Genomic DNA, 144,179 nt, shown 5'->3' with positions numbered 1-144,179 from the left:
GCTCTTCCAACCCCCCAATCATTCCCTTGAGCGTGCGGTTGAACCGCTCGACTAGTCCGTTTCCTTGGGGGTGATAGGGGGTCGTGAATCGGTAGGTGACCCCGCACTGTTGCCAGAGGGACTTCATATATTTCGAGATAAAGTTCGTGCCTCTGTCGCTGACGACTTCGCGGGGGAAGCCCACCCGGGAGAAGATCCCCATTAAGGCCCGGCCGACCACCGGGGCTGTTACCGTTCGCAGGGGCACAGCCTCGGGGTAGCGGGTGGCGTGGTCCACCAGTACCAGGATGAACCGATGTCCTTGTGCTGTACGGGGGTCCAGGGGCCCCACAATGTCTATTCCCACCCTCTCGAACGGGATGGTGACAACTGGGAAGGGTTGCAGATGTGCTTTGAGTTTGCGGCCGCTCTTCCCGCTGGCCTGGCACGTGGGGCAGGACCGGCAGTGGTTGAGGACGTCGTTTCTCATCTTCGGCCAAAAAAAGTGTGTCACCAGGCGACTGTAGGTTTTGTCCTGGCCCAGGTGTCCCGCCAGAGGGACATCGTGGGCCAAATTTAGCAGGAAGTCTCTGAAACGGAGGGGCACGACCAACACTCGGCTGGCCCCTAACTCCGCGATTCTCTGTTCACTGTATAGTAGGTCGTTGTCCCAATAGATCCAATGGGCTCCGGTGGTGTCCCCTGCGCTTTGGGCGAGGGCTTGCTGGTGGAGTCCCTCGAGGGAGGGACAGGTCTTTTGCTCTTGACGGAACTGTTCCTGGGTGGGCCCCCCTTCTTGACGCCACTGAGCTAGGTCGGGAAGGTCCTGGGGCTGGGCGACCCCTTCGGGGGTTTGCTCTGGGGGGTCGGTATCGTCGGTGTCCTCTACTGGAGTGATCGGGGGAGGAGGTGCTGGCCACTCTGGTTCTTCTGGTCGGGGGATGGTACGGGCGGCCATGGACCGGGTGGTTACGCATGCCCAGTCCGGGAGGCCCAACATCCCCAAGTGCTCTCTCCTTTCGACGGCGGCCCACGGGGAACTCTCAAGATCATTCCCCAGGAGACAGTCCACGGGGGCATCATCTCGGACCGTCACCTTCAACATGCCGGAGACTCCTCCCCATTCGAAGGGGACGCAGGCCATCCGACATAGACTTTCGGAATTGTCGGCCGAACGGACGGGGCAGAGAATGTTCGGCAGGATCTGCTCTGGTTTTACCAGGTGACAGCGGACGGCCGTCACACTGGCCCCTGTGTCACGTAGTGCTTCGGCCCGGCGCCCATTAATGTTCACCCACTGGCTATATTTTCTGGTGTTGGCGGGTAGGGGAGCCCGCGGGACCATGTCTCTTCCCCCTAGGCACGCTAGAACCATGGCGGCCGGTTCCCACTCTTGTTGTGCCTGCTCATATTCTTCTTGTTCCTCGGAGATTTGTTCTCCCCCTAGGGCGGCGGCAGCTACCTGGCGGGGTTTTGGCGTTTGGTTCTGCGGGCAGTTCGGGTCATTGGCGTAGTGGCCGACTCGCTGGCATCGGTGACACGTGACGTTGGCTCGGAACCCCGGGCGCATCGGGGGGTTGCCCCGGCCGGCCGGGGGCGGGGTGCTGGCAGCGGAAGTGGCCGGGGCGGTGTCTCTCCCTCGCCCCTGGCCTCCTCCTCCTCCTCGGGGACGGTGCTGACCTTGGTGGTTCCGGTTCTGCTCGTGTGGCCCTCTCCGGCCCACTCGGGTGCTTTCCCACCGGTCAGCTTCGGCAGCGAGTTGCCGGGGGTCAGTCAATTTACTGTCGAGGAGGTGCTGCCTGAGCTCGACGAAGCAGTTGTTAGAGAGGTGCTCCCATACCATAAGATTAAAAAGTTGCTTGTAGGTCGTTACGTGGCTTCCCTTGATCCAACCCTCGAAGGCTCAGCTGAAATAGTTGACATATTCCACCCAAGTTGTACCCGGGATCCGGGTGCAGTCTCGAAACCTCTGGCGGTACATTTCGGGCGTGAGCCCATATCGGGTGAGGAGGGCAGCCTTCATGTGGTCATAGGATGACATCTGATGGTCTGGGAGCTGTAGCAGGGCATCACGGCCTTCGTTGACGAACCTCCCCCATAGGCCGGCTCCCCAGTCACTTCGATCGATCCGGTGGGAGGTCATGGCGATCTCGTAGGCCTTGAACCACTGTTGTATGTCGTCCTCCCGGACATACTCTCGAACGACATCCTTGGGGATGTGGACTTTCTTTTCTGTTGCTCCCGGGGTGCGCGGTCGCTCGGGCACCTCCGGTTCTTTGTTCTGCTTCCGTAGGTCTATTTCTGCCAGTTTGCGCTCGTGTTCGTACGCTAGTCTTTTTTCTTCGAGCTCTCTCTGCCTCTGTTTTTCTTCCCGTTCTTCTCGGAGCCGCAGATGTTCCAGGCTCAGTTTTTGCTCGGCTAATTTTAGTTCACCGTCCATTTTGAGTCGTGCCATTTCTAACTCATGTAGTCTGTTTTTTTCTCTTTCTTGGATCTCTTCCTGTGTAAGGCCCGTTCCTCGCTCCTCGGGAGCCGTGGCGATCCTCTCTGACGCTGCACTGTTTCGGTCTGGGGATCTGGTGACCCCGGTTTCTGCCCACGACTCAATGGCGTGCTTGAAATCGTCTTTGGTACTCAGGCCGGTGGTAGCAATGCCTAGTTCCATGCAGAATTGTTTTAATTCACGATGGCTGTACTCTTCCAATTTATCCATCTGGAATTTCTCGGTAGATCCGCTCTCTTTGGTTGACATTGTGGTTTTGTCGTGGGGTGAGCTACTCTCTGTACGATTACGCGTTGATTCGGATCGCGCCGCTGGCCACCAATGTTAGACGGACCGGGAGGGTCGGCCGAGGACAAGGGGAGAGGTCTCCGGGGAGAGCCGTCTCCAGCGATCGTACAGACAAGTAACTTCCCCCCCACAGATGTACACCACACAAGGATAGGCTTTAACGCTCTTTATAAGCAGTTTCTTAAGGTACGATGGAATGGTACAAGGAGGTCTGGACTCCGGGGTCCCCTCGATTTTAGTCTCTGGGTTTGGGAAAGGGGGTAGCGGGACAGTCTGGTTACCAATCTGGTAAATGCAATGATGGATAGCTCACAATCCTCGAGCTTGGTGTTCTAGCTGGGACGGTCCGCGGCAGCGCCAGCAGGTCCCGGTGAAGATGGTCGTTACACGGTCCGCGGCAGCGCCAGCAGGTCCCGATGAAGATGGTCGTTACACGGTCCGCGGCAGCGCCAGCAGGTCCCGATGAAGATGGTCGTTACACGGTCCGCGGCAGCGCCAGCAGGTCCCGATGAAGATGGTGGTTACAGCGGACCGCGGCAGCGCCAGCAGGTCCCGACGAGGATGGAGGATGTAGAAGGCCGCGGCAGCGCCAGCAGGCAGGACGATAGTTCACAAGGCAGGGCTACGGCAGCGCCGGTAGTCCGACAAGGATGAGTTCTTCGCGGTGTCTCTCGACTCCAGGATACAACTGCCTCCCTGCTCTGGAGCTGCCCTAGTTATAGGTCTGGCGCCCTTTGATGTCCGGACCCTCGCACTTGGAGGTCGGGAGGTCCGGGATGAGGGAGTCCAGACACCCAGCAGGGGGTGGAGCCAGCGCCTGGGGGAGCTGGAGGGCGATCGGCACCTGGCGGGGGAGAGCCATCGACACTCCTTTCTCCCATCGACCTGCCAAGTGGTCCGTTCACCTCCTGGGTGGATGGTGGTGCCGGGATGGCGGGGCCTGGCCAGGCCCAGGGTTAGGGTCGAGCTGAGGCCATGCGGCCTCGTGGTGCAGTGTCCAAGATGGCGGCTGGTCCGGACGGGGGAGCCGGGAGTGGGTCGGCCCCATGATACACAGATGTCCGGGGGCAGGAGTTCCGTCTGGAGACGGGTTGCGGGCTGGTCCTGTGGGTCACACCTGGAGGGCCGGGGCTTGGGCCGTGTCATGCGGGGAGGGAGCAAGCCCTTCATGTGGCCTGTCCAACAAGTCTGTCTTAAGTCTGTCTTAAGTCTGTCTTAAGTTTGTCGTAAGTTTGTCTTAAGTTTGTCTTAAGTCTGTCTTAAGTTTGTCTTAAGTCAAATTTAGGACAAAATCCTAACTTCTGTGAATACCAAAAGTAGTAGGTTTAGGATTTTGTCTTAAGTTAGTTCTGTGAATCGGGCCCCAAGATTCTCCGCTATTTTGGTCAATGGACCAACTAGTAGGAATCAGTTGATGGCGATTAAGTCCAGCTCAATCACAATTAAAACCTTTAAATTTTATAGATCATAGCTTTAATTTAATAACCACAGACTAAGTATGAGTTAGCATGACATTTATCTAGATTCATTGAATAAATTGAATAAGTAAAGTTTGATTAGACAAATTCTAAACATAAATTTCATAAGCATTAATGTAAAGATTGAAATAGAAACAAAAAATACTCAATACCCTTGACCTTAGGGCGATGATGAGAATAGTTCGCCAGAACATGAACCGCATATCACAGGATAGGTTCCCATACTGACTGACTGTCCCTCTAACCTCCTCGGATGCATTCCCTCCCAGGATAGAATCCCGCAATGGTCTCGTTCCTTTTCTCCAACAAAGTTCGAAGTTCCACGAAAAATCGTCTCAACAGACAGCGTGTCATTTTGAATAGAAAATAAGCAAGTGTCCGCACGTCATCATAAGCACCACTTTTTATACCCTTTCACTAACTTGCTATACCGAAAATTGAATCTTTTTAGGGGCCATATCCATTCTCATTGGTCCATTGGAGGGGTGGTGATGGTCACCTCATTGTCCTCCTTGCCTAAACCGGTTCTGTAAATTACACATTCATGCATATCCTCGTGACTTGTCAAGTCCCAATTTTTGTAACAATTGCTATTATTAATGAATAGGATCATCTTCTTCAGTTCGAGTCTTTCATCCGTTCCCAGGCTTTTGTACAGAAAGTCTTGGCATTCACTCTTGTCCTAGGTCAGTGCTGCCTTGACATCTCTCACTCCAGGCATAGGCCACACACTTGTGACTATAACTTCCATTCTGCTCATGCGCAGGGGCCATCTTTGTTACACATAATCACATCTCTCGGCAGAGGCCATTTTCTCAGCGAGGCCTAGCATGCCCAAACGGAACTAATATGAAAACAACATAACACAAATTAGGCATAGAAAATAAGCCCTTCTGTTTAGCACCTGCCATTCTAATGACCCGTGTTAAGTGTTACCTAGCATAAGCGACATTTAAAACCATTCATTTTACTTACCATCTGAATTCTTTGCCACAATATGTTATACCACAAACGAAATACATTCAATTTTACTTTTATTTTCTACGCGAATCACAAACTTATGTTAATTTAACTTCACAGTTGTAAATAAATTAGATTTTTGCAATTGCCAGTTAGTTTTCCCACGTGTCATGTCTAATTAAATGTGCATTTGTTGGTTAATACATACATTCAAACAATTAGTAATTTTAAGGTTATGAGGTCATTAACTTCGAAAGGGTACAAAAAAAATTGTGTTTCCCCTGCTCCATCAATTCCCCCCATTGGTGATTTTAATATCACCACAAAACCATCTCTACCAAGTTTCTTGTCCTTCTTTATTGGTTAGCTTAAACAATTGTATTTTTTGCATTCTGTCTCTTAGCCTTGTTGTACATTTTCTCTTTAAATTCTTCTAATTCAATTTCTCCCATTTCTCATTCTCTTTGTTTATTTTTCTCATTTTGCCTCTTTACCTTATTTTCTCTTTTTCTTTTACTAATACATACACATGCTAATCTCAACATTAATGTCATTACTATTACTATTGTCACTGGTATTAATATTTTCCCAACTAATGAACTACCTACTTCTGCGAACCATTTCTTTATTGAGGAAAAACTCTTACCAAGCTTCTCCCAAGTACCATAAACCTCCAGTGGGGTAATTTATTTATGCAATTCAGTAATATTCTTTGTATACTTTTGTATATTCTGACTTTTATCAGGAATGTAAGAGCAACAATGGTGTACCTTCAGCATTCCACAGACTCCTCCATTTTTTGCCAAAAGAATATCACGGGCAAGTCGATTTTGCATCACCATAGCTCTCATGGCAACCATTTCAGTATTTACCATCAAGAACCCTCCAGCAATATTCGTTGATAAACGATCTACTATTGTTGAAAATTTTGGAATCTTATATGCATTAAAAGATACACCCACTGCTGGTATCAATGCTCCAAAAATATCACCTATTATCTCAGAGAAACTTTCCCTTCTTCTACGTGTTAGTGGTTTACCTATTTCATGAGTTCCTTTAGTTCCCCTATCTACATGAAATATATTTGGAAAGACCAGGCCTAGATAACATGTTTCGTACCAATGGTCCGGCAACCTATAATAAGCTTTGTTCCCACAAATAAAATAGATCCCTAGAAATACTGGATCTTTACCGCCTTTGAATCCCCATCCCCGTATAATTCTCTATGTATCTTGACATTCACTGGCACCCACAAAATAGTTATTATACATAGTGTTATCTCTACAAATGCACAATTTCCTTTGTTGAGGCAAATCTAAACCTATTGCTACATTAGTTTCACTCTTCTCGTAACTTCCTTCCTTTGAAACTTAACTTTTCCATCCTCTACCATGTCTAAAAATACTTTTTCTTCTTTTCTTAATCTACAGGTGAGGTTGTGTCTAAATGCATATTCTAATGTTAATTCTTTTGTTCCTAAGCAAAATTTTCCCAAAACTTTACCAGGCTTTACTTTGTTTAGTTCTGACACTACAGAAACTTTAGCAAAAACATCATTCATATCAGTATAGTAATATTCTAGTTTGCCTGTCTTATAAAATAAACTAGCCAACACAATGCAAGTTATTCCATAAGTGAAAGGAAGGTGATGATATGTTACACCCTCTGTCACAGACGCCGGTAACTGCATACAGACATAACAATCCCTAACATCCATTGTCTCTACATATTCACATAGAAGCTTTGTAAAATCATTCTTAGAAAAATCATTTATTGACCTGTCTCTATGTAACTCAGTATTATCTATCAGTGTTGTAGCATCCTTTGTGTTATGTGCCTTATCACTATTAATTTTATTGTTCCTCCCAGACGTATTTACTGCTGTTAATCTAAGTGGAATGACTATTGCTAAAATGAACCAAATAAGCATCAGTAAACCTGTACAATGAAAACACATTTTACACCATCCGCGTAGAAAACTACACCTAGATCTTCTATTCTCATTCTCTGCCATGATAAACTATAGTCTAAAATATGTACAGAAAAATGTATTGCTCCACACTCAGAAATATATATAGCCTTTGGTCCTTTAAATTTTCTTTAGGTTAATCAGTTTGTCCTTATTCTGCTTTTTCCAGTCTCTTCAGGATGGGCACAGTTCACTTTCAACCTCCTGTTTACAATTTTCTTTTAAGTTCTCTTGACTGCTATCCACCTCTTCGATGTCAGGCAGTGCTATGTAGGTCCATTCAGGTGATTTATATTTCAAATTAGGTCTTTTCACTCTTTTCGGTCTCTGCAATTGTCCTTTGCCTAAATTGATTTGATTCCTTTGACTTGTTATTTCATTCACTTGTTCTTCCTTGTCTTGGTTCAAATGTATTATTTTATATCTTAGTCTTCTACATTCGTTGGGCCAATTGTCTCCTTTCCTTGACCTTTTAAGTCCAATCTCTGTTTCTTCTCGTTCCACTTTCCAAGCTCTCTTTCTTGGTCCTTTCCTTTGTCTTAATTCTTCTTCACTTTCTTCTGATTCCGTTTCAGATCTAACTTCACTTTCTTTAACGTTGAACTTTATGATCTCTGCTTTTTCGTCTGATTTAAGATTTCCTTCTGTTGTTTCAATTACTTCTGAAGGGATTTCCTCAAAACTTGTACTTGGTTGCTCGACATAACGGATTTATTTATTTCTATCCTGTTTCAATATCTATTGTCTGTTTTTCAAAGTCCTCTATTTGCTTTTCTATGTCCTTAGTTTGGCATTTGATGTCCTCAGTTGTGTTTTCACCAAATTCAGATTGCTCAGCTTCAGATGTCGAACTGGTATCCAATATTTTGAGATGTCGACTTACAGGTCGATTTTCAGAATCTGGAAGTTCGACTGGTTCAGTTTCTGTCTTGGATGCCGAACTGGTGTCTGATATTTCCAGATATCGACTTACAGGTCAGTCTTCAGGATCTGGAACCTTGATCGTATGACTGGCATGAACCCAATTTTTCACACCTGCAAACTTTACTGCTGTGTTAGTCACTAGGATCACTTGTCGTGGTCTGTCCCAATGAGGAACGAGGCAATTTCTTCTTCGGTGGACTTTTATGTGGACCCAGTCTCCCGGACTCAGATCATGAGCTGGGTTTCTTTCAAGAGTGTTCGCATCCAGTCCAAAATGATGAAATACAGAATGCACCACATCAGCCAATCATTTGCAATAGTCCAGAATAAGATCATCAGTTATAGTCAGTAGTTTGTTGACAGGTACTAATGCTTGTCTCATTACTCGTCCCATTATTATTTCATGCAAACTCAAACCAGTTTTTCTGTCTGGCACATTCCTCATGCTCATGAACACAAGAGGTATGGATTCTGGCCATTTGAGTCCTGTGGCTAGACACATTTTACCTAGCCTATTCCTGATTGTGCCATTTACTTGCTCAACCACCCCAGAATCCTCTGGTTTGTAGGCACAATACAGCTTTTGTTGAATGTCTAATGCTTCACACATCAGCTGGATAACTTAATTTTGGAAATGACTTCCTCTATCAGTTTCTATCGTGACTGGAAAACCATATCTTGGAATGAATTCTCTCAGCAGGAGTTTCGCTACAGTAACTCCATCATTCCTTCTTGTCGGATATGCTTCCAGTCAACGAGAAAACAAACAGACAACCACCAGAACATACCTCAGTCTGTTACTCGGGGGCATTTCAATGAAATCTAGTTGCATTCTGGTAAATGGACCTCCTTCTCGTCCTATAGTTCCTAAACTCACTACTGTTTTCCTTCCTGGATTCAACTGTTGACATATAAGACATCCTTGACAAAGGCTTTCAGCTATAACCCTAAATTTTTGGGTTGTACCAAGTCTGTTCGAAAAGTCTGATCATTACATCTCTATCTATATGTGCCTGTCCATGGTACATCCGTGCCATGTTAGAGATCATGCTATCAGGCATAACTGGTCTTTCATCCCTGTAAACCCAAACTCCATCTTCTTCTCTTTGTCTACAGCCTGATTTTATCCATATCTATTTTTCCTCCTCACCTGCTTCTTCCAGCAGTTGTCTCACTTCCTCTCACGTTTCAACTATATTAGTAAATATCAAAGGACCTGAACATGTTCTTTTTCCCTCCTTCGATTCATTGAGGTTGTATTTCTGGCACAATATTGAGCTATTTTATCAGCGAACCTATTGTCTTCCGCACACTTCACGACTGCAATCTTTTTAGGCACCTGTATCGCTTCAAGCAACAATTTCACAAATTCACCATTCCTAATTGGAGATCCTGATTGGAGATCCTGAAGAAGTCATGAATCCACTCTGGGACCAGATCTGTCCAAAATCATGCACCACTCCGAAGCCATGCTGGCTATCCATGATCACAGTGATTCGGAAGTTCCTTCCCAGTTTACAAGCTCGAATCAGAGCAATCAGCTCAGCAACTTGGGCTGAACGTATTCCTCTCAAACAAGATGCTTCCATGATGTCTGCCACCGTACATACAGCAAATGCAGCAATCAAAATTCCCTCTTTCGTTCTCATGCATGATCCATCCACAAACATCACATAATCTGTTTCTTCTAGAAATTCATCTTTGATGTCAGGGCGAGGTTTTGTACAGAATTCAAGTACATCCAGGCAATTGTGATCAACGTCATCTTTGACCTCTGCATTTACTGCATCAGGCAATAAAGTGGAAGGATTCACACTTATGCATCTCACAATTGTTACATTGTCTGCACCCAAAATCACCTTCTCATATCTGGTTAATCTACTATGCGTCATGAATTGGGTCTTTGTTCTGGTTAAAAAGGTTTCAACTGAATATGGGACATATACCTTTAGCGGGTATCCCATCACATTGCCTTCACTCTGTTCCAAACTCACACAAGTGGCTGCTGCTGCTTTTAGAAATCCAGGCAATGCTTTTGCTACGGGGTCCAAAACAGCTGAAAAGTATGCTATGGACCTTCTCATTCTTCCATGCCTTTGTACCAGTACTGAAAGTGCACATCCGTCTCTTTCACTACAGTACAACTCAAATTATTTCTCATAATCTGGCATTCCCAACGCTGGGGCTTCACACATCCTGTTTCTCAGTTGCTCAAAAGCTTCCATCTCTTGCTCAATTAACACAATTAGGTCTTTTACATCACTTTTTGTTAATCGCTGTAATGGCGTGGCAATCAATGAAAATCCATTTATCCACTGTCGACAGTAACCAACCATTCGAAGAAACATTCTCACCTTTCTCTGTGTCATTGGGACTCTCATTCCTTTGATAATCCTGATTCTTTCTGTTGTTATTTTTCTCATCCTTTTTCAATCTTATGACCTAAATATTGTACTTCTTGTTGACAGAACTGTAGTTTGGATGGGGACACCTTATGCCCTCCTTCTGCCAAATGATTCAGTAATGCAATTGTGTCAGTAATACATGCCTCTTTGGTCCTTAATGCCACTAATAGGTTATCAATATACTGGACCATAACAGATTCCTCTGGCATTCTCAAACTTTCTAAAGATTTCTTCAGAATCTGATTAAATATGGAAGGACTTTCAGTACAGCCTTGAGGAATTCAGGACCATGCCAAAATACGCTCGCCAAACTGGAAAGCAAACAATGTCTGGCTGTCAGAGTGTAATGGAATGGAAAAGAATGCATGGCACAAATCAATGACTGTATACCGTTCTGCATCATGTGGAATTTGGTACAGTATTACAGCAGGGTTTGGTACAATTGGACAACAGGGAACAACAATTTTATTCGCCTTTCTCAGATCTTGTACTATCCTATAGGTTCCATTAGACTTTTTCAATCCCGTTATAGGAGAGTTACATGGACTAAACATTATTTCTCTCAGTATCCCTTGTTCAATCACTTTATCAATCACTGGAGTTATTCCTTCAATAATTTCCGGCGTCAATTTGTATTGGGGAGTATTCGGGTAAATTGCTTCTTCCTTTACAGTAATTTTTACAGGGTCAACTCCTTTCATTAGACCTATATCATCACCCGTAAAATCCCATTCACCAGTCTTCACTGTTCCTTTCAATTCAGTAGGGATTTTCTCTGCATAAAACACAGGAAATGTATAACAATTTTCTGGTTCAAGTGCTGTCATAGTCACTTTATACAGAACATCATCATCTGATGTCTGGAATGCAATACCATCTGGGGTACAGTAGATGGTGCAGTTCATTTTACAAAGGATATCGCGTCTTTAAAGGGACCAATTTCCACCTCTACTGGTTTAGTAAGAGGGGCTTTAATTTGTCTGTTGGAGACACCTACAACTTGGATGAATTCACCTGAGAGAGGAAGGTTTGGAATTTCAACTGATCTTACAGTAGAACGGGTAGCGCCAGTGTCCACAAGGAAAGTAACATTTACACCATTCACCTTTCCATCCACGAACGGACCTGACTGATCTACCTCTAAAGTTGCGCCAAGCAGGCACTCCTCTTCCTCTCCTAGGCACCGTCATAAACTTTCATCTGATTCATTTCCATTCCGTAGTAGCCAATACTGTGAAACAGCAGCTGTGCGCGGAACTTTCGTTACCTGCTCTCCACCGTAGAATCCTGTCTCTGCACTGTATCTTTGAAGATGTACACTCTTTGGGAGAGGTGGCTGCGGCACCTGACTTTGTTGAGTAACTACGTGTTGCTGTGGCAGTTGTTTATAACCCACCTCATTTGGCACCAGTGTATTTAATTATTTATTTTCGGCATTAACTTTTGGAGGTAATTTACATCTGTTTTTTCAATGCCCTAATTTTCCGCAATTATGACATGGCCATTTCTTTTTTAGCTTCTTCTATATTCATCTGACCTTTCCCTTTACCAATGTTTGGTTTCATTTTTGTCTGCCTTGCGTCATTAATCTGGTTAAGTATCTGAGCTTCTTGCTGTTCTGCAACCTTCACCTGTGCCCACATTGCTTTTTCTTTGAGCTTTCATTGCCTAGCTTCAATGTCGTCACTGCAATATTTTGCATACCTTAAAACCTCATCCACTGTACTTGACTGCCAACACAACGTATGCTGTTTAATCATTTTACTTATCTCGGGTCTCAGACCATACACAAATCGATATACAAAGTGACTCATATCGTTTTCACTTAAGCTCTCATGTCCACTGTACTGCTTAAAAACTAAAAGCAACCTTTCATAATAAGCATGCATAGACTCCTTTGCCTCCTGTGTTGTTCTATCGATCTTCACCCAATCTGTTTCCCTAGGAGGAATCTTATTTTTCAGAAATGTGATTACTTGCTCATATTCTCTCATTACTTCTGGACCTGGAGCTCCTGTTTTTGCGTCTCTAGGATATTCTTCCTTTGGCCAATCAATTGTGATTTTACATTCTGTCCACAAATCAGCAGGTACAACAATTTCAAACAATCCACCCAGATCTTTCCACAATACCTTTGAAACCTTTACAAACCTTTCCACTTGTCTATACTATTCTACAGGTTTTTCTCTCAGGCTTGGAAAATCATTTGTAAATGACAATATATCCTGTCTGGACCATGGGACATGTACATAACCTCCTCTCTCATTGGACATTCTACCACTATTGGTTCCTTTTCTTTTACTGGGGAATCCAAAGTTGCTTTGTCAGTCGTATCTTTTTTTTCCTTTGTCCATCTAATTCTCCAACTATCTACATCTCCCCATTTTCTCAGTAACACAATTAGTTCTTTTATCTGAGTTAACCGTCCTGATGTTTTTAACCAATCTGTACCAATAGTTCCTAGAATCAGTTCTTCCATGTCTATTTTTAATCTAACTACATCCAAAGGTTGTAGTTCTGTATCTTTTCTCTTCAAATTCCTGACCCAATCACTTATTTCTTCTGACTTTGGACCCACAGGGGTCATATTCAAATCTACTCTATTCACACTTTTTCTCTGGTGTTTCCGTTGCTGACTCAGCTGCCATTGGAAGTGTATTTATTGTGCTCTGATTTATTGTCAAATCCATAGGTGGAGTTAATCTGACCAAATCTTTCGTCTCCCTAACTTCAGGATAAATCTTTTCTCATACCTTTTGCATACTGGAATTTATGGGAATCGTTAAGGAATGTTCATCTATCTTTTGATTTTCAAATACAGGTATCACTGGACCTATGGTTACTGGTACAGTAATAGTTTCTACATTCTTTGTCAATTCTTTTATCTTTTCAGCCAATTCTTTTGTTGTTTTTGCTAATTCAGATGCATTATCATTATCAGGTTCCACAGTCTGTGGTATTTTCTGTCTATAAAATAGACTATTCATCTCAGAAAATCGTTCTGGGTTTTGATTCATCACAGTTTCCTTTGGCAGTGCATTTGGTGTCACCACCGCAGAATCCTGTTGATATGGAGGGGGTCTTTTATTTAATATATCTTCCAGCATCTCATCATCTGTATCACTGACTCCATATCCACACCTTTCTGCTACTGTGTGCCTCTATTTCTCTGTACACTTTTTCCCTCTACAACTGTTCTAGCAGGAAACATATCATCCGTCATATTAGCGTACCGCCATCGTCTTATCCTGTCTTCATGAGTCCAACCCCATACTCTTCCAGGAACATAACCACCATCCCTTGTACCTCTGTTTCTCTCTCTTTCATACATCTCATCTTCCCATTCACCTAGGGCTTCAAATTGTGTCGTCTAGGTCTAGGTTCAAGTTTCTTTCATCATTTTATTTCTCAAATTTTGTAGTATAGCTGTACTAAACGAATCAGTTTCTGGAAACGCCAATACTCCATCATTTTGAATATATTTTGCCCAATTTTCCAACCAAATACAAGTATGACAACCATATTTCGTCATCCTAAGATGCGGGTGTTTTTGGTGGAGGAAGCACTTCTCCCTCTCTAGTTACAATCTTTTTATCTTTCTTAAAAAGGTTCTTAAATTTCTTAAACCATGACGGTTTTTCTATCTCACGCCCATCATAATAAGCCATATTTCACAATTATTTGCCGAAGCAAATTCACGCAGCTTTTCTTTAGTCCGCTTGATTAATCTATCCTATTCCAGCGTGAATCACACTAACGCACCAATCAGAACTCTTTACGTCACTCTCACACTGACCAATCTAAGCGCGACTCCCACCAACACACCAATCAGAAAGCTCCTCGTACTTTCGCGGCTGACCAATCCCAGCGCGACTCACACCAACGTACCAATCAGAACATTTTCCAGACTTCCGCAACTGACCAATCCTAGCACAGTTCTTATTGATGTCAGCTCTACTCCTGCTTCTGCTGACCCCTCCTTTACAAGACACAACTGTTTTATAACTCGTTGATTTAACAAAATTGGTCAGTTACAACATAAACACGGTTTCCATTGTCCGTTTCCCTAAACAAAGGGATAGTTTATCAAAGCAGTCAGGAATACTGTTTCGTTCGATAAGTGTAGCACTTTCCTCTACCTTACCCTTCTCTCAAACAAGAGGTGAACCCGTTTCTCTGGGGATAAAACACATGGCGAGACTATACTGCTCCTGGGAATTAAGGCCAGAGTTTCACAAGAAAACCTGTTGCTACTCCATTCAACATAATTCATACATGAATTTTCCCTAACATAACACAATCCTGTGTTATCACCAGATTGAAATCCGACAATGCACAATTCCATGTGACTTCTCTCGTCACACAAATCCACTTCCTACTTCCCAGAAGCTTAAAAATTCCGACTATATATAACGCGACACAAACTCAACATGGAGTGTTAAACATAAAGATTAATAATCAATAATCCACAATCTCCTTAACTGACCTATAGTAACCATAACTCTGCTACCAAGAAAACTGATGCAGCGCAACTTAAACAAAAACCTTTATAATTGACACCAACCCAGAAACCCTTTACACCACTTGTTCATCGGTGGGGCCCATAACACCGAAACACAACACACATTCACTCAGTTTTCTGGATCAGTGATAAGCTGGCGAGCTGCAAGACATACGGGGGACCTTTATACTATCTTTTCCCTAAATAATAACTATATACATTATATACATTTAATTTTGGAATTGTCGGTTCTAAACATCAAGATACTCTGCTATTTTGGTCAATGGACCAACTAGTAGGAATCAGTTGATGGCGATTGAGTCCATCTCAATCACAATTAAAACCTTTAACTTTTATAGATCATAGCTTTAATTTAATAACCACAGACTCAGTTTGAGTTAGCATGACATTTTATTTAGATTCATTGAATAAATTGAATACTCATTACCCTTGACCTTAGGGCGATGACGAGAATAGTTCACCAGAACATGAACCGCAGATCACAGGATAGGTTCCCAAACTGACTGACTGTCCCTCTAACCTCCTCAGACGTATTCCCTCCCAGGATAGAATCCCGCGATGGTCTTGTTCCTTTTCCCCATCAAAGTTCGAAGTTCAAATTTGTCAAAGTCTTTTCAGCGTCAGGAAAAATCGTCTCAACAGACAGCGTGTTGTGTTGAATAGAAAATAAGCAAGTGTCCGCACGTCATTAAAAGCACCACTTTTAATACCCGTTCACTAACTTGCTATACCGAAAATTGAAACTTTTTAGGGGCTATATCCATTCTCATTGGTCTATTGGAGGGATGGTGATGGTCACCTCATTGTCCTCCTTGCCTAAACTGGTTCTGTAAATTACACATTCATGCATATCCTTGTGACTTGTCAAGTTCCAATTTTTGTAACAATTTTTACTATTAATGAATAGGATCATCTTCTTCAGTTCGCGTCTCTCATCAGTTCCCAGGCTTTTGTTCAGAAAGTCTTGGCATTCACTCTTGTCCTAGATCAGTGCGGTCTTGACATCTCTCACTACAGGCATAGGCCACACACTCATGACTGTAACTTCCATTCTGCTCATGCGCAGGGGCCATCTTTGTTACACGTAATCACATCTCTAGGCAGCGGCCATTTTCTCAGCGAGGCCTAGCAGGCCCAAACGGAACTAATATGAAAACAACATAACAGAAATTAGACATAGAAAATAAGCTCTTCTGTTTACCACCCACCATTCTAATGACCCATGTTAGGTGTTACCTAGCATAAGCGACATTTAAAGCCATTTTACTTACCATCTGCATTCTTTGCCACAATATATTTTACTACAAACAAAATACATTCAATTTTACTTCTATTTTCTGCACGAATCACAAACCTATGTTAATTTAATATCACAGTTGTAAATAAATTAGATATTTGCAACTGACCGTTAGTTTTCCCCAGTGTAGTGTCTAATTAAAGGTGCATTGGTTGGTTAATACATACATCCAAACAATTAGTAATTTTAAGGTTATGAGGTCATTAACATCGAAGGGGTACAAAAAGTTTTGTATTTCCCCTGCTCCATCACCTGCAAAATGAATCTACACACTCCAACCAAGTGTTGGCATCAGACGTTTTACTGGACCTCAACTGATCCCTGTACTTTACAGGAGTAAGCCCATACTTACTGAGAAGGACGTCCTTCATGTCAGCATAGATGAGGTTACACTCCTTACCCAAGCTATTAAAGTATCTCTTGCTTCTTCTGGAAACAGAAGCCACAATCCTGCTCCCCAATTCTTCTCAGGGACCCCATTCATGTCTATCGCTGCCTCGTAACCCAGAAACCACCTTTGTATGTCATCCCCCTTCTTGAATTCCTTGCCTACATTCTTAGGGATGTGCACAATTCTGTCTGCATGTCCTGACGGGTTGCTGCCACTATCTGAGCTGGTTCTACTCCTTTGATACAGCTCCCTTATCCTGATCTCATGGTCTAATATCATCCTTTTCTCCTCCATGGCTAACTTAAGCTTTGCTAGGTCTACTACAATTCTCCTTGCTTCCCGCCTGTCCTCCAGCTCCTCTGGAGACAAACTGCTGCTGCCTGATTTAGAGGGTGCCCCCCCTCCCAAAAGCACATCTACCCTTGGAATAGGCACTTCTGCCTCCAGGCAAAGATCCCCAGACTGCTCACTAGCATGCCTGGTCGCTACCCAGGCCCTGAGCGCCTTTTGTAGCTCCTCTTTTCTGGTGAGGCCCCTGATTTGGACTTTGAGGTTCTTGCAGATAGCCTTCGATTCCCTCACATTGTAGGTTTCTAACCTCTCCTCCTCAAAGGCCACTTCCAAGGATGCAACAGATGATGCAATTGATTCAGGCATGTTTTACTACAAATTTCAAGTTCAAAACCAATGGAAAGGCAAAAATAGACCCAAAAAATAGTATGTGGTACGTGATGGTCTGTGATATGGCAGTAGTTCACACCAATCACTGTAAATCATGTGCAAATGCAAGTCCTATCCTCACTGCTGACAACCAATGTTAGAAATGGGGTCTCTTGTTGGCAGAAGTAGGTACCTTTGTCCAAATAGGGACCCTTCTTCCTAGTCAGGATAAGGGAGTTACACTAAAATAACCCCTGCTCACCCCCTTGGTAGCTTGGCACTAGCTATCAGGCTTATCTAAGAGGCAGAGTGTAAAGCATTTGCACCTAACCAACAGTATTACAGTGTATGCACAACAAAAGGACACCGCACAAGTTTAGAAACATAGCCAATATTTTATATACTTAAGACAAGACCAAAAACAATAACAACCCACAATACAGTACTTAGAACTCTCTACTCATCAAAATAACCTTAAAAAACAGTTCCTTGATGTCGATAGCTCCCTCTGGGGCTATCACAGCCTCGTAAACAACAAATCCAAACAGTTATGGCTCACCACGGCGTCACTGGCCAGCTACGGTGTCGGGAAGACCCGCAAAACTGTACCTTTAGAGATGCAGGGCGTCGGCGACTTCTTGAGCTTCCAAAAGCACGGTGTCCGCAGGCGTCAGTTCTGGAGGTTGGTGCAGGAGTCGTCGGGCCCTTGAAGTCACACGTGCTGCAGGTCGAACTCCTAGCGGTTGAAGTCAGGAGTGCTGGCATCGGCAGGCGTCGGGTGCTGTGGTGCAAAGTGCAGTGGTGCGATGTGCAGGGCCCTCAGGTTGCGGTGCGAGCAGCGGCTTGGTGGTGGCATCAGATGGCGCTGTCGCTGATACCAGGGTGGCGGTGAGAAGTGAATGCAGTGCTCGTCGCGGTGCTGGTAGGTCACGGTGCAAGCAGCATCGTTGTCATTGCTGAAGCACTGTCGTCGGCTGCCAAACTGGAGTCGACGACTCCGGCGTCGTTAGGCCAAGGCTGCGGTGCGGGTTGAGAGTGGTGTGTCGTGTAACATTACGAGCGGTGCCCTCTAACCACAGTGCAAGCAGGGGCTTTGTCTGGGATACCAAGGCATTGTCGTGAAGTGGGGCGGTGCGGAGTGCGGTGCCCACAGTTCGTGGTGCGAGCAGTGGCTCGGTGGTAGCGTCAGCAGGCGTCGTCGGTGAGACCAGAGTCGTGGTGCGGCGTTGCAGCGGTGCCCTCTGCGGTGCCTTCAGGACACAGAGTCGGCAGCAGTGTCGTAGATGTCGTCGGGTTGCTTTTTTTCTGTTGCAGCACAAAACACAGTTCCCAGTGCTGAGGGCAGAAGAGTTTGAAGTCTTTGTTGGTCCTGAGACTTCTTGAACAGGGGCAAGCTCTACCTGAAGCTCTTGGAGAAACTCACAAAAGTAGATTGCAGAAAGTTCAGTCCAGTCCTTTCACTGCCCAAGACAGAAGCAGCTACTGCAGGCCATCACAGCACAGCACAGCACACAGCAAAGTGGTAGTTCCTCCTCACAGCTTCTCCAGCTCTTCTTCTTGGCAGTCTTCTAGGTCCATAAAGAGTTCTAAAGTTCAGGGGTATGGGCTCCACTTTTTATAGCCCAAAATCATTTGTTCTCTCACTCAGAAAGTGTATGTGGCCAGCCAGAACCAGTTCTGCCTTCTCTGGTGTGACTTCCTGGCAGGAGGTGAAGACCGCATTGGCAGAGGCAGACCAGGTCCATTCAGGTGCAAGGAAATCTCCTCCCCCTACTCTAAATGCAGCCCAGATCTATTCAGCCCTTTCCTGACCCAGCCTAGACTATCCGGCGTCACTCCTGCTCCCCACCCCCTGTCATCCAAAATCCAGACAGTCAATCTTCAAACCCAGCAAAGGCCCTCTGGATGGCTGAACAAGAAAATACCTACTTTCTAAAAGTGATATTTTCAAACACAGAATGTAAAAGTCACCTTTACTAAAAGATGCATCTTTAGATTCTGTGTTCAGGCTTACTAAACTTTATTTTCCTATCTTGGTCCTGGGGTCAGTTAGCCTTGAAACAGTGAAAAACGGAATTGGCAGTATTTCACTATCAGGGCATGCCACACACATCAGGGCATGTCCTACCTTTCAAATTCAATGCACCATGCCCATAAGGGTACCTTGAGCCTACCTTAGGGGTGACTAATACGTAGAAAAGGGAAGTTTTAGGGACTGGCAAGTGTGTGCACTTGCCAAGTCGACATGGCAGTCCCAGACTGCACACAGGCTCTGCAATGGCAGGCAAGAGTTACATTCATGGGCTGTTTGTGTGGGTGGCACAATCCAGTGCTGCAGCCCACTAACTTTGATTTACAGGCCCTGGCACACTCAGTGCACTTTACTAGGGACTGACACATAAATCAAATAGGCCAATCATGGAAACACCGATCCATAACACATTGTACCGCAGGAGCACTTGCACTTTACCACTGATCAGCAGTTTGAAAAGTGAGCAGAAACACTAAGCCAGCACAAACAGAGTCAAAACCAGGGGGTCAGAAAGCAAAAACTCAGGGGAAACATGGCAAAAGATGCCAAGTCTAACAGTTATGTTATGTTTTGTTGTTATGTTATGTTATGTGTATTTGTAGAGCATACTATCATCCACAAGGGTATCCTGGTGCTGAGCATATGTGTGTGCCTAGCTCTCCCTATAGTAGGTTGGTTAATTGCGATGCCAGGTCTTCAGCCTCTTGCAGAATTCAAGAAGAGAGGAGGAGGCTTTGATCTGTAGTGTCAGATAGTTCAACACTTTAGGACCTATGTAAGAGAATGCGTATCCCCTGATCTGGTTCTCTGTATGTGTGAGTTCTGTGCTGGTAGGAGTATTGAGAAGTATTGCAAAGCAGAGGTGTCTGGATGGTTGGTGGAAGTAGATGGAGTTGTTCAGGTAGGTGGGTCCAGCATTGTGCAGTTCCTTTTTAAAAAAAATGTATTTTTTGAAAAATTCAAAAACATATACAAAACAACAAGCCAGTATAGTAGCAGTACATGCCCAGGATTAAAATCAGCACAGTTAGTACATTATAGACATTGTTCAACATGCGTCCCACCCGGCTGTACTCGGAAAAGATAGTGCCATTCACAACCACTGAACGATGTCAAGTAGGAATAAACATTTCGGGAACGTACATTCAAAGTCCGTTAAATGTGACAGGCATTTCAGGCCGACTTCCAGTAAGTGATAGAGAACATTGCCAGTTCACAACAGCCCCTCAACTGAATCTACACATGTCTGAGTTCCCCCATCCATTCCCTGCTTCTCCCGAGCCCAAACAATAACTGGTTCCCAGATATCACGTGGCCTCGAAGTAGGGGGCATAAGTTCCCAGAAAGTATTCAATTGGGTATGGCCGTATGTAACATTCCTGATCCACTCCTTCACAGAAGGCACCCTCCTCCGTCCCCAGTGAACTGCCACTTGGTGTTTCGCAAATAAGAGGAGTAGTGCATGTAGTTTACGCATCTTGACTGGCGTGTCTTTTACATAGCTCAGTAAGCCCAATGTGGCAGAAGGGGTCAGAGACATACCAATGATTTGATTTATTGATGTGAAAATTGTGGACCAAAATATGGCAAGCATTGGACAGTCCCACGTCATATGTAAAAAAGAGGCAGGTGTAAACCCACAGCGCCAGCAACTCTCATCTTCCCTGAGCCCCATGCAGTGCAAGCTGGTAGGTGTCCTATAAAACCTGTGGAGGTATTTGAAATGGATCAAACGGAGCCTATAGTTGGGGGACAACTCGGTGAGCTGGCAACAGTAATATTCCCATTGATCCTCAGTTAACGGGGCGGGGAGCTCATCATTCCACCACTGGAGTGCTCTGGGTCTCACTATTGGGGCAGTGTTTTGCATGTGCATGTAGTGACGTGTAATAAGTTTACGGGGCGATGGTGAGCGTAACAGGTTCTCTAAGGCAGGCAGGGGTGGCGGGGCCTCCGGGAAACCATCATATAAGGCTCAACAGGCAGTGCGTAGCTTATGATATAGGAACATTTCAACAAATGGCACCTTCTGACACTCAGCTGCAACTGGAGGGGATCTCAGGATACAGGTCTGCAAACATGTGAAGGTTCATCTTCTGTTCCATTGTCTTACCAATTCCATCCTGAATGCAAGGCAGCATGGGTTTGTGGGCCAATGAGATAGAAGAGGCACATAGTATCGGAGCACCCGCCCTCTTACGCAGCTCATCCCATGCCCAACGCAGTGTCTCTGATGTGTCTATGTCGTCAAGAGGACAGCGTGATGGCTGATATAGTGCTACCCTGAGGGGAACCGGCGCCATCGTGCCAGTTTCCACTGCCACGTGGGGTTGGAAATGCGTTGGGTGAACCCAGTAGTGCAAGAACTGGGCTTGAGCGCAAAGGGCATATAATTGCATATCTGGAGCTCCTAACCCTCCCTGTTTCAACGGGTGTGTCGGTAAATGCCATGAGACTCTGGCCTGTCCACCTGCCCACACCAGAGAGACCAACAGTGATCTCAAGGACTTAAAAAATGATGTTAGGGGGATCGGGATATTGACAAATAAATACAAAACCTTTGGTAAAACGATCATTTTAGCTAGAGTAATTTTCCCTGCCAAGGATAACGGAAACTTAAACCATAGTTTAATCTTCTCCTCCAACCATGTGACCGCACAGCCATAATTCAAGTTCCACACCTCCTGCTTGTCACGACTTATCCAAACTCCCAAGTATTTAACCACGTCGGCCTCCCACTTCAAAGGGAACTCAGAGGTCACTGGGAGTGTGTTGTCTGTCAAAGGAAATATGACTGACTTAGCCCAGTTAATAGAGACAGCAGCTAGCCCCCGAATCGAATGACTTCCCTCAAAATGGGGTCTAGATTTGCCACGGGATCGGTGATATATAAACTGATATCATCCGCATAGAGTGAAATAAGAATTATGGTGCTAAATCCGATCCCCCTAGCCGTGTGGTGTTGCCTGATGCGTGCTGCTAGGGGCTACATCGCAATGGCGAAAAGCAGAGGGGAAAGAGGACATCCCTGCCTGGTGCCTCACGTAATGGGGAAGGGGTCCGATAACAGACCATTTACCCTAATCTGAGCAATGGGCATGGTGTATAGCAATCGGATCAGGTTAATGAAGAGCGGGCTAAATTCCATGTGACCTAGTATAGCAAATAAATATGGCCACTTGAACGTATTGAATGCTTTAGTAGTGTCATGGAAAACTGCTGCGGCCTGCACATCAGGGTGGAGGTAGTGCAGCATCAAAAAAACAGTCCTCAGATTGTGAGAGGTAGACCGCCCAGGAATAAATCCCGACTGGTCAGGACGTGCTATGAGGGGAAGTAGGGGCTGCACCCTATTGGCTATTAGCTTAGCCAGGATTTTAACATCCACATTTATCATTGATAACAACCGATATGAATCTAGCTCTGTTTCAGGTTTCCCGGGTTTTAATAGAGTGATAATTATCGCCTCCCGCATGGTTTGGGGCAGTATACCGGTAGTTTGAGCCTCTTCATATAGTGCCAGTAGACGAGGTGCCAGTTCCTCCACTTATGCTTTGTAGAAGGCGGCGGTCAGGCCGTCAAGCCCGGGGGGCCTTATCAAGGGGTAAGATTTTTATGACCTGAGCAATGTCCACCACAGTGAACGGGAAATCCATGTAGTCTCTATGTTTTTGATGGAACCAGAGGAGTTCCAACAAGTCAAGAAAAAACTGCATTCTCTCTGGGCATGCCTCCTGGGTTGCCGTATAAAGAGAATAGAACATGGAGAATTCACCCAGAATACCCGTCTGACCTCTAACAACATCCCCTTGTGCGTTAATCAGTTCGGGAACATACACAGTAGAGCGCGGGGTTGAATCATGCCAGCCAACGTGCGTCTCGGCCTGTCGCCCTCCCCATACCTTCGCGCCTCCGCATATTTCCCGAGGAACTTAACTTCGCGTTGTGCCTCCTTGGCGTAGTCTAGTAATTTGGACTTCAAGAGGGCCATAGTGTCAGGGTCATTTGAGAAATAAAATTGTACTTCAAGCCCTTTTATTTGAGACTCGAGTGAGGTAAGAGTGCCTCTAATGGCCTTCAACACTCCCGCCTGGCGGGTTATGCACTGTCCTCTGATGACCAACTTAAATGCCTCCCAGAGAGAGGCCTCAGTGTCCACCGAACCAGAATTGAAAGTGAAATAGTCGGTAATATCTGTTCGTATTTCCTCCTTAAACGCCTAATCTAACAGGGCGTGCAGTGGAAGTCACCAGGAGAATGCTCGGGGAAGCAACTCAGGTAGCATCAATTTCAAAAGGCACGGGGCATGGTCTGACAGGGATCGTGGCAGATGTAACACATCGGTGGTCCAGGTGGCCATGTCACGCGAAACCAGCCAAAAGTCCAGGCGGGACCAGGCACTGTGATGATCGGAGATACAGGTACCCTCCCTAATCAAGAGGTGCCTCTGACGCCATATATCAACTTTGTCGCCATCTGAGAGTAATGCATGCTAGGCAGTGCTAGCAGCTGGATGTAGGCACCGGACCTCCCCCTGCCTGTCCATGTCGTCATCTAAAATGACATTGAACCCCCCCCAGAGAATGGTACTGCAGCCAGTTGCTCTGACCCTGGTCCAGACGTCCTGGAAGAAACTGGGGAAATCTACGTTGGGGATGTATATCGCTGCTATTACTAAGGAAACCCCGCCCAGTGTTCCTTGTATGAGAATGAACCTGCCCTCAGGGTCTCTGTGAATTTCTCCTTCTCTCCAATCCAGGCCTTGCTTAATCAGCACAGCCACTCCACAGGAGTAATTCGAATATATGGAGGAGTAGTCATAGCCCCACCTGTTGTGTCTGAGTCTCGGGATGGCGTAACATTAAGGTGAGTCTCCTGCAATAGACATACGTCTATATTGTGTCTTGATAGGTAAGCATGCACGAGCCTAGATTTCCTGCCATCATTCAGTCCCCTAATGTTCCATCTGAGAAAATTCCGATTTTTGGTGTGGTGTCCAACAGTGCAAGCTGCAGGATAGGATGCAAACAAGGGCAGCGCAATATCTCCCTACTACAAACTGTGCAATCCGACCAACAAAGTGCATGTACACTGGCTAAGAACAATAAAACAATCCCCACCCTCCACCCTCCACCCACTCCAACCCCCCAGGTAGTTCTCCGATGGGGATACAGTAGTACTGGCGAACTGCCCTGTTCATACAGGGTGGCCGAGAGTACTGCAGAGAGTGCTGCATAGTAGTACCAACACAGTAAAATCCAGAACTCTGTTGACCTCAATTCCAATAATGGTAAATTACTCAAAGCCCCCAGGCCCGCCCATTGCGTAACTGAATAGACAGGTTATATGACAGTACGATACCCATGTCAGTCATTATCACTGAGGCGGTTGGCTGAAGATATCGCAGATCCCTGAGTCTCTCTATTTCTTTTCCCCCGATATGTTTGGCAAACTTTAAAGCGGACTTCGCATCCGTGAAAAAGTGGGCTGTGCCATCATGCGATACCTTAAGATTGGCGGGGTACAGTAGTGAATAGGGAATCTGTGCTTGAAGCAGGATAGGTTTTGCAGGCAGGAATTCATGCTGTACTGCCTGCACATCTGGAGATAGAACGATATGGTATTTCCCTTGTGCGAAATTTTTCCCTTTTCTCTAGCGAGTCGGAGAATAAGGTCCCTGTCTTGGAAGTTCAATATTTTCACCAGGATGGGCCTGGGTGTTGCTCTGACCGGAGGCTTGGGTCCCAGCGACCGGTGCGCCTTTTCCACCATGAAGATGGGAGACAAGTGAGGATCAAAGCGTTCATGGAGCAAATCTGTGATAAAAGTCTCCATCTTAGATATAGCGGTCATTTCCGGAATCCCGGTAATGCGTAGGTTGTTTCTGCGTGATCTCACCTCCAAATCCTCATTCTTGGCTCGGATAATGCCCAACAATTTGTCCATATGTAGTAGCTGTTCTTTTGTTTCCACTTGGAACTTGTGGAAGTCTGAGTTTCGGTTTTCTAGGACGTCAAGACAGGTCTCATGCGTCGCCACCTGGGTCTTGACCGCGTCCAGTTGCGCGGTGAGTGTATCCAGCTTGGTAACGATACTGCGCAGGCTTGTACACATCTCTAGCATGAGGGTCCGTAGGTCTTCACCTTGCTCCTCCGCCTGCGTTTCGTGCTGACTCTCCAAGTTAGTGTCCGGGTCCAATTCCGTGTGTCTTGTGGCTCTTTTATTTTCAAAAGTGAGTTTCGGCTGCTTGGCATCTTGTTTTCCCATGCTCGTGAATGCAGTTTGGATATGTGGAGGGCAGGAGTAGCCTGTTATGACCAGGCCCAGCTCACCGTGTTGCGTTGCTCAATTTCAAGTGTTTCGTGCGCCTGTGGCTCCCTCCTCATACACCAGCCCCCCTGCCTGCAACTGAACAAGGCACCACTCTCCAATTATGAAACCGCGCCTCTGTAGCAGTTCAATCTTTTAGCTCACACTGGCATCAACCATGCATGCCCCAATCAGCCTCCTGTCTCAGTCTGTGTTGTTCTTGGTGCTACTCCTCAGGACTCCGCCACCAATGGCCTTCGCGCAAAATGGTTGCCTCGTGGTGATCAGGGCTGTGGAGGCAATGTGGCTCGCACTTCACTTCAGGGAGTAGGATACAGTGCAGGCAATGACTTTAGAGGGCCAAAGTTGAGGAACTGTTTCTCAGCATGGGGAGTCAGCCACGGGTCCAGCGTGCGCCCTCAAAGACAGCCGGGCCCAGCACAGACGCGGCACGGCTGTAAGATGGCGTCTTCAATATACGGAGCGCTTCTCTCCCATTTCCACCCCGTGCGTCACCTTAGAGAGCATGGCGTGTGCGGCGATGTAAGCAGTGGGGCCTCCCAACACCTCGGTCAAAATTGGCGCCAAAGTCTAGGGGCCCGCTGGAGCCAAGGGATCGCTGTCGTTTCTCCGTGGCTGAGGTGTCACTCCGCCAGCCGCCGCAGGCTTGAGTTGTAAGGGCTGCCCGCCCACGCCACGATCAGAACTGTCCCAGCGACCGGCCTCTCAAATTGAAGCCGCGTATCTCAGCACCAAAGCGTGGCACACCTACGGGAGTTGCAGCGCTCGAGTCCCCAGCAATTCCGCTGGTATATGGTGATTGTTCGCACAACAGCAACCCTGTGTGAGCGAGGAAAGTTAAAGGATCATCCCTAGGCCGGCGGAGCGCACTCACAGAGCGGCTATTCCACAGCACGGCAGACCACACCCCCGCATTGTGCAGTTCCTTGAATGTGTGTGAGGAGTTTGAACTGAGAGCGTTTGTGTATCAGGAGCCAGTGTAGTTCCCTGAGGTGGGGTGTGATGTGATTTCTGAGTGGGAGATTGAGGAAGAGTCTGGCTGCTGAGTTCTGGATGGTTTGTGGTCTTCTAGGTGGTTTTATGCTGATCCCGGTGTAGAGTTTTTTACCATAGTCCTACTTGCTGGTGCCTAAAGCTTAAGTGACAGTTTTTCTAGTGTTGCTTGGGAGCCATTGAAGATCTTCCTCAGCTTCTTCACAGTGTGGAAGCAGGATGCAGTAGCATCATTGACTTATGTGGTCATGTTGAGTTTGCTTTCAATTATTATTCTTATATTGCTGGTGTGGGTTCTGGGTATGGGTATGGGTCCTAATTCGGCTGGCCACCAATGGGAGTTTCCAAAGTGAGTTGAAGATCACTACTTCTGTTTTGTCAGTGTTAAGTTTGAGAGAGTTGCCTTTCATCCAGTTAGCGACTTCAGTCATGCAGGTGGTGAACTTGTTTCTTTTGTTGGGGGCAAGGCCGGACTGGGAACCAAAACCGGCCCTAGCAAAGTGCCGCCCCCCCCCCCCCTCCTGCAGGAAGTTGGAAGTGCTGCCGAGCTCTTTGCCAGGACCGGCTTGCGGCCGATTTTGTTACAGGGCCGTTTTTGAAGCTATGCTGCTAAAACGGCCCTGTAACTAAAGAACAGCCCCCAGGGGCCCAAAACTGGCCCCACCTATGCGGCGCACCGGGGGATTGGCCGGTGCCTGCTACGGCCAGTCCAGCCCTGGTTGAGGGTCTTGTCTTAGAAGGAGAGTATAAATTGCATGTCATCAGACTAGGAGAGGATGTTGCTCTTGTGTGAGCGGGTGATCTTGAGCAGAGGGATCCTGCATGCATTGAAGAGGGTGGACCTGAACGGCGAACCTGGAAGCACTCTGCAGATGAGTTTGTGGGCTTCTGAGGAGTAAGGTGCCAGGCTGACAACTTGTGCTATATACTGTACGAAGGAGCAAATATAGCGGAGATCGGGTCCTTGGATGCCAATCTTGTGCAGGCACCTGCTAAGGATGAGGTGTGAGACCATGTCAAACACTGCAGAAAGGTACAGGAAAATGAGGGCTGTTGTGTCTCCGCTGTCAAGGGTCATGCAGGTATCATCTGTAGCGGCAATGAGCAGAGACCTTGCAAGGCACGGCAAAGTGGCCCATTACCCAGGCCCCCTAGCTTCTAAGGGCCCTTCCTTAAAAAGTGAGTGGGGAAGTTGAAATTTCAGCCATAATAACAATGCTAATAACAATCAGTTTTGTTTTCTAATGTTGCAGCTGAACGTGTTTAACAGAAACTTAGGGCCGAATTCCCCAGTGATTGCACTGGGAGAAAGTCACGCAAAGTGATGCAAACTCTGACTTATATTTCAGAGCAAATATTATTTTGCTCTGGAAGGTGCCCTTTTCTCTCTGTAAATAGCATTTTGCACTGCATTGCAGCATTTTGCAATAAAGTGAGCATTACTTGGTTATAACTTGGGTGTATTTGGGCGAGGACCCATATTTTCCAACTCAAAGCCTGATTTTTTAAGCTAACCAGACCAGCTTTGCATGAAAAATAGCACCTCCTTGAAGAAGGTGGTAAAATGGAGAAATGTTTTCATTTATGCAAACATTCCACACATTGCATGTACAGCACAAATACAATGTGCGTAATGTTTAGGAATTTGTTTAGGCAGAGGAATTTGTTCGGAACAGGTATGCTTCCAGTACAAATCCTATGCCTGACAGCACACCCACAGCTCCGCACCATGGTGCAAAGGTTGTGCACCAGGTAATTGACAGTGAGCAGCAGCACGCCATTTTTAGGTCTGGTGTTAGCCAATACCCTTTGATTTTACTAAAATTGTGTGTAAACTATACTTGCTGAAAGGGGCTTTCAGACAGCTCACTTCATCCATTGATTTGTTATTGTATCACTCACATTCTGCTTCTGGCCACTGCAGCACGTAGCATGAGGCATTGGGTCAGCCTACTTCAGACTCTGGCTAGCTTCAATTTGAATTACTGCATTTTGCTCTTTTACAAGGTGCACATCCACATACAATGCAGTTCCTTTCAGTGCCAGTGTGTTTGTTATTACTTGAATATTAATTTAGAGTTGCCTTTGTGTTTAGACCCTAATGTGATAGCATGATGTTTACTACCAGCTGCTTTTGATTTGAGCACAGGGCACATTCCTGCTTCATTAGTTCCTGGCTCTTACCAGTGCTGTTGTAAATTCATTTGGAATGGTATTTGTTTTTCTGACTGCTGCTGTTTCACAACATACCAAATTGTGTCCATTTGAAACTGTTCTTTGCAAAGCTGTCCTCTTTGTAATATGCACACAATTAAAGCATGTATAACTGCACTCCTGTATGTCATATCTGTTTGTCTGTCTAACTATCTCCCCGTCTTTCTGTTTCTCTGCCTGCCTATCAACCTGTCTTTCTGCTTATCCACTTGTATTTCCATCTATCTATCTCTCTCTCTACTTGCCTATATACCGATCTAAACATCTATCTATCTATCTATCTATCTATCTATCTATCTTTCTATCTATCTATCTATCTATCTATCTATCTATCTATCTATCTATCTATCTATCTATCTATCTATCTATCTATCTATCTATCTATCTATCTATCTATCTATCTAGCTATCTATCTATCTATCTATCTATCTATCTATCTATCTATCTGTCTATTTATCTATCTATCTATCTATCTATCATCTATCTATCTATCTATCTATCTATCTATCTATCTATCTATCTATCTATTTATCTATCTATCTCTTCACCCATCTATCTATCGCTTCGCAACCCTGTCTATTGATCTATCTATTGATCTATTATTACAACTCTTCCTCACACTCTTTGCTAGTCTGTCTCTCTGTATGTCTTTCTGTCCATCCATATATCTAAGCAACCCTCTCAATCTATGCAACCTTTTCTATGATCTTAATCCTTGCTATCCAGGTATACAACCATTTTTATCAATGTAACTATCTCTCCATCTATCTATCTTTACAATCCTATCTATTTGTCTATTCCTCTACTTATCTACTAGTCTGTTTGTCTGTCTGTCTATATACCATTCCGTTTTTTTACCTTTTCATCTGGGTGTCTGTCAATCTATCTCTTTGCAGTTCTGTCTGTTTTTCCATGTTTGCAACACTGTTTGCATGTCTATCGATATAATTCTATCTATTTATCTAATTGTATGTCCTATGTCTATCTCTCTGTCTGCCTCTTTGCCACTCTATCTGTCTTTGCATCCCTCTGCTTTTCTATGGATGCAACCCTCTCTAGCTATCTATCTATGCAGCCACCTCTATCTCCATGTCTATTTATCTCTCTCTTTCTTTCTAAATGAACCTCTATCTATATATCTATAAATATGGATATATACTGAAAAAAACAAAGGTCAAAGTGACATCATAGTTAGGTGAATATGTCAGTGCCAACATAACGTTCTGAATGAAAGAAAACACAGAAATTCACCAGTAATAGTTAACAGAGCTAACTAGAACTTGCTCCCCGCCATGCACTGCTTATGACCTCACATCTTACATCACGCATGACATGTTTTAAGACACCAGTTATGACATCACTGATGACATCTCAAATTACATAATTTATTACATCAATGGCCTCAAAAACGCAATGTAGCGACATCATGATTTTTTTCTTGGAATGTCAATCTTTTTGGTTATGTGGGTAGCTGTGGTACTTGGGCCAAGGGTCAGCGAATACTGACGGAAACACACAAAACCCAGACCTTTCTGCAATCTAGACCTGTACTTGAGTCCAAGATGTTGTGGTGTAGATGGATCCCACCATTTTATTTCATGAGAATGCCCTGTAAACATCAAGCTTTAGCTAAAATTACAATTTTTCATCACAGTTCTAAGAAGAAAAGTGTTGTAATCTGTGGGGATTGAAGGTCCTACCACCTGCATTTCCTCCACTTGTGTGACTTGGCATATTGTACCTAACGGGAATGGAAGAAAACTGTGACAACATGAAATTAAGGTACTATCAATGTGGTGTTCTCATGGTAATTACTTTGGCCTGTGCTTGATTTAGGCAGCAGGCTCACTCACACGTGTGGTCAACCATTTTCATCGAAATAAGTATTGAATTGCATGTTGGTAAGTCTTTGCCATTCCAGATTCCATTCGCAAAAATGTGTTGAAATTTTCATTTTTTCACCCACACGTGAACATTTGCAGTGCAATCTGGGCAATAAATTGTGCATGAATCTGTGCAAAGTGCAATGCTCTGGGCTTCAGAAATGCCTGGGTATATTAGGATTCTTTAGGGGCTGAATGACTCGGGGCCAAAATACTTCAGTCATGCCCTACATGCAATCAACATTGACTGCACTTGGGTGCAGTGTTAGACCTTTTCTTTCCCATTGAGAAAAAAATCCATGCATGTCAGGTATACTTTATTTGAGAGAAGTATGGGAAGGTTAAAGGGTGTAACATTCCTCATTAACATTGTTGTGTGTTGTTTTAGTTTTATTACTATGTGACAGAAGTTGCATATGAAGATAGAGCCTCACTCACATATTGTGGCATACTTCATTATCAGGTCCTCCAATCTAGCACCAGAACCTTCCTTTTCTTGTCAGGCATTTGTATAAAGAACCAGTGCCTCAAGCATGAAGCATTTACAGAAGGATATGTGTTTGGTTGGAGATGCGAGTAGTACCATATTTTATTGATTGAACAATAGAATTCAAAGCAACTTGATATCAAAGTAAAATATAGAATCCTGCAAATGGAACCTTATCCACCCACCCTTTAATATTGCCAGATGCATATATGGCATATCAGACCACATCACCTCAGGTGTTGCTCCTCCACCAGTTGTGCCGGCAGCCCTGTCTATCATCAAAGGGTAAGGAAATTTCGAATGTCATCATCCAGGCCTGTGTTTGCTGGCTTCAACGGATCGCTGAGAACCCCCATAATGACCTCAATTCTCCCAAATTTTGAGGTATTTTTGTGGACTGTAAAATAGGCCTCTCAAAACGTATGCCTTGGTCTATTCCCTGTTTCCATACATCTAAGGAGGGGGGAGAAGGGGGGGTGGTTTCCCACCATCCGCGTATGATAGCTTTTTTGCCACTATCAAGCCAAGATTTAGCAGTGCCCATCTATATTGACCACTCTCCATGTCTGTATTGATAAGTAAAATGATCAGTTTTGGATCGTATGGAACCTTCCAGTTGAGCAGTGGTTCTAACGCATAAAGAATACTTCCCCAGTACCTCTTATTTCATGACAGTCCCAGCGGGTAAGGATTAGGGATCTCTCCACCACAAGGTATGCCCTATGGAGGATCTTTAATTGTATGAATCAAAACCTAGAAGTAATAGCTGTTTCCTTTGGCAACAGAAGAGCTTCTTCCCATTCTGTGTTGGAAAGTGATCCCCATGCTAACCTCAGCTCTCTCAATGTGGCAGACAGGTTCATCACAAGAGATCAGTAGAAATGTGATTTTGTGTTCCGAAAGTTCCTTGGACAACAACCAGGCTTCTAGAGGGTTAAAATTCACCTGACTGATCATGCCTACAATATACAGGGTGAGGGCATATATATGTTGAAACAACCAGAATAACTGGGTGCGGTGCAGTTCCTACTCTGTTTCCAGGTCTTAAAAGAATTTCATAGCTGTGCTTTTCATCACATCTCCTACTATATATATACCATTATTTATATTGGTATATTGATATACTTTATTTATTTTATTTGAAAAATTTTATATAGCGCTGGCTAGACCGGAAGGTATCAGAGCGCTTTACATGAGGAAGAGCATTGTTTCAGAACATAGTTACAAAGTTACATCAGTTGCAAGGAACGTAGTTACATGAGTTACCAAAGCATAGTATAAACATTAGAAAGAAGATAAACAGGCAAGGAGAGAGAAATTTTGGGGGGGGACAGGAAAGGAACAGGGGAGGTAGAGAAAGAATAATATAGGGAAGAGGCGGGGCGTGGGCGGAAACAGAACGGGGAGACGAGGAAAACAGTGTCCGACGTCTGGCTGGGTAGGTGACAGCCAAGGGGTGAACCAGAGCCAAACTCCTCTATAGCTGCAGATGACAGCTCCACTGGTCATCAGCCAAAGGTAGCTCGGGCACCGCATTGCCTACAGAAGGTTCTGGATTCAGCCTAGGGGGTCATCGTCAAAACAAACCCACAAAAAAACAATAACCAAAAACAAATATACCAATAACATCCCATTACTTGAACCCTTCTTGTGCAGATACCTGAGAAAAGCTTGTCCATGTCCACAGGGGTGACTTCCTGGTGATCTGTTGGTCTCACCCAATTTTATCAAGTGTGTCTGTCCAGAATTTAACACCAGCTCTGTTGCCTGGTGAGTCTCTGGTCTGGGCAACCCTCATAAAGAAAGTTTTCTAATAGCCCACCTTTGGTAGGGGAATGCCAGGTCTTCCTGTAAATCATACCACTATTTGTTTGCAGTTATCAGGTGGGCTGCTGAATAGTAGGATCTAGTGTTAGCTCGTCATTGTAATTCGATACGAAGATATGAAGCAATTCTTGCGCGCTATCCAGGAGACACCATGGTTCCACTGAAAGTATCTCAGCAGTGACTACACCCGGGTAAAAAAGAAATGTGGTATTTCAAATGGGAAATTTTGGAGATGGCATAGTAGCCACAGCAGAGCTACCATCTTGAATATGGCTTACCTACCCAGCAGAAATAGCAGTGGATTATCTCAGAACTTCAAATCACCCTCTATACGAGTGACGCAGAGTGAATATTAGTGTTCCAGGCCAACATAATGTTGTGTGTGACATAGACTCCCTGATACCTAAAACCATCATTCTGCATTGAAGGATCTTTAGCCCACTGAAGGTCCTAAGGGTATGATCCCACTAAGTATATCACTGTCTCTGATTCATTCAGACAGAGACTAGAAGCCTCACCAAATATCTCGATGATTTGCAACAGAAGTGGGTTGGATCATTCTGAGATATTGAGGGAGACCAGATCACTATCTGCATAATAGAGTAATCCTGTCTGATATTCACACCAGTCAAATCCCGCTACCTGTACGTGTATTCTATACCATCGTGCTAGGGGCTCTAATGCTATGGTAAATAGCAGGGGCCGGCAGTGGGTGTATTGATCTATGTGTCACTCTTACTTTGACCAATGGCCAATGCTAAGCTTGGACTATCTCCTCATGTCTCTGTCTCATTTATAGACCTGGTTAATTCTTTGTGGTTAGCCAAGTGCACCTTTATCAGTATATCCCGATAGCAGCTTGGTTATGCACAGGATGACTTGTCTTTTTTCTCATTTATCACATCAATTCAATGTGACTGGCTGGTGCTTTCCTTGAAATGGAATTTGGCTCCTGACCAGCATTGTGACTGCTAAAAACCCAGTCGGCATTTGTCAACATTCAAGTCCTTTCACTGCTTAGTAGTAAGTTAGGGAATGTCCAAGCACATCTTTCTGCTCCCTCCTACAACAGTGTGGGCATATTTACATTTGAAAACTGTGGAATAATCATGGGGACTAAATACCTTAAAAAGCATTTTCTGAAAGATAAAGGACTTTATTTAGAGTTTGATGAACATGACACTCCTTCAACACGTGATGGATGCCCTGTCTGTCATATGTGCAGGACCATTGATTATAATGCACATGTGGAACATCCTCAACGTTTGACAGAGTACCCTGCTCCCGCACTCTAAAGAATGCCCTTAGTCAAATGAAGCCTAAAGCTATCTAGCAGCCTACAAGTATGACCATGTGCACCGATTTGCTTGAGACAGTTAAAACACCTTGGCTTCAGTCTCATTTGTTAAGAAAAACAGATATGTATCATGGAAACTAACCATTACAAAAATGCACATGTGGAAGGCCAGGTACAATTTCAACACATATACAACTCTATACCAACCACATGACAAAAGTGTTCAGTCTCTGCTTAGCCTTTAAAGGGGCATCAAAAACTTTCTTCCTGAGGATGATGTCAAGTTGGTTTTAGAAGCTCTAGTCATCTCCAACAAAGACTATAAAAAGTAGTTTTCACACTGTTATACTCAAGACCTATTTAGTATCATCAAAGCTATCCTCCATGCAGCAAAGCCGTTAATACCCAACACGCAATTCTTTGGTCATATTGTTCAAGTCTTCAACTCCTTCAATAGCTACCCATAGTTGCAACTGTATTTGGAAAACATTTTCTTCGGCCACTAAATCCATCAATTGAATTCCACAGTTCCTGGCCGAGGGCTGGCTGAGAGCCGACCGTAGTGGGATTCAGTTTTTATGGAAAAGTGTTGACTTGGACACTCCAGACTTCAAGAACCAAAATATTCACAAACTGACTCTAGATGACCTCTTCCTAAATGGAACTCTCATGAGTCTCCATGATTATAAGCTCAAAAGAGGCAACATACCTTTATTCATGCTATTCTTATTACCAGCTCTCTTTCCCTGTAAAAGCAGTGTTTAATGACTTTCCCAGTCCTCCAACATAACTTTCACTGCTTTTGGTGTTTATTCAATGGCCGAATTGGTAAATTCTTTTCTATTTTTTCCTCAGAAGGCTTTGCTGGGTCCCTGGGTTCTTCTCAGAAAGCTAGGCAGGGGTGGGTGGTGGAGCTGGGCCACCAGTTGGCTGAAAAGTGCTTGTATTAGTGTCGTTCCAGCCAAGGATATACCACAACTATAAGCACAAGCTGATGCAATTGAAGTGTTTACATTCCTTAGATTAGACTCTGGAGAGGAAGGCTAAATTCACTCCAACTGGTAAGATCGAATGTAAGAGATGCTGTATGATAAATGCGTCCTTTATCCATATTGCATGGTCATGCTCCAAAGTACACAGTTAATGAACTAAGAGGCATATTATCAAGAAACGGCGTTAAAATTATCGCCGCTTTAGTGGCAGAAAACTGCCGCCAGAGCGGCGATAATGGGCTTGATAATATGCCCTTGAGAATTCCCATAGAAGCCCATGTTCTGGTTTCAACATGGGCTTCTATTGGAATTCTCTGTGACATATTATCAAGCCCATTATCGCTGCTTTAGCGGCATTTTTCTGCCGCTAAAGTGGCGATAATTTGAACGCCGTGCTTGATAATATGCCCCCACATTTTTGAATTGTTGAGGTAAATGGTGGAGACTTTAGGGGGCAATGCTCGACCTCCCGAAAGTAATAAAGCACTTTGCGTCCATGGTCCTGGTGCTCACTAATAGTAGTGTGGCAATAGATGAAGAGGATGAGTGGCTTCGGGACATTGTTTACTATCGAGATCAAATTGAGACCTTTGCTGCTGATGTACATCGGAGGGCGCAACCAAAAGATTTTTGGGGGCCACTTACATCCTACTTGTTATGAAAGGCGAACATTGATTAACCCTAGGGTATAATATTCATATTTTGTACCAGAGGTGTCACTCCATATGTTGATGTAATTTTATGCCTGCTGTCTTTATTAAGATGCATTCTTTCTATGCCGTGATGGACTGCGTAGAATGTGTTGCAACTTGAATTTCTCATGGCACTGATTACTTTGTGTTTCTGACAAGTGTCACAATAACCTGCTGTAACTTTTTACAAACTATCAATACAAATTACAATTAAAAAAAAGAAACAACATATCCTCTCATAATCTTTCTGGGGTTGCCTCACCAGAATATTGAACTTTCTCTCTCCATTGACCACTTCATATGTGGTTTTTAAGAAAGACCTGATGGTTCTGTCACCTAATGCTCTGTTTGTCATAAAACCCTGGTATCTAAACTGCACTGTCTGGTCTTTCATGTCACTCTGTCGCTCCTATGGCCTAATCACCTTTTCGCTCCACGGTGAAGTGTTAAACCAATTTCTGAGATTAATTTTATGTTATTTATTTCTTTTATAGCATTTCTAAAGTTCATGCACAAAATTGCTCGGCTGAAACAGCACTGCGAATTTAGAAAACTTTGAAGTCTAAAATAGCAGCTAGTATGTAGAAAAGATCCATTTTTTTTAGCAGCTTCCTAATTTTTGGCAATGCCGATTCACTATGAAGCTGAAAAGAAAGTCTATTCCACAGTCTGTTTGGACTTCCTTAATGGGCAAAAAACTTCCCGTTCTCAAAAAAATCTAGGTATCGTATTTATTAACTCATACCTTTTATTTGAAGATCATATAATGTCTGTTTTCAAGAAATGTTTCTTTCAAATGCAGAACCAATCCTGAGGTACTGCGCGCATTTCTTTCACTCCCTAGGAAGCCATGACAGAAGAGCAGCTGTGCATGTAACACGTTTGCAAAGATAACAGAGGAGTCTGAAACTGTGCCAGGGCAACAGATAGTTATTTTCGTAACGGGTCGAGGACCCCTCTTTCAACAAATTGTCCTGAGGAATGCGCCCGACTTTTCATGTGCAGAGAGAGGGCAGAAAAGTGTAGACTATAGCGACCTAAGAAATACAGGTTCTTGTGAGGTTTAGGTATATGGCAGAGAGACAGGAATAAGAGAGATAGCTGATCTTCATAGATTTTTAACCCTGCCCTTTCGGTCCTTTTCGTCACTTTTTGACCGTGCACGAGGGAGCAAACTGCACATGGTATGATAAAATAGCGCAGATGCTGAACATTAGTAGGCCAATAGGGTGCAAAGCTGTATCTGCACCACCGGTTACTGGGAGCGGTAGACTGGACAGTCAGAGGATGAAACTAGATACTCTATGAGGTGGGGAGTCTACCCCATGTGTTATAAATGAACATCAGAGCACGCTTAGGTGATGCTGGCATAGAGTAGGCATCAATAGTGGACCGTCAAAATCCTCAGATCACTGTATATATAATGGTTAAAATCAGCACAAATAAGTCAGCATAGCACTGGCCCCATCACTTCTGAATAAAAGTAAAAGAGTAAACACTATGCCTGCGCCTTACTTAATGCATAAGTGCTACTTCACTATCCCAAAAACCTTGTATGCATATCCCTTATACAGGAAAATGGGCATCACTCTGGGGTCTAGATAGACACCTGCCACTTAGCATGCAGTCACAAAAACACAGTCAATAGAGCAGAACTAAACTAGATGTATCAATTTCTGTTCTCAGATAACTAAAACAGCACCAACAGGTCAATGCCAAGCATCACTCTTATCCAAACCACTAACAGGACAGAGCACAATACATCCCGTGCAATCAAAATTGAACACAAGGCAGTGTGCAATTCCTCAGAAGCTGCAAACATGAGCAAGATAACTGTAGAAAAGCAAAATCTATTAAGCAAGAGCAGTGCTGTACTAACTTTGCACTTCTAACACAACCAACACAACAAACGCTGTGTCAGATATACTAAATTGTAATGCAACAGAGAGGACCCGGTTGCTGCCCTGCATTGGGCTAGGAGGAAAGAGCAGGACAGTGCCACATCTCTCAGGATAGAGGGCTCCTGCTGTCATCTCCAGGACCGACACACCTGCCTAGTGCCATGCACACCCCTATGCACCATAGTAGACAGGTGTGTGTGATGTCTAGCATATATTGTGTCCTAGTAGGCTAGCCTCCCAGTAGAAATTACTATGCTAAGACATAGCTTAAAACATTTCAAACATTGTCAAGTTAAACAAGTAAATGCCAGCCTCAAAGAGACAATATTTTTGGGTGCGAAGCCATTCCTACAAATGTTAGTACGCAGGGTTTTGTGTCAAACTCCATGGGAGTTGCATGGAAACGCCCATGTACCACCCATATTATGTGCTTGACACAAAGTGGAATAGCGCTACTTGGCGTTTCTTTACACTGGCAAGTAAATCGCAGTTCTGCACTTTGCCCCTTTTGCAATCACTTTTCTGATGCAAATGTGGTGCAAAGTGTTAGTAAATTTGAACTACACTGATTACCACAAAAAAGAAAAGTGGCAAAATAATACCCCTTTCAACATCCAGGGCCACGCGGGCTCAAACAGCACTGATTCCACCAACAAATGTCAATGTTTCCCAATGAACCGCTTGCGTATCCTGTGCAATGCTAAGAAACTCAGACCCAGAACTAAGGTAAAATGCGCATTCCAGCTATTGTTATGAGGCCAGTGTCAAAGGCTACACAACGGCATGTAAAACAACATAACATTATTCATTTTATATTCTTGCAAGCAATTGACTGCCATCTGTATGCATATGGTTTGTATGTATATGGTATTTCTATAGCGCACACCTAGCCAAAAGGCAGTATAGGAACGCACTACAGTAAGTAGTTGTTTGTAAAGTTACTTTTGAAGTAATATACATACATGTCGGCTTCAAAATGAAGATACAAGGGAAACAATTTCACAAAAATGCAGATAAAAAAATATTTAGCAGATACAAATGTATATCGCATACTGGTACCTTTATACGCTTAAAATAATGCTTATTTTCTTTTACTTCTACAGCCCCGCGTTTTTCTGGCAGTCGTTGCTAATACTGGGGTGGTAAAGCAGAAAGAAATATATCGCGAAGTTTTATGAACGATTCTCTTATAAACGTATCTAAAGCAGCACCGATGGGGGGGGGGGGGGGGGGGGGGCTCAGGCATCCTCTGTAATTCTGGAATCACTTTGTTTTAGCAATCGTTTACAGAACTGTTTAAATAAAGGTATTTTTTTTTGTGGGTTACACAGGCACTTATTCTTAATTTTTATATTCTAAAATGCATAATTATCTCTTTTTTGGGCATACAAAGCAGATTACTATGCATTGAAACCTCGCAGACTTTAAGAATGATGTTTTCAGATGAGCTGTAAGACACTTAGAAAGTAACAAATATAGAATTTGAGTCAGGGTGGATTTACTAGCACTTAACCAAGTCACAGCCCTACTGTAGAGGGACTGTAAGCAGCTCAGAATACCCATTAAAGCAGGTAATTGTTCCAGAGATCCTTGTCTCCAGCAATTTCACAATAAATCATAATGGAGGCGATGCTATCAGCGGAGGCGGAAAGAGGCCGCCGGCGCAGATTGAGAGGCACTCTGAAGCGGCAGGCCTGCCTGCTGCCATTGGGTTTGATACGTTAGCATCTGGGAGCAGTGATAAAAGGTGTAATGACGGCTGAACGTGACAGCCGTCAATCACGTGCTGCGGGGGTGTCAGCGAGCACGAAGGCCTCGCGCCTTATCGCTGCCAGGAGCTGCAGGTCCAGAGAGCCACCGTCTATCTTGAAGACGAATGAGTGACGGTGAAGGAAATCCGGGGCAGTAAGTTCTGGCACCATGTTCTAGTAGTTGTCTTTATTTGGACACTCTGTGCCATCAGGGTGGCTAGAATTAAGCAGGTTTCAATTTCATGAAGCCGTTCTGTATATATATATATGTATCCATGATGTATCCATGATGTGCAAAATGTGGCTGCGTTTTATCAAATGCAGGCCCCAAGACTTCTGCTTCCTGTATAATAACAACAAGATAGCTGGGTTTGAAGGGTACCCTGTAAGCCAGAACATGATAGGTTTCTCACCTATAATTGCAGAAGAAGGTGAAACATGACTTTGGTGTCTCTCTCATCACTGTTTACTAGGGGGCAGAGCGCAACACAGCTGCCATTTATTGGCATTTCCACCAGGAAGAAGCAATGTCATAATTGGAATGCCGACCAGGTTCCTGTCCAAAAAACCTGACTATGATGATCAAGTGGGAAACGCAAAAGATCTCCACAGAACAAATTCAAAGTAGATATCAAATAAGTAAGTAAAGTTAGTATTCAGTCATTACCTCTACGTCCCTCGTCCTCGATCCAGTCATTACTAATGAGGTATTCCACGTGACAGGAAACAAAACAGGAAACGCTTTTAGACTCCACCCACCCTCCTGCCAGGGGCTATAAGTACATAGCCAACAGAAAGCACTTCCTGTTTTGTTTCCTGTCGGTGGACCTGACGGGGGACGCTGGGGTAGGTGCTGGGCACTTACCTGCTACTTGCTTGTCCTGTTGTTCCCTCCTTTGCTGGGCTCTTGGGGTGCTTCTGGACCGACGTGGGAGCTGCAGGAGTCGGGATGCCTGGCCTCCTAGATTCAGACCATGCCTTGTTTCCTGTGCTGCTGGGCTGAACAGGTCTCTTTGGTCCGTGTCGTGGCTGCGGGTCTCTTTGGTACTGGTGAGTGTTCCGCCCCGGGGGTGTGTTCCCTCCTGTGGATGCTTGTCTTGCTGCTTCCCGCCGTCTGTCTCCTGCCATCCCGGGGGGTGATACGGAGTTTTGTCCCTGCTGCTGCTTTGCTTCGTTCCGCTCGCGGGCTTGGTACGGCTTCCTGGGGTCCCGTTTCTGGCTCTGCTGTGTGCTGTCCTCCCCGAGCGACCCTCTGTGGCGGTGAGCTCCTGGGTTGTGCTCCGGCCTTTGAATTTCTGGTGCATGCCGTGGCTCGCTCGGGCGGTGCTCTGCCTCTGCCCCCGCTGCTGCCTGCTTTTGTCTGTGTTTTCTTCTGCCGCTGTTGGACCCGTAGCATGGCTCTGGGGCTCCTGCCGGCGCTTAGGGTGGGGCCTCGGCTCTTCCTGCGGACTGTAGCCTACGGCGGCCGAGATTTGCGGTGGTTTGTGCCTCCGGCTGACCACGCCCCCCTTGTCAGTGCCTGCATTGGGTTCAGCTGTTCCAGCATACTGGTTTCTTCTGGTGTATGCTGTTTCCGGTTTCTGGCTTTAAATTGGAGGGGGATTTGCGCTTCTTTCAGTTTTCCAGCTCCGGTGACTTGCTGTGCTGTTTTTCATGGTGTTGTGCTGAATATGGGGAAGCATCAGCGTAAGCGTCGCCATGTGTCTCCTGTCTCCTCTTCCTCTTCCCATGTGGACAGTGGGGATTCTGCGCCTCCTGGGAAGCAGTCCCGGTTGGATGACGGCTGGTTGAAGCGCCTGATTTTGGAGACTTTGTCCAACTTGCGGTCCTCCAGGAAGTCGGCTGGTGGTCGTCTCTGTGGGGGTCTTGAACTCTATTCGGACATCTCTAGCTCGGACTCCTCTGATGGTTCCTCCTTGAGTGCGGGGGACTTGAAAGGCAAATATATTTCAAAGGACTTATTGCCGAACATTCTCTCTCATGTCAGGGGGAACATGGGTTTTTCTGAGGAGGTGGTGGCCAGCACTTCGCAGGATTCTGTTTTGCCTCAGTTTCGGAAGCCTGCTTCCATGTCTCTGCCTATCCATCCCTTTGTAATGGACGTCCTGTTGAAGGAGTGGAAGGACCCGGATCATATCATGTTGCCTCGCTTTATGTTCAAGCTCTATCCTTTGCAGGACATGGAGAATACGATTCCTGAATCTGTGAATGTGGATTCTATTGTGGCCAGTTTGGTGAGTCGTCCTTCTATGGCTGACGATAATATCCTTCGTGATGGGGTGGATAAGAAGATTGACTCTGCTCCGAAGAAGTCGTATGCTGGGTCCCACCTTGCTATCCGTTCCGGTGTCTATGGGGCATATGTCGCTCAGTCCTTGTTGGCCGACTTTAAGACCTTGTTTTTCACTATGCAGGAGGGTGGCAGTTGTCCGGACCCGCTGGATTCCATGGAGCGTCAGGCGGAGTTCCTCTCGGATATTGCCTTTGACTCTGTGCGTGCTTCTGCCTTGTCCTGTGGTTCCTCTGTTGCTGCTCGTCGGAGTTTGTTGCTAAAGGGCTGGAATACGGATGCTGCAAAGAAGTCCATGGCTTTGCGATTACCTTTTACTGGGACCGTCTGTTTGGGGACGCTCTTGAGGAGAAGCTTCACAAGGTGTTCAAGGAGCGTAAGCATTCTTTGTCCTTCTGACATCTTCCTCATCATAAGGAGTCTTCCTTCTCTAATGCCAGGTCTTTCCGCCAGCCTTACAGGTTTCAGAAATCCTCCTTTCGTGGCCAGAGAGGGACTGGTAAGGGTTTCTGCCACCGTTTCCAGAAGAAGCCAGCGTTCCTGACTATGCCGCTGCCCTGGGACTTCCCACTGGTGTTCCGCCCATGGTTGGTGGGAGGCTGCAGTTGTTCCTGCCTGCTTGGCGTCTGACAACTTCCGACCAGTGGGTTCTGGATGTCATCTCTCGGGGGTATCAGATAGAGTTTCTTTCCTCTCCTCCGCCTTCCGGCTTGGTGCGGACTCCGACTCCCTTGGGCCTAGCTCGTCGTCAGTCTCTGTTGGATGGCGTTCACTCCCTGTTCCTGAAGAAGGCGATTGTTCCATTTCCCCGGGCGGAATGGGGTCTTGGGGTAACACGCTGGTAGGACGAGCAGAGTGCGGCCAATCGGATTTTTGTTTATATTCAGGCTCCCTTGAGCCGGTGGGGCTGACGAGCCCATGGCTACGCACCTGCGCGCCTTGAGTGGTACTTTACCTGAGAATATTTTTCGGCAGCCTACGCAGCAACCCCACACACATACCTACTCCCTGCCGACGAGAGGCAACTACCTCGAAACACGTGTCCAGGGATGGCTAACGCGACACTCATTTTCATTTTAAACTTTTGGCATAGGCATACCCGCCGACGCTACTTCATGAACCACAATGCTTTGGGGTAACACGCTGGTAGGACGAGCAGAGTGCGGCCAATCGGATTTTTGTTTATATTCAGGCTCCCTTGAGCCGGTGGGGCTGACGAGCCCATGGCTACGCACCTGCGCGCCTTGAGTGGTACTTTACCTGAGAATATTTTTCGGCAGCCTACGCAGCAACCCCACACACATACCTACTCCCTGCCGACGAGAGGCAACTACCTCGAAACACGTGTCCAGGGATGGCTAACGCGACACTCATTTTCATTTTAAACTTTTGGCATAGGCATACCCGCCGACGCTACTTCATGAACCACAATGCTTTGGGGTAACACGCTGGTAGGACGAGCAGAGTGCGGCCAATCGGATTTTTGTTTATATTCAGGCTCCCTTGAGCCGGTGGGGCTGACGAGCCCATGGCTACGCACCTGCGCGCCTTGAGTGGTACTTTACCTGAGAATATTTTTCGGCAGCCTACGCAGCAACCCCACACACATACCTACTCCCTGCCGACGAGAGGCAACTACCTCGAAACACGTGTCCAGGGATGGCTAACGCGACACTCATTTTCATTTTAAACTTTTGGCATAGGCATACCCGCCGACGCTACTTCATGAACCACAATGCTTTGGGGTAACACGCTGGTAGGACGAGCAGAGTGCGGCCAATCGGATTTTTGTTTATATTCAGGCTCCCTTGAGCCGGTGGGGCTGACGAGCCCATGGCTACGCACCTGCGCGCCTTGAGTGGTACTTTACCTGAGAATATTTTTCGGCAGCCTACGCAGCAACCCCACACACATACCTACTCCCTGCCGACGAGAGGCAACTACCTCGAAACACGTGTCCAGGGATGGCTAACGCGACACTCATTTTCATTTTAAACTTTTGGCATAGGCATACCCGCCGACGCTACTTCATGAACCACAATGCTTTGGGGTAACACGCTGGTAGGACGAGCAGAGTGCGGCCAATCGGATTTTTGTTTATATTCAGGCTCCCTTGAGCCGGTGGGGCTGACGAGCCCATGGCTACGCACCTGCGCGCCTTGAGTGGTACTTTACCTGAGAATATTTTTCGGCAGCCTACGCAGCAACCCCACACACATACCTACTCCCTGCCGACGAGAGGCAACTACCTCGAAACACGTGTCCAGGGATGGCTAACGCGACACTCATTTTCATTTTAAACTTTTGGCATAGGCATACCCGCCGACGCTACTTCATGAACCACAATGCTTTGGGGTAACACGCTGGTAGGACGAGCAGAGTGCGGCCAATCAGATTTTTGTTTATATTCAGGCTCCCTTGAGCCGGTGGGGCTGACGAGCCCATGGCTACGCACCTGCGCGCCTTGAGTGGTACTTTACCTGAGAATATTTTTCGGCAGCCTACGCAGCAACCCCACACACATACCTACTCCCTGCCGACGAGAGGCAACTACCTCGAAACACGTGTCCAGGGATGGCTAACGCGACACTCATTTTCATTTTAAACTTTTGGCATAGGCATACCCGCCGACGCTACTTCATGAACCACAATGCTTTGGGGTAACACGCTGGTAGGACGAGCAGAGTGCGGCCAATCGGATTTTTGTTTATATTCAGGCTCCCTTGAGCCGGTGGGGCTGACGAGCCCATGGCTACGCACCTGCGCGCCTTGAGTGGTACTTTACCTGAGAATATTTTTCGGCAGCCTACGCAGCAACCCCACACACATACCTACTCCCTGCCGACGAGAGGCAACTACCTCGAAACACGTGTCCAGGGATGGCTAACGCGACACTCATTTTCATTTTAAACTTTTGGCATAGGCATACCCGCCGACGCTACTTCATGAACCACAATGCTTTGGGGTAACACGCTGGTAGGACGAGCAGAGTGCGGCCAATCGGATTTTTGGAATGGGGTCTGGGGTACTATTCGATCATCTTTCTGGTTCCGAAGATCACAGGGGGATTTCGGATTGTGGTCAACCTCCAGCCTTTGAACAGGTTTGTCTGTAAGATCCCATTCAAGATGGAGACCCTGCAGCGTGTGATCCCTTTGATTCAGGATGGTTGGGTGATGTCTACGCTGGATCTCCAAGATGCTTATCTTCATGTGCCGGTGGCTCTGGAGGATCAGCGGTTCCTGCGGTTTTCTTCGCCAGTCGGCATTGGCAGTTCTGTCTCCTTCCGTTTGGTCTACGGTCCGCTCCCAGGGTGTTCACCAAGGTGGTGGCTCCCCTGGTGGCGCATCTTCACCTCCTGGGAGTGTCCGTATATCCTTACCTGGACGATTGGCTTCTCCAGGCATCTTCACCCGTGATGATGTCTCAGCACCTGTCTTTGACCATTCTTACTCTCGAGCGTCATGGTTTTCTCCTGAACCTTCCGAAGTGCTGCCTTCTTCCTGCCACCCGGAGATCCTTCATTGGGGTGGACTTCGACTCTGTTCTGGGCAAGGTGTTCCTTCCTGTTTCCAGGATTCTGAGCCTTCAGTCCCTGTTGAGGGTATTGTTGTCTCGGGCTTCGGTTCCCCTGCTTCAGTGGCTCGAGGTGCGGGGTCATATGGCCGCTACTGTTTTCACGGTTCCGTAGGCCAGGTTCCATCTTCGGCCATTACTCTGGCATCTTCACCGTTGGGTTCCTTTCCCGGGTCTGGACTTCGCAGTGTTGGTGCCGGTGTCTCTGGAGATTGTGTCCGCTCTCCAGTGGTGGCTGGATTCTTCGAATCTCTCCAAGGGAATGTGGATGCACCCTCCTCCTCCGGTGGTGCTGACGACGGATGCAAGTGAATCGGGTTGGGGGGCCACCCTGGGTCACTGGTCTGTCCAGGCTCGTTGGCTGCGGACGGAGTCCTGTCGGTCCTTCAACTGGAAGGAACTGTCTGCTGTGGCCCGTGCTCTTTGTTACTTCCAGGATTGTCTGCTGGGGTGCAATGTCCTGGTGCGGACCGACAACGCGGTCACTGTGGCTTATATCAATCACCAGGGCAGCACTCGCAGTCCTTCCTTGAATCTGGTGGCCTGTACGATTGTAGGTTGGGCGGAACATCATCTTCTGGCCATCTCTGCTCAGCATATCCGAGGTGTGGATAATGTGGTTGCGGATGCCTTGAGTCGCAGGTTTCCATCCTCTCTGACCCTGTGCCTCTCCCCCAGGATTTTCCGGTTGCTCTGTCGGAGGTTTGGGACTCCCCAGCTGGACTTGTTTGCCTCCAGAACCAATGCTCTGCTTCCCCTCTTTTGTTCCCGGACTCCGGAGTTGGGGGCTTGGGGGTGGAGGCGTTGTCTCTCCTGTGGCCCCCTTGGTTGCTATATGCCTTCCCTCCTTTTCCTCTGATTCCAGCCTTCTTGCTGAAGGTTCAGCGGGTGGGGGCCCAGGTGGTGGCTGTCTTACCTCACTGGCCTCGGAGGTCCTGGTTCGCATTGTTGCTGGGTCTGGCGGTGGGTCCTCCTTGGATTCTACCTCACTACCCGTCTCCCCTGAGGTCGGCCTCTCCCTCCCTCCTTGTTCCTCTCTGCCTGGTGGTCTGGAGGTTGAACGGCTGTCTATTGGGGTCCGTGGTTTGCCTGACCTCCTCATCACGGTGATGCAGGCCTCGCGTAAGAAGTCCACTTTGTCTTCCTACTCTAAGCATTGGGCTTCCTTCTCCTCCTGGTGCTCTGAGTGGGTTCTGTCTCCTGCCTCTTGCCCTATCGCTTCTATCCTTCAGTTTTTTTCGAGATGGGTTTCAGAAGAACTATGCCTTGTCTACCCTGAAGGGTCAATGGGCTGCTGTTCGGGCTTTCCGGGATCCGGCTTCGCTCCCGTCTTCGGATGGGTTGTTGGTTTCTGGGTTGTTCTGGAGTTTCTCTCTCTCTTCTCCTTCTGCTCGTTCTCCTGTTCCTCCTTGGGATCTTTCTTTGGTCCTGGGTACTCTGCAGCTTCTTCTTTTAGAACCGTTGGATTCTGTTGACATTAAGTTCCTTTCCTTTAAGGTGGCTTTTCTGGTTGCTGTTACTTCTGCTCGGAGGCTGGGTGAGCTGACTGCCTTGCGTTGCTCTCCTCCCTTTTTACGTTTCTTGGATGACGCTGTGGTCCTTTCCTTGGATCCTGGGTTTGTTCCCAAGATTTGTTCTCGTTTTCATTCCTCTCAGGAGTTGATTCTTCCTTCTTTCTTTCCTTCTCCTTCCTCGCCTGCTGAGCTGTTGCTTCACTCTCTCGATGGGAAGCGCACTTTGTCTATTTATGTTGACCGCTCTGTGTTATTTCGTTCTTCCGACTCTCTCTTTGTGACCTTTGGTCTGGCTGGTCGTGGTAAGACTGCTTCTCGTCTTACTCTGGGTCGCTGGATTAAGGCTGTTATTTCTCTGGCTTATCAGGACTCTGGTTTGCCTTGCCCTTCTGGGGTTCAGGCCCGTTCCACTAGGGGTGTCTCTGCCTCCTGGGCGGCTTTTCATGGTGTTTCCCTCAATGAGATCTGTCGGGCTGGGACTTGGGCTTCTGATTCTACTTTTGTGAAGCATTACTGTTTGAATTCTGCTCTGTCTGACTGGACCAATTTTGGTTGTGGTGTGTTGCATAATGTGGGGTGTGTTCCCCCCACCTCATCTGTGTATTTATTAAAGCTTTTTCACTTGCTGCACTCCACTTTTGTGTTCGGTCTTTGTTCTGTGTATGGTGTTCCAAAGGCCTTCTGGTTTGGTGCTTTGGTATGCCTCATTAGTAATGACTGGGTCGAGGATGAGGGACGTACAGGTAATGCTATGATTACTTACCTGTAATCCCCATTACTCTTAGTCATACTCGTCCTCGACCCAGTCATGCTTCCCACCCACCCTCCCTGTTCAGGCCTTTGTTGCTTGGTATGTCAGGAAGTGTTTTCTGTTGGCTATGTACTTATAGCTAAATAATTTCGAACAACAAGAGAGAGAGGGTTAAGACACACTCTTAGTCCCCCTAGGTCAATCAGAAGAAAACAACAAAAGAGTGTAATGATAACAGAACAAGTGAGTCTGAATAACACAAACTATAATGACACTGCAAGTCAATCTGGAGTGATTAGTGAACCCTCACTCATCAACATAGTTGATGACATGCTTCATCATGGGGTTCTGCTGGAGGTACCTTGTGTACCGCCAGTGTGCTACGACGCTATATTTAAGGCGGAGCAACAAAGAAAGACTAAAAAGTTCATGGGAATTTGTGAAAGTGAAAGTGAAAATAAACGGTTAAAATGTCAAGATCCATCCACCAATCAATTTAATTAGGATGGGGCTTAGACTTTAAAAACAGTGACGGATGTATAATCTTGACTATTAATGAGTCAGAAACATCCAGTGATGGTCATCGTGGTCGACATGTTTCAGCTTTTCGTGTATGATTTACCAAGCTTTCATCAGGACCTAACCGGAAATGCACCAGGGCGGTATAGGCTTACTAAAGCCCACCCTAACCTCAGGTGTTTTGGAAACCGATACACTCACGGTTTTCGTTGTGTTCCTTCCGTACTCTCGAAAGGATACCTGTATGGGAATAATCACATAAAGTGCAACACATCAATCAATGACTCTTAATTATGTGGTACTTTATATAAACAACAGATTGAAGTCAGTGTTAAACGTGGGACAAGATGTCGATTAGAATATGTCATGCCCACTGGCTATGCTTTAATGTTAAGTATGCTTGAAAAAAAATGCTGAATGCATATATACCCTGTTTAGGGAGACTACTCCAATCGATGCATTGACCGACGAGTATTAAAAGATAAACCAAACCAGTAAATTGCAATAATAGGCACTAGTAACCAAATGAAAAAATACGGCACTCACATGTAAAAAGATAATGCTGTGCTCCTTAGGCAGACAGTGGGTGGCGGGACTACAGGACAACTGTTAGGGATAAACGGGAAAGGTATGAATAACCCGAAACCCAAATCAGTCCATCACGTAAGTTTGCGCGGCGGGCCAAAAGGAATAAGAAAAAGCCCATCCTTGGTACTTACATCTTCCAAGTCACCTGCCTGGCGCGTACACCTAAATAAAACCACCTCGCCTGGAGTCAGCGTTTGATACGATCTTCGCGGTAAAAATAGGCGAGATCTCGCCATTTTCCGGAAATCCGGTTGGTGTAAAGATGAGAGAAACAAACAACAGACTCAAGGGAAGACTAGAGCGCTGAGTGTTTCAAGATTTGAAAAGTTTAAAACTTTATGCGTCGATAGACAGATGAACAAATACATCGCAATCACAGACTGGGGACATTGACTCAGAATGTAATTTTAGTGAGTAATCGATCTCGCACGTGACAACCAGAACGAGTCATGTGAAGTATTAAAATTAGAAACTAAACCCTCGTTGGACTGAAATTATTTAGTGCCCATTTGTTGGATAGTCTAATCGGCAACTGAAAAGTCAAGGGTCGTATGTATGCTGGAATCATCATTAAGCTCAAGGGTAGAATTCGCCTATACTTCACTGATAGGGCTACTCATTTTCGTCTCAAAACGGAGCCCCATGGGATATTATCGTTAAGACCAGATACATGTGTAGAAAGACGGTAAATCCAATGTACGGGGACTTCTATGGGCAGCACATTTGCGCCTAGTGTGGCGGGGCTTTATGTTTACGATTTTGAACGCAAACATATCCTGGACCCTACCAATCCATTCTCTCCATATCTCTCCTTTTGGAAGAGATATATAGACGACATTTTTATCGTCTGGCAGGGCCCTGAGAATATCTTACGCGAATTTTTTGCATGGATTAACACACGTGATCCCAATTTGCTATTCACCTACTCTTTTGATAGCCATGAAATGATTTTTCTGGATGTGACTGTGTCCAAGGTCAATGGTATGCTATCGACCCGAACATATCACAAACCAACAGCAAAAAATAACCTCCTTACATTCTCCAGCTTTCATCCACGTCCGTTACGGGAGAATTTACCGTACGGACAGTTTCTACGGATCAGGCGTAATTGTAGTAAGCTGTCTGATTTCCGTATGCAGTCTCGGGAACTCTCTGAAAAACTACAACAGAGAGGTTACCCTGAGAAGATTGTGACAGCTAGCTGTAAGAGGGCCAGAAATCAACCACGTGAGAATCTACTGTGTGATTATCCCAAACCATCTCAGACTGTTCCACTTACCTGTGTGACAACTTATAATGTCGCCTCCAATGCTATTTCTAAGTCCATCAAGAAACATTGGCGTATCTTGGAGAGCAACAATATTAAGTGGGATAAACCTTTATTTGCGTACAAAAAAGCGACCAGTCTAAAAGACTCCCTTGTCCACACGAGACCACGGAATTCCGATGTTCCCACTGATAGGTCTGTCCTTAGTGCTTGGGGCCTACCACCTGTCTTCGGACATTTTCCCTGCGGGTCATGTAGTATTTGTTATCTCACTTCTACTACCAAAACCTTAATTTTGGAAGCAGGCAAAATTTGGACGCAAAGGAGCCATACCAATTGTAATACTGCTGATGTGGTATATCTAATTACTTGCCCTTGCGACTTAAGATATGTGGGAATGACGACACGAAAAGTGAAGTTACGAATTGGCGAGCACCGAAGCAACATCCGATGCAAGAAAAGTACCACTAAACTCACTGAACACTTTTTACGTTTTAACCATACAGTGGATGATCTGCACTGGACTGTGATTGAACAGGCTAATCCATCGATTTTGTTCGAGAAAGAACAACGTTGGATTTACCGTCTTTCTACACATGTATCTGGTCTTAACGATAATATCCCATGGGGCTCCGTTTTGAGACGAAAATGAGTAGCCCTATCAGTGAAGTATAGGCGAATTCTACCCTTGAGCTTAATGATGATTCCAGCATACATACGACCCTTGACTTTTCAGTTGCCGATTAGACTATCCAACAAATGGGCACTAAATAATTTCAGTCCAACGAGGGTTTAGTTTCTAATTTTAATACTTCACATGACTCGTTCTGGTTGTCACGTGCGAGATCGATTACTCACTAAAATTACATTCTGAGTCAATGTCCCCAGTCTGTGATTGCGATGTATTTGTTCATCTGTCTATCGACGCATAAAGTTTTAAACTTTTCAAATCTTGAAACACTCAGCGCTCTAGTCTTCCCTTGAGTCTGTTGTTTGTTTCTCTCATCTTTACACCAACCGGATTTCCGGATAATGGCGAGATCTCGCCTATTTTTACCGCGAAGATCGTATCAAACGCTGACTCCAGGCGAGGTGGTTTTATTTAGGTGTACGCGCCAGGCAGGTGACTTGGAAGATGTAAGTACCAAGGATGGGCTTTTTCTTATTCCTTTTGGCCCGCCGCGCAAACTTACGTGATGGACTGATTTGGGTTTCGGGTTATTCATACCTTTCCCGTTTATCCCTAACAGTTGTCCTGTAGTCCCGCCACCCACTGTCTGCCTAAGGAGCACAGCATTATCTTTTTACATGTGAGTGCCGTATTTTTTCATTTGGTTACTAGTGCCTATTATTGCAATTTACTGGTTTGGTTTATCTTTTAATACTCGTCGGTCAATGCATCGATTGGAGTAGTCTCCCTAAACAGGGTATATATGCATTCAGCATTTTTTTTCAAGCATACTTAACATTAAAGCATAGCCAGTGGGCATGACATATTCTAATCGACATCTTGTCCCACGTTTAACACTGACTTCAATCTGTTGTTTATATAAAGTACCACATAATTAAGAGTCATTGATTGATGTGTTGCACTTTATGTGATTATTCCCATACAGGTATCCTTTCGAGAGTACGGAAGGAACACAACGAAAACCGTGAGTGTATCGGTTTCCAAAACACCTGAGGTTAGGGTGGGCTTTAGTAAGCCTATACCGCCCTGGTGCATTTCCGGTTAGGTCCTGATGAAAGCTTGGTAAATCATACACGAAAAGCTGAAACATGTCGACCACGATGACCATCACTGGATGTTTCTGACTCATTAATAGTCAAGATTATACATCCGTCACTGTTTTTAAAGTCTAAGCCCCATCCTAATTAAATTGATTGGTGGATGGATCTTGACATTTTAACCGTTTATTTTCACTTTCACTTTCACAAATTCCCATGAACTTTTTAGTCTTTCTTTGTTGCTCCGCCTTAAATATAGCGTCGTAGCACACTGGCGGTACACAAGGTACCTCCAGCAGAACCCCATGATGAAGCATGTCATCAACTATGTTGATGACTGAGGGTTCACTAATCACTCCAGATTGACTTGCAGTGTCATTATAGTTTGTGTTATTCAGACTCACTTGTTCTGTTATCATTACACTCTTTTGTTGTTTTCTTCTTCTATGTACTTATAGCCCCTGGCAGGAGGGTGGGTGGAGTCTAAAAGCATTTCCTGTTTTGTTTCCTGTCAGGTGGAACACCTCATTAGTAATAACTGGGTCGAGGATGAGAAGGACTAAGAGTAATGGGGATTACCGGTAAGTAATCATGGCAATCAGTCATTTATAGAGCGCTGCAACTCACTTGATAGGGTCTCAAATCGCTTGTGGGCCTAGTACCAGTCGTATCTTATTGGAACATCCAAGTCTTGAGGTCTCTTCTGAATTTCTGGAGTGATGGGCAGTCCTTTGGTGCAGTGGAAGGGGGATCCATGTCTTGGCTGCCAGGTGCGAGAAGGAGTGTCCTCCGCTGTTGGCTCAGTGGATCCAGGGGGTTTCTGTGAGAAATCAGGAGGCGGATCAAAGGTGTCTTGTTGGTTGGTGGAAGGTCATTCACTTGTTGAGGTATGCTGGTCCTTCATTGTGTAAGGCTTAGTAGGCAATGGTCATCATCTTAAAGTAGCATCTCTTCTGTACCAGGAGGCGGTGTTGTTTCTTGAGGTGTGGTGTGACGTGGGTCCTTCTGGGTAGGTCGAGCATGAGTCTTGCTTCTGCGTTCTGTATTGTCTGCTGTCTCTTCAGGAGGCATGCCGTTATTTCTACGTAACAAGCAGTACTGTAGTCAAGTCTGCTGGTGATGAGGACCTGTGTGATAGTCCTTCTGTTATTGAAAGGGAGCCATCTAAAGATCTTGCGAAGCACAGGGAGGATGTGAAAACAGACTGATGAGACTGGGTTGACCTGTTTTTCCATCAAGAGGTTACTGTCCAGGATGATGATGTTGAGTTTGTATGATCCGACGGTGTGAGCCATGGAAGACATGTAGGAGTTGAAGATCAATGAGCCAATCATTCAAACTGAGGGCATTGTTGTGTATCTTCTATATAATGTTATGCTTAGATATGCACTTGAATTAAAGAGACAGTGTTATTTATGCATGTATTGTTGAAATATGCAACAAATAAAAACAACGTTACCTGGCATTTACAAATTTATAACCAAGAGAAAAACAAGCATTGGCAAAGTATAGACATCTGGCCTATAGAAGAGCTATGGGCTTTGGCAATGTGTTTTATTATGTTCAGCCCACCAACAGGCTTCCCATTTTTTGCTCCATCATCTGTCTCATATTCTTTGTCACCATTTGTCCCTGGCATGCATGGTCATACCTCATGTTGGGTTTAGCCCTCCCCCAGAGCATGGACCAACTACTTGTAAACATCCACTTCCCCCGTGTTTACGACCATTTTAAGACCTAATTTTTTAATTTTCAGCACTCTACACAGTGCTCATGCTTTTACCAGCTCTGTCTTCTCCCACCCTCCCTCATGCCCTGTCCACAGATCACCCCTCCCCATCACTGCTTTTTCCTTCGTTGCTGTTTTCCATTTCCCACACCTCCTCCCTCTCATCTCTGCTTGCTCCCACAATTCTCCCAGTGCTTGCCCCATCCACAAATCACCTCCTCCCCCAACCCATCACTGTTTTACCCTTATTGTAGTCTGTTTCATTCTGGTGAGTGGTGATGTTCTGCTTTTTAATGTCCTGTGAGTGTACAGCTGATTGGAGTATGTGTACATAGCTGCTATTACATGGCACACATGTAGCCTCTTCATTTTTCATGCATGTGGGTACTAGGTGTGTGTGTGTTTACTTCTTAAGTGGTTGTTCCCAATGGTGTTTATAGCTGGAAAATCAGACCTCAAGTGAATTAGGCATGTGTTAGCGCAAGGCATGCTAGAACTTCTAAAGTACCCGTGTCTTCTGCTGGAATTGCATAGCTACATTTCTCCTGTGCAAAATAATTGAACTGTTTCTGTCTCACCTTGTTGCTAGTTTTTCCTCCAGTTACGTTCAGTATTTTTACATTTAGCTTTAGCTTCTTTAGAGGACCAGGGGGCAGTCTTAATTTTCCTGGCGGGGGGCTTTAGTGTCCATGGCGCTACCTTGTCCAAAGCCCTAGACATCCATATTTCATAATCGGCCCAGGCTTTGAGCAAAGTGTTACCTGGAGACGGGGATTCTTTGAGTAGAGCGGTTTTATAGTTTTCCTTCGTAAACTTCTTCCAGTCTCTACGCTTCTGAGGTCTAGGTTTGATCATACTATCATCCTGTGTGCCAATTTCAATCTCAAAAGGAATAGCGAAATGGTCTGACCATGTAATTTGCAATGGAGTGGCAACCTTCACCCCTTCCCAGTTAGAAAAGATGGGGTCAAGAAGGTGTCCCAATTGATGTGATGGGAGAGTTGATTGCAGTATGAGCGACTGTGATTTCAAGGCATCTATCACAGCTTGTGCCTCCCTACAATTGGGGTCCTCAAAGTGGAAATTAATGTCTCCCAAAATGAGAAATTTTTTGTAGCGAAGTGCATGCTGAGATATTAGCTCTGTCAGATTATTACAGAACTCGGAGGTCTTGCCTGGGGGCCGGTATACAAAAAATCCATTAATAAAATTTTTGGGGGTTGGCTTTAATCGAGAAGAAACCACCCTCACTGTTAGGTAGAGTGGCCTTCTCTAAGGTACAGTGTAGGTCGTTTTTATAAATCATTGCCAATCCCCCACCTTTCTGCCTTTCCCTATCAATTCTAAGCAGGTTATATCCTACGGGGAAAGCTTCCAGGGTATCGGGCGTTGAGGCTTCATCTAGCCATGTCTCTGTTAAGAAGAGAACATCAAGATTACCTTCAAGCACCAAATCGTGTATTTCTAATTTGTGTTTTTTAAGGGATCTGCAATTTAATAGTGTCAGCTTCATGTTTAGTATCCTCAGCTCCTCCTTTCGATCACTCAAAACGGAGAGGCCGCAAGTCGCACATTGTAGCATAGGAGAAGCCACAGAAAGGATATGGCGGCAACTGTCTTATATACTGGGGCGAAGGGTAAGTAGGTCATCAATAGTGTACCTAATGTGTGTTATGTTATTTCTGTCATTGTAGACGGAAGAAGCAGGGGTACTGGCCCCGAGCCCCGGTCGGCCGCGGACGGGCGCAGACGGGCTCACCTTTGGCGCGCCTTCGGCGCGCCGTCGGCGCGCCCGCTGCGTGGACGGGGAAGTGACATCCTTAAATACAGTAGAATGCGTGACGAATGCGTCCAACTACTGGACCGCTCTCGTAATCGTTCCCCCAAGAAGTCTACCGTCCTAGCCTGCCGGCGCCAGCAGCTAACTCAGCTGCGCCGATCAGGAAACAGCAGCGAGGGGTCTCGGAGCAGCGAGAGCATGCACAACAACACCAACAGGTAAAAATGAGCAGTTTAAAATATAATACACAGTTTTAAAAATAGCTTCTCTAAATAGCGTATTGATGCCTGTAAGCTCGAAATTCACAAGGAAAGAGCCCCCGGCTTCCGCCTCAGGGGTGAGCAAAAGCAAGCTCTGCTGTCCTTGTCGCAGGCTTTGTCCAAGCAAAGCCCCTACTCGAACCCGCACTGCGAGAGCGTTGGCACTTAAATAGCACTTGATTAAACCTTCAGAATGGAGAGGCCTACTTTCACAGTCCCCTCTCTCAGTCTGTTTTGGGACTCATATTAGCCTTGTAAAATCTGGCGTCCTGTGCTGCAGCAGGGCATTGGCACTTAAATAGAGCTTGGCAAAATCGTGAGTTTAGTAAGTGCTGGGACTTTTAGTATCCTTGTAAAATCCAGCATATAGTGCTGTGGGAGAGAATTTATTCTTAAATAGTGCTTGATGAAACCATCAGAAGGTAGGGGCCCACCTCCTCTGCCCCTCGTTTAATCAATGTTGGACTTGTAGCTCCGTGGTATAATCTGGCGTTCCTTTGCAGAGCCTATTGGCGCTCAAATAGTGCATGGTGAAACCATCAGAAAGGAGGAGTCCAACTCATCCACACCCCTCTCAGTCAGTGCTTTGGGTGGACTCAGTCATCTTGCAAAATTAGGTGTCTCTTGCTGCTGGAGAGTGTTTGTGCTTCAATAGAGCTTGGTGAAAACACTAGAAGGAAGGGGCCCACCTCCTCCGCCCCTCAATAAGTGATGGAACTCGTAGTCCCCTTTAAAAATCTAGCGCCCCAAGGTGTGGGAGAGTCTTGGTGGTGGTGCTTAAATAGTGCTTGGTAAAAACCATCATAAAGGAGGGGGCCAGCTCCTTCGCTCCTCGCTCAGTCAGTGCTGGCACTCATAGTCTTCTTGTAAAATCTGGTGTTCATTTATTTACCTAGCTATTAAACTCAAAAATAAGTGAATGATTCTATAAATGCATAAACAGAAGAAGCAGAGTGAAAATTAAACTTTACCCTACATTTCTCTACTATTAACATCAATTGTAGAAAACCCATTTTTCTTAAGCAATAACTCGAAATTGTTGAATCATCCCAAGTGTTTTGACCTAAAATGTATTTTGTTCTACAACACTGTCAGGAAAGAACTTTGCTTTCCCAGAAAATGTAAGAAGTGTCAACTATGTCAAATGAACATTTTGTAATTCACCAAACTCCCTTTGTAGGTTGAATACAATGTGAAATAAGTATACTCTTACATTATATTAATTAGTAACAAAACAGATTAATTATACTGCACATGCTAAGTTAAGCATTCCAATGGAAATCGAGCACAGACATATACGAATAAGTAAGAAAGTGAAGTATTAATTGAGGTGGATGGAAGTCCCCATAGGTTTTGAAGTCACTAACCTGCTAGGTCCAGACACCGTTGTTAGGGGCATATTAGCAAGGGCTGGAGACATAATTATCGACGCTTTAGCGTCCGTTTTTGGGCGAAAAGCGGCGATAATTATATCGCAATATCATCAAGGACACGCTAGCGCGTGTTTCCTTGATGTGGAGCCTGTTTTTTCACAGCCTCGCATCGCTAATGAGATGCACAGAAGGCGTGGCTGTGAAAACAACACATGTTAATATCGTGAAGGCAGCTTCGCGAAATTAACAAGGAGGTGCAGCGATAAAAAAAATCGCGCTACCTCAGCCTTAACTCAGGAATTTAACACCTGTTAAATTCCTGACTAAGGCATACTTTTAATGGGATATGCATTATGCTGATAGGACCACAGGGTCCTATCAGCAATGTTATCGCTGTTTTCAATGGAAAATCGCTGGAAAACCAGCGATGTTCCATTGAAAACACCGCTATCGCTGAAATATTATCTCCATAGCGCTATGCGTTGTAAATATAGCGTTATCATGGCGATAATATTCAGCGATAGCTGGCGATAATTTTTCTATCGCTACGAACGGCCAGCGATAATTATCGCTGGCCGTTGATAATATGCTCCTTAGTAGTTTACACAGGAGCTCAACCCCTGGTAGCTATATCACAGAGCAGACAAGCTTAGCTTAGAGAAAATGTGCAAAAATTAAGAAGTATCAATACAGTTAAAAAGTCAAAAACACAACACAATTGAAATTCCTCTCCAATTTATAAATATATAGAAAATGTAATAAACAAAATGAAAAATAATAAATAACCATGACCTCCTGCGTTGAGAAATGTTTCCCAAATGTTTCAATGAGTTTATTGTGTGAAGGTGGGAATCATCTCCTGATTCTGGGTGTAGGAAAACATAAACATGTAGGAATTGATCAATTTTTCATTTAACACTTTAAAATATGGAAATACAACTCATATCACTTCAATGAATTTGATTGTTTGGTTTAATTCTTCACCGTGATCATTAGACATTACAATGTGTCCTCCTCTTATGTATCACAAATCCCATGTCTTCATCTAATGTGTCACGAAACCCAATGCATTTCGGGTCATAGAAGCCATTCATCAGAGGTCGATAATTCTTGCGCTCGTGCTGAAGGAGATATACATTTTGTTTCAGCTCGAGCGCAAGCAGCAGAAAAGCTGTCAGCAGTTGTGGAAGGCAGTATTAGGAAAAGAAGGGAAACTACTAAGTTAACTATGTGCTGATTGTGGATCCCTACTTACCTGCTCTGGTCGCACTTCGCTTGCGAACCTGATGGTTCTTTTCCAAACGTTTTATTAAACAATAACAATAATACTCTTCTAACATTTGAGGTCAAGATTTAATGCTGTTAATTCACAACGATGCTGTGATTTTATTTTGCAGAACATATTTCTGTAATGATTTCAGTGTAATCCATCAAGCATATCACAATCCATCTTGTGCCTGCCTGTTACTTAATGCATTTCGGGCCAGAGGATCCTTTCGTCAGGGGTCCGCTAAAAATTGAGGGGCAGATTTACAAGCCCCGTGCGCCACTTTTGCGCTGCCGTTGCGTCACTTTTGTGACGCAGCGGCGGCGCAAAGCTAGCGCCATGCTGCGACAGATTTACAGCGTGACGCATCTAGGGAGATGCGTCACGTTGTAAAGCCCTGCGCCTCATTAAACCCACGTCAGCTTTAATGTATGCAGGGTGGGCGTTATGTCGGAAAAAGCCTTGCAAAAGTGACACAGTCACTTTTCCGACGCTGGTGCGTCAAATCCTTACGCTTGCTTCAAGCAGGCGTAAGGCGTGACGCACCATGTTAAGGATAGGGCATGTTGGAACAGTGCTGGAGTTGCGTCGCGCTTGCGACACAACTTCAGCACTGCGCTAACCTTACGCCGGCAGATGCGTCATGCATCTGCTTGTCCTTGCGCCACGATGCACCACATTGTAAATGCGGCGCATCTGCGGTGGCGCACGGGCAAACTTGCGTGACGCATCTTCCATGGCGCATCCCTGCTGATTTGCAGGGATGTGCCAGGGAACGTAAATCTGCCCCTATGAATGTAAGAATCTATCAGCACTGAAGAGCTCTGAATTAGTCATGTAATGTGCATTTAATACAATGAAATGATTGTGTTGGCTGGGTGCACACAATAATATCCACTCCCTATTCGTGCCTGTAACACTACTAATGTGCTACAAAATGTCCTAACATTTCAATACATCATGTAAATACCAGAGTAGTAGCAAGGCCTATAACTCATTATCTGCCAAATTCAAAATTACAGTTAGAATACTGATGGCGTTACTCTGGAAAATATTACCACATGAGACCAGTACCCCGTGTTCTCACAACGTGTTAGTGTAAAGTGCTTAACATGCTCAGTAACCCGTTCTAATAAAAACAATAAATCAGATAATGACACATTGATACTGGTATATGTGTCCACACTTTTTAAAGTGTAACCCGGGTGTTGGAAAACCACTCCCACACTAGAAGGGGTGGTGGTGGTCTTCCGGACACACTGTGGTAGCTTGGCTCGAGTGGTCAGGAATCAGGCTCCGTGCTAAGCATACAACATACCCAAACAATAACCATGCGTGCATCCGTTCCAAAAACGACTCTACACCGTAAAAATTATGAAAATAACTTTCTTTATCTTCTTTTTCTCTTAGTTGCTGATTGGAGAAAATAAATAACAATCACAATATACAAACTTTTTTAGAAAGTGCAGGACAAATAAATACTGGCTTAATGGTTCAATAAATAGGGGTGATCATAAATACTGAAGGCATAAATAAAAGTGCAATACAGACAGGCAATTAAATATTCTGAGGCAATAAATACTGTAACCAATAAATATTGTGCATCAATAAATACTGTGGACCAATAAATACAGTGGAACAATAAATAGGTTAAATACAATAAATACAGTGCCCCTAATAAATACTTAAAAGCTGACAGTGACACTCATGGATTCAGATCACTTTTGAATTCCTAAGGGCTGATTTGGCCCAGGCACAGCTTGTGGGGATGTGGAAGGCTTGGGGGTGTCTACTCCCTGGCTTGGTCAAGGCTGAGGCCTAAACTGAGGTAAATAAAGGGGGGGAAATACCAGAGACTTGGCTCTCTCTCTCCACACAACTTCTCTAGATTAGTCCCAGTTCACCCCTGGCACAGTCAGGTTGGTTCCAGCACCTCCCTAGCCCCTTAGAGCAGTCTCTCAGGTCTCCACAGGGCCTTAGGCGCCCTCTACTCCACTTACTGCCCTTTTTCTGATGCTCCGACGCCGCTGGAGTCGAGTCGATGCCGTGAGGCGGTTCCAGCTCGATGTCGGCGGCCTCGGCACAATGTCAGTTCTTTGACGACGCCGGCGGCGGCTCCGGTCTCGACGTCAGCGGCCTCGGTTCGATCTCGGCCTCCGATTCGATGGCGTCGGGCAGTCTTACTCGATGTCGACTTCGGGCGGCTCCGGTCCGATGGCGACCTCGGCTTCGATGACGTCGGCCGGCCTTGCCTCGATGTCGACTTCCGGCGGCTCCGGAGTGCGATCCTCACTCCCGACCTCCGGTGCTCCTCACAGGTTTCCGGCGACTCCGGAGTGCGACCTCCACTCCCGACCTCCGGCACGATTCTCACAGGTTCCGGCGACTCCGGAGTGCGATCCTCACTCCCGACCTCCGTTACACTTCACCTTGGTCTCCGACGACTCCGGAGGGCGGACTTCACTCCTCCGATGACGCCGCTCACTCGACCTCGGGTGACTTCCTCCTCGACCTCTGGTACTCCTCCCGACCTCTGACGGCGCCCTCTCTCGACCTCTGGCGGCTCCGGGTACGACGTCCGCTTTCCAGTCGGCGCCGCTTCTCCACCTCGGGCTCCGGGTCTCAGGCTACTCGACGTCGGACTCCAGGGAAACCAGTTTCCAGGTCAGGATCTTGCTGTTCCCTTGTTTCTAAGGCCTGTTCCTGCTGTCCAGGTCCTTAGGAGGGTTTTTCTGGCTTCTTCCCACACAGGGCTCTTGGCTGGGCTCCGTCAGTAGGGACTAGTATCAAGGGTGGGTTTATGGACCCCACTCCAGGCACAAGTTTCCACCCCTGCTGCTTCACTCCTTCCTCCTTCAAGTTTCTGCTGCTCACTCTTCACCAGTCAGGTGCCAACTGCCAGCTCCAACTGCCAACTCTCTCTCTTAGCTTCCCAACATTCTAAACCGCCTCCAACTGTCACAGGGTTCTGGAATGTTCTGGAAGGTGCTGGTAGGTTCCAGTGGATGCTGGTGATGTCACAGGTGGCCACCATTTTGTGCTTCAGGCCTCCAGACAGAAGTTTCAGGGGTAGCTAAAATGGCTCCCTGAATCTGCAGCAACACGAAAAAGTCTGTGGTTCCCAAAAAGGAAAAATTCAAACAGGGTTTGAGGCAAAAGTGGGACAAAATAAATAATGATGAGGAGGGACCACCCAAAGGGCTGACAGGTCTAACACGCGTCCCCCCCAGCTGAAAGTGGGGAGAGCTACCCAACCCCTTGGGAGTTCTCATCACTAAGGCGGAAATACCTTGAGAGACCGTCTGCATTGGCGTGGTCCACTCCAGGCCGATGTTCCACCTGAAAGTCCATTCCCTGTAGGGAGATAGACCACCTCAACAACTTGGGATTCTCCCCCTTCATTTGCATCAGCCAACGAAGGGGTCTGTGGTCGGTCTGAACTAGGAAGTGCGAGCCAAACAGGTATGGCCGCAACTTCTTCAGAGCCCATACCACTGCAAAGGCTTCACGCTCTATTGCACTCCACTTCTGTTCCCTGGGACGTAGTCTCCGGGATAGGAAGACCACGGGTTGATCCAGACCCTCTTCGTTGAGCTGCGATAACACTGCCGCAATGCCATGTTCTGATGCATCTGTCTGGACAATGAACTCCTTGGAAAAGTCTGGGGCCCTTAAGACCGGGGCCTCGCACATGGCTTTCTTCAATCTCTCAAAGGCTTGCTGACAAGCCTCCGTCCAGACTACCCGTCGAGGTTGTTTCTTGGACGTGAGCTCCGTGAGGGGGGCTACGATGGTACCGTACCCCTTCACGAAGCGGCGGTAGTATCCCGTGAGGCCCAAAAATGCTCGGACCTCAGTCTGTGTCTTGGGGGGTTCCCAGGCCATGATGGCCTCGATCTTCGCCTGGAGGGGTTGCACCGCTCCCCTACCCACCAAGTGTCCAAGGTACACTACCGACCCCTGCCCGATCTGGCACTTGCTGGCCTTGATCGTCAATCCAGCTTGTCTCAGGGCCCGGAGAACAGCTTGCAGGTGACGCAAGTGATCCTCCCAGCTGTTACTGAAGACGGCTATGTCATCCAGATAAGCAGCAGAGAAACTCTCCATTCCGGTGAGGATCTGGTTTACCAGGCGCTGAAACGTGGCAGGTGCGTTCTTGAGCCCAAAGGGCATCACACAGAACTGGTAGTGGCCATTGGGCGTGGAGAAGGCTGACCTTTCCCTTGCTCCATCAGTCAAAGAGATCTGCCAGTACCCTGAAGTAAGGTCAAAGGTACTTAGATATTGGGCAGCTCCCAGCCGGTCAATCAATTCATCCGCCCTAGGGATCGGATGAGCATCAGTTTTGGTCACTGAATTCAGTCCCCGATAGTCCACACAGAACCTCAGTTCTGGTTGGGCACCCGGTGGTGCAGCTTTTGGTACTAACACCACCGGACTGGACCAGGGGCTGCTAGAAGGTTCGATCACTCCTAGCTCCAGCATCTTAGTGACTTCACTATGAATGCTGGCCTTCACCTTGTCTGACATCCGGTAGATCTTGGACTTCACAGGTGGGCTGTCTCCTGTGTCCACGTCATGGACGCACAGGTGAGTCCTACCCGGGACAAGGGAGAACAACGAAGAGTACTGCCCCAGGACCTGGCGACAGTCCTCCTGCTGTTCAGGAGTTAGAGATGGGGAGAGAATCACTCCCTCCACCGACCCATCCTTTTCTTGAGACGCAAACAAATCAGGGAGAGGCTCGCTTTCCACGTCCTCTCCTCCGTCAGTCACCATCATCAAGATGACTTCGGGCCTCTCGTGGTGGGGTTTGAGGCGGTTGGCATGCAGCACCCGCAGGGGCTGACGAGGGGTCTTCAGGTCCACCAAGTAGGTAGCCTTACCCTTCTTCTCCAACACCTCAAAGGGTCCTGACCAGCGATCCTGGAGGGCACTAAGCTCTCCTGGTTCGATCACCCACACCTTCTGGCCAGGCTCCAACTCCACCGGGTGAGCATTGTGGTCATACCACGCCTTCATCACTGCTTGGCTGGCTTCCAAGTTGTCAGAAGCTTGCTTCCACAACTTAGCCATTTGGCTCCGGAAGGCCAGCATGTAGCTCACCACATCCTGGGGAAGCTTTCTGGGAGTTCTTTCCCATCCGTCTCTCACCAGGTTGAGAGGTCCACGTACAGGGTGCCCATACAGAAGCTCGAAGGGGCTGAAGCCCACTCCCTTCTGTGGCACTTCCCTGTAGGAAAAAAGTAAACAGGGTAGGAGGACGTCCCATTTCCTCCGCAGGCGTTTCAGGCAGACTTCTGATCATGCCTTTCAAGGTTTTGTTAAACCTCTCCACCAGACCATTGGTCTGGGGGTGGTAAGGAGTGGTGAACCGGTATGTCACTCCACACTCCTTCCACATCGCCCGCATATACGCTGACATGAAGTTGGTCCCCCTGTCGGACACAACTTCCTTGGGAAAACCCACTCGGGTAAAGATTCCCATCAGGGCCCTAGCCACAACAGGTGCTGTTATGGTCCTCAGAGGTATTGCCTCTGGGTACCGTGTGGCATGATCCACCAGAACCAGGATAAACCTGTGACCAGCTGTAGTCGGTGGATCTAACGGACCCACAATGTCGATGCCCACCCTTTCAAAGGGGGTGCTAACGACAGGAAGTGGTTCCAGGGGAGCTTTCAGCTTCACCCCTGTTTTCCCACTGGCTTGGCAAGACACACATGTCCGGCAGTAGGTATCGGACGACACTTTCATCTGAGGCCAATAAAAGTGTGGGACAAGACGGGCGAAGGTCTTGTCTTGCCCCAAGTGTCCTGCCAATGGTATCTCGTGAGCCAACTCCAGAAGGAAGGCTCGATAACGTTGAGGGACTACCAAGGCTCGTGACGATCCGTGTAGGGGTGCCTTGGGTTCACTGTAGAGGAGGCCATCCTCCCAGTAAACACTGTAGTTCCCTTCAACGTTCCCTGCTGCCTGGGCTTCGGCCTGTCGCCTCAGCCCCTCAAGGGTAGGGCACTCCCTCTGGCCCTGGCAGAATTCCTCCCTGGACGGGCCTCCCTCCACGTGCCACTCGGCCGGGATGGGTAGGTCCTCCAGGTTGGTAACGTCCCCCACCGCAGACTCCTGGTCCACCACCTCCGGTGGCCTATCCGCCCTACGGGGTGTGGACGCCGAGGCAGGCTCCTCCTGTCCTCGGTTCTTCCCTTGACTGGCAGCTGGCTGGGCCTTTGTTCCAGGCTCCAGCCGAAACGAATTCCCTCTTCGGGTAGTCGCGGACCTTGTGCTCACACAGGCCCAATCAGGTGTACCCAGCATCTCAGTGTGAGTCCGGTATTCCACCTCCTTCCAAGCGTTGTGCTCCATGTCATTCCCCAGCAGACAATCGACTGGCACGGCAGGGCTTACGGCAACTCGAAGTGAACCTGCAACCCCCCCCCATTCAAAGGGAACCTCGGCCACTGGATAGTGGCCTGTTCTGCCGTCAGCCATCGCGGCTGGGTGGAGTACATCGGGAATTACCTGCTCTGGAGACACCAGTTGGCTACGCACCATAGTCATACTGGCTCCTGTGTCTCTCAGAGCCTCCCCTCTTTGGCCGTTGATGGTGACCCACTGCCCATACTTTGCGGTATTTGCGGGCACCTGGATCTTAGGAACCATCTCCCGTTCTCCCAGGGACACTAAAGTGACACCCGCCCACTCCCTTCCCTTAGTTAAGGGCATCTCCTCCCCGAGCACTACACTAGCTACTCCGGGGGTCTTTCCTCCAGTGGGAGGGGGTGGTCGTTTCAGGCACTTCGGATCTCCTTTATAGTGTCCAACGCCACCGCACTCGTAGCAATGGACAACCCTTGGCTGCTGACTCTGGCCAGGATTAGGGTTTCTGGGTGGGTTAGCCTTAGGGGTGAATCCTGTTCCCTTCCCTTGGAAGTTATTTTGGGGGCCTTTGGAGAACTCCTTTTTCTTTTCCCCTCCTTCTTTCTTCTGGGGGGCGCCCTGTCCGGCCTTTTGAGTATCCCCTCCAGTCCCCCTTGTGGACACCCGGGTACTAGCCCAAATGTCCGCCTCCTCAGCAAGCTTCCGGGGACTGGTCAGCTTGCTATCCACCAGGTGTTGCCGCAGTTCAGGGAAACATTTCTCGAGCAGGTGTTCCTTCAGTACTAGGTCAAACAACCCCTCGTAGTTCCTCACTTCACTGCCCTGAATCCAACCTTCAAGTGCCTTCTTTGCATAGTCCAGGAAGTCCACCCAATTCTGCGTGCCCAGTTTGTGACTACCCCTGAACTTCTGTCTGTACTTTTCAGGTGTTAGTCCAAACTTTCTGATGAGCGCCAGTTTCATGGTGGGGTAGTGGGTCTGCTCATCCTCCTCGAGGGCCAATAAAGCATCCCTACCAGCTGGAGGCATGTACTTGTACAATCCCCCTCCCCAGTACTTCTCTGGAACCCCATGGGCCCTCAACGAGACCTCATAGGCCGCTAGCCACTTGGCGATATCGTCGCCCACTCCATAGCTAGCTACTATGTCCTTTGGCAGGTATGGTTTAGGTTCCCTGGTGATCTCTTGGGTTTGGCTGCCACCATTAGGAACAGGTTGTGCCCCGATTCTCAAGATCTGAAGATCTATTTCTTTCAGTCGTAATTCATGGGCCATCCTCTGCTCCTCCTTCTCCTTTTCCAGCCTTGCTAAGTCCCATGTGAGCTGTCTTTTCTCCCTCCGGTCTGTTAGCTCCACTTCAGACAAGCCACCGCTAGAGGCACTGCTGCCCTTCCTAGAAATGGTTCTGGGCCCTGCTGACAGGTTCCCCACCTCAGGTTGGTACATCTCAGCCCCCTCGGGGTCAGGCTCTCCATCCCTGTCTTCCTCCTCAGCCTTGCTTTCTCGGCGTGCCTCCCCCCAAGCCCTTAAGCTGGTTTGGAGTGCACCCTTCTTTGCTCCTGGGGGACAGTACACCCCCTCCCGCTGGCAAAACTCCCTGAGTTGGGCCACCGTGTACGTTTCCAGATTTTCTAGTACAAACTCCATCTTGCCCACTCAGGTTAGAGGACAGGTTTTTGTGCAGTAACTATGCAGGGGGGTACCTTTAATAATACCTCCTCCCACCACCAGAGTAAATTTGGAAAAAACAAAAACCCACAATTAGGAAGGCCGCTTTGAGAAAACTCCCGGTGTAGGCCTATGGACTACCCACAGTTATTGTTGAGTATGCGTAGGCACAGCTCTATCCCACCACTGAACACCAATTTATGTTGGAAAACCACTCCCACACTAGAAGGGGTGGTGGTGGTCTTCCGGACACACTGTGGTAGCTTGGCTCGAGTGGTCAGGAATCAGGCTCCGTGCTAAGCATACAACATACCCAAACAATAACCATGCGTGCATCCGTTCCAAAAACGACTCTACACCGTAAAAATTATGAAAATAACTTTCTTTATCTTCTTTTTCTCTTAGTTGCTGATTGGAGAAAATAAATAACAATCACAATATACAAACTTTTTTAGAAAGTGCAGGACAAATAAATACTGGCTTAATGGTTCAATAAATAGGGGTGATCATAAATACTGAAGGCATAAATAAAAGTGCAATACAGACAGGCAATTAAATATTCTGAGGCAATAAATACTGTAACCAATAAATATTGTGCATCAATAAATACTGTGGACCAATAAATACAGTGGAACAATAAATAGGTTAAATACAATAAATACAGTGCCCCTAATAAATACTTAAAAGCTGACAGTGACACTCATGGATTCAGATCACTTTTGAATTCCTAAGGGCTGATTTGGCCCAGGCACAGCTTGTGGGGATGTGGAAGGCTTGGGGGTGTCTACTCCCTGGCTTGGTCAAGGCTGAGGCCTAAACTGAGGTAGATAAAGGGGGGGAAATACCAGAGACTTGGCTCTCTCTCTCCACACAACTTCTCTAGATTAGTCCCAGTTCACCCCTGGCACAGTCAGGTTGGTTCCAGCACCTCCCTAGCCCCTTAGAGCAGTCTCTCAGGTCTCCACAGGGCCTTAGGCGCCCTCTACTCCACTTACTGCCCTTTTTCTGATGCTCCGACGCCGCTGGAGTCGGGTCGATGCCGTGAGGCGGTTCCAGCTCGATGTCGGCGGCCTCGGCACAATGTCAGTTCTTTGACGACGCCGGCGGCGGCTCCGGTCTCGACGTCAGCGGCCTCGGTTCGATCTCGGCCTCCAATTTGATGGCGTCGGGCAGTCTTACTCGATGTCGACTTCGGGCGGCTCCGGTCCGATGGCGACCTCGGCTTCGATGACGTCGGCCGGCCTTGCCTCGATGTCGACTTCCGGCGGCTCCGGAGTGCGATCCTCACTCCCGACCTCCGGTGCTCCTCACAGGTTTCCGGTGACTCCGGAGTGCGACCTCCACTCCCGACCACCGGCACGATTCTCACAGGTTCCGGCGACTCCGGAGTGCGATCCTCACTCCCGACCTCCGTTACACTTCACCTTGGTCTCCGACGACTCCGGAGGGCGGACTTCACTCCTCCGATGACGCCGCTCACTCGACCTCGGGTGACTTCCTTCTCGACCTCTGGTACTCCTCCCGACCTCTGACGGCGCCCTCTCTCGACCTCTGGCGGCTCCGGGTACGACGTCCGCTTTCCAGTCGGCGCCGCTTCTCCACCTCGGGCTCCGGGTCTCAGGCTACTCGACGTCGGACTCCAGGGAAACCAGTTTCCAGGTCAGGATCTTGCTGTTCCCTTGTTTCTAAGGCCTGTTCCTGCTGTCCAGGTCCTTAGGAGGGGTTTTCTGGCTTCTTCCCACACAGGGCTCTAGGCTGGGCTCCGTCAGTAGGGACTAGTATCAAGGGTGGGTTTATGGACCCCACTCCAGGCACAAGTTTCCACCCCTGCTGCTTCACTCCTTCCTCCTTCAAGTTTCTGCTGCTCACTCTTCACCAGTCAGGTGCCAACTGCCAGCTCCAACTGCCAACTCTCTCTCTTAGCTTCCCAACATTCTAAACCGCCTCCAACTGTCACAGGGTTCTGGAATGTTCTGGAAGGTGCTGGTAGGTTCCAGTGGATGCTGGTGATGTCACAGGTGGCCACCATTTTGTGCTTCAGGCCTCCAGACAGAAGTTTCAGGGGTAGCTAAAATGGCTCCCTGAATCTGCAGCAACACGAAAAAGTCTGGTGGTTCCCAAAAAGGAAAAATTCAAACAGGGTTTGAGGCAAAAGTGGGACAAAATAAATAATGATGAGGAGGGACCACCCAAAGGGCTGACAGGTCTAACACCGGGCCACTGGAATTATGTGGCAGGAGAGGGCCACATTATGTGGCAAGGCTGAGTAAATGATACAACAAGAAAAGGAAAACTATGCAACATAATGCGCCACATTTTGTTACAGTACACTTCATTATTTTGAAATTTCTACAGTTATTAATACTGTCTGGGCATGGGTTGCATCTCATTAGTACCAGTTTAACACCCAAATATAGCAATAAGCAACAGAAAGGTGACCAGTGCAGCTTTGCAAAGGGCCTTCCATTGAGCGGCAACACAAGTCACTTTTCTTTTAGTAACTTTTGAATAATTTGAGCTAGAAACAAAACAAATTATTTGTTACAATCTGCAGATTATGCGGTAGGCGATGGTTCATGTGGTAAATAAGGCAAATCTAAAATAATGCGAAAATCGCTGGGGCCGCAGAATGGCCTAATTCCAGTGACTCTGTGTGTAACCAATTGCCTCAATTGGCTGCCTCGTGTCCTAAGTGCCCCTTTATTTTTAACGCGTCTCCCTATTCAACATGTACAACATATATGCCCGAAGATAAAAAAACAAGTGTCCCAAAGTAACAATAAGCGCGGTCCTAGAAAACATAAATCCATGTCCTGCTTACCGGTATAAACCAAGTGACTACTTTCCTGAGGTACTCATACGCCAGCCGCATACTCCATTGGTTCAGCATGAAAAAATTCTGGATGAGCCAGTGTTTTCTCTACGCCTGCCTCAATGATATAGAACGGGGAGCACACTGAAGTTTAACATACAAAAATGTAAAGGCACCTGCACAATGAACATTAATCCCCTCACCAAAAAAATATATTTAAAGGTGCCTGTGTGACTGTTGTTGAACAATATTAATGACATGCCACATCCATGCAAAATACTAACACAAACAGCTCCTGGCCATTTTTGTAACCCACTCGCTAAAGTGCCTTTTAGAGTGTGAAATTGATTACTGCTAGTGAAATGTGAGTGAAGTCTGGTACTATACTTTATCCAGTGCTAATCAAGTTATACTAACAATGTGTATAGTGATCATAAAAAACAAGCATATTCCACTTTGTCATTCATCCCCGATGGCTGTATGGTATCCAATTTTCTGATCCAATAAAATTCAGTTTGGGATAGTCTTTTCTGTGTGTCTGTGTCTGGCTTGCTGGATATGACTTCCAAAATTAAAAAACATAGTGGAGCAACATTGTGGCCTGCTTCTAAAGAATGCGTTGCCACACATTAATATTGCCCTTGTGTTTCGTGATTCATATTTTGATTTTTTTTTCAGTTGTTCCTACATATAACTTACCACATTGACGTTTCAATGCATATATTGCATTGTTCATGTTACAATCTCCTGAGTGTTTCAATTGGATTGCTTTGTCCTTAGTGAGATATACTAATGTATTTCCTGCAATATCATTGTTAAAATGCGCACAATTCCGGAATTGTGGCATGTCTTTATGTTGTTTCTTTTCAAACACCTTTTTGGTGGACAATATTTCTTTAATATTTCTTGATCGACTATATGTAAACATTAGTTTAACATTGAAAAAACCTTGATTCCTGGTCAGCACAAGTGAACTTGTGAAGAAAGTCACATACAACTTGAATTCAATCTCAAAGGGTGCGTTTGAGGAACATAGTTCAGTTCAAGCTAGTGAGTTAACTCATTTTGAGTATGGAGAGAATTACAGGAAGTTGCTACCCTGCAAAATTAAGCCAGACCTAGCAAGGAATCTAATTAATGAAATAAAGTGTAACAACGTTGGGGCCATTCCAAGAAGCAGAGGGGAAATCAAAAATGCTTTTAAAAACTTTTTGAAGATCTATACTTTGAAGACTAAAGGCCTCATTACGATAGCGGACAGACTTAAGGCTGACCGACATCATCTCGGAATGGGGACCGACCACCCACGAGGCTGCCTACCTACACTCCAAATTACAATGCGACCGCCACCACGGCGGTCGCATTGCCTATATTTTGTATTGCGGCGGAAATGCGGTCAGCAGCCCCTGCCGCAATACAAAAAATAGGGTGTTTACATATCCATGCACTACGTGGCAGGCACCATGCAGTGCCTGCCACATGGTACAGAGATATGTAGGGGGACACCATAGGGGCCCCACAGGGCCCATGTACCAGCTCCATAGGGAAAGGGGGCCAAATCTGTTTCTGCCAGCTGTGTCACAGTGGGTTGACCGCTGCTGAATGACTGGCAGAAGGGGAGATCGTAATCCCCATAGCGGTGCCTGACAGACACTGTCACCATTCTGGGGATAGAAGGTGGTCCACCAGGCGATCGGAATGCTTCCGACCATTGGGACTGAGTCCGTAAGTCATTCCGACCGCCGTCGATCTGACCGCTATGGTAATGCGGCAGTTGGATTGGCCCATGTGGATGGCGAGGTGACCGCCATCCGACTGTCTGTTGGTGGCGGTCTCCCCGCCATCCTAATCAGGCCCTTAGTGACCACAGAGGAGAGGGTGAAGAACTGGGTGAAGGAAGAAGATGTAGGTATGTTTAATGGAGACAATAACATCTATCTCAACAGCAATATCAAACTTACGGAGGTTAAATGGGCAATTAGGTCTGGGCAAGGCAGCAGGCCTGATGGCTTGCCACTTAAGCTATATAAAGCCTTAGGAGACACTTTACTGCCACTAATGACAAGGTAGTTTGGAGAGATGTTTGAGAAAGGGTCATAGATACCCCCCTCATGGAATGAAGATATAGTCACTATGGGCCAGATTCACGGAACTAACTTAAGACAAAATCCTAAACTTACTACCATTTTCGTATTCACAGAAGGCACTTACTCATTTTGGTATTCACAGAAGACACTTACTCACTTCGGTATTCACAGAAGTTAGGAGTCCTAACTTTAGGACTCCTAAATGCCTTCTGTGAATACCGAAAGTCTTAAAGGACTCCTAACTTTACTACTACTAAACTGAGAAAAATCCTAATTTTAAGGCTTTCGGTATTCACAGAAGGCATTTAGGAGTCCTAAAGTTAGGAGTCCTAACTTTACTACTGCTAAATTGAGAAAATCCTTATTTTAAGACTTTCGGTATTCACAGAAGGCATTTAGGAGTCCTACAGTTTGGAGTCCTAACTATACTACTACTAAACTGAGAAAAATCCTAATTTTAAGGCTTTCGGTATTCACAGAAGGCATTTAGGAGTCCTAAAGATAGGAGTCCTAACTTTACTACTACTAAATTGCGAAAAATCCTAATTTTAAGACTTTTGGTATTCACAGAAGGCATTTAGGAGTCCTAAAGTTAGGAGTCCTAACCATACTACTACTAAACTGAGAAAAATTCAAATTTTAAGACTTTCAGCATTCACAGAAGGAATTTAGGAGTCCTAAAGTTAGGACTCCTTACTTCTGTGAATACCAAAATGAGTAAGTGCCTTCTGTGAATACCAAAAAGTTAGTAAGTTTAGGATTTTGTCTTAAGTTAGTTCTGTGAATCGGGCCCATTAATCTTGAAGCCAGGGAAATGCCCAAGGAGTTGCAAGCCATATAGGCCAACATCCCCCTTAAAATGTGACTATAACATTTTTGCCAAGGTTTTAGCTGAGATGATGAAAGGAATGATTTCAAAAGTCTCCTGCATGAGGAAAAAAAAGTCTTTCTAAGGGGGGGAGTGTTGCATGAGCTGACCTATGGTCTAATTGGCTCTATAGGTTTGACTACTGTATACACAGCTCCCATGGCAGTAGTAACTCTAGATGCTACAAAAGCATTTGATAAAGAGAATTGGATCTACCTGCAAGCTATGCTCAAGCATTACAACCTGAGGGAAAGTTTCTGTAGGACACTGCAACTGATATATCAAAATCCCTGTGCTCGGATTTCGGTAAATGGGAGTCTCACTTCGGCTTTCAGAAGAACTAGGGGGACGAGACAGGGATACCCGCTATCACCTCTGTTGTTCAATTTATATATTGAACAATTAGCATGCAAAATCAAAAATTAAAAATCTATTCCCCCTCTCAGGTGTAACGGTTGGGAAAAAAAGTCACCTTATATGCAGACGATCTCATGGTCTATACATCTGATCTGCAGATTTCTCTGCCATTTATTGAGAAGATGACCTTAGATTTTGGACAGGCAGCAGGGTACTCTGTCAATAATTCCAAGATGGAAAACATGGTTTGGAACAAGCCGGGGGATAATGGTCTGGTTAAGGAGGGAATGAAGTATTTAGGGATAAAGATCACACAGGATATTAGTAAGCACCCAGAAGCAAATTTCTTAAAAGTCATGAAAGAATCATCTAAATGAATGACGAGTTGGGCCCATCTACCACTTACCATATATGGAAGAACAAATCTGGTTAAGATGTGTATTTTGCTCAAACTTGTGTCCCTATTTATTACAATCCCCCTGATGATTAAGAATGAGTGGCTGGAAACGCTACAAGATAGGATAAATATTTTCATCTGGGCCTTGAAGAGAGCGTGCATAGCCTGGAATAAGCTGCAATACTATGCCTGGGCATTCCTATTAAAGAATGGATGAATGCTGTTAAACAGTCTGGACAGCTCAGAGATAGGAAGTATGTTCAAGGCTATGCTAAATGGCATTCGGGGTGGAGAATCATTCTTCATATACAAATTTGGTGATTTAGGGAATTACAAGAAGGTGATGCTCAATGTGTTACAAGCAATGATTGAGCTGTATTTTCGTGTTAGGAAAGTTACCAAACTTACCTATTTCAGCAGATTTGCACTTATTTGGGACTCTCTGGGTTCCCCTGAGTCGGCAAGGATAAAATGGCACTTCTCATTAAAGATCTAGGCTTTCAAATATGGTGCCTACTGTTTCAGGATGGTAGGCTGATACCATGGTACGAGCTCTGTGAAATAGTGGATGGTGAAGTCTCAAAATGTAAATACTTTCAATTAAAAAGCTGGTCTCAGATGTTGACTATAATGATTGGTGGTTCGAATGAGATGGAAGAGACTTTAAAACAGAGGAATCTAAAGATCAAGGAAGTCTAAATATGTTACTGGCTGATGATGGATCTGGCAGACGGAGATTTCATGCTGCTGTTGGAGCTGTGGGGAAAACACTTGCTGGGGATGCATTTAAAGGACCTATGGCAAGTATCTATAAATCACCTTTATAACACTGTCAAGCCTGCTTGTTTAAGAAGGAACTATCTCATTTCCTTCCATAGACTGTATTGGTAGCCCCACACACTATTGAAGATGGGGAAAGGTAGATTAGTGAATTGCGCGAAATGTGGGCTAGAGAAGGCTAGCGATATTCATGTGTTTGTGGAATGCCCACGGATCCATAACTTATGGGAAGACTTCAGTAAGGCTCTGAGTGACATTCTGAACACAGCTATCCAGGTAAGCCTATCTCTTGTTATCTTTAGCCCCCTGGAAAGTCAGACTAACATGAATAAAGATGGAGTGAAACTGCTTTTTTATATGATCCTCCTGGCTTGAAGGGAGATATGTAGGAAGTGGTTAAGTAGTCTCCCACTGACGTATGTTATATGGCTAGGGTCAATTACATACAATTTTAAAATTGATGCAATAGATGTGGAGGGTAAAAGGTACAAATTCCGGGCCCTGCTGGCAAGGTGGTAATCGTGCAAGGACAGTGGAAATGGCATAAACCGTACTGGTGGCGGAAGGTAACGTTTTGTCCCAAGATTACACCTATTCGCTCCTTTTGCTCTTCATTACCTGGTAGATAGTCATAGTATATAGACGAACAAGCACATTTTCTCTCTGCTGCAGTGGTCTCCCTAAGATAGGGGTGCAAATAGAGCAAGATCTTAGAGGTGGGACCTAAAGTGAATAAGGGCCAAAAAAAGAACAAAACCCCCTTAAAAAATACTGATCGGCAGCTGCTATCAGGCTAATGCAGATTGGCCTCCAGAAACTTTCGGGTAGGGAAAAGGTAACTTCCTAAAAGTTATTTTTCCTATATACCTATTAAAAATAGCTTTACCATTAAACTGGATGTTTAAAAAACATTAAAATAGTGGTTGCATAATTTTTGTAGCTGGTCACAAAGCAGACATAGCAAAACTTTAATTCTAATCAGTACTCTAGTATTCTCATAGGACTACCAGAGCCTCCCACAGTGAAAATAACCTTTGAGGGCTTGTAACTTCAAGGACATAGTAACATTAAATGTCTATGTGTCACACTTTTAAAAACCATGCACCCTACCTTGTGATCTCTAACGCCTACATTGTGGTGACGTTTGTCCCCTGACTGAAGGGTTATTTTGACAGGTCGGGCTACATGTTTAAACTAGGTCTGGGCCAAAATTCCGTTCCGTTCGCGGAAATTGCGATAATTTGGCATTTTCGCATTCCGCGGAAAGCGCGAAAATGTCAAAATTTCCGCCATCCGCAGCTTAGCGATAATTTGTTTCTTGTTTGCGCTGTAAAAAAATACATTCTCGCGTGCGCGCGATCGCCTTACCTGAATCCCCACGCTCGCTGACAAGTTTTCCCGACCCGGTCGCGTTCTCCACGAGATATTGGATTGTTGGTAGCCATTTTGCGCTGTCTCGCAACAGTTCGCGCTCGCATTATTGTCACTTGTCGCGCGATCACGTCATTCTTCTCACGATCATGCACCGCGCGAGTATGAGAAGATTGAGATCTCTAACACGTCACTCTCCACCGCGAGCGAGAGAGTGAGGATGCGGGCACGTCTAATCGAACGCGAAAAGGAGATAGAGACCCCGAACACATCATATCCAACGCGACAGGGAGCGAGAGAACGCGATCAAGTCATTTTGGATACGCCATCGACATCTGGAGGAAGTAATGTGAAGCTCGAGAACTCGAACATGTAAAATTTTCAATTTGGAGAAGAATATCAGCTCTAGCAGCATGAAACCTTCTGCAAATGATGATTTTGGATGAAAACAACTCCTCAGATTGACATTTGGCTGTCCTTTTTTGTGCAAGGAGTCCTTTTTTAAAAAGGTGGGGAGAGGGAGGAAGTGACACAGAATCTCCAACTTCCTGTTCCTGTCCAGCAGGCTCCTCCCAGTGCTTTGTCCATCTCCTGCTCTTTCTGCCTTTGGATTTTGAGCTGGAAAGATCACTCTTTTTGTCTGTTGCATCATTGCAATTGGATTTGAGGATTTTTTGATTTGGATATTTTACAAGTAAGTGGTTGTTGTGTCTGTTTGATTGTGGGCATTGCAGTTGTTGTAACTACAATTTATTTTTGGTAACTATCATCATTCCTTTTTTTTAAAATGTTGTGGGTAGTAGTAGTCAGTAGTAGGCCCGAGCTAGTCATGGGCATGGCCTCATGGGTGTGTGCATGATGAAGCAACTGTTCCTTTGGTGTTTTTTTAATGTATTTAATTTTCAAGCATCATTTAGGGCATGGATGGCATTGGATTGAGTTGGGGAAGTGTGTTTTTTTGGGGTGGGCTTTCTGATGTTGTTGGGCCTGGCCATGTGGCTGGTGGCCATTTTGAAGCCTAGGCCTGCAAGCTTGCCTGGCCTTGTCTGCCAACAGGCCTGCTCTTTCATCCACTAGGATCAGAGCAGGTAGCCACAGCTTTATTAATCAAGTGTTTTCTGTGTGGTCTGTTGAATTTGGACATCATTTAGGGCATGGATGGCATTAGATTGAGTTGGGGAAGTGTGTTTTTTTGGGGTGGGCTTTCTGATGTTGTTGGGTCTGGCCATGTAGCTGGTGGCCATTTTGAAGCCTAGGCCTGCAAGCTTGCCTGGCCTTGTCTGCCTGCTTTTTCATCCACTAGGATCAGAGCAGGTAGCCACAGCTTTATTAATCAAGTGTTTTCTGTGTGGTCTGTTGAATTTAGACATCATTTAGAGCATGGATGCCATTGGATTGAGTTGGGGAAGTGTGTTTTTTTGGGGTGGGCTCTCTGATGTTGTTGGGCCTGGCCATGTGGCTGGTGGCCATTTTGAAGCCTAGGCCTGAAAGCTTGCCTGACCTTGTCTTCCAACAGGCCTGCTTTCATCCACTAGGATCAGAGCAGGTAGCCACAGCTTTATTAATCAAGTGTTTTCTGTGTGGTCTGTTGAATTTAGACATCATTTAGGGCATGGATGGCATTGGATTGAGTTGGGGAAGTGTGTTTTTTTGGGGTGGCCTTTCTGATGTTGGTTGTCTTAAAGACATGCTTTTGTTGTATGTGTCTGGTGTGTTGCTGTGCAATGCATGCACCCTGCAGACCTTTTTGGGGCCTGTGAATGTTCATATTTCCATTTTGTTGCATTAAAAAGGCAGAGCAGTGTGCTTTAACATGCATCCTTTACCTGGCTTTTATAGGCCTTTTGTCAGCTCCTAGTGTTTCCCAGGCCCCCTGCTTGTTTGTGATTTGTGAGTGTCCATGTGGCTGGTGGCCTTTTTTTGTGTTTGGACTGGGAGTTATTAGTGTCCTGCTTTTGCCATAGGCCTGCATAGTTTTCCTATTGGCTATTTGGCTTACTGCTTCCATCCATCCACCCCCTTTGCCAGCAGCAGCTCCATGGATGCTGAGATGCTCAAATAATTTAATGGCAAATAGGGTCCACTCCACTTCCATTACATTTTTATTTTGGTGGTTATTATTAACTTTCCTATCCTTCCTGAGAGTGTAGTGTGTGACTGTACATAGTAGTATAACATAGCCCTTGTTAAAAAAAAAAGTCATAAATGGCTAGACTATATCTTTTGTTTGCACTAGTACAGTACTAAGCAACTGAACCACAACAACAAATGCAACATTTCACGGATGTTCTTCTCCTGGTTTGTTTGCTTTTAGGTGCACAAAAGACAGAGGAGGAGGTGTCATCGGCATCACCCGGCTACCCGTTGTACTGCCAGCCAGACAGAAGTCCTGCTGCGCATCACGTCCACATGTGACCAGAACTTGTTGTGCATCTGCATCCTGCCTGACATCTGAAGAAGATGGCCCCAAAGAAAGGTACCAGGTCCAGTACCAAGAAAGTTGCCGGTGAGAAGAAGGAGCAGAAAAAGGAAGTGCCATTATTAACCACGACTGGTGGTGTGCCGGACAATGTTTTTTTTGGCACCAAAAAAGTTATGGCTGCAGCAGCGTTGTCCGGGAAACAAGCTGGGAGCAGCACAGCGGTCCAACCCCACCAACCTAGGCTCAAGGGCTTTAGTGTCGCAGAGGTAGCCAGTCTACTAACGAGCAGCGATGTTGAAGAAATGTAATTACCACAAAGTAGTACACAATCAAGTTCAACGCAGGCGCAATCTCAGCAGATAAGTGTGCAGCCGCAACAAGAACAGCAGCGGCCGCAACAAGAACAGCAGCGGCCGCAACAGCCCACCATAGTAGTTGTTGCTCCTGACGTAGGGGCATTTCAGGAAATCGAGCTTCCTGCAGACAAAGTGGAGCAAAGTCAAACCACTGTTTCAGAAGATCTATTGTCTTCCAGACCACCAGCAAGAAAAAGGAGGCTTAGTCCATCATCTTCTTCTTCAAGCCCTGCTTCTGATGATCGTGATGCCATTTGGCTCCCATCAGCTCAGTCTGAGAGTGATATACGCCAAAAGACAATGCTTCTGAAAAGGAAGGTCCCAGAAAAACTTAGAGTTATGGAAGTAGATGTAGAAGGGGGGGTGATGAAGACGAGCCAGTCATCACGCACATTACTCCCACCCCAAAGGGATTGGAGACCAACATTCTCACCCTATCCAGAAAGGCTGCTACTGAGAGGGATTTAGCATGGATATCACCAACACAGGTTACACCACCACTACCTCCAGCTGCCATATTTTCCAAGGTCCGGCAGGGACCTACATCCAGCTCAACCATCTCAGTAGGTAGTGGTAGTAAAAGTCACAGTCTAGGTGCACAGGGTCAGATTTCAAGCACACTCTCCAGTTCATCTGGTATTGAAAGTGGCACATCCAGCAGTGCCAGAAAGTTCTCCTCCCCTGTTTGGGACTTCTTTTTTGTTAGCGCCAAGTCGGAGAACATTGCCATATGCTCAATTTGTCGGCAAGGTGTTCGGCGTGGTAAGCTTGGTACAAACTATGGTACCGGAGGACAAGCAAGTCATCTCAGAATACACCACACTATCGTGTGGGAGGATCACCTACTTAAGTTAAAAGAAAGTAGAAAAACTCAACCCATTGAATTTGGTCAGGAAGAATCAGGGAGCGATATTATTTCGGTGGAAGGTGAAGAAGAGGGAGGCATTTCCAGCCCTGTCCCCATAGTGCAGTGGTAACGCCCACATCCTCCTCAGTAACATCAGAGTGGCACCGCAGTAAGAGCCATACTCTGAGTCAGGCTGAGACACCAAGGCGACCGAGTTCTGCAATGAGACAATCTGTGTCATTGAGCCTTAGTGGGTTAATGAAAACAGCACCACAAAGGAAAGTAATCCAGCCTACCATTGAGAGCATGTTTAGGTTGGAGGGGCAGTTCCAACGCAACCACCCAACGGCACGGTTGTACAATCGAAGCTGGCTAAAATGTTAGCGCTGGACCTTCTTCCTTTTTCATTTGTGGAAGGAGTGGATTTCCTTGAATTTGTGTCTGCCATCTGCCCTAAATGGAAGGTTCCCAGCCGGTCCTATTTCACAATAATTGCTGTTCCGACACTACATCATGATGTGCTGGAATTGGTTGGACAAGCTTTGCAGCAGAGTGCTGTTCACAATATCCACCTGACAACAGACATGTGGACCAGTTGCCAAGCCACAGATTACATGTGCATCACTGCACACTGGGTCTCTTTTGTGGGGGTTAGAGATAAGCTATCTGAACGAGGTGCTGTTGACACAGCTGTGATTTTTAAAGGTACTCGGAAACATGCAACTGTAGCCATGTTCGCCATGGAGAAATATCATACTGCTGTAAACATTTTGCAAGAGTTTTGCAGCAAGGTTTTGGAATGGCTGTGTCCAAGAGGGCTTAGTATTGGTTGTGTTGCCACAGACAATGGCAGTAATGTACTTAAGGCCATGGATCTTGGTCCCTATTTCAGGGTTCCGTGTTTGGCGCACTGCATAAACTTTATAGTTCAAGACTTTCTGAAAAAATAACCCATAGTCAGCAATTTACTGGCCATCTGCCGAAGAATATGCACTCATTTCAGCCATTCTTTTAAAGCTCGGAAGCAGCTGATGATCATCCAACGTGAACATAGGATGCCAGTCAAGGCACTCATCCAGGAGGTGGCAACACGTTCGAACTCAACGTATTACATGCTTGATCGTCATTTCATACCACCGAATTACACAATGCATGAAGCAATGGAGGAAGATGAGGACAGCGCTCAGGTGACGGAAGTAGTGTGTCACATGATGATTATTACCTACTACTGGCTGACCCCCCAGAGTTTGAGGACGAGCTATACTTCCCTGACAATTAGGCTTGCACTTACTGTCTTCCTCCCTTTTTTCCCACCTTTATTTGTGTGTCTGTCGTTCCGGTTACAAACTTGTGAATCACAACAAATCCATTACCACCGTCTTCTACTCTTATTATTTAATATACAATTTTCAGGTGTCTGCAAATTGACAGTACAGTGCTCCGAATCCAGCTCCTCCGCTCCATCATGCTGAATCTCCCGTCCAAATCCATTGCCCTCATGAATGATGATTGGATGATGGTAAAATACTACAAGAACAAATTCAAACTTTCCTAGTCCTGCCAAAAGAAGTGGAGCATGAATCAGATGACTACTATAGCTATCCTCCTTTCAGAGCCGAGAGAGACTGGCCATTAACTGAAAATAAGATGGAACAGGTAATGATTGATGCCATGCATTGGACGCAGAGTCGCAGACTGAATGATTTTGTTGTGTTTGTTGTGCATGAATTTATGTAATTGTGCACTGCCACTAATCAACTTTCTACAGAACACACTAAACTTAACTCAAGGTGAATTCAATGTGCCCCTTCTTGCAAATAAGAAATTTGTACTTCTCCTGCAGCTTGGTGATACATTGCTTTTAATTCAATACAGGAAGGGGACTCACTCAATCTGCGCAATGAGTATGATTGACACAACAGCACCGTCCATCATGATGATGGTGAAATAGGCGGCCCGTTAACTTAAGATGAGAAGGAACAGGTAATGACAATTAATGGCATGCATTGGACACCTGACTCTGAGCGATTGGTCTTTGTGTTTTCGTTGTTTGTTTGTTGTGCACAAAGTGAAGTCAAAGTGTACTAGTAATCTATCTTTCTGTACACACTAAAGACTGACTCAAGTCAATAATATTTCTACACTTGTTGTGTAATAACAATTTTACTTCTACTGCAGGCCGATCTTCACAGTCAGTCAGTAAAAGTATCGGAGATGATGTTGAAGTCAGGAGGACGTTTCATGAGCGGCATAAACTTAAAAACCTAAAGGTAAACACGTCAACAACAACCACAGCAGACCCAAATGTCTGTGTAGAAGTGGAATAGAGTGTAGTGGTGGGATGACTGCGGTGCATTGATTTACTAACTTAAACTGTAAAATGCTATGTTTGGAATGGATAATGTGCTTTGCCTTTGTCCAACTCTTTAAAAAAAAAAAAGTACTCTAAAGTCTTAATGTAGGATGTGCTACTGCTAACCACTGTGGGCCTGCCTCTCCTGTTATTGTTGAAGGTCAATGCTGGAAACAGACTAGAGTAGAGATGATGCATACATGCCACCTCGGAAAGTGTTCTTGTTGCACTACACCATAACTTGTGCGTTTGTTTTAACTTTGTTTCTCAATAGCCCCTTTGGTTTTCCATCTACAATTACAGGCCGGGCCTTGCCCTATACTTTCGAAAACATTACAGTGCACACTTACCTTACCAATAAATCGACATTTTTTTCCAGCCGGGCAGTGGCGAGTAGCGAGGCAACACACCCAAGATTGATGGACGAGAGGAACAAGAGGAATGCCGAGATGCAAATCCAGTCCACATTTTTAACCAGGATAACACAGTAACAGTATCCACTTTTATCTTCTTTTAAATAATTTGATTAATATTTTGTATACAATCGTTACAACAGTGTGTTCTTGGAGTTGTTATTATCATCATTAGGTTTGTTCTCTGTTTACGATTCGTCCCTACCAATATTTAAAATTTCTATTTGCTATCTGTAAAAGTATTAAGGCCAGAACAACAGAACAAGAACTAGGAGTGTATGTAATCCGGGTCTCTCATCATCATGCATGCATTTCCTTTTTCTCCCTTAACATATGGATATGGTAGTCTTCAATGATTGTCATTTGTTTGTCCATACATACTGTTTTTCTATGTCAAACCTTTCCCAAAAAAACCCTTCCCATCCATTCAACAAACCCTAACCCTCTTCCCCCGGGCTGTGTGACTTATTGTCGAGGTGTGACTAAATTAAATGTACACCAATACTTAATAACACACTTGCTGGGGCGGATGTGGCGAAAGCAACAGTACTTCAATTTCAAGGCAGAGCGATGATCTTCTTCTGCTTGCCCACCCATGAGTAGGATATTTCAGAGGTTATTTTATTTAACAAAGGAACATATACCTCAGCATTAATTGCCGGCGTTGATTGGATTTGTTTGTTGTCATTCCTCATATACAGCACTAACTGTTAGGCTGTAGGCCTAGTCAATTGACTCGACACAACTATAGTTTGTAACTCTGTCTAGTAGGCTATCCCAACCACCATTATGTTTTGTTGTAAAATATTTTAGCATATTATTGTTGCTCAGTAAGTTCTGTACTGTACTTCATTCTACTACTCCTCTAACAGTCTCTCAAAGGCGATTGACTGTCTCCTTTTCTTTTTTTGCAAATGCTGCCGCCCTGCCAGTGTCTACTACTACTACTATCCTACCACCACCACCACCCCAATCATGGCATGTTAGGAAAAGGAAACCATCTTCACCATGCAGCCATTGCTGTGCCAAAGTTAAACATAAACATCAAGCACAGGTAAGAGAGAAGTTTGGGGGAGGCAGAATTAATAATGGACATGTTGTCAATGATTTCAATTTCACACACCAGTCCAGATAAAGAATGCATAGACTAGAGGACAGACTGAAAGTACTAGAAGGACAAGTCAATCAGTGAGGTGTGTCGCATCTATCTGTTTGTGTCTTACACAGTCAGCCAATTATTTAAATCAAACACAGGCTATGGGCGGCCCTGCACCAGCAAGGAAACTGTGTGATGTAAAACAGTTACCCCACCTACAAAACATTAACAACATTGCATGTAACATAGAAAAATATATTTAATTTACCCTAACAAAAATAAACTAAACCCACAAAAGCTGACCCACCCCCCTCCCTAACCCCAACCAATGTCCATATTAAAGTCCAGGAGAAAAAGTCCGTAAAGCAAAAACCCAAACCCAACGCCCAAACCAGTTCCCACCCACACAAACAAGAATTAAAAAAGGGGCAGAACTTGATGACAGGGACTAAGGTGTGGGGCGGGACTCAAGGAGGACACGCATCTGCTCCTCTAAACGGGCGACGCGGCGTCTGAGGGTGCGGCAGTTGCAGCCACAGTGGGGGGGCACGAGAGATGGCACTACGGTGGCGGCGCCGTACCGCTGGAGGGTGGTGGCTGGGGCCTGGGGTACTGGAGGAGTCTTCAATTGCTGCCGCAGTCTCCTCCTCCTCCTCTGCTAAGACCACCAGCCGCCGGTATTCCCACTGGATTGCCTCCAGCTTCCGGCGCCGTGCCTTGGCGGCCAACTCCTTTCGGTTGAGTTTAGGAGTAGCTGTGTATCAAAAAGAAAAAAACAAGACAATTGTAAAATATACTCTTAGAAAAACAGTAAGACAAGTTAATTATTTATACACATAGTGACATGGTAGAGTAGCACTATAAAGCACAGTAGTACATAACATTTTAAATCTCGCCCGCCCTTCTTCCTTCCACCCGTCTTTCACTTTTTAGTTGAACAGTGAACCAGGTGCTCTTCTCCATAAAACTTTCAAAGCGGAGTTGAAATCAGATAGATGAGGCCATTGGTTACTCAATACTCCCGCTCCTATGCCAATTAAAGGGATTCTAGTCTTCTAGTTCACTCTTCAAACGTTCACAACAACTCATACTTACTTACGACTTCGGATGGCGGGCGGATCCTCATGCTAAAAAGGGTGGGGGTCCCGTTGGGACAATTAATTAGGATGATGCGCCCGGCTCAGTAGCGGGCGCATCCTGCTTTTTTTACATTCTGGTTGGCGGCGCCGAAAGCAATGCTAAAAATACATGATGCGCTGCTTTTCAAAGCACAACATGAAGGGCCCGCACGGAGCCTGTCATGTTTTGCTTTGAAAGGCAGGGGGGTACCATAGCATAGGTAGGTACCCTCCATAGGGACCCCCAAGCATACTCTGCAATGTCTGCATGCCTTTCCGTGGCGGACAGCAATGCCGCCACGCAAAGGCATTACAAAATACAGATTAAATGGCTGGCGGTGCGTTCAGAGAGACACCACCGCCATATTGAACCCTTTTCCGCCTGGTCAACATGTGGGGGTCTGACTCTTTTCTACAAGGATGGCGGGAGGTTTGCCCCTGCGGTGTCGGCGGGGCCCTAAGTCTCAACAGTACAGTATACATATACATACAGTACACCCTTGCAGTGAGTGTACTGTCAAGTTCAACAATAGTTAAGGATTATGAATCTAACTTACCACCGCCCGCCACTGGTGCTGCCACTTCCCCTATCGCTCCGTTGGTATCTGCAGCAACTGCCGCATCTTCTCCCTCCGTGTCGCCTTCGCTGGCCCCGGCAATGGTGGTCGGTAGTGCGCCTAGAAAACATTACACATTTATTAGGCTTCATATACACCTTTCCCCTATTGATCAGTAGCAAGGTTGAAAAATGAGTTAATACTAACATACATCACTAGTACAAATCAGGTAGTAGTAGAGTAGACACTAATAGTTATAAATGGTCATTCTAGCCTTTGCTTAGTTAGCCCGAGCCATGCAACCATTTTACCTTTGTCTCTTTTATTTTTGCACATGTGACGTTACCTTGCAGCTTTTTGTATAAGACACCTTTGAGCCCACATGACCTGCCTCACACTGCTACTGTCTAGTCTACGCGCTGCTTACAAGTGGTCAAAAAAAACATTAACAAGCCACTTTTTTAGGAACTACTGGTGTACTGTTAGTCCATATTGCTTATCAATAAATGCTACACTTTTTGGCACGGCTGAGAAATGCTTGCAAGTTGCAATATACTAACGCGCACCATTTCATTTTTCGCTTACATACGGAAGATTCCCTTCTACGAACCAGAGCTTTGCAGAGCTTCTGAATGATGCAACAACTACCAGTACTAGGTTCTTCTAAGGTGAGGGGTCCCTTCACTCACATCTTCATTTATAAATTTATATAAACTAAATTCCTAGGGAAGGTGGTGCTGCCTTCCACCACTGTTCAGTTATCATGATTTAATTCCCAGCAGTAAGTAAGTGTAACAATGTTTATTGTTTTAATGTTATTGATTTTCCGGTTGGTTCTGCATTTTATAATAGAACAATGTACAGAGCTTCTCAATTCAAAATAAACATTTTGTACGTACATAGACTTGGTGGTATTTGGTGTGGAATAACTTACACGAGTGAGCAAATTAAAGTAAGGGTGTGCATGTGCATTGCTTCCACGACTGAGAGGTTGGGTGTGTTATGTTCTGGGTTGTGTACTTGTTGGGTATCTTGGGGGAGGGTTCGGAGACCTAATAGTTATGACAAGACAGTACTATAGTCGAGCAGGGGATTGTGGTGGGTTCTGAATTTCTGATTGAGGTGTGTGAGGAAGGTCCAACCTACCATCACCAACATCCTATTTTCTTGTGCAAAGGTCTGTGTATGTGTAAGTTCCCTACAACAGTAGTAGTTTGTCCTATAGGCTATCCTATCAAAATAGTAATAAATCTGGTTGGGCTTTTGTTGCTGTGAATTTTCAAAGCCTCAAGATTAACAAAGACTCAAGATCAATAAGACTAGAAGTAGTACAAGAGGACGACCCAAAGGATTGGACTCAATGGCTAGAGCTACTGGTGAATATGAGTTTTATATTACAACCTTTCACATAAAGAGTGGCACTGGCCAACTGGGCAAGCTTAGCTACTACAGTACTGATAGTAGTAGTAGTACTGAGAGTCATCATAGCAGAGGCAGGGATAAGATTTTTGAAACCGTACAGATCGAAGGATAATTGTTGGTAAAAAAAAATAGCATTTGGAAACAAACAATAGTTCGTGAAAAATATGGTGCAGTAAAAGTTATGGAATAAGAAATATTATTAAAAACAAGAAGACTTACTGGGGCCAGCAGAGGAGCCCTCATTGGTGTCCTCCTGGTGGTGCTGTTCGGACTGTTGTCCCGCCGACTCCCCACTCCCTGTCTGTCTGCCCCTGGGTGCTGATGAACAGGAAAGATATAAGAAAGAGACAAACATTGATGGATGGTGTCAAACAAATACAATATTTTTCAACAACGGTCAAAAAACACTTATGTAAACAACAATTGCAATAACTAAATTGACCGATCTCATCTGGTCAACAAGTAGCATCGGGGGATTCGCGGATCGACTACTTAAGTTACTATTTATCAACAGTAATCCAGTCTTCCATTCTGATTCCAGAATACTAAGTTACAAGCAACTAAGCCTAAGTACGACGTACCACCCAACCTAGCCCACCTATTCCAGGCATGCCAATTGTACATTAAGTATGCATTTCCACTTCTTTTATTCCTCAACAATGCATATGGTCAAATGGAGGACACGTGACTACATTTTTTGTATACACCAAATTTTGGGTTGATTGATTGATGCTGATGTTCTGCTAGTGCTAAGCCAATTACCACCACTCATTGAACAAACTAGAAAAGGTTCTAATAAAGACTGCCGTACTAGCAGCACGTCACGTAACTGAGGGGGCATCACGCATACCACTAACAAATTAGAAACTCATACAAAGTACCTAAACCTAAGTATCAATCCACCCCTATCTATTAGTGACAGGACAAAGTAAGGAGTGGACTAGAGTCACTGTAGCATTACGTAACTTAATTTCTCTAAATAAACTCGTACAGAATCACGCTAAGCGAGCGCAAACGCAAAGTTGCAAACAAGTAAGATTAGTAGTAGCGCAGAAGAGCACCTGTGTCATAATCACAGAAGACTTTTAAACGTAATTTACCTGGAATGTAAGCAGCAACATTCTAGCTGGTTGGAAGAAAAAAAAGATATTTGCAATATATAACACAGAGCAGAAGAACAGACACAAAGTAGTAATAATTAAATAGTTACTCACCAAGCCCCGGGACCTCCACTCCTAGCAGGTCCAGCAGGTCCTGCTCATGGTCCAGGATGTTGGACCACCGGTGCGTCTGCTGCGCCTGGGTGCGCCGGACCCCAGATAAACGCGACATTGCCCGGCGCACCTTCCCCGACCCCGCTGCCGACGCTCCCGGAGGCCGTACCCGGACCCAGGCCTGCCACCTGCTGCCAGGGTTGAGGGGAGGTGGCGCTGCACAAAGAAAATCAGTGCAGCCAACTCCACCTCCCCAAATAAGGCCCGTGCCTGCACCTCTTGTGGGCGCCGCCTTCCGCAAGGAAGGCGGTCGCGGGTCTGGCTGTGACGGCGACCAGCCCTACTCTTAGACATGGTTCTGGGGTAAGAAAAGGTAATAAAATTAAAGAAGTAAAGGAAATAAATAATAGCAGGCAATAGAAAGAGAAAAAGTAGCTAAAAAACAAAAAAAAAGGCGACCAAAAACCAAAATTATAGAAGCAGGAAAATAGTTAGAGAAATAATAAATAAGAAAGATAAAAAAATAGTGGGTTTAAACAAAGAATTGAAAAGATGTAGGGAGTATTCAAAATCAGGCCCCAGAACCATGCAATAGAGTGAAAAACAAGATGGCCGCGCCCATTGCGACCACGTGCGCAAGTTCGCGTGATATTTTCTCCCCGAGCAAGCAAAAAGCAACGCGATCAAGTAAAAGTGGTCGCAAACAGGAAATAACTACCGCGAACGGGCAGTAAGCATCGCGCGAGGGCGGGACAAGTGAAAACAAGATGGCCGCACCCGCGAGCAACCGCATGGGTAAGTTGGCGACCCGCGATCACGCAAAAATTACCGCAAACAGGCGGGAAAAAAACATCCGCGTCTTCGCGATATTTCCGGCGTGTTTGCAGAGATTTTTAGCATTTTCGCGATAATTTGCGAAAGTTAATTTCGCAACTTCCGCCCACCTGCTGACTCAGGCTACAATAGTAGTGCCAAAGCCACGTTTTCCTTGTCACACTAGTGGATGGCAGAATAAGTGCTTCTGTGCATGGGTGCCATTTACATTTTCATGCCATACATATAGTTTAGACACCATATACTATGTCTTTATAGGAGAGTTAAACGTGCCAATTGAGGTTTGCACAATTTTTTTAATGTTTTGTCAGGGTAAGAGCACATGTACTGGGCACCGGACAGCAGTTCCGTAATGTGTATAGTCTGAAAACATTTAAGCAATAAGCAATACATTTAGCAAAAAATGGGGTGAACAGTCAAATAGGTGCATTTTTTCGCAGCATCTTGATGACACTGAAGAATACGTGACAAGTAGTGATGTAAGTTCCTATTCTCATAATCAGGAATACACCTGATTTATTAACTCATCTACAAACTAAATCTTAAGCCATACAACCAAAGGCATGAGTCTTCTTATAAAATAGTGCATACAGTGGAGGATAGTGATGGCTACTGCTAACACTCACGGAGGTAGCAAGGGTAGTGGCTTAGACTTAAAAATGTTTTACCCCACCCTCCACAGGTATAAAAACAATTCTCACAATTATCTCAGATTCTATAGACACATTTGGACTTGAGTGGGACAAAACTGATAAGGGCTTACTGACACACTTGTAACTGTGAGTGATAGCAAACAATATCTTTTTTAACACCAGGTGGGTATTTAGAAAGGAATTTAAAGCATCCCCAATTTTCTATAATTGGTTGCAGTGGCAAAAATTATCCTAGTAAAGGTTCCTCAACCACTGCATTGTGTTTTATTCTTTTTTCAACTACAGCAAATCAATTAAAAAGGTGGGTGCCATGGTTAGAATTGTAAGTCGAGGGGCATAGGGCAGGCCTTGTCCCAAGATGGTACCTCAGGGCCATAACGTTTTAAACAATAACAATAATGCTCTTCTAACATTTGAGGTCAAGATGTAATGCTGTTAATTCACAACGATGCTGTGATTTCATTTTGCAGAACATATTTCTGTAATGATTTCAGTGTACTCTATCAAGCATATCACAATCCATCTTGTGTATGCCTGTTACTTAATGCATTTCGGGTCATAGGACCCTTTCATCAGGGGTCCGCTAAAAATTGAGAATGTAAGAATCTATCAGCACCGAAGAGCTCTGAATTAGTCATGTAATGTGCATTTAATACAATGAAATTATTGTGTTGGCTGGGTGCAAACAATAATATCCACTCCCTATTCGTGCCTGAAAAACTACTAATGTGTTACAAAATGTACTAAAATTTCAATACATCATGACAATTCCAAAGTAGTAGCAAGGCCGATAACACATTATCTGCCAAATTCAAAATTACAGTTAGAATACTGATGGCGTTACTCTGGAAAACATTACCACATGAGACCAGTACCCCGTGTTCTCACAATGTGTTGGTGTAAAGTGCTTAACATGCCCAGTAACCCGTTCTAATAAAAACAATAAATCAGAAAATGACACATTGATACTGGTATATGTGCCCACAGTCTTTAAAGTGCAACCAGGGCCACTGGAATTATGTGGCAGGAGAGGGCCAAATTATGTGGCAAGGCTGAGTGAATTATACAGCAAGGAAAGGCAAATTATGCAACATAATGCGCCACATTTTGTAATAGTACTACTTCATTATTTTGACATTTCTACAGTTATTAATACTGTCTGGGCATGGGTTGCATCTCATTAGTACCAGTTTAACACCCAAATATAGCAATAAGCAACAGAAAGGTGACCAGTGCAGCTTTGCAAAGGGCCTTCCATTGAGCTGCAACACAAGCCACTTTTCTTTTAGCAACTTTTGAATCATTTGAGCTAGAATCAAAACAAATTATTTGTTACAATCTGCAGATTATGCGGAAGGTGATGGTTCATGTGGTAAATGAGGCAAATCTAAAATAATGCGAAAATCGCTGAGGCCACAGAATGGCCTAATTCCAGTGACTCTGTGTGTAACAAATTGCCTCAATTGGCTGCCTCGTGTCCTAAGTGCCCCATTATTTTGAACGCGTCTCCCTATTCAACATGTACAACATATATGCCCGAAGATAAAAAAACAAGTGTTCCAAAGTAACAATAAGCGCGGTCCTAGAAAACATAAATCCATGTCCTGCTTACCGGTATAAACCAAGTGACTACTTTCCTGGGGTACTCAAATGCCAGCTGCATACTCCATTGCTTCAGCACGAAAAAATTCAGGATGAGCCAGTGTTTTTTCTATGCGTGCCTCGATGATATAGAGCGGGGAGCACGCTGAAGTTTAACATACAAAAATGTAAATGCACCTACACAACGAACATTAATCCTCTCACCTAAAAAAAAAATTTAAAGGTGCCTGTGTGACTGTTGTTGAACAATATTAATGACATGCAACATCCATGCAAAATACTAACACAAACAGCTACTGCCCATTTTTGTAACCCACTCGCTAAAGTGCCTTTTTGAGTGTGAAAATGATTACTGCTAGTGAAATGTGAGTGAAGTCTGGTACTATACTTTATCCAGTGCTAATCAAGTTATACTAACAATGTGTATAGTCATCATAAAAAACAAGCATATTCCAATTTGTCATTCATCCCCGATGGCTGCATTGTATCCAATTTTGTGATCCAATAAAATTCAGTTTGGGATAGTCTTTTCTGTGTGTCTGTGTCTGGCTTGCTGGATATGACTTCCAAAATTAAAAAACATAGTGGAGCAACATTGTGGCCTGCTTCTAAAGAATGCGTTGCCACACATTAATATTGCCCTTGTGTTTCGTGATTCATATTTTGATTTTTTTTTCAGTTGTTCCTACATATAACTTACCACATTGACATTTCAATGTATATATTGCATTGTTCATGTTACAACCTCCTGAGTGTTTCAATTGGATTGCTTTCTCCTCAGTGGGATATACTAATGTATTTCCTGCAATGTCATTGTTAAAATGCGCACAAATCCGGAATTGTGGCATGTCTTTATGTTGTTTCTGTTCAAACACCTTTTTGGTGGACAATATTTCTTTAATATTTCTTGATCGACTATATGTAAACATTGGTTTAACATTGAAAAAACCTTGATTCCTGGTTAGCACAAGTGAACTTGTGAAGAAAGTCACATACAACTTGAATTCAATCTCAAAGGGTGCGTTTCAGGAACATAGTTCAGTTCAAGCTAGTGAGTTAGCCCATTTTGAGTATGGAGAGAATTACAGGAAGTTGCTACCCTGGAACATTAAGCCAGACCTAGCAAGGAATCTAATTATCGAAATAAAGTGTAAAAACACTGGGGCCATTCCAAGAAGCAGTGGGGAAATCAAAAATGCTTTTCAAAACTTTTTGAAGATCTATACTTTGAAGACTACGAGCCTCATTACGATAGCGGACAGACATAAGTCCGACCGGCATCGTCTCGAAATAGGAACCGACCACCCACGAGGCTGCCTACCTACACTCCAAATTACAATGTGACTGCCACCACGGCGGTCGCATTGCCTATATTTTGTATTGCGGCGGGGATGCGGTCAGCAGCCCCTGCCGCAAAACAAAAAAAAGGGTGTTTACATATCCCTGCACTGCATGGCAGGCACCATGTGGTGCCTGCCACATGGTACAGGGATGTGTAGGGGGACACCATAGGTGCCTACAGGGCCCATGTACCAGCCCCATGGGGTAAGGGGGGCCAAATCTGTTTCTGCCAGCTGTGTCACAGTGGGTTGTCCGCCGCTGAACGACCGGTGGAAGGGGAGATTGTAATCCCCATGGTGGTGCCTGACAGACACTGTTACCATTCTGGGGATAGAAGGCGGTCCACCAGGCAATCGGACTGCTTCCGACCATTGGGACCAAGTCGGTAAGTCATTCCGACCGCCGTCAATCTGACTGCCATGGCATTGCGGCAGTTGGATCGGCCCATGTGAATGGCGAGGAGACCTCCATCCGACTGTCTTTTGGTGGCGGTCTCCCCGCCATCCTAATCAGGCCCTTAGTGACCACAGAGGAGATGGTGAAGAACTGGATGAAGGAAGAAGATGTAGGTATGTTTAATTGGGACAATAAAATCAATCTCTACAGCAATATCAAGCTTATGGAGGTTAATCGGGCAAGTAGGTCTGGGAAAGCAGGCAAGGCAGCAGGACCGATGGCTTGCCACTTAAGCTATATAAAGCCTTAGAAGACACTTTACTGCCAGTAATGACCAGGTAGTTTGGAGAGATGTTTGAGAAAGGGTCACAGATACCCTCCTCATGGAATGAAGATATAGTCACATTAATCTTGAAGCCAGGGAAATGCCCAAGGAGTTGCAAGTCATATAGGCCAATATCCCTCTTAAACTGTGACTATAACATGTTTGCTAAGGTTTTAGCTGAGATGATGAAAGGAACGATTTGAAGTCACCTGCATGAGGAAAAAAAGTATTTCTAAGGGGGAGAGTGTTGCATAAGCTGACCTATGGTCTAATTGGCTCTATAGGTTTGACTACTGTATACACAGCTCCCATGGCAGTAGTAGCTCTAGATGCTACAAAAGCATTTGATAGAGAGAATAGGATCTACCTGCAAGGTATGCTCAAGCATTACAACCTGGGGGAAAATTTCTGTAGGACACTGCAACTGATATATCAAAATCCCTGTGCTCGAATTTTGGTAAATGGGAGTCTCACTTCGGCTTTCAGAAGAACTAGGGGGACGAGACAGGGATACCCGCTATCACGTCTGTTGTTCAATTTATATATTGGACAATTAGCTGCAAAATCAGAAATTAAAAATCTATCCCTCCTTTCAGATGTAACGGTTGGGAAAAAAAGTCACCTTACATGCAGACGATCTCATGGTCAATACATCTGACCTGCAGATTTCTCTGCCATTTATTGAGAAGATGACCTTAGATTTTGGACCAGCAGCAGGGTACTCTGTCAATAATTCCAAGATGGAAAACATGGTTTGGAACATGCTGGGGGATAATGGTCTGGTGAAGGAGGGAATTAAGTATTTAGGGATAAAGATCAAACAGGATATTAGTAAGCACCCAGAAGCAAATTTCCTAAAAGTCATGAAAGAATCATCTAAATGAATGACTGAATGACAAGTTCGGCCCATCTACCACTTACCATATATGGAAGAACAAATCTGGTTAAGATGTGTATTTTGTTTAAACGTGTATCCCTATTTATAACAATTCCCCTGATGATTAAGCATGAGTGGCTAGAAACTCTACAAGATAGGATACATATTTTCATCTGGGCCTTGAAGAGAGCAAGCATAGCTTGGAATAAGCTGCAATACTATGCCTGGGCATTCCTATTAAAGAATGGATGAATGCTGTTAAACAGTCCGGACAGCTCAGAGATAGGAAGTATGTTCAAGGCTATGCTAAATGGCATTCGGGGTGGATGGAGACTCATACTTCATATACAAATTTGGTGATTTAGAGAATTACAATAAGGTAAGGCTCAATGTGTTACAAACTATGATTGAGCTGTATTTTTGTGTTAGGAAAGTTACCAAACTTACCTACTTCAGCAGATTTGCACTTATTTGTGACTCTGGGTTCCCCTGAGTGACCAAGGATAAAATGGCACTTCCCATTAAGGATGTAGGCTTTCAAATATGGTGCCTACTGTTTCAGGATGGTAAACTGATACCATGGTACGAGCTCTCTGAAATAGTGGATGGTGAAGTCTCAAAATGTAAATACTTTCAATTAAAAAGCTGGTCTCAGATGTTCACTATAACGATTGGAGGTTCGATTGAGATGGAAGAAACTTTAAAACAGAGGAATCTAAAAAGCAAGGAAGTCTAAATATTTTACTGGCTGACGATGGATCTGGCGAACGGAGATTTCATACTGCTGTTGGAGCTGTGGGGAAAACACTTGCCTGTGATGCATTTAAAGGACCTATTGCAAGTATCTATAAATCTTCTTTATAACACTGTCAAGCCTGCTTGTTTAAGGAGGAACAATCTCTTTTCCTTTCATAGACCGTATTGGTTGCCCCACACACTTTTGAAGATGGGGAAAGGTACATTGGTGAACTGCGCAAAATGTGGGCTAGAGAAGGCTAACGATATTCATGTGTTTGTGGAATATCTGCGGATCCATAACTTATGGGAAGACTTCAGTAAGGCTCTGAGTGACATTCTGAACACAGCTATCCAGGTAAGCCTATCTCTTGTTATCTTTAGCCCCCTGGAACGTCAGACTAACATGAATAAAGATGGAGTGAAACTGCTTTTTTATATGATCCTCCTGGCTTGAAGGGAGATATGTAGGAAGTGGTTAAGTAGTCTCCCTCCGACGTATGTTATATGGCTATGGTCGATTACATACAATTTTAAATTTGATGCAATAGATGTGGAGGGTAAGAGGTACAAGTTCCGGTCCCTGCTGGCGAGGTGGTAACAGTGCAAGGACAGTGGGAATGGCATAAACCGTACTGGCGGCAGATGGTAAGGTTTTGTCCCAAGATTACACCTATTCGCTCCTTTTGCTCTTCATTACCTGGTGGATAGTCATAGTATATAGAAGAACAAGCAAATTATCCCTCCGCTTTAGTGGTCTCCCTAATATAAGGGAGAAAATAGAGCAAGATCTTACAGGTGGAACCTAAAGTGAAAAAGGGCCAAAAAAACACTCTGACCGGCAGCTGCTATCAGGCTAATGCAAATTGGCCTCCAGAAGCTTTCTGGCAGGGAAAAGGTAACTTCATAAAAGTTATTTTTCCTATATACTTATTAAAAATAGCTTTACCATTAAACTGAATGTTTAATAAACATTTACATAGTGGCTGAATCATTTTTGTAGCTGGTCACAAAGCAGAGATAGCAAAATTAAAAATTTTCTCATAGGACTACCAGAGCCTCCCACAGTGAAAAAACCCTTTGATGGCTTGTAACTGCAAGGACATTGTAACATTACATTTCTATGAGTCCCACTTTTAAAAACCATGCACCCTACCTTGTGATCTCTAACGCCTACATTGTGGTGACGTTTGTCCCCTGACTAATGGGTTATTTTGACAGGTCGGGCTACACGTTTAAACTGCTGCAGTCAGGCTACAATAGTGGGCCCAATGCCATTTTTTCCTTGTCACACTAGTGGATGGCCGAATAAGTGTTTCTGTGCATGGGTGCCATTTACCTTTTCATGCCATACATATAGTTTAGACAACATATACTATGTCTTTATAGGAGAGTTAAATGTGCAAATTGAGGTTTGCACAATATTTACATGTTTTGTCGGGGTAAGAGCACATGTACTGGGCACTCAACAGCAGTTCCCTAATGTGTATAGTATGAAAACATTTGAGCAATAATCAATACATTTAGCAAAAAATGGGGTGAACAATCAAAAGGGTGCTTTTTTTCGCATCATCTTGATGACACTGAAGAACACGTGACAAGTAGTGATGTAATTTCCTATTCTCATAATCAGAAATTTTACCTGATTTATTAACCTCATCTACAAACTAAATCTTAAGCGATACAACCAAAGGCATGAGTCTTCTTATTAAATAGTGCATACAATGGAGGATAGTGATGGCTACTGCTAACACTCATGAAGGTGCAAAAACAACAGTTGATGGACAGAATGCAGAACAATGTCATACATTCACCCCAGTACAGAGATCTGGGCCTATAGCCATTGTTTTTTTGCTCACCATGCCATACCAGTTTGAAGTCAGCCATATGCAAATCAGTCTTGACCCTGTGCCTCATGGGAATAGTCCAGACTGAACTGCCAAGCCAGGTCCTCCCTCGACTGGAAACAAGCATCCTAGGACAGTGGCGTGGAGAGCACGGGACTCACGTCTGAGCATACCCGTCCCACTTGGGGTGACAAATGCAAAAACAACAGTTGATGGACAGAATGCAGAACAATGTCATACAATCACCCCAGTACAGAGATCTGGGCCTAAATCCATCGTTTTTTTACTCACCATTCCATTCCAGTTTGAACCCAGCCATATGAAAATCAGTCTTGACCCTGTGCCTCATGGGAACAGTCCAGCCTGAACTGCCAAGCCAGGTCCTCCCTGGACTGGAAACAAGCATCCTAGGACCGGTTTCAGGGTTTCACCCCTCTTCAGCCAGGATAGCTTGCTTCCAGTGGCATGGAGAGCACGGGACTCACATCTGAGCATACCCGTCCCACTCGGGGTGTCAAATGCAAAAACAACAGTTGATGGACAGAATGCAGAACTCTCTGTACTCGGGTGAATGTATGACATTGTTCTGCATTCTGTCCATCAACTGTTCTTTTTGCATTTGTCACCCCGAGTGTGACGGGTATGCTCAGACGTGAGTCCAGTGCTCTCCATGCCCCTGGAATCTAGCTATCCTGGCTGAAGAGGGGTGAAACCCCGAAACCGGTCCTAGGATACTTGTTTCCAGTCCAGGGAGAACCTGGCTTGGCAGTTCGGGCTTGGAATGTTCCCATGAGGCACAGGGTCAAGACTGATTTGCATATGGTTGGGTTCAAACTGGAATGGCATGGTGAGCAAATAAACAATGGATTTAGGCCAAGATCTCTGTACTGGGGTGAATGTATGACATTGTCCTGCATTCTGTCCATCAACTGTTGCTTTTGCATTTGTCACCCCGAGTGGGACGGGTATGCTTAGACGTGAGTCCCGTGCTCTCCATGCCACTGGAATCTAGCTATCCTGGCTGAAGAGGGGTGAAATCCCGAAACCTGTCCTAGGATGCTTGGTTCCAGTCCAGGGAGAACGTGGCTTGGCAGTTCGGGCTGGACTGTTCCCATGAGTCACAGGGTCAAGACTGATTTGCATATTCCTGGGTTCAAACTGGAATGGCATGGTGAGCAAAAAAACGATGGATTTAGGCCCAGATCTCTGTACTGGGGTGAATGTATGACATTGTTCTGCATTCTGTCCATCAACTGTTGTTTTTGCACGTGTCGCCCCGAGTGGTACAGGTATGCTCAGACGTGAGTCTCGTGCTCTCCATGCCACTGGAATCTAGCTATCCTGGCTGAAGAGGGGTGAAACCCCGAAACCGGTCCTAGGATGCTTGGTTCCAGTCCAGGGAGGACCTGGCTTGGCAGTTCGGGCTGGACTGTTCCCATGAGGCACAGGGTCAAGACTGATTTGCATATGGCTGGGTTCTAACTGGAATCACATGGTGAGCAAAAAAACCGATGGATTTAGGCCCAGATCTCTGTACTGGGGTGAATGTATGACATTGTTCTGCATTCTGTCCATCAACTGTTGTTTTTGCAACAGTCATGGAGGTAGCAAGAATAGTGGCTTAGACTTAAACATGTTTTACCCCACCCTCCAGAGGTATAAAAACAATTCTCACATTTATCTCAGATTCTATAGACACATTTGGACTTGAGTGGGACAAAACTGTTAAAGGCTTACTGACACACTTGTAACTGTGATTGGTAGCAAACAGTATCTTTTTTAACACCAGGTGGGTATTTAGAAAGGAATTTAAAGCATCCCCAATTTTATTAAATTGGTTGCAGTGGCAAAAATGATCCTAGTAAAGGTTCCTCCACCACTACATTGTGTTTTATTATTTTTTCAACTACAGCATATCAATTAAAAAGTTGGGTGCCATGGTTAAAATTGTAAGTCAAGGGGCATAGGGCAGGCCAGGTCCCAAGATCGAACCTCAGGGCCATAACTGAGGCAGCTGGCACCACATTCCTTACTGCATACTCGCTGGGCCTGACAGAAAGAGCTCATTGAGATACGGCAACAACACCAGGGTGATGGATGTAATGCTTGAATTAATCTCAGCGACTGGTAATCAGTCTAAACCGTATTTCAGCCCATCGTTATTCAACCACCATACCACTTTAGACAAAGTTCTGCCAGGATATCTAAATATGAGTTAATTTCTAAAAGTAATAGCATCTGCAGAGTAGCTACAACTGTACTGTCCTCCACCAAGAATCTTGTCGGCTGGTGATCCAAACACTAAAAATTCTGCTATATATAATGCAGTTTCGAGCTGATGGTTAAGGATTCTGGGCAGAACTACCATTTTCACAATTACTTAATAGATGTTTTGGACAAACGAGGCAAGTTCCTCATCTCTTGGACTAAACAAGTTAATATAACAATACAAAATGGTAGGTTAACAGAAAATTGTTTGAGCAATTGATTAACTGTAGAGGGGCCTTTAAATTTACCATCTGTGAGAAGGTGGTTCTGACCATCTAAACCACCTCGATTTTTCAATTTTCTATCACCTTATTTTTGATTTTCTACAGTGGAAAAGCCTCATAATCTATAACTAACCCATGATAAACTCATGGTAAAATGGACTGCACGTGTTTACAGCCTGTGTCCACCTTGTGGATATAAGACCACTGCGATTTAGCCAGGGTAAGGGGCACTGGTTACATGTGGACATGTGTGCACACGTGTGTGCACATGTGTGAGGGCTGCGCATGGGAGACTCCTGTCTTGAGCAGGCCAGGAATTGCGAAAAGGTAGCCTGCCACAGAAGGGACTATGCAAAGTTGGGTGGTGACCTGTAATAGGCCTTAACATGGGGGGTACACATGAAAGTCAGTGTGCTTTACTGTCTTAAATGTAGTAATACTCCATTATACACCTATGGGAAAGGCTGCTTTAAGGTGCAGCTTCAGTTCCCTTGGGTCCACAGACTCCAGAGTCACACCAATATACACTGTAACCTGTGTGAAAACAACAATTCCGTAAAGTTCAAAAACATATTTACCTAGCGTATGGGTCATCCATAAATGTCATGTTTTTCTTGCTCAGCTCAAGACCAGAGTCCAGGCCTTTTGTGACCCTGCTGGGCTGGGTTAATTACGTTTCTCCCCAGCTGCAGGAACAAAGGCCTCACCCTTCAAAGCAAGCATTTAACAGTGATTAGGTCAACTCTCCAGGAGGTAGGGACTGGGTGATATTGCTCTGCATCAATCAGTCAGCTGTCATCCTGTGGCAGCAAGAGGGCTTGCCCCAGGCCTCTGGGGCCAAACCAGAGGGGGGGCCCTTTGAAGATTTGCTGGGGGAAATCCCTGGCAGTGATGTCAGCGAGGGAGGGAGCTGAGAACCTCAGAGCCCATGAGGCAAGTGACTCCTGGGTGATGCCATCTTAAAGTATCCAAGAAGCCTGTGTAGGAAGGTTGAAACAGGGGCAGAGAAATGATGTGGCACCTCAGGATAGGCCAGAGGTGCATTCCTGCTGGCAGCTCCCACCCCGTCCTAAAAGTTCTTGCCAAGGGGGAGAGTTCACTCTTGGATGTGCTTTTTCTAAGGAACACTGAGTCTGAAGGCTGGTGCCAAGGTCAATTGGAAGGAGGAACCCCAGGACTAAAGATTCTGGGCCAGTAGTATGGCGCGCAAAATAGCGCCTGGCAAATTGCGAGTCTTTTGCAACTCGCAATTTGCGAGGCACTATTTTGCATGTACAACAGTGTGTTTAACACTGTTTGCGATTCCCAATGGGGTTGCAAATTGTGAGGCTCATGTATATTAATGAGCCTCTCGCAATTTGCAAGCCCTTTGGGACTGACAGGACCTCCCAGGGATGGTAACTATGTCTGGGAGTGCTTTTAAATAAAGTAGCTTTTTTTTTATGCAACCCTTAAAAAATAATTTTGGAGACAGTCACAAAGGGGAAAGGGTCCCCAGGGGACCCCTTCCCATTTGCGACTTCATGACCACCCTCTTGAAGAGGGCAGTAATTTGCGAGTGTTTTGCGACCGCAATTGCGGTCGGAAAACATTCATACATGGCTCTGCGGTCGCTATTAGGAAGGGAACGACCCTTACTAAAAGCGAGTCGCAATACACTATTTTGCGAGTCGCAAGCTATTTGCGACTTGCAAAATAGTGTAAGTACATGGCCCAGACTAAAATTGCATGCGCAAACGGGTTGCAAACCCGTTTGCGCATGCAATTTTACATCGTACATATGGTCCTCTGTCTCTGATTGACCTCAAGACCAGCAGGGAAAGATTGGGCCTCTGAGAGAGACCCAGAAGGAGAGCAAAGCAAAAGGCTAGTACAGAGTACAGGGAGCAAGTGAAACCAACCCCTACAAAGTTTTCAACCCTTTTAGACCAGGAGGTCAGATAAAGGGGGCTCGACACTAGGAGCAAAGTGATCCAAAGAACATCTAAATCGGCCCAACGGGGCCCAAGATATCCCCATGTAAGGTTTAGCAACCTTTGACCCTTGGGAGGACCTGCAACGAAGCGCGTGGGGCTCTTCCACCAATTTCAGTCTTGTCCACGGGGTAAACCAGGGCTTGGGGCTGCCCCCAAGAAGAAATCCTGCTGGGGAGTTCCGTCGCGCATCCCTTGGTAAGGAAGACAAAGACGGGGAGAGCCATCGCATCCCCCTCATGAAGCTGCATTGGAGCCCATGACCCCATCCTTGGGCCCCAGGGAAGAAGACCAAGACAGGGAGCACCATTACGTCTTTTGCAAATCTGCGGGGCCTAGGACTCCATCCCTGGTGCCATCGGTCAGAATCATTCCACATTGCACATGCAGTTAGTGATGGGAGGTTTGAAAATGACCTGGTACCAAGTTAGTGAGGAGGCAGGATTTTCTTCCGCAGCCCCCACATCTAGCTACACTACTGATCCAAGTGTATTCCCTGAGATTGTGCTTTGTGACGCTGCTTAGGATCCAATTAACTATAGGAAATAATTTAACAATTGGTGGCTGTCATTAATTTTTTATGACAAACACTAATGACGTTTTTGGGCTTTTCAAATAGATGCTTATTATTCACTTGCAGCTATCAGTGGAGGCATTGATGGGTTGACTTGACCCACAGTGCCTGTTTCAGTAGCACTTACAGACAGGTCATGTGCTAAAAGAACAGATCGAAAAGGGGAATAAAAACACCTCTATGTCCTTGGCATGGATGAATAAATAACAACAATACATAATCAGGCCAAGTAATTTCATTCATAAGAGCATTTTGGGCATTAGACATTATCACATGAGGGCACACATGTGGTAATCGCTGTGTTATAGCAATGAAACAAAAGACCCTTGCGATTGTTAATAGTTTCCTCCCTCATGAACAACACCACCCTAAGCATTATTTGCCCATAAAACACATCGACCTGAATCAGAATCCCATCGATATGAATCTCCATTTTCTGCTACATTTCCCTCGGCCCAGACAAAGAAGAGAATACCTGCAACATGACAGTCTCCATCGCACCACACCGCAATAAGAGGTCATAGTTGTGAATCCTTGTGTCTGCAGGCTGCACCATGCATAGTTACAATCCTGCATTGCAGTACTTGGGGAGAATACTTTCTCTTGGAAGGGGTTGCGTCCATATGATTGGGGAAGGTCAGACTCACAACATTGTAAACATACACAGACGATATCTCCCTCGTTTCACTAGAAGGTCAAGAGAACTTTTCAGTTGTTCCGATTGAAGGGGCATATTATCAAGCACAGCGTTAAAATTATCACCGCTTTGATAATATGCCGCAGAGAATTCCAATAGAAGCCCATGCTCACACCAGAACGTGGGCTTCTATGGGAATTCTCAAGGGCATATTATCAAGCCCATTATCGCCGCTATTAGCGCGAGTTTTCAGCCGCTAAACCGGCGATAATTTTAACGCTGTTTCTTGATAATATGCCCCAAAGTTTCTTGATCAGTTAATGGTTTACTATAAAACAATACATTTGACATTGTGCCTTGATTGTAGTATTACAACCATAAAAAAGAAATACTAGAGCAGCATCTTCTTTATGTGTTTTCAAGAGTGCATTCCGAGCCCAACAAGGGGCTTATGTACAAGGGGATTGTGGCACCAGATCGTCGCTTTTACCAACTCAATGCCATGCTCTATAATTACAAGGTGGCATTAAGCCACTTTTTGTGGATTAACACCGCTTTGTAAATATGGTACCCTTTCGAGCAGGTATCTGACTGAAAAAGGGGCGTGCAATGGGTGTTGCTGTGGGCCTTCCACTGCAGCACCCATTGCTTTATGACGCTGTTCGATGTTTACAAGGATCTGTAAATATGAGACACTGCCAAAAACTAACTCTTTGAAAAAGCAGGCATTACATTGGCCATTATTGATTGTTTATGTGCAGGAAGAGCCTTCCTGCACATAAACAATCCTCCCTGCAACTTAGGAACACTAGCACTATGGCACAAGTATATCTGTGTTGGTGTAGGCAGCTATTTTTAGTGCCAGCTCTAGGGAAAACACAGGGATATGGAGCTTCCCTGCATTTTGGAAATGGCACAGTGCAGCGCAATGCTGCGCGATTTACTTAAACATATGCCCGAAAAGTCTTCAAATCCTGCATCACTCTGGACACTAAACCATCCAACCTGGCAGCCTTCATCTTTGTGATGGGTCAGTCTCAAACATGACTGTAGGAGACCTTATGCCAGAAAACCTTAAAAACCACCTGGACAGCAACTTTAAATGACTGCTATGCCATACTTGACAACATGAAAAAGAGCAACAGAAATTTGAGGCGATGCAAAGCTTTGTAAGGAGATTCAAGAGGAGACCGGAATTGTGAGTGTAGATGAGTATTACAATGGACATTCTTCAGGTGTGCTAATGTGGCCACCTCTTGCTGGGTGTCCTAGTCACTAAATCAATTAACGGATTGAGCCCCTCTGACTATTGGCTGGATTTTAAAAGGCAGCTGTAATTGTGGTGACCCAGTACTAAGGCATGTGCAGTACTATTGGTCTATGATGCAAGACCAATTGATAACATCTGGTGTTGTAACATAATTTCCTATTTAGTTTTCATTTGTTCATGAATGTATATATGGTTACAATCGCTCCTTCACAGTGTTTTTGGAAAACAATGCAGAGATACAGCCAAGGAACAAGGACAAACCAAGAGCAAAATAAAAAAATAATAATACATAGGCACATAGTGAACAGAAGAAAGTTGATCTAAAAGATATGGGCATGAGAGAAATTGAAATGTAAGGCCAAGAGAACGTTTTTGTTGAGGAAGATGGCTTCAACTTTACTAGGAATCTGCTATGGCTGAGGAGCGATACCCACTGCTTTTAAGCTGTGCGAAGTAGAAACATGAAATGATAATAACTTTGAGTTATTATCATTTTATGCCTCGTGCTGCTTTGCAGGAGGGCAGGTATGCGGGGCAGCTCTGCTCTCAGAGCAGGGCAGGGGAGGAGTGGTTTGCCCACTTGTGAGTGCACAATGACTGTTTGGTCGGCCCTCTCGGGCCGCCCAAAACAGTCATGCACACTTTCCCTGTTCTCAACAAAGGCTGCATTACAGCCTGCTTGGAGAACATACCCAGGCCCCCCATTCCCTGGCTGAATATCGAACCAGGATGCTAAGACCAATCTCAATGCTGCGTTGAAGCTTTGTGATTAGTCAGAGGGGTCTGGCTGTGCTTCCTGTTCCTGGAGGAGAGCAGGTGCAGAGACCCGAGACCCAGCGGCAAGGTATATTTATTTTTTAATATTTTTATATTACGCTCCGCCACCCCCTCCCTCCCGCGTGACCCTCCCCCACGAACACTACCCCACCACCTGCGAGTCATGCCAGCCTCTACTGGTTTGAAGGGCTTTAAATTTGAGGACGTGGAGTTCCAAAAGCGGAAAAGGTATCTGCCAGGAAACCAGGAATCTCTAAAACTTGGAATTATGTTAATAAATTTGAGCCACCATGTGGATGAGAATCTCCATTACACCGAGGACAATAAATAGCATGCCAACACACAAGGCAGATTGTTTCACTGAAATGATTGTCATTGTGCAGAATTACAGCCTGCTTAAAGAACCTAAGATTCAGAGTACAGATGCTCAATGGCGCTGGAACAATTTTCAGAGTGGGGGGCTACCATCAGTGTTGCATAACTGATTTCAAATGCAATAGCGGCTGCTAGGGCATTAAAGTGGTGGGGCAGCACGGGGGAGGCAGTACAGGGGGGCAGTCAGTAGTGGCTCCTCCGCAATGGCATCACCCCACTGCCTGGCGCAGAGCTATCAGACAAAAAATAAAATGATGCTCCAGCTGGTGCATGGAGGGTCAGGGCATGGGAGGGGGGAGGAGGAGTGCACAAGCACTCCCTAAGTACGCATATGTGTTTGGTCGTCCGTCTCAAGCCGACCAAAACACATATGCGCATTTAAGTTTCTCCAACCTGGATGGATTCAGCTGCAGGGCTGGAGAAACCACACAGGCTCAATGACCTGAGCAGAGCATCTTTCCTGCCTGCTCAGGACAATCTCCGCGCTGCTCTGCAGCATGAGGATTGGATGGGAGTCTGTCCCAGGGGCTGCTGAGACCAGGAAGAGGCCGGCGGGAGTGACGGGACAAGGGAGGCGGCCGCGGCATCAGGTAAGTTTTTTTATTATTGTTTTTTATGTGTCCCCCCTTTGCGCCCTCCCCCTGTTATCCCCCTCACCACCCTTTGTTAGTGACAGCCACCACTGGGGGCAGTGCGGGGAAAATAATTTTTAAAGTGCTTACCTGCTATCAGCAGCATCGATGCTCTAATGGCCTCTGCTCCTTGACTCCCGGCATGTCACAGGCTCCCCTACACCAATCCAGACGCTGGTCTCATGCTGATATTACGCAGCATGAGAGCAGCACTGTGACTGGAGTGAGGCCCTAGTTAAGCGCTCACTAAGGGACTACGGCCCTGAGCTTGTCTTCCACCCAGCTGTACAGTACAGCTCGGGTTGATAGATCGAAGTGCGCATGACAGTTTGGCCGGCCTTAGATGGCTGGCCAAACTTTCATGCACACTTGAAGCAGTGCCACCACTTCTTCTCCTTCCGGCAGCTGTGTCCTGTCAGACTGGACGGCCCTGTCCTGCTCTCAGCTCGGCTGCAGGAAGTGAGCGAGAAAAAATAAAATTATAATAACCTTTATATTATAATTTTATTTGTCATTTTTCAATGCTGAAAATTGGAGCGATGCTCCTCCACATTAGCGTAGTAGTAGCCACTGGTCGAAATATTATGCAACGCTAAGATCAAGTGTAGCAAATGAGCCATGAGCATTCAGCAGGAGAATGGTAAAAGTGTTGTTAGAACTGGGGGCCTCTAATTGGCTGAGACAGTTACCCTAGTCCAAATAGGGACCCTTGCTTCTAGTCAGGGAAAGGAGGGACACTCTCTTTGATAACCCCTGCTCACCCCCTGGTAGCTAGGCATGAGCAGCCAGGCTTATCTTCAAGGCAACGTGTAAAGTATTTGCAACCACACTCCCAGTGACACAGTGAGAACATCACAAATAGACACCACGCTGATGTATGAAAATAGTGGTATCTTTATCAAGAAGAAAAATACAGTAAGACCAAACAATAATAATCCAACATATGCGTATTAGAAATATTTAACGTTACCGGTTATTAGGCCAAAAACACTTGTAGGTTCTTGCGGTATTAATGAGCAGTTCACGATGTTCAAATGCAGTCCTAATGCAATGCAATGCAGTTCGTATTTTCAGACTAATGCAGTTCGTAATGCAAGAATAATGCATTCCTCAATGCAAGTAATCAGGCAGTTCGTAATGCAAGAATTGTGCAATCCTCAATGCATGTAATCAGGCAGTTCGTAATGCAAGAATAATGCAATCTTCAATGCACGTAATCAGGCAGTTCTTAATGCAAGAATAATTCAATCCTCAATGCACATAATCAGGCAGTTCGTAATGCAAGAATAACGCACTCCTTAATGCAAGTAATAAGGCAGTTCGTAATGCGAGAATAATTCAATCACCAATGCACATAATCAGGCAGTTCATAATGCAAGTATAGCGCACTCCTTAATGCAAGTAATAAGGCAGTTTGTAATGTGAGAATAATTCAATCCTCAATGCACATAATCAGGCAGTTCATAAAGTTGGAATAATACCAGGCTAATCGATGTGATTAGCACGGGCACCACTAGGCCCCAACCACAGACAACAGTCCTGAACTTCCGAGGTCAGCCCTGGTCCTGCCAGGCAGGTCCAGGCCACTCGAGGACTCAGCGCGTCTAACGCGATGCAGTGGGAAAGAGCCAAGGGCACTCCTGTACTCCTCCTGCGTGCCTCCCCAGGCCACACACGCTTGCGGCTCCCAACCGGAGTCCAAGCCTTACCTGGGGGATGCGCTGCCTCGCTCTCTCTCTCTCCCCGCTGCTGGGCGGTCCCGATGACGACGCAGCTCCGATGCAAGGTGACGCTGTAGCAGGACAGGTTACGGCACTGCCTTCTCCGTTGCTGACGATCTTGGGCAGATTCCTCTTGCCGACAACGATCCCGATTACCTCAGCTTTCCGAAATCCTTCAGCACATTGCTACTCCGGCCAGCGGCGGCGATCTTGATCCGCAGCCTCCGTTACGATGACTGCTCAGGCCTCAAACAGCTACACAGCAGCGTGGATGATGATTCACGCTGCAGGGGCACTGCAGTCACGGGGCACTTTCCAACCAGCACCATGGACCCCACGGCAGTCTCAGGCTGCTCACGCACAAAGTATCGCTGAGACTCGGTTGGGTTTCGGGCCACACAGTCCCGAGGCAATGCTTACGAAGGTCTCAGGCTCTAAAAAGCACACGCACACAGCGTCGCTGAGACACAGTTGGAAACTTTGATGTTCCTGAGTTTCCACAACAGGGAGCCAGCTCTCCTCAGGCCCTTGGAGACATGTTACTTCGGGACACAGCACACAGCAAAGTCCTTTCAAGCAGGTGGACACAGCAAACAGCAAAGTCCCTTTGTCTCTCCTTACTTAAATCAGCAAACTGCAGGCCAGGCCCAGAACACACAGCAAGGGTCAGACCTTCTCTTCAGTCTCTTGACCACAAAGTCGTTTCAATCCTTTTCAGTCTTGGTCAGTCCAATGTTCAGGGGTTTCAACTGTCATAGTTTTACCCCTAAATGTCTTTGAAGTCTTTGTGTTCAGGGGGCACTGACCCCTGTCCAAACAAGTTCTGGGTGTCTCCCTGCCAGTGACACCTTCTTCCTTTGATAGTGGGGGTATGGTTCCTCAATCACTTAGCAGGAGGTGAAGACATTCTTTTATGGCAGCAGCCCAGGCCTCTTCACATCCAGGGGGCTACTCCTCCCCCCTACACTCCAGATGCAGGTCAGCCTGTTGCTGTCTCACCTACTCCTCCCCTGGGTCAAGACACTTCCTAGATCCTATCACATTCAAATCCAGATAGTCAATCCACAACCAGGCAGAGACACACAGAATTGTTTAACCAAAAAATACAGCCACTTCTAAAAGCGTGGTTTCTAAACACACATTCCAAAAACCACCTTCACAAAAAGATGTGTTATTAAATTGTGAGTTCAGGCACCCTAAACTTCACCTCTCCATCTTAAGCCTGTGGGAAGATAGGCTGGAACCATATTAAACAGCCTTCCCCATTCTGTCCTATGGGCAAGATGGCCTTGCAACAGTGAAAAACGAAATGGAGAGTATTTAACTGTTAGGACATGGTACACACCTCAGTACATGTGCTACCGTTCACAGACACTGCACCCTGCCCAGGGGGGTACTTTGCGCCTACTATAGCGGTGTCTAATGTGCATGGAAAGGGAAGGTTAAGGCCTGGCAAGTGGGTGCACTTGTCAGGACAACATGGCAGTTAGCAAACTGCGAGCAGGCACTGCAGTGGCAGGCCTGAGTTCTCTCTTTAGGGCTACTTGTGTGGGTGACACAATTAGTGCTGCAGGCCCACTAGTAGCATTTGCATTACCAGCCCTGGCACACATGGTGCACTTTACTAGGGATTTTACTAGCAAGGCAAACATACCAATTATGGACAATCAATTACCATAACACTTTATACAGGGAGCACTTGCATTTTAACACTGATCAGCAGTGGCAAAGTGTCGAAAGCATCTAAGCCAGTAAAACGCAATCCATCACAGTATCAAAAAATAGAGGAGGTAGAGGCAAAAAGTCAGGGGTAACCACATCAAGAAATGCCAGGTCTAACAAGTGTGTTCTGCAGCCGGTGGTGCACTTTGGAGTACACTGCCTCAAATATATTTCTAATGCATGGTGTGGTAGTGCACCATCATTTATACATTTATACACAGAATATTTTCTACTGAAATGGCCACTAAATTTTCACAGACATGCAGTGCTCCTGATAAAACTATATGGCGTACAAACGACAATGTGTGGAAATCAAGTTTGAGCAAATATTTATTTTTTGCACAGAACTCGATTTGTTTCTATCCTATTAAAAATCTTTGCCTTTCACAGTCCCTCTACCCCAGCAAGATTGCCACATAGTGTACTTTTCAAAATCCTCCCACTTCGTAGTCTGAGAATGAAAAGTAGACATCAATCTCCATGTCAAGCCATTAAGCAATATTTCATCAGAAGACATAGCTTGTCATTAGGCCTCTGGCTTTAAACTAACTGTGGGCGGAGAACTCCGCCCGCCCGCGGAGTGTGCAGAGTTTTGCCTACTCCACGTTCCCCGGAGAACGAGGAGTAGGCAAAACTCTACACACTCTGTGACGGAGCGGAGTTGGCCTGCTGCCCGCCTCCACACCCTATTAAAAATGAATTAAAAGCACATTAAGAAGTAAATAAAAAAGACTTACCTTCACTGCGGCGTCCCCGAGCTGCCGTCCTCCTCTTCCTTGCATTTCAGGGTGATCTGCTCATGTGCACGCTCCGCGCATGCGCATTTCTCGCAAGCAATGTGCATGCACAGACGCTGCAGTGAAGGTAAGTCTTTTTTATGCACTCCTTATTGTACATTTAATTAATTTTTTATATATGGGGTGGAGGAGGTGGGTGGCGGAGCGGAGTGGTGTTGGTCTCCATCTCCGTGGACTTCCGCGTAATGCAGCTCCACCAGCTCCACCCAGCCTTACTTTAAACACGTAGCAAATACAAGGTAAAGACACAATTTCAAGGAATCCTTATTGCTCATTCACCATTTGATCTCCAGGATGGTTATTTCGGGGGGTGCTGAAGCACAACCAGCGTCCCTCCTTCCTGGACTATGCAGATGATCGATTCCAACAGGAACTATTCTGACATTTGGGGGAGTCTTAAGCCAGAGCACTCAAACAAACCATAGTGTCTATTCAAAATGACACAATGTGCTATCTAATTAGCTCGCCAACAGAAGATTAACAACTGTGTTGCATAAAGCACCAATTCTTCGGACCTCATCAGTTAATGACTTTTGCTGAATTGATGTAGTTTGAAGGTTGCAAAAAAAAAGGTAATGTCTGCCTCCCAGCAGAAATAACAATTAAATATAACTGACGTGTATTATGGAAATAATCACCTATGAACAACCCCTGTAAAAATCTGCTTTTCATAGGAGAAGCAACAGGTTTGCTGGGGCAGGCTTCGAAGATCTACAAAGTGCTTTCAATTCATTTCAATATAAGCTTCATTCAGTATGTACAAACAACCATAAAAGCAGTTGCAAGGTTAAAATACAAAAATAAAAACAATCTTTTAAAAAGGTTTTAGCAGCAAATTACATGAAACAAATCCTTGTCGAGTACATACTGATTTCTTTCTACAAACAATGCACTTATAGCTTTTAAAATAAATGATGCAACATTGAAACAGACCCCAAGATCATTAAGGTTAGCTAGTGATTTCATTGCAGCTTTGTGCGTTCTCACATTTTGCTTTAAAAATAGTGGTTTTGATAATGACATCTAAAATACAAGTAAAAATCACAGAAAAGCACAAAGTGAACAGTGCTTTGCTTAGACTGCCCGTCACATGGGCAGGGGTTAGAATCTGGGGGGGGGGGGGGGTAGGATTTCATTGCAGGGAAAGCAACTAGATGGTGTACTATTCCTAGTCTGAGTCTAGTCAGTACAAAGCGTTGTGTTGGCTTTGTCACCTGAGTCAAATAATTATGAAAACCCATCTTAGACTCAATGTTTTGCTAGAATATAAAATTTGATTGTTTCCCTGCCAAGTCTCATACAAGTTTCTAGTTTATAGTTCAGAAAGACATCCTTAATTACCTGTTTCATTGAGGTAGTCACCTGACTGAATTGGTAGATTAAACAGTTTACTTTATGTATTACTGATATATCCTAACCAAGGGATACACATTTTTTCATCTAGAAGTAGACAGTCCATGATAACAGATTTTGTAAAATTAGTTTAATCTTTGGCCCAAATGGACCTTCATAACAGCAGGGGCCGCAGAGAAACCAAATCTGCTAGGTACTGTAATCCTACTTCCTGGTGTATTATTTCAGTGGACACTGAGGAAGGTAAACTTAAAAGACGCTTTAACAAATAATTTTCTTCATGCTGCAATACGTGACCACAATGGTAGCCCCACACCCCAGCACCATATAAGGCAACGGCAATGGATCTAGCCTTGTAAATTAGTAGCACATCCTTAATTGGGTGGTTGCCTAATTTTGTCGTGAATCTAAAAACCCCATGTGCACTCCTCTTCATCTTAGATCGGATATTTGTTACTTCAAGTGACCAATTTCCACTACCTGAAAAAGTTACTCCCAGATAACAAAAAGTGTTAACAGTATCTATTGGGGTATTATCAATATAGAATTTCTTTAATTTAGGCCTGCATACCATGGTAAATGTCTTAGTTTTGTTAATTATCAGCTTCCTTGTGTTGATAAAATCCCTAAAACTGTCAATTAATAGCCGTAAGCCTACCGGGGTCCTAGTTAGCAATACAGCATCGTCTGCATATAGCAGCACTGGGATCTGGCTCCCAGGGATTAGTGGGACATCAGTTTGTACCATTTGCAGAACCTTGTCCATCTCATTAATAAACAATGAGAACAGGAGTGGGGTGAGAACACAGCCCTGACGGATGCCTCTTTTTATGTCAAAATGTGGCGTGCATTCGCCCTGCTGCCCATATCATACCTTACTTGATAGCATCTCGTAGAGCTTCGTAAGAAAAAAAATAATTGGTTTGGGTGCACCAAGGCTAAGCAAGGTTGGCCAAAGGAGTGACTGGTCAATGAAGTAAAATGCGCTGCTAAGGTACAATCTCCCTTTTTTGGCACATGTGCATTTGCCTATTAGTAACTCCAGATGTATACACTGCTCTATGGTCCCCACCCCTTTTCTAAAACCATATTGTGCCAGAGAGAGTATCTCCATTTCATTTGCCCACTCTTTTAATCTCATTAGAAGGACTTTGCTCAACACCTTAACTGGGGAGTCTAGGAGTGATATGGGGTGGTAATGTTTTGCTTCTGACTTATTGCCTTTCTTGAAAATGGGGATAATAACAGATTTATCCCACAAACGAGGGATATGCTTTGTCACAGCTGTATTAAATACCCTGGTGAGAACGGGCCCCGATAAGTCTATTGCTGCTTTATCTATATCTGCTGCAACCCCGCTTGGACCCGGGGCTTTCCCCCTTACTTCCCTTCAATCCCAACTGTAATGTTTAATGGTAGAATGGGCCAGTTACTCTGTGTTAGACTCGGTGTCCTACTTACTTCATGATCTGGTGAATTGGAAATACTTGAAAAATTAGATACCCATGCCTGACTGCTAATGTGGGATTGCAAATCTGGGAACAAATTACACTTTAAAAATGGGGAGTTGGGGGCGTGGCTACGGCACGAATGGAGTAGGACGTATCTCTCTGGGTTTCCGCTCCACTGTGCCCCTCACTTGCTGCTCTTCCCGGCCACTGGATCTGTCTACCGGGGGCAGGGTGCCTGGTAATGTGCTGTATCTTGCAGGGCAGCTGTTGGTTGGTGGTGGATGCCCCTGAGACGCCTGGGCACCGAAAAGTTGCAGACGGCATCCGACCCGATCCACTGTCCGCCATCTTGCGAGGCGGTCTTTGCCGAGCTGGTGCTGCAGGGTGCCCACGCTGACATGCTGACAGGGAGCAGTGCATCCACAGCGGGACCCCTGATCCAGTGGGGGTCCCCGAGATTCCTCCTGAGGGTGTGAGGGTGAACTGTGTCCCTGCACGGTCACAGGGGCTCACCTAACGCTCCGGGCATGGTGCTCGCGGACTCGTGACCCCGCTGGGGATCCTGAGCTCGGCGGTGGAGGTGGCGTCATCCTCGGCCGCTGTTGCGTTGCTGTTTGCAGCAGAGCCCCCCTCCAGTGCTGACCTTCTGCGGGGGCCTGCTGCCTGGAGAAGTTCACCCTGCCTGGCTTTGCACCCAGGGACTCTGGTGTCCTCTTTGTGAATCCTTCCGGTGGGCATTTTAAGCCCTTGACCCTGCCGCACTCGCGGCCACCGGACCTGGTTTGTGGCTTGGAGCCTCGGACCATCACCGTCTCTCCTCGGCGCTACATATTTTGGCGGTAGGTGCCTCGGGGGGCTCACGGGACCGTGCCCCCTGGTTCTTAATGATGCAGCCCTCTTCGGCTGCAGTCTTGGATAGCGGCGGCAGCCGCGACTGCTTGGATGCTCGACGCCCCCAACTCCAGGTACTGTGGTGGGCCATCCCCTGCGGGTGTGTGCTGGACTTTATCGCTAGCCCCTAGGGTCTCTGTTGGTGGCCTCCCCACTGCGGCCGCTCGGCGGTCGGGTGGCCGGCCCTCCAGCATTCCTCCCTGCTAGGCGCTGATGGTGGTGGAACCCCACCGCACCGTGTGAAGTGACTGCCTGCTTGACTGCGGCCTCTGGAGTGCAGGTGCTGGAGAAGTGCACCATGTGCTGGCTGGGGAGTTCTATTGATCTTGACCTTTCAGTGCTGGTCCTGCGTGCTTTGGTGCTGACTGTAGCCCGAGGCCTCCCTACCTCTGCTTCAGTGTCCCTGCCTGGGCCTGGGGAGTGCGGCTGGATCGCGGCCCGGGTACACGCTTTGGGAGCCCACCCTGCATTGCACGACCTGCTTCTCCCGCCCCACGCCCTGCGTCACCAGTGAAATCGCCTGGAGGGGCCTAACCGGTGCTTGCCTGCTGGGGAGTCCCTCGCTGGGTGAGGCGCTGCCTCGTCGCCTGCAGGATTCTTGTTGGGGGCCTAGGGACCACCTCTTCACTTTTGGCCCTCTGCATCCACCCCTCTGGGTCTTGCCTGGCCTGGCTTTTGGCTAAGGACCCCTTGGTGCCCATGATTTGGGTGGATGTCTGTGGTGCAGCCCTGCTGCCCGGTGTGGGCAACTATTACTTCTCCGCGCCACCGGGGAGGGTACCCTTTGTCTAAAGGTGTTCAGCCCACTTCGGCCCCCTTGCACTCCCTGGCCCTAACTGCCTGGAGGCCCCTGTTGCCTATTCTGCGCCCGGCGCTGGCAGCTGCAACCGTTAGTGGACTGTGTGAGTCCTTTGCCTCTGGACACTTTGCTGCCGTTTTGAGGTCTGCCACCGGCCGGGGTGGTTCCTGCTCTTCGCGGCCGAGCCCTTGGGCCCCCAGGCTTCTGCGGTCATGCCCCCCAAACATCGGCCCACCAAAGACGCTGACTGCACCACTGCACAAGATAACCCAGTTACCTCCCTCTGGTCCAAATCGGCCCCTCAATCACAGAGTGATCCTCCTGCATCTTCACTGTACTCTGGGTCACTCAGCTCCGAAGTTCCAATCAACCAGGCATTCATGTTGTCCTTCCTGCAAGAAATCAAAGACGAAATTGGCTCCCTCCGGCAGGATTTTAAAGCTGGTCTTCAGGACATTCGCAAGGATGTCACTGTGACAGAGTGGACGGGCTCGAGCGTAAGCTGGACACCAGGACGGAAGACTTTGAACTCCTCTGGAAGAGAGCGTCTGACCTGGAAGACAAAAACATCACCCTTCAACTAAAGCAGGAGGACTTGGAAAATCGCAGTCGGAGGAACAACTTGCGCATTAGGGGTGTCCCGTTGGGGATGGAGGGGAAGGACATTTTGGCCTAAACAGCGGACCTCCTGCAGGCCATCTGGGAGGGTGAGGGCACCTCAGCGCCCATGCTGGACAGAGCGCATCGAGTTACTGGCCCTCGCAATCGCCCCGGTTTTATACCAGACATCATCACATGGGTCCACTTCTTTGCGGACAAAGAAGCCATTCTCAGGAAGGTGCAGGGGGTTAAATCGGTCTCCTACAACGGACTATCTATACAAATCTACCAAGACCTTGCGCCCTCTACTCTCGGCCGGAGGAAGGAATTCAAGTCCGTAACGGACAAAATGAGGGGCCTGGAAATCAAGTACCAGTGGGGCCATCATTCACCCTGATGTTCACCTGGGAGGGCAGGCGGCGAGTTATTCGGTCCCTGTGGGAGGCACAATGGCTCCTCCAGCTTCCCATGGACTCTGATGACAAGGCTCTTTCATCCTCCCGTGCTCGCCCGGCGGACGCACTCTGACCGGAATGGTCCACGGTCCCTCCTCCTAGGCCCAGACGCCGCTCACAGAGACTCAAATCATTCCATGCAAAGCAGGAAATCATTAGCCACATTCACTCCTTGAGTGGTTCCCCATCTCTTAAGAACTAAAAGTCCCCAGCTACATGACGATCTTTGCCATGGCTTCCTTCGGACCTAAGCCCGGCGCTGCGCCTTGCCTGGGTCAGGTGGCCGAATTGACTCTTACCTTTTCTACCAATGCACGGGACAAGGCCGGCAGAGGCCCTTGAATTCCTGTGTGTCTGCCACCCCCTACTTCGGAGTCCTACAGGAGAGTGACTTCTCCGGAATGGACTGCCTTCGGGATACCAGGCTGTCCCAGATAGACTCTGCTTTGTTCCTGCCCAGTTGGTCGATTCTTTATTTGTTCTCTCTGCTCTTTCTTTTTTCCCTTCTTCTCTCCCCTCTGTATGTCTCTCCTTTGGGTGGGTCTCGAGCGGAGGTGGTGTCATCGCAACTCTGTGGAGGGGTGTTGTGGGTCCTCTCCTGGCCATGGGGGTTGGTTTGGTCCTTTGATTCTGACCTCCTTCCAGCTCTCCTTCTACCACTCCTGTTTGATAGCCTCCCTCCCTCTGCTGTGCGACATGGGAGTGTTGCCCCCTTTCAGTTTGTGGGGGTTACTTCTTTGTGCTCCACTGGGTAATGTCTGTCTGACCTCGAGGCTTGGGAGATCTCGGGCTTTGGTGGGGTGGCTGGAGTTCGCTGCCTTTACATCACTACCCTATGACAAACACTATCAAACTCCTATCCCTCAACGTGAAGGGACTGAACTCCCCTAACAAGCGGCGTCAGATTTGCCATTACCTACTCCAGCATGACCCAGATGTGGTTTTTCTGCAGGAGACTCACTTACTCTCCACAGACACTCATCTCATGTCTCACCGTAGGCATCCCACCCAATACTGGGCATGTTCTCCTTCCAGGACTAGCCGGGTGGCCATCCTTTTTGAGCTAGGTGTCCCCTAAATCGACGGTTGATGAAGAGGGGAGATTTCTTAAGGTCCACATGGCTTGGGGTCGGGCTCCTGTGCCTTTGTAAATATATACGCTCCTAATCAAAAACAGGATGCGTTTCTACGCCTGCACCATGAGGCTCTCCTTTGCTCTCTTTCTAGCCCTGTTATCCTTGGTGGCGATTTTAATCTGGTCTGGGACCCCAAGCGGGATCGTACTGCACAGGTGCAGCATGCGGCCGGGACAATGTCAGCAAAATTGAGGAATGCTGTTACCGATTTTGGCCTGATCGACGCCTGGCGACACTTGCATCCAGACTCTCGAGATTATTCTTTCTCTTCTCACGTGCTCGCGGATCGATTATTTGTTTCTTTCACCTCCCTTGGCACACAAGCTGGGCAGCGCGGAACTTTCTGATATTTCTATATCTGATCATGCACACGTTCTACTCACGCTTCAGGCCCCTGGCACCCGTCTAGAACCCCTCCCTCAGTGGAGGCTGCCCCCTCAGGCCCTCCGGGATCCAGTGGATGTGGCGGACATCCGCAAGGAGATTGAAACCTTCTTTGTATCCAACTCTTTGTCTGATACTCCCGAGGATGTCATCTGGGATGCCTTCAAAGCTACTATTCGGGGGGTTATATCTCCATATCCATCGCCCGGACCAGGGAGGCTCACCTTGTCGAGTCCACCTTTTTTAACGATATTAAGGTGCTGGAGCGTGAAGACCATGCACGTCCCTCTGTCTGCAATAGGCGGCGTCTCGCTGCCCTTCATGGCCAATTGCGCCTACAGTGCACCATTAAGGCAGAACGGCCCCTAATTAACCTTCAACAAAAATTCTACATGGGGCGATAAGGTCGGGGCGTGTCTTGCGCCTCGCCTTTGGGCCTAGACTATTCGCTGACACATTGCGTAGCTTAGACGACCGGATGGCTCTTGGGCCATCTCGGAAGCAGACAAGGGCCTCACATTTGAGGCCTTCCATAAAGATCTTTATGCGCGGGCCCCTTGTCCCTCGGACTCGGTCACTGCCTTTATTGGTTCTTGCCCCTGGGACCCCACCGATCCCTACTTCACGAAGTTGCTTGATGGTCTCAACACCCATGAGGAACTCGCTAAAGCATTAAAACAGCTCCCGGCAGGTGAAACCTCGGGCCCTGCCAGCCTGCCGGTTTCTTTGTACCGGACTTTCTACCCACAATTCGATCATCATTCGCGATCATTGTCTCCATTTTTTTTTTTTTTTTTTTTTTCCTTTGAAAAACCTTTATTGACATTGCAAATAAAGACAAGTATGGGCCTACAACCCTCGGGGCCGGCCGCTAAGCAGTGAAAGTAACAGCAAGCAGATTCGAGTCACATGCAGCACCTCGGGAAGCAGATTCTCCATGCTAGTATTCTCTTATCCACTGAACAGCCCAAGAGGGAAACCAGGATATAAAAGGTTTTCATTTTACAGTAAAGGATAGAAGGATCAGGTGCCAATCAAGTTCTCAGCAGCGAAAAATAGCAGGCAGAATAGTGAACGTCAACAATAAATAGCAATCTATCAAGTCAATGGCGCTGAAACAGGAGGTTCAGGATGTGGAGGGATATCACGAGCCGTTTGCGCCTGCAGTCTCCTGCCCTAGGACCCATAAAACCCCACGGAAATGGGGCACAAATGAAAAACAATGATTGGCCACGAAGGAAACCTACCGCACTGACCCCAGAAAAGAAAGACAAAGAAGAATAAGAGAAGAAAAAGAAGGCCATAGAAACAAAGTAAAGGACTATAGAAGCCCCTCCCTCAACCCCCCACCCTGCACCTCTGCAGATGACTACGGCCCACCCCCGCAGCGTGCCTGTCGCCCCAGAACCAGACCCGAAATATAGAAGAAACAGAGAAAAAGGGGAAAGAGAGGAAACCCCCCCTAACAGAAAAGGGGAGAGAGTAATAATAAACTGGAGGAGGGCCTTCAACCATGCCCCCGGCTTCTCCCTCCCGCACAATATCTTCCTCCCCAACGCAAACAGTAAACAGCAAAAGTTCGGCCATATCTAAGAGAAATGGGGAGCATTATTCACCGACTACACTATTAGTTACATCGTGAAAGCACACAACCCCCAAGCCCGCCCGCCTATTAAATGACAACCTCTGAAGGATCAGCCTTATCCTTGGCCACTCTTTGCGAATCCACCAATGCAGACCCATCGACCCATTATAATGTCCAAGGTTACAAGGAAGAGGAGCGTCCAAAGAAGACCAGGAAGGGACACACACATGTGGGGAGGACGTTTTGGAACACCAACACAGTCATCGTCATGGAAGATCACCTTTCCCAGTACTGCCCCAGGGCCTGCGCCGCACACGAGGTCCAGGAAGGAGGAATCAGCCAGAGCAGGCGACCATTGCGTGAAGATTGCCTGGATCGCCGGAGGCCGCGCGTGGGACAAAGCCACCACCTTCCGCTCAAGTCCAAAACCTCCGGAACAGACCGACCCCACAGCCTGCCGACCACACGCTGCCACAGTGTCCAAAGTTTCCATCTGTCCCTTATTCACAGAGGCGGTCACGGTACTTTCCTCCTGTGGAAGGTGAGACAGAGCCTTATGTACCTGGGGACAGGCCGACCGCAATTGTTCCGATGCTGACGCAACACCATCAAGCTTCCTCCCCAAAGCCCGGGCGCCATGAACCAGGGTGGAATGAAGGGCTCCGAGAGCATCGAGAAGGTCACCGTACCCCAGCACGGCCCCCCGCGCTCGCTCCGCTACGCTCCTCTGCGCCACACACTCCCAATCTTGCTGCGACCCAGTGTACAGGATGATAGAGTCCATCGTATCAAGATGGCCGCAGGGCAGGGCCACCCCAGATGGGGACCGGGTCTCAGGCACAAGCGCATCAAGTTCCATGTCACTGGAAACAAGGGTCCGGAGGCAGGCAAAAAGTGTATCCAGTGTGTGGTCACAGGTGACAGTCGTTCTCCCCCTGGGCCAGTGTCTGCGAAAACCGGGAGCAGCCCGCGCAAATCGGGACGAGCCACAGGCCGCGTCCGATCAGTTCACTGGCGGGGGTCCAGGCGATCGCCGATAACCCCTGGAATTGTCACCCCGGGTATGCACCCGTCACGCTATTCTCGGTGATAGGAGCGACCACAGCGAGATTCAGGCCAATATTCGCGCCGCTTCGATATTCCGACTCCACCCGGTCACCAATGGCCGCTGTTATTGAACTGCCGCCCGGCCATGTTGTCCACCCGAGGTCCCGGCCCCAGGGCCGCACAGGCCGCAAACTTCAAATGAACATTTCTCGGGCGGTACCGCCGCTAGAAGCTTCAGGATCACACGATCGGTTGCCGCTCTCAATCACCCACACGGGCACGTAGCGCAGGCTGAGGATCTCATGCAGGATATCTGTGCGGGATGCGGAGATTCACGGAGCCGGGAGCCTACGCTGCCATCCCGGTCGCCATCTTGGCTCCTCCTCCCTGTCTCCATCTTTTTAATGGCTTTTCCGATCATTCGGGCCTTTCCCCTACGATGAATGAGGCGGAAATAGTGCTTTTCCCCAAACCTGGCAAGGATCCCACCCTGCCGGCCTCTTTCCGCCCCATTGCTCTGTTAAATACCGACGCCAAACTATTCACAAAGTGGCGAACCGCCTGGAACCTTACCTTCCTGGTCTGACTGACCCCGACCAAGTGGGGTTTATCCGTCACCGTCAGGGTGCGGACAATATACGTCGGATAGCCCAACTGGTAGAAAAATCGCGCATCAGAGCCATTCCTGCCTGCCTGGTCTCCCTCGACGCCGAGAAGGCATTTGATCGTGTGGACTGGGGCTTTCTTAGGGCGGTCCTTCAGAAGGTCGTCCTGGGACCGGGGTTTATTTCCATTCTGATGGCCCCCCATACAAAGCCCTCCACCCGCATTAGTTTTAATAGCTCCACAACGGCCTCTATTCCTATCCTTCGCAGCACTCGTCAGGGATGCCCTCTTTCCCCTTCACTGTTCTCTCTTGTGGTTGAACCCCTGGCTATTGCCATACGCCGTAACCGGGACATACGGGGTATTTCTATGGGGGTCACAGAGCACGAAGCCTCTCTCTTCACTGACGATCTCCCCCTCTCCTTGTCCTCCCCATTGACTGCCCTTCCTGTGGTGGCCTCACTTTTGGGTTCTTTCGAAGCCGCTTCTGGCTATCGGATTAATCTTGTGAAACCCAGGCCCTTAATCTTATGCTTCCAGCCGGGATGTGCAGACTTTGCTTCCAGTTTAATGGACAGACAATTCCATCCGCTATTTGGGACTGGACCTGACTCTCACACTTGCATCTTGGACCTCGTCCAACTGGCCCAGATACCGAAAGGCTATTCGGGAGGAGATGCGTAGATGGGAGGGTCTTCCCCTGGCGTGGTTGGGACATCTCATTGCCATCAAAATGTCCCTTCTTCCAAAAATTCTTAATCTGTTCCAATCTCTTCCTACTCCCATACCATGGGCAGATATTTTGGCCCTGCAGCGTGACTTCACTAAATTTATATGGAGAAAATCCAGTCCTCGCTTTTCCTCCAAAATTCTTATCCTTCCTAGGTCTTGGGGTGGACTTGCCTGCCCCAACTTGCTGGAATATTATTGGGCCTGTCATCTTCGGTTTATATCCGAATGGATTGTCCCTGAGAGTGAGAAGCACTGGTTCCACATGGATCGGGTGGTGTCCTGTAGACCCTTGGGGGACCTGGCCTGGTTCCCGCGGGGGGTCCTCCCTCGGAGTGCCTATATTGCTACCCAACGAGGATGGTCCTGGAGATCTGGGATAGGTTGGCAGTACCTCGAGCCCTAACAATGTTTCCGTCCCCCAATACCTCTATAACACGTAACCCTGTGATCCCTCCTGCTCTGCAGCCTAGAGCATTCGACCCCTGGACTGTGGAGGGGCAATGTGTCATCCAGGACTTCTGTCAAGGCGCCACTCCGTACCTTCGATCAGTGCAAACAATTTTTCCATCTCTCGGAAACTGCGTGTATCCAATACTGCCAGTTGCGTCACTGGCTTAGTTCTCCCACGTACAGCCGGGAAGCGACCAGGCAGCTTACCCCTTTTGAAAACCTGGTACGCACATTTTAGGGGTCCAGGGGCTTGATCTCCAAGACCTATGCTGTCCTCCAGCATTCCCAACAACTTGCACCTCATGCCTACCAGACACCCTGGGCCTCTGACCTGGATGCTGATGTGTCCCCGGAGGAATGGACTCGCCTGTGGAGGGCTATCCCCAAGGTGTACTGCAGCATACCTCAGCGCGAGTCAGCGTATAAGCTGATGACACGTTGGTACTATACCCCCACCCGTCTCCATCAGATGTTTCCGAACTCCCCTCCACTTTGCTGTAGATGCCAGAATGATAGAGGGGATTTCTTACACATCTGATGGGCTTGCCTGGGCCTCACGCTGTTTTGGAAGGAGGTGCTCAGTCACATTAAAGAGGTGGTGGGTTTCCCGATCCCTTCTATCCCGTCCATAGCGATCTTGGGCATTCGACCTGTTACACTGAAGCCATGACGTCGGCAGACTGGCATTTAGTTCTTCACCTATTGGGTACAGCACGACAGTTCATTGCATCCTATTGGAAATGGCCCCATCCACCTCCCATTGCTGCTTGGTTCCTTAGATTGTGGGATGTTTTGTCATTAGAATTACTCACAGCACGCCTTAACCACACAGACACACGTTTTGACCGCATCTGGCAACCACTTATTCGCTCTTCACTAGGACTGAACATTCTCGCCTGATGCCTCCTAGGCTGCGTGCTCTGCAGTTGTTTGAAGACTACCTGGAGCCTTTCTCCCGGGGTCAGGGGCCGGTGTCCCCGGGGGAGCCCGCTTGAACTGATGGATAGATCCTCTTACACCCGTGTGCACTGCCCCCCGCCATGGGAACATGACCCCTCTTAACCCCCCAGCCCACCCTCTGGTACATCCCCCTCTTGTCCTTCTCCCTCCTTCCTCTCTCTCCCATGGAGGCGTACCCCTCACTGATTCCCTCTTCTCTTTTCTGCTTTTATCTCTCTTTTTGTTTTCTTTTTCTTTTTTCTCCTATGCTTTCTGACTCTTGCTTCTCTTCTTTCTTTTTTGTCTTCTTTGTTGTTTGTTTGTTTTTCTAATGTTTGTGGTTCAGCCTCTTAGTTTTGTCGCAGCGTGGGGTCTTTTCCCAGGGCCGGACTGGGAACCAAAACCGGCCCTGGCAAAGTGCTCGGCAGGCCCCCCTGGGGGATTGGGGGTGCCGCCGAGCTCTTTGCCAGGGCCGGTTTTCTGCCGATTTTGTTACAGGGCCGATTTTGCAGCTATACTGGAAAAACGGCCCTGTAACAAAAACGGCCCCCAGGGGCCCAAAACCGGCCCCCACCTGATTGCCCGGTGCCCGCTACGGCCAGTCCGGCCTGGTGTTTTCCTCACACGTGGTTTGGACTTCATATTTGTCCAGGCCATGTTTGCCTCAACCTTTCCGGCTCTACAGCCAGTTTGCTATGCTATTTTTGTCGCCTTAAAATGCACCCTGGCTTGCCTGTTGTTCTCGTCCCTCCCCCTTGAGTCCCCTCTTTTGCATGGGCTCTATGGTACCACTGCCTGAAATTTGGGTGGACCTTACACCTTAACCCTCATTTATATGTTTGGGCAAGTGGGGGAAAGGGCAGGGCTGTTCCGCTGGGTCGAACTTGAGACGATATCATGCTACGTCACCTAGCCTATGATGCCATTCCGTTATTGTCTTCCCACGCTGTGACATGTATTTTATTTCCACTTGAATTTAATAAACAGATGTTAAACAAAAACGGGGAGTTCACTATTTCCCAGAATAGATTATTATTATGCAAGGGGCTTTCAGTCTGAGACACTGGAAAATGAATATCTCAGAAATATATGTACACACATTTAGAGGTCATATGCTTTTCTAAACAAATGACAAATTTCTGAAAACATGGGTGGGATAACCATCTTTGTGCTGGGTCATTTTCTGAGCATCACTGAAGTGGCAACTTACAGTGAAGTGACACTGTAGTTAGGATGCAATAAAGTTACCAGTTATGTGTTGGTAGTCTTGAGGAAGACCACGCATGCTCAGCTTCTTGTTCCAGATGCCACAACAAACATCACTCGATACCGAATGGCATCAAATCTTTGCACCATTCCATACCAAAGAGAGGGACCCACTTACAGACCCAGGGCACGGGTAAAAATGTAATTCAGGACATAACACCTCTCCCTCCCTGATATCTAAACAACAAACAACACAATCAGTCTACACCAAAGTCAATGATCATTAGATCTGGCAGCCTTAGGGTGGTCTCCCCCCCCCCCCACTCGTTCTGACCTTGTTTTTGCCGGTATTAGGACTCTGCATACTTTACCACTGCTAACCAGTGCTCAAGTGCTTGTGCTCTCTCCTCTAAACATGCAATATTGGTTTATCCCCTATTGGCATATTTATTTTATTTATAGTTCCCCAGTAAAGTAGCACTACCTATGCCTGGGGCCTCTAAATTAAATGCTACTAGTGGGTCTGCATCACTGATTGTACATTTAGGTTTTACATGTTCTGGTAGTGACAAACTCTAAAATTCATTTGTCACTACTGCAAGGTCTTCCTCTTCCATAGGATAACATTGGTGTTACCTTATTACATTTAATAAGCAGTAATTTACAAATTGGTGTGCAGGTAAAAAGTTCATGGTTGGTTGGTGTATCTGGAATCCTAATTTAAAAACCATAACTTATGATAAAGTAGGATTTTAAATTACAAATCTGAAAATGCCACTTTTATGAAATTGGCATTTTCTTGCTTTCGCCATTTGGTGCCTTTGGATACTCTGCCAGGAAGAAGGGCTGATTGCTGCTGAAGGACTGTCACTCTGCTGGACTTCTGCTTCGCTGTGCTGACCTTTAGTTTGCTGACCTATTGCCTGAGTGAGAAGGACTGGACCTGCATCTCCCGAATCCAGAACCCAGAGTGACTCCAAGGGCTAGTTAGTTGGCATCCTGGTCTGAAGCTTCAGGGACATAAACCGGCTTCCAACAACCTTGCATTTGCACCTGGACTCTGCCACGTGTGAGTTTAACATACCAAGTGGTGCCACCCTAGTCCTGGACCCTTTCAAGTGGGCATAAGGTGCTCTACTAGCCTGTGGAACAAGTGGAACTGATGAATCTCTTCTGCTGCATGATACTAACCCTGTCAGGACCAACACATCACCGCTGTTGCGTTGATTGGAGCCTTTGCAAAGACCTGCATCGCCGCCGCAGCCTGCATCGTGTATGGAACCACCACTGCGCAATGCATCCTTGGCACAGGCCCGCTCATCTCTTGTAGATTGCAGCCGTGATGGCAATATCAAACTCAGCATTGCAGACTCACAGATATTCGGAACCAACACATTACCCTGATTGTGCGTCGCATCTTGACACTGGACTTTGCATTGCAAGACCCATCGACGGGCTCCTCAATATCAATGCAACAGGACCTCGCACCGTAGCCTTGCTGCATCTTGGAACTGACGCATCGCCTCAGCTGCACAACTCATCTTCGATGTGGATCCACGCACCGCCCAGCAAACCATGATTGAAAATACTTTTGTTCAGCGGGCACAACTGTGCCCCTGTAGTCGGACCGGGCTCTATCATGGTCAACCTGAACTTGTGACTTTGTCCCAGTCCGGCATAACCAGATATCCGCAGTTGGCGCTTTATTTTTTTTTTTTTTTTTTTAAATATCTTTATTGACATTTTTCAATTTTTCCAATAAACAACATACTCATTAACAAGCAAATAAGGAAATACATGATACGATACAACAGCATTTTTGGCTAGCATGTCAGACCGTACAGGACGTATGCCAATCATTGCCAGAAGAAAGTTTAACAGGTATACCCAGCGATCGACCATGCGTCCAGTTCAAAACACACCCGCAGTTGGCGCTTTATGCTTTTTGGCTTTACTTTCTTTACACACTTTTAAATTCAATATCTCCGGTTCTAGTGATTGTATTTTTGTTGTTGTGGTCTTGTGTTTTTTATTTAAAAAAACTCTATTTTCCTTTTATGGACTTCTTTTGTGCTGTGTAATCACTGTGTTACTGTTTGAAATGTTGCACAATGCTTTACACATGTTGAGCCTGATTGCTCTGTGCCAAGCTACCAGGGGAAGATCACTGGTATATTATGGCTTTGACTGTGCCTTACTCTGGCAATTATTGTGGTTGCGGCTTGACCAGGGCTCATACCACAGTCAAACAACAACCCAATCTCTTATGATGATGCACAAAGTTAAAAAGTCGCACTTTTCGAAACTTCGTAATTTTTTTTTACACCTTTGTAAGATTAATGAGTGTGACCTTCATAAACTCAATCTCACCTTTGCAGCAGTGATAAATATTCCCTAAAGTGTGAGGAGCCACTCAGAGCAACAGGTGCCTTGGTGCCCCTTGGCAGTGACCCATCATTCCCAGCTCTGAGCTCCTCTCCCTCTGAAGCAAACAGCTTTGGCCCAGCTCTCTTCCAAAGCACATAAGTTTACACAGCCTATCCACCGGCCATATCCTATGTGCCATGCCCTATTTTGTCACATGATGCTTATCCCTGAACTCTTGCCCTCTCGCTCCATCTCCTGTAAATTTTGTCTTGCAATTCACAAGTGTTGGTTCCGCCTTCTTAGGCTGTGGTCTGATCTAGTATTTCCCGCCCAGAGGTAGAAGTGAGCAAGCAAACAAATTAACATTGAGAGCTGAGTCAAGGACTGGCTTGGCTCTGATGCAGAATAGCAATTGACTGGGATGTGGCCCAAGTAACTACCAGTGGCTGAAATTGATTCAAGCATTCCATCCATCACTTTTTTGTGTGCTTACTTGGCCAGCCAGCTGTAACACTAGTGAAAACGGCCAGTGGCTGTAGTGTGCCAACTCTCTGCCCCATTATGCATGCTGCAGTGCTGGGAAACATTTTTAATGACACAACAGCAGACTGGCCAATAAACCAAATAAGTAACTATGCTATCCACATCACTGTAGAAAAAATCAAAAGGCTAACACCAGACCAAAAATGGCAAATTGTTTTGCATTTGACTGTCAGCCTCTTGCATTTGCTAATGCTTTTTTGGAATATATTTGTGAAACTGTTTTGCAGGCAGAAAGAGAGGATTGCATAGTCAGACAGGCAGAGAGACCTGCATAGACAGAAACACAGAGAGGCTTGCACAGACAGACAGACAGAGCAGCTTACACAGGTAGACAGACAAAGAGGCTTAAACAGAAAGTCAGAGAGGCTTAGAAAGACAGATGGAGAGGCCTGCACAAACATACAGGCTTGCATAGATAAACAGAGAGGCTTGCACAGACAGACATACTTGCACAGACAGAGGGGCTTGTATAGATGGACAGACACAGACAGAGAGGCTTGCTCATATATACAGGCTTGCACAGACAGACAGACAAACAAAGAGGCTTAGACAGACAGAAAAGCTTTAACAGACAGACAGGCAGAGAGAGGCTTGAATAAACAGTCAGACAAGCTTGCAGAGACAGATGCTTGCAAAGACAGACAGAGACTTGCATAAGTTCGACAAACATGTTACCCACAAATGTGATGGATATCCTGTCCATTTGTGATGGAGTAATCCATCTTCTGAACTCCAAATCAGGCCCAGAGAGAGGCCTGCTCAGAGAGACAAACAGAATTGCAAAGATAGAGTTGCAAAGATAGATAGACAGGGTTGCAAAGAAGGATGGACAGATAGACAGATAGGATTGCAAAGGTAGATAGGCACACAGACATATAGCGTTGCAAAGGTAGATGCGTAGACAAACAGATAAAGATGCAAAGATAGATAGATAGATAGATAGATAGATAGATAGATAGATAGATAGATAGATAGATAGATAGATAGATAGATAGATAGATAGATAGATAGATAGATAGATAGATAGATAGATAGATACAATCAATCAATCAGGGGTTTGTATAGTGAGCTACTCACTCGTTAGGGTCTCAAGGCACTGGGGGGAGGGGTGCGGCTTCGGATCAGTTGAAGAGCCTGGTCTTAAGGTCCTTCCTGAATGAGTGCAGGGTCTGGGAGCATCTGATGTTCACGGGGAGCTCGTTCCAGGTCTTGGCTGCGATGTAGGAGAAGGCTCTCCCACCAGCTCTGTTTCTGCAGATGCGGGGTAGCTCTGCCAGGGCGAGGTCGGTGGAGCGGAGGTTTCTCTTGGGTACGTGGAAGGAAACTCTCTCGTTGAGGTATTTAGGTCCGATGATGTTGAGGGCTTTGTAGGCGTGGGTGAGGAGTTAGAACGTTACCCTCTTCTCGACAGGAAGCCAGTGGAGGCCTCGTGGGTGTTGGGTCATGTGTTTGTGACGCTGTGTCCCGAGGACAAGTCTGGCTGCGGCGTTCTGCATGGTTTGGAGTTTGTGTAGAAGAGTTCTGTTGATTCCGGCGCAGAGGGCGTTTCCGTAGTCCAGCCTGCTGGTTATGAGTGCGTGGGTGACGGTCCTTCTGCAGTCGGGGGGATCCATTTGAAAGTCTTATGGAGGATGCGTAGGCATTTGAAACTAGTGGAGGCGACGGCGTTGATCTGGCGATTCATGTCCAGGATGATGCCGAACAAGAAACTGTGGCAAAGTTAACATTAGTAATAAAATAGATTAATGTCTGTATAGGCAGTGTTGCGCACCCTGAACCGTTTGGATTTTTCCGCCTGGGTTTTACTGATTCTCTTATGGAGCCTACGGGCTCTAGACACTTCACACTGTAAATACACCGGTAAGCGCATGCGCGCTTCCTATCCATGTTGGGAAGTATTACATATTCCATGTTCTGAAACACGGGCCAATCTGTCATTGCAGACCACTGAGTGCGCACTGGCATCTATCATGAGTCAACTCATGAGCAGCTTGCCATTGTAGGCCGCTGTGAATGCACACCTGCACCTATGGTGCCCGTGATTGCCTGTGCCACCTGACAACGCAGGTTTGTGCATTCGCACAGACCCACTTATTAGTTAAACCCATGTCCAGTCTGCTGTGCAGACTCAGGCAGACGCACTTGCACCACTGGTGCTGGGAACTATGGGGCAGATTTACAAGCCCCTTGCGCTGCATCACGTTGCGTGATGCACTGGTGGCGCAGCCTGCTAAGTGATATTTACAAGAACAGGTAAGGTCACCCTGCATGACTTAACCTGTACTTGTAAATATCTCCCCTGTTTATGCAACAGTTTGCGTGTTAGGGGTGTGACATGGTGTTGCTGTGGGTGTTCCCACGCAACACCCATGTCCACTGATGCATTTCCAGATTTACTAGAAATCGTAAATCTGGAAATGCGTCAGAATGCTAAGCCACCCTAGGGGTGGCGTAGCCAGTTGCAACAAGGAGAATTGTTTTCATTTCTCCTCGTTTATTTCCTCTTTCAATGTGTGCTGCATTCTACAGCACACATTGGAATACGAAATCACCTCAAAAACAATCTCCCCACATCGCAGGCATCCTTACACCATGGTGCAAGGGTGCCTGCGCTGGCGCATAGCAGCAGATTTTGTGCCAGCGCAGAGGGATGCACAGACATGCAACATATTGTAAATATATCACATCCCTGTGCTTCCAAACTAACGCGGCGCTGTGCAGCAAAATGACTTGCGGCAACATGCTGCTTTCGTTTCTTGTAGATATGCATCTATGTGTCCCTCCTGCCACCGTAGGTAGGTGCATGCAATAGCGCATGTGCACCCAGGTAGTGAGGAATACTTATGAGGCCTGCTCTTCCCATTGGTTCACATGGGGAAGTGATTGACATTACTTTGGACTGCAGTAGTGGATTGCAGAGGAGCAGCCTCATTATGTTTCATATTGATGGATTTGCAGTGTCAGACCCTTTCCATTGATAGAGGGGTTTTGGCATAACTCTCTTAGGAATGGCGCTTATAGAATATGGACATTTTAGGCTCCAAGTGTCTTGAGGACCATTGTGTCTGGCTCCAGTGGACACCAGGGTTTGGGGAGAGCACATCTGTGAATTCTCCAACCGACAGCCATAAACCATGGGCATCTCAAGAGAATGGCAGACCTCTGCCATTCGGCCGAATGGGATAGATTAAAGATAGAGGTTGTGACATTTAGCCTCTATTTGATGGATCATCACTACACTAAAAATTACGATCTGCATTCCACGGTCCCATGGCAGACAGGACTTCATTTTAAGGCAGACACACAAAATTATAACTATGGGTGCCATGCTTCAGCAAAGGGTGAGAAATGTTTGTGGGGATGAAGGACCAGAGAACCTGAACTGTGTGGTGCACACTACCAGAGGACTCTGTTGTGCACATCGAGGATAATTGTACTAATAGTGGCTGGCCTGGGCGATGGACCTGCTGAAGTGTGGCGTCCTAAAGTGTGCTCTCCAAGGGCACGATCATGGGCCTCCTGTTCTACTGGAGATCCCAGGGACATCAAAGATCTCCAACAAGGGATCTACACCATCTACCTGTGGCATCTGGAGAACGGTGCCCTCTCAAGTGCCCAACTAAGCTACTGAATCCTAATGGGAAGCATGGCGTGAGTGTGGAAATAAGACTTGCATCTGGAGACCAGATTGTCTAGTGTGGAGCCCAGAAATATTGATCATATCTCGGATGAGTAGTTCCTGTACTGTGGGGACTCCGACACTCAGAAGTGACTAGTTGGTTGTGAGCAGATTCACTGATTGTGGGACCCCGCATCGCCCTTTTTGTTGACTGTAACACATCTTTCTTGTGCGATACATCGACTGCATACCCATAGTGACCCTCCGAGGTGGGAGTGTACCCTTAGTAGTGCCTCCTTCTACCTCATGTGGCTCTGCTGAACTTGCACCTGTGTGTGTGACCGGACTGGTCTGATGCAGTATGCATCATAGTGTACTTAACGTGGTTGCTCCTTTCCAGGTAAGTACATTTTGGCATCTCTGCTCTGTGTCTGACTGGAATTGCCTTATGCAATCTATTTCAACGTGCACCAGTCATTGTGACTCCTTTCCGGGGAGGCGCGGAATTTGCAACCCATCATATTTAAAAGAAGTGCCTGGCGCAACTCATACCAATGCACCCCAGGTGCTGTGCCTGGATTGCTTCGGCATGACCTGGATCATCAAGTACCGATTGGGGCACCTTATCCCCATTCATCGGTTGTTTCCTTGTTGACCCTCATCGTGGCAGACCAACTGCCCTCTCCACCCCTATCCCCTCCTGAAGACGTTTTGGCACCAGGTAGTAGCGAGAGACATTGACTTGGTTCCAGGAACGCTTCCAAGACAGTTCGGAAGGGGGTCAAGAGACTGCGTGACTCCTTTGTGTTTTGAGACCTGTTGGTGAACTTCCTGAGTGGCTGCTAAACTCTACATTGTTTACGCCTATCTAAAATGGCTACATACTCAAACCAGCTTTTGAAGAAAGAGAGAGTGTGACTTTGGCCGTGTGTGGCCCAGTGTCTATGGGAGGGGTTGGTAATCTGCCATTTGGGGGTATAGGACAATCAGGGTGAACCAGGGGGTGAAGGGGGCTTGGGCCACAGATTCTGCAGAGGGTTAACTATTGACCTGCTAGGTACCAGTGGAATCACATCAGGGTGCTGAGTGTGTATATGTATGTAAGAGCATGCCTTACAGACTGGCTGATACCAGTTACCCTGCAAAGTGGTGCGGTGTTGGTGTGGGTCATTGAGAGTGATCGTGTGTGTCCCGCCTGTGATTCATGACACTGGCTGGTGGTGTCTCTTTATACTTTAATTGTTTGCCAAAAGCATAATACATTTGACATTGTTCTTTTTGTGTGACCCCGGCCTGCGGTGCTGCTAAAATTTTTCTATTTCCATGTATGTACATCATTTTGATATCATGCACTGCATAAGGGTGTGCTCTCTCAATGGGGGTGGGGTAAATTAGGAATTGTCCACAGTGTGCATACTATTAATATCAAAGCAATGCGAGTAGACCTAGTACTGCTAGTAATATTTCCAAATGTGTTTATGCCCAAAAAGCCTATGATGTTCATGTTATAATGATTGAATATGTGTGTTTAAATAAACGTTTTTGCATATATCCTGTCTGAAGTCTCTTTTGTGATGCTTAGGGTATTTATGGTGAGTGGCTGCTGTGACTTTGCTTCATACATTGCCTCTGTAGTAAGCCTGACTGCTCAGAGCCAAGCCACCCAAGAGTGAGCAGGGGTAATACAATGAGTGTAATCACCTGCCCTTGACGGGAGCTGTAGTTCTGCCTGGCTAGGGGCATTCCTTCAGCCAACCAGACACTGCTGGTTCCATCAAGTAGGATATACAAACGGACTGAAAGCACACTAAAAAAAAACATAAAAGCTGACTAAATTGGTTTAGAACTTTAGGGATATACAAGAGGACTGAAAGCAACCTAGAAAGCCATACAAAGAGGACATATGTACTAAATTGGCTTACAAACACATCTGTAGTCTCAATTAAATTATATACCACAATAACATCCAGGAGTGCAATTAGAAATGCACTTCATGGTGCACATGCTATAAAAATAACAACTTCATGAAAATTGCAATTCGGCATGCTGAGAAATAGAAGCAGTCAGAAAAGAAACACAAAAACAAAGTGTAAGAAATTGGGCTGTGAGTTGAGGGAGTTAAAACCCTACTCAAGCAGAACCACAATCTTTGTTAGGATGAAGTCCTAAAGGGAATGTGTAAAGTAGTTATGCAAATCTTCAAACAGTAATAACATGAAAACACACCACAAAAGGATACCATACCAGATGTAGGACAATAGGCTAATCTTTGATAAATAAAACAAGGGCAAAATGCCAAAAATCCAATCAGTAGACCCGGAGATATGCAATTTAAAATATTTCAGTGAAATAGTGTCAAAAGGCACATAGCACCAACTGAGGAATCTAGTCACGCCAGACAAAGGCAACGTCACAAGTTCAGGCTGACAGCGATGGAGCACGGGCCGGGTACAGTGACCCAGATAGGTTTGCTGAACAAGATTGCCTTAAATTCTGTTTGGGAGGTCCTGTGTCAAGGATGCATTGTGCTACCAAGGTGATGCGTCGGCTCGGAGAATCTGCAAACCTGCTATTCGAAGTCCTGCATCGTGATTGAGTATCCCAACGACAGGGGCTTGCTATGTGAAGTCCTCACCGGGGATGAGTCATACAGAAGAGCTGATGTGTTGGTTCTGAAGCGCAGTAATGCTGAAATACAAGAACCAGCATCATCATCGAGGCTGCCGTAAGTGAGAGATTTGCAATGCGAGGGCTTGTGTTGGGTGAGCTTTGAACAGCGATGATTCAGATGGGGGCTTCAAGGTCGATGCAGAGTCCTTGTGCTGAAAGAACCCTCGCAGCAGAGGCAATGCATCAGTTCTGCTCAGAATTGTGTCACACAGCAGAGGAACAGTGTTGTTTCCACTGGGTCTACAGATGGGCTGACAGAGCACCTTCAGGCTCACCTCCAAGGGTCCAGGTGGCAGAGTCAAGAAGCTGGGTTCAAGGTTGTTGGAGCATCCTGCCCCTGAGACTCTAGTCAGGAGGCCAGCCAACTAGCTTTTGGAGTCACTCCAGAGGGGACTGGGTTCAACAGATACATGGCCAGTCTTTCCCACCCAGGCAAGAGGGCAGCAGCCAGCAGGTCAGCACAGCAAGGCAACAGTCTTTCAGAGCAGCAGTCCAGCAGAGTGGCAGTCCTTTCAATGGCACAGCAGCCCTTTTTCCTGGCAGAATATCCACAATCTCAGAACTGTACTGAAGAGTTGGTGTTTGAGGTCCAGTATACCTGGTTGTGCCTTCTTTGAAGGTGGAGAAACCTCTAGGGGTTTTCCTTTGAAGTTCACAGGTTTCCTTCTTCACCTGCCCTGGCTCCAGACTCACTACAAAGAGTATGCCCCCCCTTGTGTGGAGGCAGGACACAGCCTTTTCAAGATTAAGTAGGGCTGTACACAGCTCCACCCTCCTATCCTGCCAGTGATGTCATATCCAGGCACACCAATGTTTTCTATTGTTAGTGGCTGTCTAAAAGGAATACACAAATCCCAACTGTCAGCTACACCAAGGCATGTGACCCAGAGGCAGGCTGCAGGCACTAAATGGCTAAGGCAGGAAAAAGTCAACTTTCTAAAAGTGGGATTTTCAAAATTGTAATTTAAAATCTGACTTTACCATGAGATAGGAGTTTTCATTACAATTCCAAAGACACCACACACCTTACTAGGAACCTATAAGTAAATTAAATATTCAAATTGGGGATAAGCCAATGTCACCACAGTTTAAGGAGTGAGCACATGCACTTTGGCTCTGGTTAGCAGTGTAAACTGTGCAGCATCCTAAGGATAGCAAAAATGAGAACAGCAAAAATAAAATCAGAGAAGGCAAAAGATTTGGAGAAAGACCACCCTAAGGCTGACAGGGCTACCACAAAGTCCACTTCAAAATTAATTTACAACCCCACTAGCAGGACAGAGGAAATGATAAAGCTGGAGTGTGTCCAGTGCTCCACATGGAAGAGATAGTTCCAAGGGTCTTCCTAATATATTAGACTCTAAACACAAAGGCAACAACAGAGCAATAATGTAAAGGGGGGCGTGGCTAGCTAGCCAAAATAGCGGACGCAACTTGCTAGTGCTCCGCAGTACATCCCTCTGTTCTCCTGACTCGACTCCTGCACCCGACCCACCCGCGCCCACAAATGCGAGGAGCATCATGGTACTGACCTGCAGCCTACCCACCGGGGACCTGAGCGTGGAGCTGGGGCCTGGCTGCCACGCTCTTGCAGTTGAAACACGGCGACTGCTACTGCCGTGAACTCTGTGGCGGTAAGCACCTATTGCTTTCCTTGCTGGCGTTCCCAGAGACACTGCTCGGACCCTTCGGTGGTCCTCCCCTTGCCACCCATCCGCGGGGACCTGCGACCTATCCTGCCAGAAAGTGGCTCGACCGGAGCGTAGTCCATGCTACGGAGGGTCCTCCACTCATCCCGCAGTAAGTCATCCCAAACACCGGGGAGCAACGGCGAGTCTGCTCTGGTTGCTGAATTGACCGGGATGGCGGGCCACATCTCGGGTATGTGCTTGTCCGGACATGCCTGCTGTGATGACCAGCACTGGGGGGCGCACTCCTGAAGTCTGCGCAAAGCGCAGCTAGGCACAGAGACATGTGGCCCACCACATCCTTCCTGAGCTCGCCCCACGCCAAGCCATTCCACGCACCAGAGGACAGCGGTGTGCCTGCTCCAACTGCCACAGTGACGGAGATAGTGGGCGGGGCTGTGCGCACCTTACACGTAAGTTTGCAGAGATCTGCCTGCTGTGATGACCCAACGGGGCACGGAGACACATGGTCTGCCTCATCGGAGCGCCCCTGACTGCCTGATGCCGTGTAGCACCACAACCTGGGGTGTCTGTATTACACAGGTGTTGCCGTGATCTGTGTCTATCCCTAGAAGGCCTACCCACAAAACACGGTGTGGGCCTGGACCTCGTCATCGCTCCTGGTGGCCTCCTCCTGCAGACAGCCTGGAACACGCTGTTACAACTATAACTGACAATCTCGCAGCAACAGCAGGTACACCGCTTGCCACTACCCTGCTCCCTGCTGCATAAGCGCTGACCCTGGTCCTTCAGCCTGTCTCCACTGCCCTCCGCCCTGAGGCCCCTTATGTGGAACTCCGTAAGCAGTGACCTATTGGACCCACTACTGTGCATGTGGTCATCTCCCAACCCAGTTGAGAAGCCAGGCAGGCGCCATCGCAGTTACACGCCTCCCGCCCTCTGCACCTGCGCCTGGAAGCCTGAGACTGCCTGCACTGCGCCCTGAGAGATCGCCCTGTGTGCCACCCTGCCCCACGGAGTCCGTACTGTGGTCCCCACCATGCTGCGGCGCTGAGCACCTTGGACTGTGTGTCTGGCTGCCGGTTGTGATTGAAGACCTGCCCTGAACACTCGCACCTAAGAACTTAGCCCTTCAGTTGCTGACGCGGCCCTGGGGAGGTGGGTGTAATTGACAGACCACTTGCAATGCACAACTGCCTCCCACCAGAGTCCACTGGATCCCGTTGACGCACGGGCAGCAATGGCCTGATGCCCTGTATGATGAAGAGCTGATGCGCCGTTAAGGTGCCACTGCTCTCGGCTCTACTACAGTTCACGCGGTTGCAAATTGACGGCGTCCCCGCAACTCAGCAGGCGTACATCGGGGTGACGCATTTAGTCACTGACCCAATTGGGCTCCCATCACTGACCCTTTGGCGAATGCCCGTTCGGGTAGGGCTGCCATCATCAACCCGACAGTGTGTGCCTGCTCCGGTGGGCTTGACGTCCATCCTTCAAGGTGTCATGAGGCCGACCATTCCAATGTCTTCCACAGTGAAACCACCTTGTCGACGCTTGGTCCGAAGGCGCGGCAAGCTAATAAGGGACTCATACATTTGTTCTACTGCTGCCCGACACCGACTGCATCGTGAATCATCAATGCGCCTCGACGCTCATCTTCTAGTAGCAAGTGGATATTGTGAGTACCTCAGGCCGCGGTACCAGAACTGCAGCCCACACAGACACATACCTTTCATCCGCTACAAGTCAATACTGTCCACACAAAAGCTCACCATGGGATGCCACCGCACACATATGCAACAACTGGGCGTGAAGAATAGCATACCACACTCCTCGCCTCCAGGAGATGAGACAAATGCTGACGTCTCGAGTGTAGCACTCGCAGCTAAACTGGACTCAGTGCAAGCTGCCATTGAGAAAATTGGCGGTACAAAAATGGGTGGTGATGGACGGAGCATCAGAACCAATCAAACACTCACACCCAGTCAACAGATCTGGGTTTGAATCATCACCGTTCTTTAGCCCACTCTGGCACCCCAGTTCAGACATGGCCATATGCAAATCAGTCTGACCCTGTGCCTCATGAGAACAATCCAGCCCGAACTGCCAAGCCATGCTTTCCCTGAACCGGAAACAAGCTTCCAAGGACCGGTTTCTGGCATTTCAGCCGTCTTCAGCCAGGCTTGCTTGAATCCAGTGGCAAAGTGAGCAAGGGACTCAATGTCTGAGCATACCCTGCCAACTTATGACAAACAAAGCGGTACAAAAGGGGGTGGTGATGGACAGAGCATAAGAACCAATCAAACACTCACACCCAGTCAACAGATTTGGGTTTGATCCATCACCGTTCTTTAGCCCACTCTGCCACCCCAGTTCAGATATGGCCATATACAAATTAAGTCTGACCCTGTGCCTCATGAGAACAGTCCAGCCCAAACTGCCAAGCCATGCCTTCCCTGGACCGGAAACAAGCTTCCTAGGACCGGTTGCTGGCATTTCAGCCGTATTCAGCCAGGCTTGCTTGAATCCAGTGGCAAAGTGAGCAAGGGACTCAACGTCTGAGCATACCCTGCCAACTTATGCTGAAAAAAGCAGTACAAAAGGGGGTGGTGATGGACGGAGCATCAGAATCAATGAAACACTCACACCCAGTCAACAGATTTGGGTTTGATCCATCACCGTTCTTTAGCCCACTCTGCCACCCCAGTTCAGACATGGCCATATGCAAATCAGTCTGACCCTGTGCCTCATGGGAACAGTCCAGCCCGAACTGCCAAGCCATGCCTTTCCTGGACCGGAAACAAGCTTCCTAGGACCGGTTTCTGGCATTTCAGCCATCTTTAGCCAGGCTTGCTTGAATCCAGTTGCAAAGTGAGCAAGGAACTCAATGTCTGAGCATACCCTGCCAACTTATGGCGAACAAAGCGATACAAAAGTGGTTGGTGATGGACGGAGCATCAGAACCAATCAAACACTCACACCCAGTCAACAGATCTGGGTTTGATCCATCACCGTTGTTTAGCCCACTCTGCCACCCCAGTTCAGACATGGCCATATGCAAATCAGTCTGACTCTGTGCCTCATGGTAACAGTCCAGCCCAAACTGCCAAGCCATGCCTTCCCTGGTCCGGAAACAAGCTTCCTAGGACCGGTTTCTGACATTTCAGCCGGCTTCAGCCAGGCTTGCTTGAATCCAGTGGCAAAGTGAGCAAAGGACTCAACGTCTGAGCATACCCTGCCAACCTATGGCAAACAAAGCGGTAAAAAAGGGGGTGGTGATGGACGGAGCATCAGAACCAATTAAACATTCACACCCAGTCAACAGATCTGGGTTTGATCCATCACCGTTCTTTAGCCCACTCTGCCACCCCAGTTCAGACATGGCCATATGCAAATCAGTCTGACCCTGTGCCTCATGGGAAAAGCCCAGCCCAATCTGCCAAGCCATGCCTTTCGTGGACCGGAAACAAGTTTCCTAGGACAGGTTTCTGCCATTTCAGCCGTCTTCAGCCAGGATTGCTTGAATCCAGTGGCAAAGTGAGCAAGGGAATCAATGTCTGAGCATACCCTGCCAACTAATGGCGAACAAAGCGGTAAAAAAGGTGGTGGTGATGGACGGAGCATCAGAACCAATCAAACACTCACACCCAGTCAACAGATCTAGGTTTGATATATCACCGTTCTTTAGCCCACTTTGCCACCCCAGTTCAGACATGGCCATATGCAAATCAGTCTGAACCTGTGCCTTATGGGAACAGTCCAGCCCGAACTGCCAAGCCATGCCTTCCCTGAACAGGAAACAAGCTTCCTAGGACCGGTTTCTGGCAGTTCAGCCGTCTTCAACCAGGCTTGCTTAAATCCAGTGGCAAAGTGAGCAAGGGACTCAATGTCTGAGCATACCCTGCCAACTTATGGCGAACAAAGCGGTACAAAAGGGGGTGGTGATGGACGGAGCATCAGAACCAATCAAACACTCACACCCAGTCAACAGATATGGGTTTGATCCATCGCCGTTCTTTAGCCCACTCTGCCACCCCACTTCAGACATGGCCATATGCAAATCAGTTTGACCCTGTGCCTCATGGGAACAGTCCAGCACGAATTGCCAAGCCATGCCTTCCCTGGACCGGAAACAAGCTTCCTAGAACCGCTTTCTGGCATCTCAGCCGTCTTCAGCCAGGCTTGCTTGAATCCAGTGGCAAAGTGAGCAAGGGACTCAACGTCCGAGCATACCCTGCCAACTTAGGGCGAACAAAGCATGATGGACGGAGCATCAGAACAAATCAAACACTCACACCCAATCAACAGATCTGGGTTTGATCCATCACCGTTCTTTAGCCCACTCTGCCACCCCAGTTCAGACATGGCCATTTGCAAATCAGTCAGACCCTGTGCCTCATGGGAAAAGCCCAGCCCAAACTGCCAAGCCATGCCTTTGCTGGACCGGAAACAAGCTTTCTAGGACCGGTTTCTGGCATTTCAGCCGTCTTCATCCCGGATTGCTTGAGTCCAGTGGCAAAGTGAGCAAGGGACTCAACGTCTGAGCATACCCTGCCAACTTATGGCGAACAATGCGGTACAAAAGGAGGTGGTGATGGACGGAGCTTCCGAGCCAATCAAACACTCACACCCAGTCAACAGATCTGGGTTTGATCCATCACTGTTCTTTAGCCCACTCTGCCAGCCAGTTCAGACCTGACCATATGCAAATCAGTCTGACCCTGTGCCTCATGGGAGCAGTCCAGCCCGAACTCTCAAGCCATACCTTCCCTGGACCAGAAACAAGCTTCCTAGGACCGGTTTCTGGCATTTCAGCCGTCTTCAGCCAAGCTTGCTTGAATCCAGTGGCAAAGTGAGCAAGGGACTCAACGTCTGAGCATACCCTGCCAACTTATGGCGAAGAAAGCGGTCCAAAAGGGGGTGGTGATGGACGGAGCATCAGGACCAATCAAACAATCACACCCAGTCAACAGATCTGGGTTTGATCCATCACCGTTCTTTAGCCCAATGGACTGTTCCCATGAGGCACAGGGTCAGACTGATTTGCATATAGCCATGTCTGAGCTGGGGTGGCAGAGTGGGCTAAGGAACGGTGATGGATTAAACCCAGATCTGTAGGCTGGGTGTGAGTGTTTGGTTGGTTCTGATGCTCCATCTATCACCACCACCTTTTGTGCTGCTTTGTTCGCCATAAGTTGGCAGGGTATGCGCAGACGTTGAGTCCCTTGCTCACTTTGCCCCTGGATTCAAGCAAGCTTGACTGAAGACGGCTGAAATGCCAGAAAACAGTCTTAGGAAGCTTGTTTCTGGTCCAAGGGAGACATGGCTTGGCAGTTTGGGCTGGACTGTTCCCATGAGGCACAGAGTCAGACTGATTTGCATATGGCCATGTCTGAACTGGGGTGGCAGAGTGGGCTAAAGAACGGTGATGGATTAAACCCATATTTGTTTGCTGGGTGTGAGTGTTTTATTGGTTCTGATGCTCCGTCCATTACCACCCTCTTTTGTACCGCTTTGTTCGCCATAAGTTGGCAGGGTATGCTCAGGCATTGAGTCCCTTGTTCACTTTGCCACTGGATTCAAGCAAGCCTGGCTGAAGACGGCTGAAATGCCAGAAACCAGTCTTAGGAAGCTTGTTTCCGGTCCAGGGAAGGCATGGCTTGGCAGTTCGGGCTGGGTTGTTCCCATGAGGCACAGGGTCAGACTGATTTGCATATGGCCATGTCTGAACTGGGGTGGCAGAGTGGGCTAAAGAAAGGTGATGGATCAAACCCAGATCTGTTGACTGGGTGTGAGTGTTTGATTGGTTCTGATGCTCCATCCATCACCACCCCCTTTTGTACCGCTTTGAGAAAATTGGGGCTACATTGGACCAGACCAGGGCGTCCCTTGAATTACGCATTGACAAAGTCACCACAGACTTCACTTTATTGCGAGCCGATCACCGTAAGCTGGCGGAGAAACTCCAATCACACAATCAATCTCTCTAGGAGCTCAGACCTGTCACCCAAAGTCACACAGCAGCACTACATGACATCCTGGACCGAGTCCACGTATTGGAGGATCGAATTGAGGACACTGAAGGGCGCTCCCGCCGCAACAATGTCCGAGTGGTGGGCCTGTCAGAGGGTGAAGAGGGCCAGACCCCCGTGCTCCATGTGAAATGGTGGCTGAGGGATCTTCTGCCTGCTGGGACACTATCTCTGCACTTTGTAGTGGAACGTGTGCATCGAGTGCCGGCACACAAACCGCCTCCTGGAGCCTGCACAAGGCCGTTCCTTTTTAAGATTTTAAGTTACAGGGACCACGACACAGTCCTGTGCGTTACTCGCAAAATCTCCAATCTGCGGGTGGGTGGCAGCCAAGCCATATTGTTCCTGGATTATACAGCGCAAGTGCAGCAGCCGAGAAGCACCTATACTGATGTGAAGCGTCAGCTGCACGTTTTGGACCTCCCGTACTCCCTACTGTTTCCTGCCAGACTTCGGGTGGTGGCCGGCGGGATGGCCCACTTCTTTGACATGCCTGCAGACACCTGGGGCTGGCTGGAGAGCTTGGGATTGTGGTCGGGGACGTGTCCCTCCAGTGCAGAAATACCTAAGCCCAGCTGCAGAGGACCCTGCCGCCGTGGACATAGGAGAAAAGCAGGTAACACACCTATGACAGCAGCAGCACTGGACCCAGAACAGAGCCGAATAGAGCGACGTGACATCCTGGAATTGGCAGCGACACTGGGAACACAAATGCACCAAAATAGGCTCCTCCAAGTGTGCCAAAGCTAGCGGATCTTCCACCCCAAGACCCAAAGAGCTAGACGAAATGCTGCCACCGGACGTTACACCGCAGACCGCAGATGAAATCATATGAACGCAGCAGCGACAACAAGACCAAATCGAGTTGCTGCACACTCAAGTAGAGACTCTCCCATTGCAATTGTCTAAATTCTTGATGTCTCACTTTCTTACTTCTTGAGTTACTACTAATGCCTTGTCCTGCTACATGTCTATACACCCCACAATGGCTGCACTCACCAAGACGCGCGAATAGCGTAACAGCGCATCAAGGTGCAGGTTGGGACATGGGTGACAGATCCGCATCACGGAGGGGTGCACAACACTCCCATCTAGGCGCACATTTCACCCCCACATCAGTCTCTACACTGACACTGTTATAGCCGCTGCTGGGCCAGATATGGTTTGGACGATTCCCATCCGGGCGTTCGCCCTAAATATTAGCAATGTTTGATTTTATGTCTTATGGGTTTTTTTTTTGTTCAGCCCGAATCCCCTTCACATGATGCAAATCCATAACTCAGTGGCACACCCGTCCCCACTTAGACCGACCTACTAATCTGAGATGACACAGGTACAAGTGGTCATGTGGAACATAAGCAGCATGCATACATCTGACCGGCGCTCTTCCATCTTTTCATACTTGCAGCGCCGCAAGGCTGTTATAGCGATGCTCCAAGAATCGCACATGTTCAAGCCTGAGCTGGAGCGCTTGCGTAAAAAATGGAGGGGTCAAGTATTCGGCACCACATACTCGACACACGGGTGCGGAACACTGATATGGGAATTCCATTTATGAGTGAGGGTAGCGACAACGATGCAGATGGAAGATATACATTCTTGAAAGGGCACCTGAATGGTCAAGAGATACTCTTGGGCGCCATTTATGCCCCCAATTCAGATCAGGCCTCCCATCTCGCCAGCATATCTGCAGTAGCATCCCTATGGGGTGGGATTCCCTGGCTTCTGGGGGGACATTTTATTGAACGTAGTCTTAGATAGCTCATTACCGCCCCGTCACAAAACTCTCGCTGCATTTAATGCGCAGGCCCTCTCTGCTTGGCTGACACACTGGACTGTGCACAATGTGTGGCAACTTTTAAACCCCACCGCCCGCATATATTCTCATTACTCAGCAGTTTATGGTCTTCACATATGCCTCGATTGGTTGGTAACCTCACTGGCGCTGTTCCTGTTAATTCAGAATGCAGAGTACCTAGGGCAGACCCACTCTGATCATAATCCCTTACTACTGCAGTTGCGCTGGGAATCACACCGTCCCTCGGTCCCCACGTGGCGCCTACAGCCACAAGCCCAAGAAGACCCTGCTTTTCGGTCATCGCTAGGGACATCGATTCTGCAATACTTTGAGTTAAATGAGGGTACAGCCAGTGACGTGCTTGTTGAATGGGAGGCATTTAAGGTGACAATCAGAGGACACTGTGTAGGGGCAACATGGAATATACGCAAACAATTATCTGACTCCCTTGCATGGATCAAAGCCCAGCTGATACGCTATGAAACCACAGGCAAAGGGGTAGGCCGTGACTCGCAGCATCTAGAGGCGTTACGTTCTGAACATGCAGACTACATGGAGCAGCTCTGCTGTCACAATTACACCGCACACACAACCCGTACCCATACTGCGGCGGATATGGCAGGCAGGCTATTAGCCTGGTTGATCCGGCAAGAATACGCCCATGCCCCAATAGGGCCGCTTTGCTCTCCCAGAGGTCAGTTGTTAACTACACAACAAAACATACATGAGGCCCTGACGCCTGCCTCTACCAGTCCCAATGTCACTGCAATGAAGGGGAGCTGGCGCGCTTCCTTGACCCCTTACAGCTACCCACAGTCACAGAGGAGCTCTGCGAAGTGCTCAACGAGCAGTTATCGCTGGAGGAGATTGGTGCAGCTTTTTAATCCCTAGCAACAGGAAAAGCTCCGGGGCCAGACGGGCTGCCATCCGAATATTACAGAGTATACCAGGTCTAACGGGTGCAACGCCTCGATATGGCATTTGCCGTGGCCTTGGACGCGCATCGACTCCCTCCCTCGATGCGCGAGGCTCATCTGGTTTCCTTGCTGAAGACAGGCAGAGATCCGGAAGAGATGGTTTCCTATTGGCCCCTGGCTCTGCTAAATACAGACTATAAAATCCTCGCAATGGTACTGGCTGACAGGCTAGCACCGGCAGTTCCAGGATTGGTCCACACAGACCAAAATGGCTTTGTACCAGCGCGCAACACTTCTCTCAATCTACGCCGCTTCTTTCGAGTGGCCACCTATGTGATGGAGGAGTTGCCCAGAGCAGGCTGCCTTGTCTTAGACCTAGAGAAGTCCTTCGACTACCTGGAGTGGCCTTACCTATTTGCAGTACTCGCAAAATTTGACCTAGGCCCAGAGTTCATTCACCTAGTACACCTTCTTTACACTGACACCACTGTGAGAGTCAAGATAGGCCCCTACATCTCGGACTACCTGCCTGTGCATAGAGGCACACACCAGGGATGCCCCCTGTCCCCGTTCATGTTGGCGCTTGCAATGGAGCCACTAGCGGAAGCATTGCACACCCAGCTGGTGGGTGGCATGCCCCTGGGGGACGCTACCCATCAGGTGACGCTCTACGCGGACGATCTCCTCATTTATCTCAGAGACACTGAATGTGTTCCTGGTCAGCTAACCCAGCTACTTGAGGATTTTGCTGTACTTTCAGGACTGAAGGTAAACATAGGTAAATCTTGCCTCTACCCCTTCAAAGATGGGCTCTGCGATCCTGAACTCACCATAGACACCCGATACATTTAGTTACCTATGACTCCAAATCTACCGCCAATTGCAGGATCTATATGATGGGAACCTTGGTAAAGCGGTGACATCCAACAAGTCGCAAATGCACTTCTGGAGCACACTGCCATTGGCCGTGACCCGCAGGATAGCGCTCGCCTAAATGGTGGTCCTCCCACGGCTCCAATACTACTTTACGAACCTGCCCATGTTTGTCCCTGCCTCCTTCTCCACTGCCTTTGAGAGACAACTCAGAGACTTCATCTGGGGTGGTGCTAGACACAGGATGACACTGCAAAAGCTATACCCACCCACAGACCAGGGTGGACCTGCAGCCTCCTGTTTCGAACATTACTACCTAGCCTCTCAACTGCAGTGGATAGCACGTTGGCTCTCAAGTTGCAACTGCACAGATACAGCAACTACACAGCCGCCTTATCCCTTGGAACACATAAAATAATCCGGTTGTTTCACCCTGGGTTGACCACGACCACCAGAGCCTCTACTACTTGCGGTAGCCTACCGATGTTTTCACAGGAGCTTGTTTCTAACACGCATCATAACCCCTCACACACCAGCGATACCTCTGAAGGGCCCTCCCAGGGGGCAATCAGCGCTGATGACACTCACACTTAGGGAATGGCATGACAAAGGTATCCACACCCTTGGGGACCTATATCAGGAAAGGACACTCACGCCTTACGCAACCCCAGTAGAGGAGGAGGGGCTACCGCCTGGGCAATTCCTCGCTCACCGCGCACTGGTGGCCTCCCTCAAGGCAAAATGGGGAGATGTCGTGGCAGATTTGCGAACGCACCTCGCCATGCAATACCTACATGTCATGGGACGAGGCAGGCATCTGACACGCTGGTTTGCAGCCTCACTCCAAACTCACGCGGCATTAAGCCTTGTCACACTCCGCCACAAGTGGGAAGAGGACCTAGGTAGCCTGCTCGCAGATAAGGAATGGGCCAGAGTACTTGAGAGCCCCACATGCATCCCCAGGAACAGGCGCTTCAGACAGATACAACTTTACATTATCCACAGAGCACAACTCATGCCTGCGAAAATCAATCAATACTTTAAGCATGGAGATGCAGCATGCCCGCGGTGCAGAGAAATAGGGGCCGATTTGCTACACATGTTTTAGGCTTGTCCCAGAGTGGCGGAATACTGGAGGGACGTGGCCACTCTGTTGCGCGAGAGCACCAACAGGAAACTGCCCTTCACCTGGCCTACATATTTACTACACAGATTTTGCAGAACCCCCAGCACGAAGGTCACGTCCAGATTCATAGGTCTGGGAATGATAGTGGCCAAACGACTGATCAGTAAAAGATGGAAAGAGCCAACCCCTCCACAGATACAAGCTTGGCGATACTCCATGCTTGCATGGGCCAAAGCGGAAAGCCTAGATATTAAACGCGAGGAGACGCTGGGACTGCATAAGATCCCCATTGCCACATATTGGGACACAGTCTACCTCACATTACAACACAGCCCGGGCACGCCGACCACGGACCTCTCTGGTATGCCAAACTTCAGCAGCGCTTAACCCTGAGGGTAGAAACAAATATGCGCTACACCGCTCTCTCACTGGTGGAT

This window comes from Triturus cristatus, chromosome 7, assembly GCF_964204655.1.
Source record: "Triturus cristatus chromosome 7, aTriCri1.1, whole genome shotgun sequence".
NCBI lineage: Eukaryota > Metazoa > Chordata > Amphibia > Caudata > Salamandridae > Triturus > Triturus cristatus.
This window is presented reverse-complemented; position numbering follows the sequence as displayed.